Here is a 128,525-nt window from a genome sequence, read left to right on the forward strand (position 1 = left end):
CATTTTACAGGCAAGGACACTGAGGCTCAGAAGGGTAAAGTAGATAGGCCAAGATTACATGACTAGAATAGCAGAGATGGGATTTAAACTAAGGTTTTGCACTTTTAATCAATGCTGTGTTTTCTCTTTTTGCTCCTGATATGCTTCCTGGGTGTGTCATTCAAATCCATTGCTATATTTAGCATCTACTGTAGCAGAAATTCTCCAGCTTTCTAGGGTTACCCATTCCTTTAGCATCCAATTAAAATGATTTCAGTCCTGTATAACTTTCTGTGAGAAATCTAGAAACCTCACCAATTTTTCCAGCAATTCTGAAGGGCAGAGGAAAAGATTTTCTTTCATCTCTTCTTATTCTGAATTCTTCCTCCTTAGTTCTAGTTACCTGTTCCCCTAAACATAAGGCAGATACAGTTCACTCTCTATATACAGCCTCATCCTACACATTCACACAGCTCCTCCTTTTCCATTCCCTGACACCACTCCTCTGAAGGTATAACATGTCCACTGGGTTACCTGGCAAGCAGATACAGAGACAGAATTAGAAATGAAAGAGGTTTATTGAGAAGAGGAGGGGGTAATTCCATGAAAGATAGAAGAACAAGGAAGCTGGGTTGGGCAGAGAAAGATTTCAGACTGCAATGCAAATTGAGGGGTGGCCTAGAAAGACAGTGGCAAAGGGTGGTCTTCCCAATGGGCACAGATTTGAGATTTGTGTGGAAAAATAAGTGGCTCAAAGTGATAATATATTTGGATTCATGAACAATGGCAAATGGCCTGTACAGATAGTCAAGAGTTCTGTAAGGAAAAAGATGGAAGGATCAGAGACACAGCCTAAGATAGTAGCATATGAACATATAGAAGTGCCCCTGAAGTGTGAAGATGTCTATATCATATGTTAATACTCCCCCAAAGCATCCACTCTTTTTTTTTTAAATGTGTTTTATTGATTATAATATTACATTTGTCCCAATTTCCCTTCCCTCTGCTCCCCTCCACCCGGTGGCCCCCCTCCCTCCAGTTGTCCCCCCCTTTTAGATCATGTCCATTAGTTGTGCATATAGTTCTTCTCAACCTCTCTCTGTCTATTCCATTCCCTTCTACCATGATCCTTAATTCCTATATCATCTCCCTCCCTCTCCCCGTTCCCCCTCCCTGTTGACCTCCCCCCAATACGTTCCCCGTACCTATAGTTCTTTTTCCACTCTCGTTGCCTGTTTAGTTTGCCTTTGTTTCAATTCCCTAGCTTCTGTTGTTTCTTGTCATGCAGTTTTCATTTTAGATTTCATAGTTTTGATCCTCCTTTTTCTAAACCAGTCCCTTAAACATCTCATATAACAGTGGTTTGGATCTAATGAACTCTTTTAGTTTTATTTTGTCCTGGAAACACTTTCTCTGCTCTTCTATTCTGAATGACAATTTCGCTGGATAGAGCATTCGTGGTTGTAGGTTCTGGATTTTCATTACTTTGAATATTTCTTGCCAGTCCCTTCTTGCCTGCAGGGTCTCCCTTGAGAAGTCAGCTGATAGTCTAATTGGGACCCCTTTGTACATGATTCTTTTCTTCTCTCTTGCTGCTTTTAAGATTCTCTCTTTATCTTTAACTTTTGACATTTTGATTATAATGTGTCTTGGAGTGGTTCTCCCTGGGTCCAGTTTTTTTGGAATTCTCTGTGCTTCCTGGACCTGTAAGTCTATTTCCTTCCCTAAGTTTGGGAAGTTCTCCTTTATTATATTTTCACTCAATTTTTCAAGTTCTAGTTCGTCTTCTTCGTTCTCTGGCAAGCCAATGATTCTTATGTTGGGCCTTTTATAGCTGTCCCAGAGGTTTCTGATCCTCTCATCGTTGCTTCCTGTTCCTTCTCTATATTCTGGTTTGTTGAAATGAACTCTGGATTTTTTTTCCTCACAATTTGTCTTGTATGTGGTTTTGTTCCTTTCGTTATGAGTGTTTTTCGCTTCTTTCTCATCTTTTTCCAGATCTTTTGTTAATTCTGTAAGCCACCTGATAACAATGGCCCTGAACTGAGCCTCTGACAGGTTTCTCATTTGTTCATCTGTCAGATTCCTCATCTGTTGCCTGGTGAGCTGTGCCACCGGGATTTCTATAGTTGTCTGCCTCATTTTGACAGATGCGTTTTGTTTTCTTGGGCCCGCTATAGGGGGCAGTGCCTGTGTACTCGTCACAACCCAGCGACCGGCGGTGATCTGCAACCTTTCTCGCTGCGCCGTGGTGCTTTGTCGTCACAACCCAGCGACCGGCGCCTGTCCGCAACCTATTTCGCAGCCCTGTGGCTCTTTCTTTGGGGGCGGGGGTCCAAGATGGATTTACACAGTTATTCCGCTAGGAGACCGGGATCCATCCTCCCGCCCCCCTGGGCCTCAGTGTTCAAGGCGATGTGGTAGCTGCTTTCCCCAGCGTTGGGGTCGCGAGCTGCCGGGGTTTGACTGCAGCCGGGATTGTTCTCCCTGCCGCTGGGATTGCTCTCCCTGCCGCTGTCCCAGGTGCGACCGCAAACAGCACCGCCCCCTTTCGCTCTTCTTACCTGCCCAAAGGGCGCCGCTGGTTTATAACTTCATACGTTGGGCTTCTGTGTAGCTTTATTTTCTGGAATTTCTAGTTATCTTTTGTTTTGAAGTAGTTGTATTCCTCTTTAGTTGTAGAGGGAGACCTAGCGCGTCCGTCTAAGCCTCCATCTTGGCCGGAAGTCTCCAAAGCATCCACTCTTAAATTAGTTAGCCAGTCCTTGTCTATGGGCACTGCAGAGCCATGGGCACCTGAAGAGAGTGGTCACAGTGGCAGAGATAAAGGCTACACATAGTACCAACATTACTGACTTCCCTTTTCTAAGGCTGATCTAGCTACTGTCAGCTCTGAATGGCCAACCTGTGAGCAACACAGATCAATGCTGAGTCTTCAGTACAGCACTATTTTTCAAGAGACCAACCAGCCACTGGTGAAGTTGACTACAATGGACATCTTCCATCTTGGAAGGACCAATGATTTAATCTTACAAAAATAGACATCAGTTTTGAGTCTGGATTTCCATTTCCTGTCCATGGAGCTCACAGCCAGCATCACTATCCAGAAGTTTACAAAGTGCCTGATTTGAGGCATAGGGTCCTATACAACATAGCATTCAACCAGTGAACCCACCTCACAAGGAGGATTGTAAGGAAATGAGCCCATGACCATGGGATCCATTAGTTCTGTAACACACTGTCACATCCAGAAGCTGCTGATGTGGTAGAATGTTGCAACAGCCTGCTGAAAGAGTAGCTGAAGTGACAGTTCAGAGGCGATACTCTGTAAAGACAGGGACCGTCATCTGAGATGCAGAATATCAACTGAATTAGAGAATCTTTATATGACACTGTGTCTGAGAACCATGGGGTCAAAGCAGGAGTAGCCTCACTTAGCACCACGCCCAGTGACCCATCGGATGACTTTGGGCTACTGGTCCTTGCAGTTCTGGAGTCTGTTAAGTCAGAGGCCTGCATCCTCAGGGAGCACATTCTTGCTAGAAGACACAGCAAAGTTCCCACTAAACTATACGTTCCAGCTGCCACTTGGGCGTTTGAATTCCTTGTGTCTTGGGACCAGCAGACAAGAAGTGGAGTCAGTAACTTGAAATAGAATTAGGAGTGCAAGGCATTTATTAGAGGCAATATTTATGAAAGATAAAAGTGGGAGGATTAGGAAGGAAGCACCTCCCATTATGGTGCAGATAGGACAATGGCTCTGTCCACATAACAGGATGCTCCAGAGCAAAGATGGCCTGTTAGTGGAGTCCCACATTGCAGAGAAATGGTCAAGTCCTAGTACTCCACCATGATTTATTACTTAAGAAAAGGGGGTCTTTGGCTCAAAAGCTGAGGTGGATATGAAAGTGCTAACTAACCATTCTAGGCTGGCAGCTTACTTGACTCCTTGCCAATGAATGGTAAGTTTTTTCTTGAAGGAAGACCTGAGTGTATGCCTCCTTTGCAGACACATGATCATTAGTGATGCACTTTTACCAAAGTTTTATGGTTAATGGGTGGAAATTACAGCACAGCCCAAGTAAGAAATAACTTAATTTGACATTTTAAAAGTTGTTTGTTTTTTTTTTAATTTCTTGGCTCTTTCTGATGAGAGGTTGTGTTCTCCGCCTCAATAGTGTTCTGCTTGTGCCTCAGGTTGCTAGCAATCTGTACGGGCCGGCTATATGTAACTCAACCTTTATCTCAGCTCCTCTTGATTCCCATTCCAACCTATCTTCTCTAGTCACAAGGAACAATTTCCACATTGCTGCTGCTTTACCAGGTTTCAAACTGTCCCATCTAAGTTAATCAGAAGTTTTCCCTCTTGAGACCAAGGGACTAGTAGTGAGGTTTCTAAAACAAAAGTACTGTTACCTTTGAGACTAAATCTAGTATGTCTCACTGGAAAGTAGAGCATGTGGCAGTTATTTAGTTCCCTCCCTAATCTGTTCCTCACCCAGATCTTTCTTTTGAATGGCCTGTATCATTCAGGGTCTAATTGTGAGAGAGCAACCACACAATAACCTGAACAATGACAATTTAATATAAAGAACAATGCACTACAACAGGGGGTTGGAGTAATACAGTACTGGCTAGTGGGGAGTACAGAGAACGGGTATATAGAAATAGCACATATGAGGAACAGCCACTATACCTAAGGCTGAGCTAGAACCCAAGGGAGAGACTCCTTCAGGGCTAAGATCCAGACCTTGTTTGGGGGGCCATGGCTGTGGCTCACTGGATGACAGGAGTCACTCAGGTGCCCCACTGGTGGAACTTGCTGGAAATCCACCTTCCAGGGTGCTGGGGAAAGTTGCTCAAAGGAAGGTCTCTGAGGGAGGATCCTTCTAAGAAATGGCCTGAGAGTGGTATTAGAGGAAGCAGTTGCCTGCAGGGAACTACTGATTGCCTTGTCCTTCAGGAGCCTGGTGCTGGGGCCAGGGTACCTGTTGCAGGAGCCTGCAGAGAGCACACTGGGACCATAATTCTCCAGTGTCTTCGACTGCCAATGTTTAACATCATACCACCTGGCAAAGGAAATTATTTAAAAGGACCATTCCATTTCTACAGAGCAGGCAATGAAGGATGAGTTTGGAGCTGGGAGGGAAAAGATTGATAATTGACACATCCTCCAATCTCTTTTCTCTTTCTTGAGCCTATCCCTATTCCAATTCATTATCAAGCCCTTCAATGTATGTTGAAGCCATTTTCCTTTCTCCATTTTCAGAATTCTGTCCTTATCTTGCTTCATAATAATCTTTCAACAGCCGCCTAACTGGCTTTTCTGCCTCATTATTTGTCCCCTTCAACCTATTTTCTGTATCTACAGAATCAGTTACTTTAGCTCTAAACTCACCCACATGAAGTGAAGGACTCTTAAAGATATAATCCTACCTATTTTCTGAATCTCAGCCTCATCTTTAATCATTCCTTTGCTTATACTCTGTGATGAATGCTAGTGAACTATAGAATGTCCTTGTTAGTCAAACACTGGTTATTTCAATCCCCAAATCCAGAAGGTTGTATAGAAAAGTGAAACCAATATAAATAATATCAACGTTTTACTGAAGAACAGACTGTTTATGAAATCATGCCCCTCTGAAACGTCTCTCCCACTTAATATAAACGTCTGTGGCCTCACATCACATGAGTGGGTTGTTGGTGAGCCAGAATGCTGGCTGGTGAAAATATCTGGTAATAGAGTAAAAAATATTGCAAAAATTCCAAAGGAATCAACTCTGGATTCTCTTCTTACTTGTTCTGAGTATTTAAGGTTCAAACTTACAGCTGTTCTGCCTTCCCCCTAAGGTGATATCTGATTGTGTGAGAGAAGTCTGGGGAGAGGTATTTGGTCTGTATGGGTTTTTAAAACAGCCTTTCCTGTATTACAGAAAATATTCTTACAGATCCTACCCTTACATTTCCCTAGTGTCTAGTTAATCAGCTTTTAAATGAACTTTATCCAGTCTTGCAGCTTCAGCTCAACTGAACATCACGATATTTTATTTTCTCAATAAAACTTAGCATTTGCTAATGAAAACATTGGCTGCATAACTATTATCTCCAAAATGGGTACCAAAAGTCTAGTTTGGAACTGAAAGCTGAGCATTGTTCCTTTTTTTATTTGTAGCTGAGCTCTACTCACCCCTCTGAAGAGGCTCAGGGAATAACAATTGCCAGGAATAAAAGCGCTTGTGATATTTCAAATAATTGTACTGAACAGGTAATCTCATAGATATTATGTTGCATAAAAGAAACCAGCCTCCAAAGAATATAATGTATGATTTCTTTTATAGGAGGTTTAAGATCAGGCAAAAGTAATGTTTATAAAAGTCAGAACACAGATTACTTTGGGGGCATGTTATATAATCTGGAAATTTGCAGGAGGAAGTCTCAGATGCTGGAATGTTCTATAACTTGATCTAGGAGTTGTATATTAATACAGGGAAGGCAAATTTTTGATTTGTACACTTAAGATTAGTGCGCTTTGGAATAGAATTGTATATTGTCTTTTAATAAAAATGTATTGTGTTAGTTTCCTATTGTTGTCATAATAAATCACCACAAATGTAGTGACTTAAAACAACACACATTCATTATCTTATAATTCTGGAAGGTAGAAGTCCAAAATAGGTCTCACCGGGCTGAAATCAAGGTGTTGGCACATCCCTGTTCCCTGCCAGAGGCTGTAGAGGAAAACCATGTTGTGTTGTGTTTTGCCTTTTTTGAGCTCTAGAGGCTTCCCACATTCTTTCACCTGGAATCTCGTTCCATCCTCAAAGCCAACATTGCCAAGTTGAGGACACCTCTCTGCTTCTGATTCTTCTGCCTCCCTCTTACTCATTAGTAGTCCCCTGGTGACTGCATTTGTCCCAACTGTATAACCCAGTATAATCTCCCTGTTTTAAGATTAGTTGATTAGCAACATTTATTCCCTCTTACCATGTAATTTAACATATTCACAGGCTTCCAGAATTAAGATATGTATGTCTTCAGGGTGGGGGGACATTATCCTGTTTACCACAATTATTATTCTGTTATAGTTTCTTAATTTATAAATAAAGTTTTCAAGATATAATCCCAACCAAAAAAAAAGTTAAAAACTATTAACAATAAAATCTTGATCCCATTTTTAAGTGGCATCTCCCACAATGGACTTTTTCTAGTACCAATTATTCCTGGATCTGCTTACTCTAGTGCTCACATGTTTATAACATGCCCCATGATGATTCAACCTCCTGTCCTGGCCACTCTCATAAATATAGTAGAAAATTCAGCTATAAAGAATATTAAACACAGGTTTCGGGGGAAGGGGATGGCAAAATGCATATCAAGAAAAAAAAAGACTAAGTTCTTTATCAAGAGAGAAAAAAAGATTGGTCGTAACTTTCATCTCAAGAAACACCAAGTTCAATTCACCCTTCACTATAAAAAATAATGTTTCCTTTGTTGGAGAAGGACCTTTCCAGAAGCAACAAATATATGCTACCTCTGCAGTGGCCTACTTGGTCTACCCAAAAGACTGGCTCTGTTGACTTGTGGCAGTTCTTCACTTTGCCTGCTAGGCTGTTCTCCTGATAATAGTCCAGCAAATACTATAAACTGTTACTGATCCAGTATACATGGGGCATATTTCAAACTCTTAGATAATACTTGTAAAAACAATTTTCTGGGTAGGACAAGGCACATGATTAAGGTGGTTCATACGGCTTTTAATTTTAAACAAGGTTGACTGGTAAGTCCTCACTCTCTTAATTGTTATGTAGGCTCTCTAATGTTCCATTGGTGAAGCACTGCAATTATGACACCGGAGCTAATGGACACTAAACTACCTGGTAATTTTGTACTCCTGTGCAACGTATAGGTAGAACACCAACATAAAGTTTTATCACAAATTAGGCAGTGGGATGAAGGCTGAAAAAATACCAAGCTTGGATTTGACTTAAACTTTGCTTTAAAAAGGAAATGAGCTTGCCCTGGCTGGGTAGCTCAGTTGGTTAGAGTCGCTCTGATCCCCCAAGGTTGCACGTTCGATCCCTGGTCAGGGCACATACAAGAAGCAACCAATAAATGTATACATAAGTGGAACAACCAACCAATCAATCAATCTCTCTCATCAATAAATAAAAAATCTAAATTAAAAAATTAAAAGGAAAAGAGCTTCTGATATAAAAATGGAAGCTTTTAAGCAGAAAATGTAATATTGATTTTTCCAAGCATACCATCATGAAATTTAAGAATACCAGAGGGAAAAAAAAGAAATAAAAATAGGACACACACAAGGTACTTCAAATGAGAATGTTATTGGACTTCTCAATAACAACATTGAAACTAGAACAGATAAATACCTTCAAAACTCTTGAGAAAAATTTATTTTTGACCTGGAATTCCATATTTGTCTCATTTAAGGCATTGCTCCTTTAATTCCTGACCATTCTGGGTTTCCACAAATGCACTTTGAGTCTTTTTGGCATCTGTCCCTGCATGCACTATAATTGACCTTCCTCTTTTCCTGCTAAATCATTTCTCATACCTGCATCCACTTTCTGTTTTCATATTGTGTTTCAATTACATCCTCCTAGTCATATTGAAGATGCAATTTGTATTATTGTTTCTCTTTCTTCGTGTTGTTTTGGGAAAGTCTGCAATTGCCTGTAGAAAGGGCTTTTCCCTGCTTCCTTAAAATAAAAAGTTTTCCCCCTTGTTTTTATCATTCAATCTTTCAACAGCTATTTATTGATTGACTACTCTCAGCCAGGCTGAGAAAATAAAACAAAAATGATCCCCTAATGGACTCCATTACAATTTGTTGGCAATTCTAATTCTACCTTATTCTTCCTGTGCAGACAGATGACAAGGTCAGGTGCTTATTCTCAGGAAGGCAAAAGAATAAGACACATTTGAATTGTCAACACTATCCTGTTACCTGTACATTTTACACATTCATGTGGCTACCATTATGCATTCATGTGTCTGTTCTAAGTGTTCTCTCTCCATATGGATGTTTCTTCAGGGCATCAGAAACTGGAAAGTCCTTCACAGTTGATTCCTCCCACATTCTCTCCATCCTCACACTATTTTCATTTGCCTGTGACTTTCTTATCTTTGTCAAATGAGTCAGCAAAGATGTGACTGTTCCCTTACTTGACTTGTTTCATGTGTTTCAATGTCATACTGAAGCAAAGGTGCCAGGGATGCTGTTCCAAAGTCCATGGTGTCTGTGTATATGGTGCACACATGGAAAAGCGTCTATGCATCTTCCTGCTCCATCTGGACACCCAATGTTAGCTACAAATGCTAATTGGTTGAATGCTTTGTATAGTTTCTCTTACAAAGCCTGAAGTACTTTTTAAAGCTGAAATTTCTAAAATCAATAAAAGTTTAATTAAAAATTAAAAGTCTCAAAATGTGGTAAATGTAGTTTCTTAAAGAGTTAACTTAGACACTCTTGGTGGGAATGCAGTTTGGTGCAGCCACTATGGAAAGCAGAATGAAGTTTACTCAAAGAATTAAAAAATGGAGATGTCTTATGACCCTGTGATTCCACTTCTGGGAATTTATCTGAGTAAACCTGAAACACTAATTCAAAAGCATATATGCAAGCCTATTTTCACCGCACCTACTCATGGCAGCCCAAATGCCATGAGTAGATGAGTGGATAAAAAAGCTGTAGTACATTTACACAATGGAATACTACTTGACTATAAAAAAGAAGGAAATCTTACCTTTTGCAACAGCATAGATGGACCTGGAGAGCATTATGATAAGTGAAATAAGCCAGTCAGAGAAAGACAAATACTGTATGATTTCACTTACATGTGGAATCTAATGAACAAAATAAATTAACAAACAAAATAGAAACAGACTCATATACAAAGGAGAGACTGACAGCTGTCAGAGAGGAGAAGGGTTGGGGGACTGGGTGAAAATGATGAAGTGATTAAGCAAGAAAACAAACAAACTTGTAGACATAGATAACAATATGGTGATTGGGAAAGGGGCGTAGGGGACGTAGAGGAGGGTAAAGTGGGGTTAAATGGTGATGGAAGGAGACTTGACTTTGGGCTGGTGAACACAATACAATATACAGATGATGTATTATAGAATTGTACACCTAAAATCCATATAATTATATTAACCAATGTCACCCAAATAAAGTCAATAAAATTTTTAAAAGAGTTAACTTAGACAAATTATTGCTTCAAATGGAAGAAAATTTAAAGTAATATATAGGCATTGTTATTATTGTGTGAGTCTTCTATCAGTGTGCAAACAAAAGCTTATACAGCATGCCTTTTTAAATTTATTCAAATGAAGTCAGAAACTTCAGAAACAGTTGTGGCCAGAGGGTATTTAGATATAAGAAAGAATCTACACTAGAGCTTTGAAGAGAATGTCCTCTGGTAGCCTTTTAGGTTTTGTTAAATAAATGTGTTTCTGTGTGTGTGTAGTGGAAAGGTGTTTGTGAGAAATTTGCCTATAGATTCTAAAACAATGCCCCTTAACCAAAGATGGAGTTTTCACCCTGCTTGGGAGATTAATAATTATGATATATCTGGTTACCATAAAATAATCCTGGCCAGTTGTTTTCCATTTGTTTTATTATTTATTCAAAATATTTATTGATTAATCACTATGTATCAGTCATTATTTTAGCTGCTGATCTTGTTGAGTTTATAGTCTTGTTAAATAGATACATTATAATGTAGTGATAATTATTACATGACAACTCAGGTAATAGGAAGAGTCTAGGTTAGTGATGCTCTTTCAGCAGAGGTGCTCAGGCAAGTCATCTCCGATAAGGTGACCTTGGAGCAGACACCAAAAGGAAGAGAGTGAGCCACGTTGATATCTAGGGGAAAAGCACACAGACAAACGAGTGCAGAGGCTGAGGTAGGAGTGTAACAGAACCCTTGGGCTGCTTCGATTGAAACAGAACCCACGGGCTGTTTAGTTAGGGGCCCGATTGCCCGCCGCCAGAATTATAACTCTGAATACCAGAGTTCGGTGAAAAAGAAAAGAATTATTCACACATAGTCCTGCCTCCCCCTCCCAGACCTGGCCAGTCTTAGGAAAGTCAGAAACACCGTTTCCCTACTTCCTAAGCACAGTTCAGCTTTACCAGCATCTGCCGATCACTCAGTTCTGATTGGGGAGGTCCTTTCTGTGCTGTGGTGCCCTCCAGCTCTCAATGCAGAACCGCCTGGATTCTCAGCCTCCTTGTAAACTGCCTTCTTCCTGCAAACGGCGGGGATCTCCTCTCCTTCTCAAAGCAGCCTGGCAACAGCTTCGTCTTTAAGTAGCCTGGAGACCCCTTCTCCAAGCCACATGGAAGGAGCCCACAAGACCAGAGAGTGAGGGCATGAGGGCTAGAGAGAGCCTGAGAGAGAGAGAGAGCCTCTTAGAGCCAGAGCCAGCCCAAAATGTCCGCAGCTGCTTCTCTCTTCCTCCCTGCCTCCTCTCACGCAGTGGGTGTTGCAAACAGTCCTGACCATTCACAGAACCCTACGTAGGCTCTGTCTGCTTCTTCCATACCAGCCCACAGTCTAAGATCCCTCCCATCTTCCTGAGTCTTGGAAGTAAAGCGGATCTTTGCAACAATGTATCCAGCCACTAGCCCCAGGCATGCAAGGGCATCCTGAAAGCTTCTTCCTGCTCCCTATCTCCCAGCCGCAAACTCTGGGGTTTGTTTTTGGACTCCCCTGTTTCTGTAACAGGAGGGTGCTTGAGGAGCATTAAAGAGGCCAGTATGGAAAAGCAAAGTGGGAGTGGGAGAGGGGGAGGAAAAGGGGCCTGAAGTTAAGACCAGAAGAGCAGTGGAGCCCATGTCATGCAGGATTATTTAAGGAAATGCCATTAGTAAGGAAGAAATTCCATGCAATGCATCCTGAAAGTTCTCAGGCATTTTCTCAACTCCTGAGCAACAATATTTCCAGTTAGAGTAATAAATGTAATAAGTTGTACCTGTCAGTTTATTAGACACATAAATAACCTCCACATTGTTAAAACCAGTGGTCTCACTAGTCCTATCATTTGACCTACCAATGGCACCTGATGCTACCGATTTCTGCTGCTTCCTTAAAGCACCTTACTTACTCCCTAGTTTCCCCTCTAATTCATTGCTCAGTCTCTGTGCCAGGCTCAGTGCTAGGCACTGGGGAAGTAACAGGGGATAAGGCAGGCATGATGGCTCCCACGATGCATAGGCATTAGGGAAGGAGACAGAGACAGAGAAAAAACCAGTAGAAACATAGATAAAATAAACATAATTGCATAGTGTAGTAAGTCCTCCCTATGAAGGAAACAGGATGCTGAAATGAAGAAGAACAGACAGTTCAGTGGGGAACTTGCTGTGGGTATCGCAGGCAAGGAAAGCTTTACCAAGGGCAGAAACTTCAGTCAGGATGTGAAGTAGGTGATCAGTCTGACCCAGTTTGCTCAGGATTTTCCTGGTTTTAAAACTACGAGTTCTGCAACCTTGGAATCCCTCCAGTCCTGGGAAAACCAGGGTGGTATTGCCCTATTTGAAGGATGAGAAAGAACCAGCTTTGCAAAGAGTAGAGGAACAAGCAAGCACCTGCATGGCAGACTGCATGTGAAAAGGCTCTGAGGTGGAAAGGAGCGTGGCGTGGTCAGGGAAGGTTCGGTGCGGGGAGGAAGCTCCAGGAACAGGTGAGGAGGAAGGAGCTGGGCAGGGAGCATGTTATAAAGTGGGGGCTCTGGTAAAGAGGTTTGACTTATTTGAGTAGCAATGGAAAGCTGTTGACGGGTTTTATGGTAGGGAGTGTTACGATTTGACATTACAAAAAAATAATTTTGGCTGCTATGTGGAAAAGTATAGAAAGGGTGAGAAGATTAGAAGATTAGAATGACATGGCAGTAGCCCAGGTGAGCAACGGAGTTGAAGAGGAGGGGTCAAATGTGGGACCTATGTCAGAAGAAAGGACAGAACTTGCTGAAGGATATTTCCTGCGGTTCTAGTTTGAGCAGCTGGATACATGGTCTAGTGAATGGAGGAAGAAGAGGCACTTTCTGCCCAGATCTCCAGCCCTTCTGTAGACCAGTGATACATGCCAGAGACTGCAGGTTTTAGATTTGTAGTTTTGTAGGCATTCATTTCAGAATTTCAAATATGGAACCTACAGAAATAGGAAGTTTAGAGCCGTGCAAAGGAGTTGTCATTTCTGAGTCTCTAGTATAACCCAGTTCATTTATTTTTAGAGAAAAACACTGGTAAATGATCTGCCAAGCAGAGTCACAGTGGTAAGCACAGAGATAGCTAGAAGGAAAAAGGATCTAACGTTCTTGTCTGTCATGTGGGCCTCACCACAGTGTGTTACTTCTAAACCTTTAGATCCTGCCTGCCGACCATTAGAGTTCAGGCATTAAAAAAGAAAAAGATTTTTAAAAATTACTATGGACAAAGAAAAAAAAATTTTTTAAAGAAAAACAATGAACATAACTTTAAGTTAAAAAATTAAACAGGAACTTTAAATAAAAGGACTGAGCCAAGAATTATTCAGAAAATTAAAGTAATAGATTTGGTTGAAAGTAAAAAATAAAAAGAAAAGTTTAAAAGAGACAACTAAAGAGCTGAAGAAACAGATTAAAGATAAAAATTAGGGCTAAATAAAAATTTACAAAAAGAATAAAATATACATTGCAAAATCAAGGATAGGATGAAAGTAAAAACTCTAGACCCCAATATTTAGAAGGGTAAAATCTGGCAAATCTAAAATAAACTAAAGGATAAATATAGAGAATAAAAATAGAGAGGTGACAAAAGACTAAAAGAGGAAGCGCAGAAAATCAAAATGTAAAACTTGTCAAAATTAATCTCCAAATCCCTAAGTATTTGTGGAATGAAGGTTTGGAAAAAGAAACTCTGGTTATTTAAAAAGAAACAAAACTGACAAGTCATATGATGTAGTTACTACAGGTAATCTCTGGGCTGAAGTAACTCCCACAGGTTGGGGGTCTCCAGAGAGCTTCTTGAGGGCAGAGATGGGCTGAACTGCCAGGGTCTAGGATCTCTCAAGTGCCTCTTTAATGCCAGTGGCAGGCCTGTTCGTCAATAGTGAGTAATCAGCTTGAAGCATCACTTCTAACTAGTGCTAACATTTCTATTGCTCTATCTCTGCTTCTATTTGTTACTACACAAAATTGGGTAATACAGAAAATACTGGATGGATTCTTTCTTGAGTATGAATGTATTGTTAATGCCTTCTGCAACCTTAACCTCAAAAAAAGTATCTCAAGGTTGAGAATGGTAGGGAAGACAGCCCAATCACTCAGAAGGCCTCCTCTGGGGCAGTTTTCTAGTTGTCTCTCATAAAACTATGCTATTGTAAGATTGTAATACTATCCTCCTGGGACTCAGAGCAGCCAAAACAATTGTAAAAAAGAATGAAGTTGTAGGACTCACACTTCTTGATTTCAATACTTAATCACAGCTACAGTAATCAAGACAAGGGAATACTGGCATAAGGATGGATAGATAGATCACTGAAATAGAATTGAGAGTCCAGAAATGAACCTATATATCCACACTCAAGTAATTTTCAACAAGGGTACCAAGATCTTCAATGGGGAAAGAACACTTTTTTTCAACAAATGGTGCTAGGACAACGAGAGAGCCATATACAAAAGAATGAAGTTCCCTACCTCACATCACATGCAAAAATTAACTCAAAATGAAATATCTAGTATGGAGACAGAAAGTAGATTAATAATAGCTGAGGCAAAGGTGGGGGGATGAGGAGAAGGGGCATGACTTTTAATTCTCATAACAGTTCCATGAAGTAGATACTTTTATAATCTTTATTTTATAGGTCACAGATACATTGCCCGAACAGTTAATAAGGGGCAATTGCAGGAATGAGATATCTCCAAGGTTGTTGGGAGGATACCATGTAGTAAGCACTCACCTTAGGGTAGCTCTAATTGTCTACATTGATCTTGAGTAGTGACTTGTATCACAAATACACTGTGCTTTAGGCATGGTCATGACAGGAGAATAAAAAACTAAGTCATATTGAGATAAACCTATACATCATACTTGGGCACATTTTCCTTTCCATTTTGAGATGTGGCTATAGTGTATATAATAAAGTATATAACCCAGGGGATGAATATCAAAATTTGAATGTGACTAGTTTATTTTTAAATAAAATGAAATCTTGCATGTGAATTTTGATTACCTTGCTCAACTCCTCAAAGTCCCTCATTCAACTTTCTGCCTAAATGAGTTTCAAAGGGAAAGCATAAAACAATTCTAGAAGTGTTTTCACCCCTGGAGGAATTCCTTTCATAGTTTTTTCATATAGGGAAGTAGAATTTATTCACAATGTTAGTAAAAGGGGGAGAAATTTCTTTACACCTAAAGACTGGTAAACCATAAATATCTAATTCTAAGTTCTTAGAACCAACAAACTCAGAGCTCATATCTGTTATTTCAGTAGAATATACTCATACTTACAACCCAACATCATACAATAGAAGTACAGAATCAGTGGGGACACTGGCATGAAGATTTAAAGAACAAATCTGTGGAAAAGAAATAATATTTCTAAAGAAAAACATCTGCATCAAATAATTGCACATTCTTTTTTGGACAAAAATGTGCAAAATTAAATTCATATGTTCTTTTTTTTTAATATGTTTTATTGATTTTGCTGTTACACTTGTCCCAATTTCCCTTCCCTCTGCTCCCCTCCACCCAGTGGCCCCCCTCCCTCCAGTTGTCCCCCCCTTTTAGTCCATGTCCATTGGTTGTGCATATAGTTCTTCTCAACATCTTCCTGTCTATTCCATTCCCTCCTACTATGCTTCTTAATTCCTGTACCATCACCCTTCCTCTCCTGCTTCCCCCTACCTGCTGACCTCCTCCCAGTATGTTCCCCATACCTATAGTTCTTTTTCCACTCTCGTTGCCTATTTAGTTTGCCTTTGTTTCAATTCCCTAGCTTCTGTCGTTGGTTCTTGTGATGCAGTTTTCATTTTAATGTTCATAGTTTTGATCCTCTTCTTTCTAAACCAGTCCCTTTAACATCTCATATAACAGTGGTTTGGATCTAATGAACTCCTTCAGTTTTACTTTGTCCTGGAAGCACTTTCTCTACCCTTCTATTCTGAATGACAATTTTGCTGGATAGAGTAATCATGGCTGTAGGTTTTGGATTTTCATTACTTTGAATATTTCTTGCCAGTCCCTTCTTGCCTGCAGGGTCTCCCTTGAGAAGCCAGCTGATAGTCTAATTGGGACCCCTTTGTACATGATTCTTTTCTTCTCTCTTGCTGCTTTTAAGATTCTCTCTTTATCTTTAATTTTTGAAAATTTGATTATAATGTGTCCTGGAGTGCTTCTCCCTGGGTCCAGTTTTTTTGGAACTCTCTGTGCTTCCTGGACCTGTAAGTCTATTTCCTTCCCCAAGTTTGGGAAGTTCTGCTGTATTATTTTTTCACTTAATTTTTCAATTTCTAGTTCTTCTTCGCCTTCGATCTCTTATAGCTGTCCCAGAGGTTTCTGATCCTCTCCTCACTTTCCTTACTTTCTGTTTCCTCTTTCTGCACTGGTTGACTGTTTGTTCCTTCCCTATGTTCTGGTTTGTTGATTTGATCTCTGGATTTTATTTCCTCACCACTTGTCTCGTATGTATTTTTGTTCGTTTCAGTATGAGTGGCTTTCATTCCTTCCCTGTCTTGTTCCAAATCTTTTAATTCTGTAAGCCACCTTATAACTATAGCTCTGAACTGAGCCTCTAAAAGGTTTCTTATTTGTTCGTCTGTCAGGTCCCTCACCTGCTGTCTGGTGAGCTGCACCACCGGGATTTCAATTGTTGTCTGCTTCATTTTGACAGATTTGTGTTTTGCTTTGCTTCCTGGGCAGGCTGTAGGGGACGGAGCCCCGTGTACTTGTCACTACCTAGCGACCGGCGGAAGTCCACAACCTTTTTCACTGTGCTGTGGCGCTTTGTGTGGGGGCGGGGGTCCAAGATGGATTCCTGCCGTTATTCTCCACCGGGAGACCGGGATCCATCCCCCCACCCTCTGGGACTCTCCATCGGAGGCAAAGGGGTGGGTGCCTTTCCCAGTGTTGGGGTCGCAAGCTGCTGGGACTTGACTGCAGCTGGGATTGCTCCCCTGCCGCTGTTCCCACTGCTACCACAAACAGCACCACCCAATATTTCCATTCCAGTTCCGATTTCACCCCTCCTACCCGTCCGGACGAGCACCGCTGGTTTATAATATAACTTCATACATTGGGCTTCCGTGTAGTTTTATTTTCTGGAGTTTCTGGTTATCTTTTGTTTTGAGGTAGTTGTATTCCTTTCTAGTTGTAGAGGGAGACCAAGTATGCCTGTCTAAGCCTCCATCTTGGCTGGAAGTCTCTAAATTCATATGTTCTTAATTGTGCCTTTGGAGATTAAAGCAGAAACCTGCTGGATAGTCAGGTCAGGACTGAAGGACAGAGAGGAATAGAAATTTTATTCACTGGAGTATTATATTACCTGACATCTTAAATTTCTAGCTGTAGAGACTGTCATTTTGGGGTTCTACCCACCCTGTGTTCTTTTCTGGGAAAGCCCCACTTCACTCTCAGCCCAACCCTCCCACTTGGAGATAAAACTGATTAGTTTCAGTTCCGTCATTTGCAACTAAAGGGTCTCTAATCGCGAACCCAGTTGGAATGAGGAACTCCCTCACCACTCAAGCTCTTGGTCTGGTTTCAATAGAAATATTGCTCTCTCTGCTGGAAGCTATTGGCATCGACCAGGTCTCAAAGACGATATGGCAGAAACAGCTTACTCAAATTACTTTGCTTCTGTGAGCCTCAATTTTTGCATCTTTAAGATATTAATGTTAAAAAACTACCTTTTGAGACTATTTGATGAGTTTAAATGGCCACATAAGAGGTACTTAATTAGTGGGAGATATCATTATAAGAAAATTTTAGGGAAGAAAGCCAGCCTGTTCTTCAAGTTTTTCAAGGTTGTAAAATATTAGTTTTCTGGACCTGAGAAAACATACATATATTATGTCAACCTTAGAAGCTATTGCTGTAGAGTATAATTTAAAACACTACTTAAAGACAAATGGAAATATGCCTTGGTTAAGGATATAATAACTTGACATCATAAAGATGTAAATTATCCCTAATAACAGTACTCCAATACAAGTTCAGTGGCAGAACATTCTGTTTCTCCTGGAACATGGGAGAAGGAAGCTCTGTAACAGTGTAAGGAACTGCTGTAGAGTAGAAAAGGGCACACTGTAGGGTGCTTAGGCAGAGTGGGCCTGAGAGGAGACTGAATTACCTAACAAAGTCACCACTTAACAATCATTTTCTGGGTCCATGAGGACTGTGTAGTTAGGAGGGGGATGGGACACACTCTAAGACTTAATTTTGCCTCTTAAAAGTACTCCAGTCATTTGCACATTAACTTAGATTCAGCACATTACTCAGTCTTTCTGGGTTGGGTTTATCAGGTAAAATGCGGACACCCAGTTAAATATGAATTTCAGATAAAACTGAAACAGTTTTTGAAAATGTAAGTATGTCTTCTGCAACATTTGGCACATACTTTCATGATTTATTGTTTATCTGAAATTCAAATTTAACTGGGCATCCTGTATTTTTATTTGCTAAATCTGGCAATCCTATTTGGAGTTCCTCCCACCTTTTTCCCTTCATCCCCTTTCCTGACCTCAAGGCAGAGCAGGAAGCTTGAGCAGCAGTGTGGCAGAGGCGCAGCCTAAACCCTGCATACAGCATCTCCTGCAGCAGCCTCTCCTCTCAGTGCATGCTTTGTCCCTATAATGTGCAGTCTGTTCTCTTGGCAGGACCAGGGTTCAGGGCATGGGGTCCTCCCACGTGGACCCTAGCCCACCTCAAATGGCACTGGGTTGCTCTAAGGGCTCTGTGGCATCCTCTGTTTCCTTCATGGTTTTGGCTGTCAATCCCACAGCTTCTGCTTTGGGGGCCTGTGACCTCACTTCTCAACTACTTCTATAGCTCTGTCATGAGGCATTGGAATTTTTCAGGTCCCCTTCAAGTTCCAGTGAGCTGAGGGAAACTTGAGGGCTAGTGTTCTCTCTCCATTCCTTCTGGAAGTTCAGTTATAAATATATTAAACCTTTGTGCAGGTGTTGCCAGACAGGTTCCATGCCAGGGGCTGGCCCTGCCCTGGCATGGTCCAGGACCTCCTGGCTCTTGCCTCACGCAGGAAAGAATTCAGGAACAAGTGGAGTGAAGGCAAAAGCAAAGTTCACTTAGGTAGAGAAAGAAAGAGACCAGGACGAGGTTTCATTGGTTACCAAGTCTCACAGGGCGCCGCTACAGAAGTACACATCTGAGTGGGTGTGGACAAAGTTGTGAGTGAGTTGTGCACTGGCTCAGTCAGTGCTTAGGATTTCATGTTTCCAAGGATAGGTTGATCTGAACTGTGTGGTGCCAAATTCTCTCTTCACCCTCTGGGTGGGAGCAGGTCTTCTTCCTAAATGTGGTCTATTCCAGAAGTGTCATGGCATTCATCACCCCCCCCCCCACCTTCTACCGATGCTGTCACTTTTCACTGTAATGATGTTCTAACGGTCAGTCTCTGGTTAATTTTCTCTCCGTCTTGGAATGCTCTAGTTTTAGCCAGTCCTTGTTGTTGACTTCTGTGGCCTCTGCAGCAGTTCTTGCCATGAACTGGTTTCCCTTCAATCACGCACAGAGGATGGGGCTCTGATGAGAAGACCTAGGGCCTGATGGCCTGTGATGCACTTATACACTCCTACTTCCTCATTCCACCTGTCAGTTTTCCCTAAATTCATTTGTGCTTTTACATCTTTTTATTTTTATATTTAGAATGTCTGGAAAAGAATTTGCAGATGATTTTCCTGTGTTCTTTGAAAATGTAATTGTGAAGATGAAATAAGTAATGTCTATAAATCGTTTAGTGTAGGATTAGCCAATGGGGGTAAACTCTAGAAACAGGTTGAAAAAAGAAATCTTGGCTCTACTGAAAAATTTCCTTCTCAGTGGAGAGATTTAGTGTCACCACCTCAGTCAAATGATCAGACTTACCTTCTAACACAGCAGAATGATCAAACATTATGTGCTTCTTAATGTGATATAATAAGAAGTAACTACATCACCTATGTGGTATAATTGCTAAATACATTATACCTGAATCAAACCATGATGAAACAATCAGTCAAATCAATTACTGTACATTCTACAATATAACCAGCCTGAATTCTTTTAAAAAGTCAGTATTCTGAAAAGCAAAACCAAAGGCTGGAGAACACTAGTAAAGAGATGAAAGAGACATAAAAATGATATGCAAACCTTATTTGGATCCTGAATTGGAAAAAAATCTGTAGAATCTATTTTGGGGGCCATTGAGGAAATTTAAGTATGGATTTTAAATTATATATTATTGAGTTAATATAAAATTTTAGATGTGATGATATTGTACAAAGGAGAGTGTACTTATTCTTAGAAGATGCATGCTGAAATATTTAGGTGTGAAATACTCATCACATTTGCAACTTATTTTCAAGTACTTCAGAAAAATTAATAATAAAATAAATGTAGAAATGTTAATAACTGGTAAATCTAGGTGAAGGGTATAGATAAGAGCTTTTATCATATAACTTTTCTTTTCTGTGGGTTTGAAAATTTTCAAAATAAAAAGTTGGAGGAACATTCTTGGCTCTTCTATTTGAGTTATTCATTCTCAGATGTTTTTAATTCATTCAGTAAAAATGTATTTAGCACCTACTATTGCATATAGGGTACAGAGGAGTGATGATTAACTAGATAGATCATTTGCTACCTTTGTTTCCTCATTAATAAAGTGGAGATACAGTAATAGCACCCCCACATAAGCTAATGCTTGATGTGGAGTAGGCACTCAATAAATGTTAACTATTAAATAAATCAACTTTTGACTTATTGCTGACCTACTTTCATCCATTTGATGTTTTTGGTCTTTCAACTCTGCTTTAAATAGAAAGGGCATGATCTTCCATCTTATGTATTGTTATTCCCAATCCATATCCTGATGTTACTACTCATCTTATTTTTGTTAATATTATTAGGCATTTGAAGTTTTGGAGAGAAGGTATTATACAAAGTCAAAACAAAGCTGAAATGAAAGTGGTTAGGGGTATATTTTTCAAATCAGGCTTGAATTTATGTGAATAGTCTAAGGTCTAAATTTATATTCATACAGATTTTTTTTTAAGATTTTATTTTTAAATTTTTTTAGAGAGCAGGGAAGGAAAGGAGAAAGAGAGAGAGAGAAACATCAATGTGTGACTGCCTCTCATGTGCCCCCAACTGGGGACCTGGCCCACAATCCAGGTATGTGCCCTGACTGGGAATAGAACTGATAACCCTTTGGTTCACAGGCTGGTACTCAATCCGCTGAGCCATACCAGCCAGGGCTTCATGTAGATTTTACCAATAATTATGTCCTGGTCTAAGAACCGGTTAACTAAAAGCAATTTTTAAGAAAAAGTTTCTACATTTATTTTATTTATTTTTTAGATGAGATTTTATTTTTATTGTTTTGATGTTTTTTTAACTTATTTTTAAAAATAAATAAATTTATTTTTAAAAATAGTAGATCTTGAGCTGATTAAAAATACATTAGAAATTCCATAATACTCATCTCAGTAATCTTGTCTCTTTTACAAACTGAGCATATGAACATGTTATTTTTATCTATGACTAATAGCACTCCTTCCATATTACTCCACCCACTCATATTTTCAGATGCTAATGGCTCAGTCTGATAAATGTACAGTTCATTCTAAGTCCATACCATCAAATTTATCATTGAGTTCCAAAGCTTTGCTTTTGGTGTAGACTGTGATCATAGCTCATAACTTATTATACAAAGAATTATTTAAATACAATATTACAAAAGCCAAAGATGCAATAATTAAAAGTAATAATTGGGGATTAAGTGTATTTTCAAGTGTTTATTAAAAAAATAAAAACATGTAAAATCCTATTTTTCTCTTACAGCTTTTGAGAAGACTAGAACAATTATTCATATATTAGCATTAATAATACCAAGCATACCATGTATCTTATGAGTTGTACATTTCATTTCAGTACTTGTCTACTAACAATATAGTAAATTAGTTATATATTCTGGGTAGAATTAAAATAAATAATTCAGAAATAATTTAATAAATCTTTATGGAATACCTACTATGTTCCAGGCTTTGGGAACACAAAAATAAATAAATGGCACCTGTTATTAAGAAGCTCACAGTCTGAAGGGGTTGACAAATGAAACAGACAATTTAATGTAGTATGACAGCTTTGAGAATGGCATGTACAAAGAACTACAAGGAACCTTAATCTTAAAAGGATGACTAATCCAGTATGGTAGAAGTTGGGATGGTTTCCAGACCAAGATGATAAGTTCTATAAAAGATTGCTAAGAAAAGAATTAATGGTTGATAACAGGAAGAACATTCCTAAAGAAAGGGTTACCCAGGTGTCTTAGAGATGCGACTGCCTGATCTTTAAAGACCCTTCTGACTCTAAGAAGATAGTAAGAGACGATCAGTCATCACCTGTGTGATCCAACAAAGGGAATTTGTAGAGAATAGGGTATCTTCCTGATATTTGCCTCTTTGTTAACTACCGGGTTCCTGGATTCTAATTTTCATGCTATAGCGCACAATTTAAGAAAACCCCATTCTAACTAAAATGTTTTGTAGACACCTACTATGGTTCTGGCCACAGATTCAGAATGAACACTCTGGTATAATGCACTACTTTTAAGAAAAGAAAAGTTAAATTAAAAGTTCCTGGAAAGTTATAAACTTTAACGAAGTCTGGTATTTAAGATTCTCTAAAACAATATTTTTCTTTCTTTTCAATGTGGAGAAACACAAAGGAGTTGTCCTTTGTCTTGGTTATCTATAAGTAGTACAGTAGATGGTGCTATAAGGCTGTAAGAAAGAGTTTTGCTAAGAAAAGTAGAATAGCAGATCTGATGGTAGATAACTGTTCTGAAAACGTTCCATAAATTTTCAGTCCCTGAGAGCAATTCCAGGTCTGTAGGCAAGTAATGGGAACCTTAATCTCACAACGTTTAGTCCTGTGATCCGATTAATTTGAAACTTAACCACAAATTTAGCACACTCTAAAATGGTTTCAATGTTTGACAATTCAATTTGATTTCACGGAAATGGAAATTTTAAAGTTTTTGAAATATAAACTTATACATTTAAACTTATTGCTATTAATTTCATTTAGGCAATGTTCCCATAAGCCTGGTTATGCCTACTATGTAATGAATCACTAAAACAGTTTCTTCAAATGGCTCCCTGATTTTCTGAATTATCATTAAGCAGAAAATACCAAACCTTTATCATTAAAGTACCACAATACACTAACACAGTGGTTCCCAACCTTCCTTATGCCGTGACCTTTTAATACAGTTCCTCATGTTGTGGTGACCCCCAACCATAAAATTATTTTCGTTGCTACTTCATAACTGTAATTTTGCTACTGTTATGAATTGTAATGTAAATATCTGGTATGCAGGATGTATTTTCACTGTTACAAATTGAACATAATTAAAGCATAGTGATTAATCACAAAAACAATATGTAATTATATATGTGTTTTCTGATGGTCTTAGGCAACACCCCTGTGAAAGGGTCGTTCAACCCCCAAAGGGGTCACAACCCACAGGTTGAGAATCGCTGCACTAACACAAATACATAAAATAATACATTTTGGAATCATTCTACTGGTATATTGCTTCTTATATTAAAAAATTTCATCATTTTTCTCACATTACAATAAAACCAGAAAAATATTTTTTTACTAAAATGCCAAGTAAAAACAAAGCTTCATGTTTATATTTTCTACCTAGTTTTCCTTTAAATGTTAAGTATTTTAAAAGGTGAACAAAAAAATGAATGGATAAAAATATACATTTTGCGGACTTCCGGCCAAGATGGAGGCTTAGACGGACGCGCTAGGTCTCCCTCTACAACTAGAGAGGAATACAACTACTTCAAAACAAAAGATAACTAGAAATTCCAGAAAATAAAGCTACACAGAAGCCCAACGTATGAAGTTATAAACCAGCGGCGCCCTTTGGGCAGGTAAGAAGAGCGAAAGGGGGCGGTGCTGTTTGCGGTCGCACCTGGGACAGCGGCGGGGAGAACAATCCCAGCAGCAGGGAGGACAATCCCAGCAGCAGGGAGGACAATCCCGGCTGCAGTCGAACCCCTGGCAGCTCGCGACCCCAACGCTGGGGAAAGCAGCCACCACATCGCCTTGAACAGTGAGGCCCAGGGGGGTGGGAGGACGGATCCCGGTCTCCTAGCGGAATAACTGTGTAAATCCATCTTGGACCCCCGCCCCCACACAAAGCGCCACAGGGCTGCGAAATAGGTCGCAGACAGGCGCCGGTCGCTGGGTTGTGACGACAAAGCACCACAGCGCAGCGAGAAAGGTTGCGGATCGCCGCCGGTCGCTGGGTTGTGACGCGTACACAGGCACTGCCCCCGACAGCCGGCCCAAGAAAACAAAACGCATCTGTCAAAATGAGGCAGACAACTATAGAAATCCCGGTGGCGCAGCTCACCAGGCAACAGATGAAGAACCTGACAGATGAACAGATAAGAAACCTGTCAGATGATCAGTTCTGGGCCATTGTTATCAGGTGGCTTACAGAATTCACAAAAGATTTGGAAAAAGATGAGAAAGAAGCGAAAAACACTCATAACGAAAGGAACAAAACCACATACGAGACAGATGGTGAGGAAATAAAATCCAGAGTTCATTTCAACAAACCGGAATATGGAGAAGGAACAAGCAGTCAACCAATGCAGAGAGAGGAAATGGGAAGCAACGATGAGAGGATCAGAAACCTCTGGGACAGCTATAAAAGGCCCAACATAAGAATCATTGGTTTGCCAGAGAGCGAGGAAGATGAACTAGAACTTGAAAAATTGAGTGAAAATATAATAAAGGAGAACTTCCCAAACTTGGGGAAGGAAATAGACTTACAGGTCCAGGAAGCACAGAGAGTTCCAAAAAAACTGGACCCAGGGAGAACCACTCCAAGACACATTATAATCAAAATGTCAAAAATTAAAGATAAAGAGAGAATCTTAAAAGCAGCAAGAGAGAAGAAAAGAATTATGTACAAAGGGGTCCCAATTAGACTATCAGCAGACTTCTCAAGGGAGACCCTGCAGGCAAGAAGGGACTGGCAAGAAATATTCAAAGTAATGAAAATCCAAAACCTACAACCACGAATACTCTATCCAGCGAAATTGTCATTCAGAATAGAAGGACAGAGAAAGTGTTTCCAGGACAAAATAAAACTGAAAGAGTTCATTAGATCCAAACCACTGTTATATGAGATGTTTAAGGGACTGGTTTAGAGAAAGAAGGATCAAGACAATGAAATCTAAAATGAAAACTGCATCACAAGAAACAACAGAAGCTAGGGAATTGAAACAAAGGCAAACTAAACAGGCAACGAGACTGGAAAAAGAACTATAGGTACGGGGAACATATTGGGGGGAGGTCAACAGGGAGGGGGAATGGGGAGAGGGAGGGAGATGATATAGGAATTAAGGATCATGGTAGGAGGGAATGGAATAGACAGAGAGAGGTTGAGAAGAACTGTATGCACAACTAATGGACATGATCTAAAAGGGGGGGACAACTGGAGGGAGGGGGGCCACCGGGTGGAGGGGAGCAGAGGGAAGGGAAATTGGCACAAATGTAATATTATAATCAATAAAACACATTAAAAAAAAAAAAACCACCAATAAACTAGGTCCTGTGTGTAAAAAAAAATATATATATATATATACATTTTGCAAACAAGGAGTCATTTTAGTTTCAAACTCTCAAAGCTATGAGATCTCTTTGTGATTATCCTGCATGTCTTTTCAGTTCTGCTTCTAGAATTTCCCCCCACGTTTCCGCATCCATCGGGTACATGATTTTTTCTGGTAGGCTAATAGGAGAGCATATGTTGCTGTATCTGCCACTCAGCCATTCAAGTTTCACTTTACTCTTCTGGTAATTCCTCAGTAGTGTGTCCTGAAAGAGGTAAACCATCGTCATCAAAGAATGTTGTATATTGTTGTTTGGTGAGTTTGTTTGAAACCTGAGAAGCTGATAGACAGGGCTGAAAAGATGATTAAGTATTTACAGTGATATAGACATTTACTAATAAATGTGTGTGTGTGTGTGTAGATATACATGTATATGGGTATATATACAGAGTGAGTCACAGAGTTTGCTGAGGGTTTTGGATAATGTGAAGTGAAAAGAAGTAGCTGCTTTTCTTCTGGTTAACAGAGGAAAATGCCCACATTTAGAATTTAAAAAATGTTAAAGGATGGGTGGTGGATAGTGTGGTTTGCAGAAAAACAATAATGCAAGCTCAAAAGCCAACACATTCTGAATGTCATTCTGTATATGAAATATTACCTCCTCCAAGCAGAAGGTAGAGTTGGATTCAAACCTACCACCATATTATTAAGAACACTGCAGACCACAAAACTTAAACTTACCCTCCAGGAATAACCACTTTTTAGATCATCATCTATTTCTTTTTTGCACACAGCTCTTATAGCCAAGCAATGAGATTCCCATAAGGAGTCATTGGTTCTTATTCTGTAATTCCAGCTCCCGCATGTCATTGAAGCCCTGCACAAACTCTGAATGTCCAGCTGACTGAAAATATGTAAAGTAACTTCTGGAGGCAACTGTTCAAAAAAGTTGTTTTCACTCTCTTCAGCATCCACAGAGTTCAATTCTACATCAGAAACTCTTGAATTATTGTTCCTCTTGGAGTTATTCTGCATAGCTTGATGTTTTAGTTAATTATCTTCATAGGTAACCTAAAAGGCAGAGTTTAAATTTAGTTTCTTCAGATCAGACTATGGATCCTGCTCTGAGCCAGATCCCTTCCAGAAATGATTTTCAAAACTTTAACTTTCCTAATTTGAACTTCTCAATCTGTAAAATGGGGTCATTAATGATCTTCTCATGTATGTTCTTGCTAGAATTAATGTGTAAATCACCTATCCTCACATCTGAATTGCACACTGGAGGCACTTAACAAATATTACTTCTCTTTTCTTTTTAATATTTCTAGTAAGTGGGTTTGTTACTAAACATTTGTTTTGCTCCCAGAAAACATTATCTAAAAAAAGAGAAGTGATTCCTCACAGACTATAATTTAGAATTTGGTAAATTGCCAATTGTGAGAACACATTCCATTCCAAGTATTTATTGAAAATACCTTTGAAAATCTGTATGATTCAATTCTATTAAGCTCCTGGATATACACTGTTTATGGGAACTGATGCCTTGTCATTAAGTTCTTCATCTACAATTTGTGACTTAATCATAAACCTGACGGAGATTTAGTAGTTTATATAAGAATTGCTTATCTATCCTGGTTGGTGTGGCTCAGTGGACTGAGCGCCAGCCTGTGAACCGAAAGGCTGCTGGTTTAATTCCCAGTCAGGGCACATGCCTGGGCTGCAAGCCAGATACCCAGTTGGGGGCGTGTGAGAGGCAACTGATCTCACACAATGCTGTTTCTCTCCTATCTTCTTCCCTTCCCCTCTCTCTAAAAGTAAACAAAACAAAACAAAACAAAAGAATTGTTTTTCTATTTTTACCTAACAGGTAGATGTTCACATTTGACACAAATACTATCTAAAATAGACAAGAAGTTGAGATCAGAGTTCTGATGACACAAAGTCTCAAATATTCAATTCAGTTGTAAGGTTAGTGTTTTAGAAATAACCTCTTAAAAGCTATCCTCCCGTTAATTATGAACTGCAGGCTATCAAGCAACAGTAACTAACCACTATAAACAATGTTTATAATTCAGCTAGGTTTAGCATGTGACTAAAGATTTAAGTCCAATTTCAGCTAATTTACCTAAGATGTATGGTGCAAGCTTCCAAAATCAGTTATTTTTGCATATAAAGGCAGCTTATACTCACTTAAAATCCATTTTGCACTTACTTTTATAATAGGTAGTGGTGGTGTTAAAGGACGGGTTTCAGATACAGCTGAATACTTCTTTTAACTTAGCTCTTAACAATTCCCCTTTCTAGATGAGCTACTCACCTGTATGTTTCTGGATTTACCAAGACCACAGTTGCTTCCATTCATCTGGTTGTTTATGATCCAAATTAACTACGGTGGTTAGAATTCTAATGCCTGTGTTCAACAGAGGACTTCCTCTTGGTGATCTGGGGAAGAAAACAAAGTGGTAAAAACAAGTTCATGAGTCAACCGCAACTTTTTGCCACGCCCCTTCTCATCAGTATAAAACCAGTCAAATACTATATTCTTGAAAAGAAATCTTATGTAAGGAGAACGTTACTGTTTTTCACTACGTCCAGGATCTCACTGGGGAATAAAAGGCGTCTTCTCGTTAGTTACTCCACAAGAGGCAGTGTTTTGAATTTAACAGGGTGCTTGGTTAGGTTCCTAAAATCCCACTAGGCATCTTTCTTCTAAGCCCAGTTTTGCCTGAATGTCTGGAAAACTATCCCTTTTCTGTCTCTTCTCTACGAACCAAACTTGGCCGAATTACCTCTCTAGTTAGGGATGGGCTCGCTCCTTTCAGGTGTCACTGGGAGGAAGGGATCCGATCCAAAGCAGCGCAGACCTGGCCTCGGGAGCCTCCCAGCTATCGGGAAGCCTTCACCCTGTTCAGACCCCGCAAGTCGGAAGGGATGACACCGCATCTCATCTGAGCCACCCTCCTTGAGTGCCCCGCGCAGGCTGCAGCTGCCAGAGTTCGAAGAACACGGAACACTGACAAATGCACAACAACTCTGAGCATGACTGTCACTTCAGCTCGGCGTCACTGAGCCAAGGCTGCGCTGACGCCGGGCCGAACACCCGAGACTGCCGGTCGGGCCTCGGCTGCAAAGGAAGGGAAGACCCTCTTACCTGCTGGAATGTGCCCGTTTGTCCTCCCGCGACTTAATCGCTCTAATCGCTCGGGATTCTGAATCCATCCCCAGAGACCTGATCGCACCCACTGTAGCCCCGCCTTGCTCAGGCAGGCGTATGGAGAAGCGGGCATTGCCTTTTGGGATTGGTAGTTTTACCAGGTATCTCAGCTCGACAGGGGAGGAGAAGGAAGCCACTACGGACTACAAGGTCCGGCGTTCTCTAGGACAAGTGGCGGTGAGAGGAGAGAGGGTGGGCTCACCCGGGGCTTTTAAACAATAGTTGGAGTTGGTGAAAGAGGGGAATCCCCGAGTGCGTCATTGGTCCGAGTGAAGGGGCGGGACGCGGGACGCATAGCTCAGGTCCTGGCTGCTGGAGGACTGGCCTCCACCGTGCTGAGTTTTAGCTCCCCTCCCCCGGTGTATTTTTCCGGGGGACTGTGTAGGCCCCGCGCTTGTCCCCGGAAGACGGAAACGGCTGCGGCTACCGTCTTCTTGCGAAAAGGGCCTTATCCTTGCCTCCATGTCCCGGGTGTTTGAGCTGCAGCCGCAGGATGGTGGCCCCCGGGTCGCCCTAGCGCCTGGGGAGACGGTGATCGGCCGCGGTCCGCTGCTGGGAGTAAGTGTGTAGACGGCTCCGCCGACCCGGAGAGCCGTGCAGCGAACGTCCTTGCTTGCTTCCGAGGCCCTTTTCCCCGTCCTGAACCTATTCCCTAATAAGCCAGCCATGGCTGGCTGGACTTTAGAAGTTTGGGGGCAGCACGTTTTCCACTCAACTTTAATCAATTCACAAACCTTTCCCTTATGCTGCCTTTGAAAAGCACTGACTTGCCTTATAATCACTATAATTTTATCCAGGGATCGGCAAACTGTGACCCTGGATCCAAATCCAACCTGTTTTGGCATGGGTCCTTAAGTTATAAAATGTAAAATCTAAACAAACAAATAACCTATTAGTCTTTTCAGGGAAAATACTTGCTACAAGGGTTGTGGATATTGTCTCTTGACCCTAGAAGCCACAGTATTTACAGTAGTATCTGGCCCTTTATAGAAAAAGTTTGCCAACCCCTGATTTTATCTTCGCTAGAGTATTTCTTTTAAGCTTTTGGCCTTACTTTTATTGTAATAGTCTTTTCCAGTAATATCAATAGCTAACCCTTATGTAGTGTGTACTGTTTCAGGCATTAATCTAAAATATACCAAGTTTTGTAATCCTTTTAAACCATGTGAGTTAGGTGCTCCTATTATCCTCATTGTTCAGATGAGACGAATGAGGTATAGGTCGGTCATTTAAAGGACACAACATTAAGCTTCTGGACACATCGTGGCACTAAGCTATATAATCTCCACACTCCGGGATGTTTAGGAGTTAGAAAATTGGTCTTTTACATTCTGGAATTTTGTAGCTCTCACTCTAGATACATACATGTATATTGTTTTCTTAACATTCATCGTTTCTTTTTTAGTGCCCACTTTGTGCAACACATTTTATAGACCTTAGAACTGTGGGGCATTCAAATATAACTATGGAGACAAACCTATTTCAGTGAGCTAGTAACGGGGAGTAATGATTATGGACTATTACCCTGGTTAACCTCCACTGTCTAAATGGAACCATTGGTATTAGCCTTAGAATCTTTCTCCAAACAGGGAAAAGAGCGGTAATTCAAAGTTGTGATAAGGAAGTCAGTCCTAAAGGGGTGTGTGCATATGTGTGTGTACATATATGCAAATGTAGTAAAGTTAATTAAGAAAGTTTAAATTCACCTGTTTACTTATTTATTTTTACTGGGCACGTAATTAAATGTTTGAATAACATTGTTACTTTCCTCCACAATTTATTCATGTATACAGACATTTGAAGGAACTGCCTGAGAGGTTTGCCCTCCACCTCCCCTTTTCTCTCCTCTTCCTTCTTCCCTATATCTCTCTCCTTCTATCCTTTTCCCTCTATCTCTTTCTCTTTATCTATATCTAAGTTAGGAACTTAGCACAGTATGTGCTTCATTTTGAAATCTTTTGACTGATGACTGATGAGTTTTGATTTGCTTAAATTGTATCACCAACACAGAGTACTGTGGATATGGTTAAAAGATGGATGGATTTTAGGCCTATGTTTTATTGAATGCCAACAAGTTGCAGACCCTTTCATTATTTATAGCATGACTTTTTGTATTACAGATTTGTTATTGTGAGATGAGCCTATTTGGTTTCTGTTTTTAGAACTGTAAAGAGTAGAAAGTTAGCCAGTTGTCTGATCTGGATTTTGCTTTTTTCTTTTCAAATAGCCATTCAGTAATGGGATTCTATTGTCAAATTTGGCAGGTATTAGAAGTGGGTTTGAGTGATATCCTAAGTGCATTGAGAGAAAAATGTGAAGAACAAACAAATCATCTTGTGGTTTTTAAGATTTTGGAGTTGACAGAAGCAGATATTTCCTCTCTCTAGTGGTTAAAACTCAGCATGAGGGTTGCCCTTTCAAACAACAGCAATTACAGGATTTTTTTTTTTTCCTTATTTGGGTTTTTTGTTTTTGGATTTTTTGTTTTTTTGTTTTGTTTTTGTAGTATGAGAGAGCAGAGACTTAGTTCTAAGTGGAAAAACTCAGGAAGTTTATTGTAAATTCCTGTCTCTCTAAAATGTTTTTCTTTGGAGACAAGTTTCATAAAACTTTATGGCCACACAAGCATAAAGGTTTATAATTTTTAAGTGTAAAAGTATGTTGGTGGTAAAACAATTAGACAAGAATGTCTATGTATTTACAGTGGCAGGAAAACACATGTATAGAAGAGCAGAGTGAAAGTTAATTTTCTGTCCCTTTTGCTTTAGTGTGAGTCATCAGTGAACCCAAGATCTTTGTTTACTAAGTTATAATTGTGTTTCATGATCTGTACAAATTAAAAGGGTTTATAGCAGGATGAATCTCCAGGGAATTATCCAGGGTGAAAACAGCCCATCCCAAAGGTTACATATTGTATTTCATTTATTTAACATTATGACAAAATTATAAAAATAGAAAACAGTAGTGGCTGCAGGGGTTAAAGAAGGGGGAAGGGTAGCAGGAGGGAAAGGGGTATGGCTATAACAGCAACAAGAGGGATTTTTGTGTTGATGGAAATGTTTGTATCTCAACCTTATTAGTATCAGTATCTGATTTTGAGAGTGTACTATAGTTTTGCAAGATGTTACTGCTGGGGGAAACTGGGTAAATGGTATGAGGTCTTTCCGTATTATATATTTCAACTACATGGGAATCTACAGCTATCTTAAATAAAAAATTTCAGTAAGGAAAGATTTTACAGTACAACATCTCAAGCAATAGAGTACCTTTAGGTCAGACTATTTGTTTTATGATTTTTCTTTAATGAAAAATGATTATTTATTACACCCTTAAATGAAAACTACTGTTTTTTATTTCAAATTTTTCTTACTCTGTTTTGATAGCAGGGATTACATGACATTCCTTTATGATCTATTTTCCTGCAAGGAAATAGGACAGCACCAGGTATATATCTAGTGCGACTTCCTAAAGTAATTGAATCTGCTGCTTTAATTAAATAAAGAGTCCCCCAGCTGGGCATAAGGGTAGTCATGGGCTTTAGTATGGGCTCTTCAAGTGGCATCAGTTCACCACTCGTAATAATGCCATAAGTGTCCACAAAGTTTACACAAAGTCACTGCTTCTGGTTCTGGCAACTCTGTACTGTTCCTGCTTGTTGCAGTATCTCACTGGCTGCCCTGGAATGCTAGTCCTACTGGTCTAGCAAGGTTTATTCCAAGGGCTGTGCCAAGCACTCCTAGCTACTGGGTTTTGTCCCTCCCTCACTTAATTATTGAGCCTTCAACACACGTTCTCTTCCTTCCTTTTCTGTCTCAACTGCTCATTTTTCCAGTCCTCAAACAGCTTATTTGTAACTTAGGTGTAAAAAGGATATAGAGTTTGGATATAGAGTTTAACAAAGAAGCAGTGCTACCAATTGTTAAAGCCTAAGGAGCAACATTCATGATGGATTAAATGTTAACATTTTTCCTATTTTGTTGACTAATATTTTAGTAAATTCAGAAAATAGTTGATGAATATATATGATAGTTATATGGGAGGGGTGAAAGAGAAACAAACCCTTGCTCTCAAGAAACTTAAATTTTAATAGATATGAGACATAGAAGCAAATAACTAAATGAATTACAATCTCAAATGGGACTGGAGCCAGGCAGGCAACTTGAGTGTGTGAATTGGGAGGAAGATAAACAACACAGGGACAGTGATAAATGACAGCAGTGTCATAAATGACAAGTGCCTCATATGTCACTGACATATTGAGCTGACTGTGAAGTGTTAGAGTAGTTAGAATTTTGGTAGGCGGAGAGCACGTGGTAGGGAGGGAAGATCCCTTCAGACTGAGTGTATGATTTCAATCTCTAAGGTTTGAAAGTGTAGGCATATTGGATAATTGGGTATGTGCTGATTAGACTTATGGGATAATCATATTACATCAAAGATCCTGTTTATCTTGTACAGACATTACTTTTACAGTATTTATTAGTTTTCTTAAAAAAAAAGCAGGCTTTATTTTTTTGAGCAGTATTAGGTTCACAGCAGAATTGAGTGGGAAGTACAGAGCGTTCCTATCTACCCTCTGCCCCATACATGTGCAGCCTCCCCCTCTATCAATACCCCATACCACAGTATATTCTATGAACTTATACTGACAAGTCATTATCGCCCAAAGTCCAAAGTTCACGGTAGGGTTCACTCTTGGTGTACATTCTATGGGTTTTGACAAATGTGTAATGGCATATATCCATCGCTGTAGTATCACACAGAATAGTTTCACTGTCCTGAAAATTTTCTGTGCTCTGTCTATCCACCCTTTCTTTCCCTCCCAGCCTGGCAACTACTGAACTTTTTATTGTCTCCAGAATATCATGTAGTTGGAATCATACAGTATGCATATGTAGATTTTCAGATTGGCTTTTTTTTTACTTAGTAATATGTACTTAAACTTCCATGTCTTTCCATGGCTTTTCATTGATGAATAATATTCCATTGTCTGGATGTTTTACAGTTTATCCATTTACCTACCGAAGGGCATCTTGGCTGCTTCTAAGTTTGGCAGTTATGATTAAAGCTATTATAAACATCTGTGTGCAGGATTTTGTGCAGACGTAAGTTTTCGGTTTATTTGGGTCAATTCGGAGTACAATTGCCAGGTTGTATGGTAAGAATACATTTAGTTTTGTAATAAACTGCCTACTGCCTTCCAAACTGGCTGTACGGTTTTGCATTTCTACCAGCAATGAGTGTGAGTTCCTGTTCCAAATCTTCATCAGAATTTGGTATTGTCAGTGTTTTGAATTTGAGCCATTCTAATAGGTATGTAGTGAATTACTTTTATATGTATATAAATCATCTGCCATGTATTATTACTACTCAGCCTGAATATACCATCTTGTCATGTCCCTCCATACTTTTGTACTAGCTCCTTTCTCTGGTATTTTGATTCTCTAGGTAGTATCTGGATATGTCTGTTTTTAAAAAAAGCTTTGAAGATGATTCTGTTGCAAAGTCAGAGTTGAAAACCACTTCTACACACACTATGAAGATTGGTTGGCCTGAATAGGTCTTTAAGAAATGTCTGCTGAACTGAACTAAATAAGTAATGATTAAGAAACTTTAATTCACCAGAGCCCAAAGTGGGGATTTAAATTCAGTTTTGTCTTCCTAAGCTTTGCTTATGTTTTTAGTCACTGTGCTGCCTCTCTCATAATATATTCATGGTGAAGATGATGTTCTTACATTTGTACAGCGTCCACTCTGCAAGCAGCAGGGCAAGCCAAACAGGTTGGGCTTGGAATTTCAGTGGCAGCAAGTCAGCACAATTCCATACATATTGGCTAACAATTAAGCAACCTTGAATTAGGAGTTCAGAAAATACTGTATTTTACTTTTAAAATCTAAATGCTCCAGAATTTATCAGAATTGTGGATTAAATAGGTGTTTGTGAGATAGCCTGATAACCTTACTGTTTACACTGTTATTCTGATAGGAAAGTATATTCACAAATTTCAAAAACCACTTCACATCCAGTATATTAATAACCTTTTAAAGAGAGCTCATTTGTAAATTGGAGTGTGCCTAGAGAGCCTCAGGCAAAAATCAAGTACATTTTATCAAACTTGTCCTTTCTTAGTATCAGAAACTGGACTTTGGTAAATTCCAAGTGTCATAATAAATGTCTTTTATCAATTAAGTTTTCCTCTGTTGAGGAATAAGATCAACTCATCTAAGGTTAGCACAGTCTCAGTGTTGATGATTGAACTTTGGAGTGTATGCTGAACCTGATACGGGGAAGCACTGTAGCTAAGAAAATTTTATAGGCGGTTGACTGGTTTATAGTAATCGGTCTCTAACCCATTCAGGTCTTAAATTTCGATTGTATTTACTTTACATACACAGACACACACCCATACATACGTACATGCAGTTTGAGGAAAGAATTCTATGCAAATTATGCCTAAAATAGAACCCTTGCTTCTTTAGGTTTTGCATTTTCTTATAATATTAAACTCAGATTCCATACCAGATGATTTTCTTTTTTCTCTACCACGAAAGTTTGAATTTATTTTTCGTTTGTTATGAAGTAAACTAGATAATTTTGTGTGAAAGCAGTGTAAGTTATATTGTACAAGAAAAATTTTATTTTTGCTGCTGCTAACAGAATAAAAGTGATTTCAGCATTATCCTTCAGCCTCTGTATTCTTCAGGGTTTCTTTTCTGACCTTCTGCCATGTGATATGTAATTCTTTCAATATTAAGGAAAGTTCTTGTTCTTGAGTGCTCGATTTAGTTAGCTCTTCTGTTTTTTTAATATTCTCTCTTAACTGGCTGAACATAATTTATTATTAGATGTCACATATCAATAAAACAGTTGTTAGAGTAATGCATATTAATCATAATTGCTATAGGCTACAAGTAACAGAATAGTGCAGACAGCAGCTTAATCAAATAGATTTTCCTTCTGTAATAGAGAATCTCAGAAGCAGTCAGTCAGGGCTGGTCCAGCTCCTGCAGGGATGGGGTTCTCTGTGTTCTTCCTTGGTCAGCCTTTGCATGTGGCTTTCATGTCTGTCATCATAAGATGGCTGCTGTACCTTGAGGTGTGACATTTAAGCAGGAAGAAAGGCAGAGAGCAAAAGGTGCATGCCGGCTGAGCCAGGTCCTTTTCAGCAGGAAGACAATCTTTCCAGAAGCTCTACTCTGTGTTAAAATATAGATTTTGTGGTTTTGTTCAGTATGGTGAGGCCAACTGATCAGGAGATGATTGCTATTGAAAAGATAATTTATTACTCACAGTTCCCAAGACAAAGAAGGGCACGCCACACAGGGCCCCACCCAAGAACCCTGAGGTCAGCAGAAGGCAGAAGGTGGAAGGTGTGAGAGCTAGGGGAACTGGCGGGAAAGCCTGTATTGTGGTGTTCTTCGGAATAAATGGGGAAAGCAGGGAAGCAGGTTCAGGATGTACTCGTTAGAATAATTTTATTGCGTTCTGGTTGTCTGATGCCTCCTGGCCCTGGGGTGATTAGGGCAGTGTCTGAGCCAGCTAAAGCCATGGAGTTTGGGGGTGTGGTTTTGGATTGGTAAATTTGCATATGAAATGTGCACTTGTGGGTGAGCCATTCAATTACTGTATCTAAGACACTGATAACCCTGAGAGGGGTCGTTCTTTCCTAGTCAGCAATGCCCCAGATATCAAAGCAGCAGATACAGAAACTAGAAAATGTGGCCGATGTACACTTTCTCTTATATACTTTGCTAGAACTGTGTCACTTGGCCACCCATCGATACAAGGAACTCTAGGCACTTGGAGTTTTTTTAACTGGACACGTTTTTACCTGAACAAATTGGAGTGCTATTAGTACTGAAGAAGAAATGAGTAGATATAGATTAAGTGACTAGTAGCATTTGGTACATAGTGTCGCATATGAAGAATTAGCATCTTAAAAGTATAGGTGTAGTGTAAATCATGAGCTGCAAATTCAAATTGCACCAGAGGCCAGGTATACAATAAAGAGTGAAGTGGGCTCTGTGGAAGACTATAGGTAGAGTGCTGGGTAGATGGGGGGGGGGGGGGCATACACTCTTCAAAGTAAAAACTAAAACAACAACAAAAGCACTGTGACTGATTTGTGGCCTATTGGCAAGCAGTTCGTGGTGCCCAGTCTAAATTAAGGAAATTTTAAGAAAATTACATGTAACTAAATAGAAAGACACTTATTAATTTTACTGTTACTTAACAATCATGTATACTACATTTTGTAGTTAACTTGATGATAACTCTTATGTACCAACATTTATGAAACTTTAGTTATTTTTTTCCTGAACTTTTCATTTTGAAACATTTCAGACCTGCAGAAAAGTTGAAAGAATAATACAATGAACACATACATACCCTTAACTTAGGTAAACTAAAGGCTAACAGATTGCCTTATTTGTTCCCTCTGTCTCTTTCTCTCGAACCCCTTTGAAAATATACTGCATGTATTATGGCCCTCTATCCCTAAGAATGTCAACACGTATTACCTAAGAACAAGGATGTTTCTATATAAATAGTAAGTAAATATGCACACTTGAGAAATTTGTAACTATAAATTTTAATATTTTATATTCAGTGTTATCCACCTTTCCTAATAATGTCCTTTTTAGCATTTAAAAAAATTAGGATCTAATCAAATATTCTCTTCTTTAATTTAGACCTGTTCTGTCTTTCATGGCACTAGTGCTTTAGGAGTCCAGGCCAGTTGTTTCATAGAATTCCCACAAGTTTGATTTGTCTGATTGTTCCCATATGATTAGACTCAGGTTAAACATGTTGGATAAGAGTACTCCGTAGGGGATGTGAACTCAGAGCAGAATATCAGGAGGCCCAGCTATCAGTTTGTTCTGTGGGTGCTGATATTATTAGTGTGATTACTTGGGAGAGGGGGTGCCCGACTTCTCCCAGTCAAGAGGACATTCTCTTTGTGAGTAATCTGTGGAGGGATGCTTTGAGACTTCATGAGTATTGTTTCCAATCTAGCTTTCACCTGAAAAATTAATGTCCATTGATCCTTTACTGAGTCAATTAATACTTTGGTAGTTACAAAATAGTAATTTTTCTGGTTCCATCATTTCTTCTACATTAGCTGTCATTATTTTATTAAGAAGGCTTCTCTTTCCAGCTCTAGCCCCAGCCCCTTTCTTGAGTGCAGTATGAATTCATAGATTATTTTTGTATTCTTTGTGTTGTATTCCATTATAATCATTATTCATAGTGATGCCCAAATTATTCCCAGTTTTGCTGGACTTCTGAACTGCTGGATGTGACATGTGTTTTCAACATTTGCTCAAGGTATGACTTCTTTTCTGGAAGTGATGTTATCTGTGACCCACCACCCCTTGGTTCTCACTCCCTCACTTCTCTTTTCCTCCCAGTTGCCACCTGATTTTCTGTTTCAGCTCAGGTCATGAAGCATTTGGTGTTTCTTTCCCCTCTTACATGTCAGTTAAGGTTTGTGGTGGTCTCTGTTTCCTAGTGCTTTACATGTGGGATATAGTTGGTTTTATTTGCTTTATTTATTGATCTTTGATTTGGGGGTGGGGGATGTGTGGTATGATTAGAATTTAGGTGACTACAGTTACTCCATATGAAACTGGAATCCTCAATTTTAACTATTTTGATGGCTAAGATGCAAAATGTATGGCTTTCAAATGAAGTTTTTATTTAAATCTGATGACTCCTGGTGATCAATAAGCAAACTGGAGTAAACCTTTATAAGTACCTTTTGAAGGATGTTATGTCATTTGTCTGTACTCTCAATAGCCTCTAGCTGGCATATTCTTTTTGAGTTGTTGGGTTTCTTTGCTTTCTATTGCCTTTCTCTTTCCATTTGCAGGCCAACATCAGTCATTTTCCCCCGCTGTGAATGCATTGCTTACTGAACCCTATCCACTTTATTTTCTACTCTTAATAGAGAATTGGGAATTTAGGTAATATATCTTGTTAGACATTATATATATCTTGGGTATGACAGTAGAATAAACAGGACCAACTGAAAGCCTGAAGACCTCTTGGAGCTTTATTTGGAGCTTGGATTTTCTCAGAATGTCTACTTATTAAATAACTTTCTGCTTTATTTCCAGTTTTTATCATATGTTCTAAGTTTAGAGAATTAAGCTGCTGGTAAATAATCTAAAAAGTGACATTTTACCTAATGATAATGAGAGAGGCAGTACAGTGTTAACAACAAAGGTGTCTCTAGAATCATATTCTGTTAGTTCAAGTCCTGGTTCCGCTGTTTATTGGCTATGTAACTTGAAGTAGTTGCTTAATCTCTCTGTATTGCTATTTCTTACCTAGAAAAATGAAGATAATAGTATCTTCTTCAGAGATTTTGTGAAGATTAAAAAAGATAATATATAAGTATGGTGTTCTTGGTCTTAATACATAATTGCTGTTACAGTTAATATTTTAATAAATATATGGATATTTACTCTGCACAAGAAGCAGTGATCAGATGTTAAATAAAACAGGTCATGAGATCTTTAGGATAATCTATTTGTGACCTACCATCTACCTACTACCCACCCTTCTCACCCCATCCTGAAATTAAAATAAACTTTAATGGTAATTTGTTAAACCTTTAAGCTTTCTATTGAGGAAGCATAAATTATTTTTTATCTTACTTTTTAGAGGTATGGTTTAAAAGGTATAATTATAGCTAAATGCCTGAGTGATGTTAATTTCAAAGACTTAAAAACACTTTTTTGGTGCTTTATAGAGATGCACAGTGTTGTGGAATCATGTGACCACTAGAGGTCGCATTATACTTTTCTATTGTTTAAAATCTTTCTTGCTAGTGTGTGTCAGTGAAGCCTACTTCAACAAAAGATAGGAAAGGTCCTAATATTATTGCTTCCTGCAAAAACTTAGTTTACAAAAAAAGAAACCCAAGCTGGACTATGACAAGAACTATTATTATGTCATGGCTTTATGTTTGATAGTTTATTGCTCTGTTGGTTAGAAAATTGATTTGTATTATTGAAGTTTACAATGGGATCTTAGTACCCAAGTTGGAAATAAAAACTTTCTACTCTCAGCCACAGAATAATTTGAACTTTTTGAAATTACATCTGAATGATTATATGTAGGTATAGAATCATATGACTATTTCTCACATATTTATTTTTATTAATAAGATTTGGAGTACTACATACTCAAAGAATTACTGACATAAGTACTTAAATTCTCTGGACTTTCAATTTCCAAATATGTAAAATGAGAATAATAGCTATAACAGTGTTATGGTGAATCTCAACATGTAGGTGAAAGTTCTATGCAAATGATAAAAAATTCTGCAAATGGTGAACACAGCAGCCTAGGTAAACATGGTACTTGCCTCCTCCCACAACCACATCAAAATTACAGCTAAACTATAGAACACCTATCATTCAGAACCAACTGAAATCTGGCTGAATGGAGGTCCTACTAATAGGGAATTAAAGAAGAATCAACATTGAGACTGGCAGGAAGTGTAATCAATGAAGGGGCTGGTCCCACACCCACATGTGGCAGAAAAAGTTGGGAGGGATATCTTGTCTGTGGATGTCCCCTCTGAGGAGCAAGGTGTCCAAGCCCAACACCAGGCCACCAGCCCAGGGTTTTTGTGCCAGGAAGATAAGTCCCCATAACTCTGGTTATAAAAACAAATGGGGACTGAGGCTGAGGGAAAAGGAGGGCTTCTGGAGTTCCAGCCAGTTCCTCTTAAAGGGCCAGCACATAGAGTTACTCAGATCCACTCTCTGAATTTCAGCACCAGGGCAGCAGTCCAAAAGGCACCAGGGACATATGGGAAGATCTGAATTATCTGGCATGAGGACAAGAGCTGGGGGGACAGCTTTCTCCCAGACAGAAGTGCTAGTAGAGGCCATTGTTCCTTTGATGAGCACTCCCCTGACAGAGCCGGCAGGTGGGCACCATAGCTAAGACTCCCATCAACTTGGCTCACACTCTTCACCCCACCCTGGTGATTCCCTGAGATCCCATCCTACCCAACTTTAGGGCCCACCCAATCTATTTCCAGTGGCTTTTCCATACAAATGGCCTGTCTTGGCTTATGCTTCAGATTTTCCTAAAATCTCTCAACAAGCAGCATCTGGCCCCAGTGTTCCCCATACCTTTTGCTAGATGGTCCAAGGCCCAGCACTAGCAGCAGCTGGCCTTTGTTTGCAGCTTGTCCTTTCGTGGGCAACCTAAGCCCAACACAGTTATCAGCCATCTATAGATTGCTTGGTAGCTCATGCCAGGTGGCCCTATGCAGAACACAGGTGGTGGCTGACCCTGATTTGCACCTCCCAGGAGACCCCTGAGCCAGTATACCAAGTGGACAGCTTCAGACCACATCAAAGCATCACCATTCAACCATCACTGTAAGTGGCAGGGGGCAGAGTCAGCAGGCATTAGAGCCCCGCTGAAATAAGTCCTGCTCTATGGGGTATGCACCTGCACAGCTGATCCACCATGGTGGTCAGAGGTTGGTGGTTAGTGGTCACAGCCAGCCAGTCCTTGCAGCTGATTGCCATGGGGGTAAATCCCTTCCATTGACATGCCAACAACAGTCAAGGCTCAACTGCAACAGCATGGTGTCCACAGGCCCACACAGGGGCACACCTCAAGCAAGTACCTAGCTTGGGTGGTCAGGGAGGCTGTGCCACTGGACCCTACAAAGACCTACTATATCAGGCCACTCTGCCAAGTCTGGGAGGCATAGAAGCTCTACCTAATACATAGAAACAAACACAGGGAGGCTTCCAAAATGAGGAGACAAAAAAACATGGCTCAAATGAAAAAATTCCATTTAAAGAATTAAACAAAATGAAGACAAGCAATCTGCTAGAAGCAGATTGCAAAACACTTGTCATAAGGATGCCTAGTGAACTTAGTGAGAACCTCAACAACATAAAAAGGACTAGTCAGAAACGAAGAATATGCTAACTGAAATGAGTAATTTACAGGGAATCAACAGTGGAGGAATAGATGAAGCTGAGAATCAAATCAGCAATTTGGAATATAAGGAAGCAAAAAATACCCAATCAGAACAGCAAAAAGAAAAAAGAATACCCCTCAAATGAGGATCATGTAAGAAGCCTCTGGGACAACTTCAAGCGTACCAACATTTGCATCATGGGGTGCCAGAAGGAGAAGTGAGAAAGCAAGAAATTGAAAATCTGTTTGAAAAAATAATGACAGAAAACTTTCCTAACTCGGTAAAGGAAATAGACATGCAAGTCCAGGAAAGGCAGAGATTCCCAAACAAGATGAACCCAAAGAGGCCCACACCAAGACACATCATCATTAAAATGCCAAAGGTTAAAGACAAAGAAAGACTCTTAAAAGGAGCAAGAGGAAAGAAGAGAGTTACCTACAAAGGAGTTCCCATAAGACTGTCAGCTGATTTCTCAAAAGAAACTTTGCAGGCCAGAAGGGATTGGCAAGAAATATTCAAAGTGATGAAAAGCAAGGACCTACAACTAAGATTACTCTACCCAGCAAAGCTATCATTTCGAAGGACAGATAAAGAACTTCCCAGACAAGAAAAAATTAAAGGAATTCATCACCACCAAACCAGTATTACATGAAATGTTAAAGGGTCTTCTTTAAAAAGAAGGGGAAAAAAAGATAAAAAATATGAACAATAAAATGGACATATATATCTATCAACACTTGAGTCTAAAAAGCAAAATAAATGAACAAGCAGAACAGAAAGAGATTCATAGATACAGAAAACATGTTGATGGTTGCCAGCTGGGAAGATGATTGGGGGATGGGTGAAAAAGGTGAAGGGATTAAGAAGTTCAAATTGGTTGTTAGAGAATAGTCTTGGGGATGTAAAGTACAGCACAGGGAATATAGTCAACAATAGTCTTCTAACTGTATGGTGTCAGTTGGGTGCGAGATTTATTGGGTTGATCACTTACTATGTTATGTATTGTCTAATCGCTGGTGTGTACCCCTGAAACTAATATAATAATATATGTCAACTGCAATTGAAAAATAAAATGATTTAAAAATTTAAAACGAATCTATGCAAATGGTACAGTGTGTTATCAGATAACTGCTGTTGTTTTTGGTCCACTAAAGGCACATTATGGGAAGGATTACAGGAACCTCTAAATTTTAATCCTCACTTTTCTCGTAGAATAGATTACTAGTTTATATTTACTATTCTGAAATAGCCATTGTGGCTAGTAGTGGATATATTTTAAGTGGGATACCTTTAATATACTTTATTTTAGAAAATGTCCCAAATATTAACTTGCATGGGAAATTTATGGATGTGGAATTTATTCTGCTCTGATGCTTGAGTTTACTATTTTTATTTAGTTACAGCCTTAAGTGTAGAACTGCTCTCTGACCTAAAAAAATGTGTACTGATTCCTGTCAGTTTCATATTTTGGTCAGGTTTTGCAGAACTGATTGGTTTAATTGAATTTAGGCATTGCTGTAGTTCGCTTTTACCTATAATTTTGGTTGTGATGTGGATTATATCAGAGTTGAAGTGATAGAGACTAACGTAACCATTAGATGGATCAAATAATTATGATAAGGTGATACTTGAAATATTTTCATTACGAATCAGCCACAAATTACAAAGGCAAACTGAACTATTGTGTTTATAGCCATGCAGCAAGGGCTTGATTGGCAACTGCAGCATTTAAAGTGCAAACATTTTTTTAACTTTTGTATGCAGAAATGATAGTGAACATAAGTAGAACACTGTTGGCTCAAACAAGGAATATTATATATATGATGATAACCTCTTCTTCACTGTAAATATTTTATTTTTACTACTTCCTCTCCTACCTTTCTGTTGTCTGAAGTAGCGCTGATGAACTCAATTGCAGGTCTGCCTGTAGGCCTCTTTTACATTTACTAAACCACTGCTTTTTAAAGCCATTTATTATTACAGCCTACACTATGTTTTCTGAATATGAAATGTCTTCTAATAAGTACATATTATATACTTTTCTCATTTTATGAATTTTATGGATAAGAATATCCACTAAATATCTGTCTTGAATAGAAACCATCGTGTAGGTTTTGGGATCTGAGTCTCTGCTCAAACATTTATTCTTCCTTGATTTGGGGCAGGTCCCTTGATCTCTGAGTTGTTTTGTTTTTTGCTCAATGGTTATTTATTTATTTGTTTATTTATTTTATTTTTATTTAGGGAGGTGGCTGTGTTTGAAATCTTAATTTTTTTCCACTGTAGATAACAGACAAGAAAGTGTCCAGAAGACATGCCATTCTTGAGGTGGTGGGCAGTAAGCTTCGAATCAAACCGGTAAATATGATTCATTTTAACTTTTTGTCTCTCACCTTTTTCCAACTTCTGATTAGAGGGGCTTATTTTCTAAGGTTATGAAAATAGGGAATTAATGTCAGACTATATCCTTTTTATTGCCAGAAGATAATTGAGAGATAAAGATCAAACTACTTAAACTACATAACCTTTCCCATAGGGTAGTGTTACATTGTCCGTGACTGGATATTAACAAATAAGGTCCCATAAAAAGGCCATAACGAGTGGGGTAATGACTAAGGTCAGGTAAGTGTCATAGAGTTGTATTTTAACAGATTTCTATACCTCTGTGTGTAGAGTTGAATATTTCTAAAATTTAGATCTGTTCAAACTTAGGATTTTAAAAATAATTTAAATTTAAAAGTTATTGTTAAGGGTTAGACTTTTAATTACTTGCTTTTTAGTTTAAGCACTGATGTATTGTAGGGGAGCAGTTTCTGAGAATATACTATTGTGATTATGCCTTTTCATTTGCAGAATCTATTGTGTAGGAGAATGAAATATGTGTACGAGGGTCCATTTATTTTTGACTCAATACTGTGGTGTTAAACTTATTATTATGAAATGAATTTCATTAATTTATAACATTTAAAAACCTACATGTATTTTCATCTTATATGCACAACTTCCTGTTGTATTATCAGTTCTTCCCTTTATATAGATAGTACTTTTGTTATTCTATGTTGAACTATTCCCAGATTTGAAAAGTATCCTTTTAATTCTAGTACTGGGAAAAGTTTTGAATTAAGATGAATTCATACTATCTCAACCTTGAATAAATACTTTTTAAGAGGGTGTATATCTTATTCTCTTATTATCTTAGTGTCTTAAAAAGTGCTAATATCTGTGGTCAGCATTCCTGTGGGGGCCCCTTTATTTACCATCTGTTATTGATCTCTGGATCCTCTCCAACTCTTTATTTTTCACAGTAAGTCTTAGAAGATCATAAACTTGTTGAGTATAGGAACACTGACTAATTTTCATATCTCTAGTACGTAACATAATGCCTAGCACAAAGTAGGTAATTAATATTTATTACATGCATGAGTAAATGCTACATTGAGAACTGTATGTGGCATTTCTAGGAGTGGGGATTGTTATGGAGCATTTGCGAGCAAAGAGGACACGAGGCAATTTAGAAATAAATTTATGGCGTTTATTTACCTGGCCAGGGACAGGTCTTCCCACCTTCAGAAGCAGAAGATGGGAGAGCCGCCCCGCCTTACAGACTAAAAGGTTTTTAAAGGCAAAAGAACTATACTCATGTCCTTGGGGTAGCCAGATAACAACAAAAGAAAAAAACTACACAGGCGTGAGAAACTACATATACACACACTTTCTAATTTAGAAGGGGCTTCAGCTGATAAACACTTGGCGCAGAACTATACTCATGTCCTTGGCTACAGCTAGGGTCAGCTAGCAAAGGGGGGCCTCAAGATTGCTAGGATACGTGAGCAAAGAATAACCTGCCATTGGGGTAAAACGCAAAAATGGCAAAGAGTAAAAATGACCCATTACAGGGATATCATGAATTTTTATAAAATTATTATTTTCCATTACTCAATTTCTAACACCTTTTCAATGAATTACTATGGCCTAAAATAAAGAAGTTTATTTTGTTGTTACTGAAACACATTAAGGTAAAGAATATAGAGATCCCTAAATTTCTATCCTGCCTGCCTTTTCTGATGGACCACATCATTAGTTTATATTTACTTTTTTCAAAATAGCAATTATGGCCAATAATAACCATGGATCCTCTACTGCAAGACCCATGACTTAATAATACTTACTTTCTGCATTATTTAGATCCTATAATTCATGTTAAATGAAACGAGGAACCTATAGTGAATACATTTTTTGACAGGGATTCCTAGTTATTTTTGATACAAAGTAGAGATTACAAACTTTTGCTATAGGTATATAGATTTTCCTAGATTTGTATTATTACTATACAAATCCTGCTGTGTTTGCAGATAGGATTTGGATGAGACCTTAAATGGTACAGACACTTTGGAAAATAGCTTGATATTATTTCCTAAAGATAAAGGCATGCATTCTATGCAAGTTAGACCATACACTCACGCACACATACATGCACACACACATGCATAAACACCCCCCAAGAGATATGTACAAGAAGCAGTATGAATTTCCATCAACAGTGGAATTGATTAATACGAGGTGGGATCCCCCCCAAAACGAAATTATCTTATGGAGGGCAGGCCCCTTGTAGTACAGGCTTCCGCAGCTGAGTGTGTGTTCTAGGAACCCATCTGTATCAGTGTACCACCTGACATTATGAGAGGCTGTGTTCAGCTTCAGTGAATTTTTTTTTTTTGAAGGCTCTTTCAATGCACTTGCGCATTTCAAGGTGGGTGATTTACGAGTATACCAGCCTACACTACACTGAGTGTTCAGCAGTTTTTGACCAAAAACAGCATCACTCTGTGCCCCACCCTCCCTATTCACCAGATCTCACCCAAAGTGACCTTTTATTGTTTCCCTGGGTGAAAAAAGCCCTTAAAAGGAAACATTTTGCCAATATGGAAGAGGTGAAATGAAAAACGGCAGAAGCCCTAAAAGGCATCAAAATCAATGAGTTCAAAAACTCTTTTGAACAGTGGAAAAATGTCTCGACAGGTGTATTGCATCAAATGGAGAGTACTTTGAAGGTGACTGATGTTTAAACATGTAAGAATAAATACATAATTTTTTATAAATAAATTCTGGATTTTCTTGGGTCCCCCCTTGTATATTGTGATATAATCATTCAATGAAATATACTACAACAGTGAAGATAAGTTACAATGAAAGCATGACAAAACATGGGTTAAAATTAGGGACATCATACAAGCAAGCATTGGAAGAACATGTACAATATGGCTCCAATATATAAAATTAAAAATCCTATAAAATAAACAATATGGTTAGGGTCATAAACATAGGTGGTAAAATCATAAAGAAAATAAAGGACATGGTAAACACAAAAATCGGGATAATAATTACCTCTCTGGGAACTGAGAAGAATGGTAATAGGGAAAGACTTGCAGGGGACATCAAAGTTACTAATGCTAATATTCTTTTTTCTTAAACTGAGTGGTGGGTCCATATATAATATCTTACATGTAGCATGTCTTTAAAATATTATTATAGGACACTTACAAAATTTAAAAGGTGTAAAGAATAGCACAATGTACCACAGTTACTTCTACCAAATTATCAAACATTGGAAGACAGAAAAAGTATATTTAATTTTAAGGAAATTTACAACTGTAGTACTAGAAGTTGATTCATTTTAGAAAAATATTTAACTGGGTTTTGGATTTCATTTCAGGAATTATGTTTACGTTATACTAGCTGAAGGAAAGCTGTTTCTTAGAGTTGGTGATATATGTATAGGCCTTTGCTCTATGTAGTGCTTGATTTCTTGTTTATATTAATATAGTTTCAATAAAATGCCTATTCTCTTGGAATAGATTTACTTATTTATTTACCTAGTTATTGTAGCTGCATCTATAAGGTGCAATTTAGAGAAATTCTAAAACTGACTTTAATTGTTAATAGAAATTTTAACATCTTGAAATTAAGGAGAATGAGATGAACAGGTGACTTCTAGGTCATTCATTTTATTTTATTTTTAAAGATTTTATTTATTTATTTTTAGAGAGAGGGGAAGGGAGGGAGAAAGAGAGGGAGAGAAATGTCAATGTTTGGTTGCCTCTCATGTACCCCTATCTGGGGACCTGGTCCGCAACCCAGGAATGTGCCCTGACTGAGAATTGAACCGGCAACCCTTTGGTTCACAGGCTGGTGCTCAATCCACTGAACCACACCAGCCAGGGCTAGGTCATTCATTTTAATGTGTGCTAAATATTTTTTTATTTGATGTGCTGAAGTAATTTATATATACAACTGTAATAAAGTGTTGAGAGAAATTTTAGCTTAAAAAGCATTTCAAAATTATATAAATGAATACTGCAAATGTTTTGTTACAATGATCCCTTCTGTATGATGTATACTCCAAATTATGTTTAAGCGATTAAATATTTTCTTCTGCTTTCTTTCAATTTAGAAAGCTAATCAAATAAAAAAGTAGCTTTGTCTATGATATATGAATACAGTTAAGCAGTTACTAATTTGTACTTTTAAATTGGATAAATTTGTCTTTCTTTCCTTTAATATTTCCCTTTTTAAAAGTCTCTGGCTCTCAGTAGTTCTTGGAAATAGTGCATGAGGAGATAATGTTAGATTTTTTCAAGTTTAATCTATAGTCTGGTATCAGCAAGGAGAAAATGCATTATAAAGACAAAACGATAATATTCTCTGTAAATGAGTATCACCAGTGGTTAGTTATATACGTCCTCAGGGTGAATTCATAGTTGTCAATGCTTTTATTTCATTTTAATGGAATCTTATGCTTTTTGGTTCTTGGTCATTGAGGGAGAAGTTATATAGCTATATATAGATTGTAAAAGGTGTATTTTTTATTCATTTGGTATTAATCCTCAAAATATGTATCTTTGGGTGATTGTCGTTTTTTCTATTGTGCAATAAAATTCTTGAATTATGATTGATTTTCTTTCCATTAAATTATGAGTTTTCTTGTAAAATAGCTATAAAATACTATAATACAATAGCTTTTCCACAACTTTTGGAAAAGAGAAAGAATGCTTTCTAAATTTAAAAAAAGAACACTGAAAATGAGAGGAACTCTTTTTTGGGGTACATATCAATCTTTTAAAAATAGTTAATGATAACTTAAAGAGAAAGCTATAAAAAATTGATTTGTATCATGGGTAATGTATCCTTTGCCCCACTCCTAAAATTTTAGCATTGTCTACTTAGTTTCACCTTTATAATCCCATGGATATGTTAAAAGGCACAAATGAGTTGCCTCTGATATAGGCAGCTCATATCTTTTAGTCACTGGGTTTACCAGTATTTTTCCTGCCCCTGTCTGCTTGAGGAATCAAAGTTAAACTAACCTCATTGAAGGTATCTGAGGAACTTATACCTTTTTAGTCTTGGAAGAGTTTGAATATTTAAACATAGGCTAGCTGAGTGGATAAGAAAACAAGACCCACATACATGCTGCCTCCAAGAGACCCATCTCAGATAGAAATAATATACACAGACTAAAAGTAAAGGGATAGATATTTAGCTGGGATAGCTAAATATCCAACAAAATAGACTTTAAAACCAAGACTATAGTGAGAGACAAAGAAGAACACTACATAATGATAAAGGGAGCAATCCAACAAGAGGATATAACCCTAATAAACATTTACGCATCCAACATAGGAGCACCTAAATATGTAAAGCAAATCTTGGTGGACATAAAGGGAGAGAGTGACAGAAGCACAGTCATAGCTGGGGATTTTAACACACCATTGACTTCAATGGATAGATCTTCCAGGCAGAAAATCAACAAGGAGACAGTGGCCCTAAACAACACACCAGACCAAAGGGATTTAATTCATATCTTCAGAACATTTCACTGCAAAACAGCAGAACATACATACTTTTCAAGTACACATGGAACATTTTCTAGGATAGACCATGTTAGGACACAAAACCAGTCTCAATATCTTTAAGAAGATTAAAATCATATGAAGCATCTTCTCAGATCACAATGCTATGAAACTAGAAATCAGTCACAAGAAGAACACTGAAAAATGTGCAAAGACATGTAAACTAAAAAATATGTTATTAAACAATGACTAGGTTAACAATGAGATCAAGGAAGAAATCAAAAGACACCTCGAAACAAATGAAAATAAGATCACAACAACCCAAAATCTGTGGGACACTGGGAAAGCAAGCGTAAGAGGGAAATGCATAGCATTGCAGGCCTATAAAAAACAAACAAACAAACAAAAAACCCTCAAATAAGCAATCTTAACTTCACACTTAAAGGAGCTTGAAAAAAACAACAAAGCTCAAAGTGAGTAGAAGGAAGGACATAATAAAGATGCGAGCAAAAATAAATGAAATAGTCTAAAAATTGATGCAAAACATCAGTGAATCCAAGAGCTGATTCTTTGAAAAGATTCTTTGAAAAGATAAACTTTCTTTATTTTCCCATAATGAATGTGTTTTATAAGAAGAACGGTGATTTTTTTTTTAAATAGGAGGAACAGTTTCCACCTACTATATTTATACTGAATTCTAGTCTGTTCAAACTCAGGATGAATAAAACATGTCTTAATACTTGCAGATATTTTAAATGATTGGGATCAGAAAAGGTTTTAATGTGTGAAAATATAGTTGCATCTCAAGATATTTTAATGAAGTATAAATAGAAAAACTGGAAATGTTCCATATATGTCCAATCCCATGGTGGAAATTACCTTGCTGTATTGGAGAGGTCGTTGATGTCTCTGGAAAAAGTCTCATTTAAATTGATGAAGCAGATGAATGGGTGAATGGTAGGGGGAGTTACTCTATTTAAGATTTAAAAAAACAAAGATGTGTATTAATGTAGATTGTTTTGTTATACACTAAAGCTTATTTATTTTAAACACTTCATCATATTGATGACAACAAGGCTATGTGACCTTTGGAAATGACCACTTTCAGATTGATTCTAGTTGGAGTTTTTAATGTGTCTTTCAATAGGTCTTAGTTATGAAGGTAACTTCATTATCTTTAACTTGGAAGCAATTGGTGGCAAACATAATTCAAAATAGTGAGTACTGTAATAGTTTTGACATAAGGATATATTTACTACTTGCAATTTGAATATGGATGATGATTTTCATAGTGGGGTTTCGTTTAAACAAAATAAGACTCCTCTGTGAGGAGCTAAAACAAAATAAAATAAAACCAATAACTATGCTGTTTGCTTGAAAGATAGGACCAAAATTTCCCTCTCGTGGTTTCCTATTTTTTAATCATACTAAGAATTTATTAAGGGAATAATAAGATGATTGGTGACTTTTAGATATCAAAGTTAAGGGATTCAGTTTCCATACTGAGAATTATTTTTCATGTTTCTCTTTCCAATGTCAAGTCATCTCAAGCAAAACAGAAGTATCTTTTAATCAGTAATTGATAACTTTGATCTTCTTTTTGATTTCCTTTTTTTCTTTTGTATAGATAAAATTTATGGTATATATAAGTGCCAGGTATATTAGACTTTTAAGTTTCTTTTATAAATAAATTATTATGATATTAAAATTTTGTATTAGTTCATATTTAGTTGTATTTTTGTCATAATTTTGAGTTACAATTTTATTGCACTCTTTCTTTCTTTGTTAGATACACACAAGTCCATGTTTTTATCAATCTTCTGAGAAGAACCAGCTCTTACCATTGAAGACAGATCTTTGGCACTGGTTGAATCCTGGAGATAGTTTTTCTTTATTAGTTGACAAATACATTTTCCGTGTTTTCTCTACATATTCTGAAACAGAATTGGAATGTACTTTAAGGTAAGATTGCCTGACGAAATGATATTATGTAATGGTATTTGTAATCTAATTCCTCAGTCATGCACAAGTGCTTCAGTAGAAACCATTCTAGTATTAAACTATATTGGTGATATAGGAGTTACCTGGTGTGTGTTTCTGTGTGTTTGTGTGTGTGTGTGTTTCTAGAAAACATTATGCCTCAAAAGTGAATGTTCCCATATGTGGTGTCTTTTACCATTATTTTCCATCTAACAGTAACCCAGGATAGTTAATTTTAAACTGACTACATTTTCTTAACCTTTTTGTTAGCTTTTAAAATTTTATAAAAGTATTAACCTCAGCTTTAGACCAAAATTGTGTAACTTCTCTTTCTTATAAAAATAACAGAAACTATAGAATAGGGAAACTGAGGAAATACCTGAGGTAAAGTTAAAATTAATATACTACTTTTGCTGAGGCAGTCATTAGCATATTATTTGCCTTTGTTTCAGCTTTTAAATTATAGAATACATAAACTGGACCTATAGAAGAAGGTGGACAAAGTTGTACAGAGTATGTTCTCTAATTGCTCTGGTATTAAATTAAAAGTAATAACAAAATATTTAGAAAAATCTCCAATATTTTCAAATTAAACAACACATTTCTAGATAACCCATAGGTCTAAAGGAAATCATAAGGGCAGTTAGAATACATTTTGAACAGAATAATACTAAAAATACAATATAAGAATTTGTGAAATGCAACTAAAGTGGTCCTTAGAGGGAGATAAAATCAGTGGTTTAAGCTTCTACTTTAAGAAGATAGACAAGGGCAAATTAATTCCATAATAGATAGAAAAAAAATTAAGAAGAATGAGACTAGAAATCAATGAAATAGAAAGTAGACAAATAAAATTAACAAAAAACAAAAATTGGTTCTTTGAAAGATTAATAAAATTGGGAAAACCTTATTAAGGCTTGCCAATTAAAAAAAAAGCTAGAAAACACAAATTATCATTATCAGTAATGGAAGAGGGTGTATCTTACTAATCCTGCAAACCTTAAAAGAATACTGAAGAAATATTTAAAACTTAATGCCAGTAAATTCGACAGCCTAAGTGAATGGATACATTCTTTGAAAAACATAGTTTACCAAAACTGGTACAGGAAGAAACAGAAAATCTGATGAAGTTTATATCCATTAAAGATACTGAGTTCACAATTTAAGAATTTCCCGTAAGGAACTTCCCTAGTGTATTCTTTTTTTTTTTTTTTTTTTTTTTTTTAATATATTTTATTGATTATGCTGTTACAGTAGTTCCAATTTTTTCCCCTTTACTCCCCTCCACCCAGTATCTCCCTCCCCCAGCATCCCCCCCCAAGTCCATACCCATGGTTCGTAAAAAATAACTATCCCTCCCTCTCAGATATTAAGACCCTTTGTAATCTTGTAAAGGACAATGGGCGAAGGTCTCAAGCTCCTCTAGCTGCTTCAAGCTGGACATGGTCGTCGTCCTACCTACCCTTGGGTCCAGAAATCCCTAATAAGAGTGGGGGTGTGGAGGGGAGGGTGGCCTTCCCACATGGGGAAGGATCATGCAGACTCCAGGTCAGTTGGCTGTCTCCGGACAACGGCGTGCTTGGTTTAGCAGGCTGGCATCCTTGTTGTGTTCTGGGGGCAACAGATTTGGCAAAAAGGGTTAAAAAGCATCATTCAATCCATAACTACTAGGTGGCAAAAGGCAGGGATTAATTTTTCAATGTTCCACATTAGGAGAAAAAAAAAAAAAAGGGCTTCTTTGGAGGAAGGTGTGCTAGGCACATCTCTCCTGTCCAAAACCCTTTTGCCCATTTTATTTAGTTTGGGCTGAGGGAAATAGTTTATGTTTCCCCCCTCTCAGACCTCTGGGCCCTTTCTGTCCAAGCCATTAGGATAGAAAAGAGAATTCAGTTTTAAAGTGAAGCCCACAGACCACCCCATTCTTCACCAACTCAGCCATTTAGTTCAGCCAAACTGTTGAGTCTCCGGAGGCAGCGCTGCAGAGAGGATTAAGTGAGGCTTATGCGTACAGACAATCACTCAGGTAATGCGGTCATAGGCTTATGCCCTTTGAAAACAGAAAACACATGTTAATTTATGTAACATAACCAACAAAAAAGTCTCTAAATCTGTAAGACTGTCTTATTGGGAAGACATACAGTTGCAAGGCACTTGACATTCTACTTGCCTGCAACTTGAATCTCTTTGGTGATATCACAGATATGGTTTAATTTTCAAGTGAAACCATTTTTTAAATGAGAAGAAACTTTTAAGACGGTTAGCTGCCCTACTTTACAGTCTGCCACTGATCATTGTGATTTTCCCCTAGTGTATTCTTTTACTTTCAAGGAAGAACATCAATTTACACCTTTTTGCCTAAAATAGGTGAGGGTACACTTCCTCACTCATTTTATGAGGCTTCCATAATTCTGATATCAAAATCAGACAAGAACATTACAAGAAAATAAAATATAGACCCATATTCCTTATAATAAGATGTTTACAAATCAAATCCAGTAATATGGCCAAATGGAATTTTTTCCAAAAATGCAAGGTGAATTTATCATATAAAAATCAGTCAGTTAGTCATCAGTGCAAATCACTATAACAGATTAAAGAACTATCATTTCAGTAGATACATAAAAATAATTTTGACAGACCACTGTTCATAATTAAAAGTACAACAGTTTTATAGGAAGGAATATTTTTTCTTATGAGAGACTCATACTTAGTAGTGAAATGTTGCAAGTTCTCTCCTTAACTTCAGAACCAAACAAAGTTTTCTCATTGCACAACTTTTATTCATCATTTACTGGAGGTCTATCAGTAAGGCAAGAAAAAGAAATAAAATGAATTATATTGAAAAGGAACTAGTGAAACTGTTCTTATTTGCAGATGACATGATTGTATACTTAGAAAATCCTTAGGAGTCTACCGAAGGAGCAAGACACAAAGCAGTACCTACTATACAATTACACTTATTTTATATTCTATAATAAGCAAAGTAATCTATACTTTTAGAAATCCAATCAGTGGTTATTTCCAGGAGTGTTAACTAGGAAGGGGCACTAAGAAATATTTTGTAGTGATGGACATATTCTGTGTCTTGATAAGGGTTGTTACATGGTTGTGTGCATTTGTCAAAACTGACCAAACTGTGCATTTCAGATCTCTGCATTTCAGAGTATATAAATTATATCTAAATGTTAAAATAGTAAATGGAAAGAAATTATGTCAGGAAATTGTTCCTTATTTTGGTTAAATGAATTCAATAACCGTGGCTTGCCATTTTAAAATACAGATCTTCCTCTTTTTTCCCTTATTGCACATGTACAAAGAAACCTGTTTTTTTAACCAACTGCTGACATGAAAAATAGAGAACCTAATTTTTTTGTTATAATAAATTTCCATAGTAGAATTATATACTTTTTTCAAAAAATCAGGAAAATGCTGTACATTTCAATAAAACAAAGTATGATTATTGCCTGGTAATTTACTTATATTATTATATGCCAATTTTAATTTTATTTATATCTATTCAAATTAGCTTGTCCTTTTGATGTGAAAGATTACTGTTATACTTTAAATCAGATTGTGGATTAGTGAATTTTGAATTTTTTTAGTATTGATAAAACTGAAAATACAACCCACTTTAAGAACATTGTACTTTTTTTCAGGCTATTTATTATGAGGAATATTATCTGGTATGTTACTGCTATCAAGCCAAATATGTTGAAAGAGGTAGTAAATGTTTTGTATATGTTTTGGTAATTCTGTACCTAGTTTAGGGTTTCCAAATTAATTGTGTTTTTATATTAAAAATTAGATGTTCTGTTTTTAGCTTGCTAGTACAAAATTTCCTTCAGGTTATTGATTTCAGTCTCAGCTGGTTTTCAGTTTGTGATTTTTGAGTTTTCAAGTATTCCCATAATGATAGGATGATTTCTGATGTGTAGTAATCATTTTCATTATTTTCACTTTAATCTTTATCATTCATGTAGTAACAATAGTTGAAAGGCCATTTACCCAAAGATTCGTTTAACTATAATAGTTAATTTTAATTGAAGATACTTATCATATATGCATCATTCAATATATGAGGTCTGTCTAGAAGGTATCCAGCCATGTAATATGAAAAATAGAGGCATTTATTGAAGAAGATACAAGATACAAGAAACATTGCACATAGGACAATGATACCTCAGTCCCCTTCAAAGTAGGCACCTTGAGACCTCACATAGTTCTCCCAATCACCATCAGATAGCTGCCCTATCATATTTTCCTGAATCTCATAGAAGATCTGAAATCTCTTGCCTTTCAAAGGTGATTTTAGTTTTGGAAAAAGCCAGAAAGACTCACATTTATAATGGCATGGTAGGCAATAAAAGTGTTTTAAATTTAAGTGATGAATAAATTATTTTATTTTATTTTATAGAAACAGCCAAATGCTTGATGAAGATGATATATTGAATGACACACCAGAATCATCCTTGGTAAATTTGCCTGATGAGACAAGTGGTGCTCCACAGTTGGAAAGAAGCGCAGAAATAGCAACAACTAAGACTTCTGCCACAAATAGTGTGGTGAGAAATTTAAGATGTCATCCATTTATAGCATGTTTCTTAAGTTATTTTGAGGAGAGGAAAGACAACTAAAACTAGACACATCAAGACAATATCACAAGCATTTATCTGCTTTTGCTCTTTTTAAGTTAAACTCAGGAGAATATCATACTAGGCCAACACTTCAACTAATAGAGATTATGAATTTCTTTATTTGAGAAATTTGACTCAGTCCACAGTTGCAGATAGATTTTTTTCATGGTAGTTTTCTGCAAAGCAAACAATTTTACAATTTTATTAAGGATGCATGCTTATTTTTAGTAATTAATAAAATAGGTGCCTTTTTAGTCTTTCCTAGGTGAATGTTCAGACTTCAGTAAGCAGCAGTTAAACCCTGCCCAGAGGAAAAGAATTCTTCCAGCGTGGATGTTAACAGGAAATCTAGGTGATTAAAACCTTTCAGCACCAGTTATCAGTGGAAGTAGGTTTTGTTTCAAGAAAACATTAAGCAGAATGTGGAAGTTTTCATGAACAAATGGAGGTAGAGTGGTAGTCGTCTAAGTGTATAACTTAGCCTACCATAAGGGTATCAGAAGGAGAAGACAAAGAGCAAGAAATTGGAAATCAATTTGAAAAAAAAAAATGGAAGAAAACTTCCCTAATTTGGTGAAGGAAATAGACGTGCAAGTCCAGGAAGCACAGAGAGTCCTAAGCAAGATGGACGCAAAGAAGCCCACTCCAAGACACATCATAATTAAAATGCCAAAGGTTCAAGATAAAGGGAGAATTTTAAAAGCAGCAAGAGAAAAGTAGTTACCTACCGGGGAGTTCCCATAAGAATGTCAGATGATTTCTCAAAAGAAACTTTGCAGGCTAGAAGGGATTGGCAAGAAATATTCCAAGTCATGAAAAGCAGGGACCTACAGCCAAGATTGCTCTACCCAGCGAAGATACCATTTAGAATCAAACGGCAGAATAAGAGCTTCCCAGTGCAGAAAATGCTTAAGGAGTTCATCATTAGCAAACCATTATTATATGAAATGTTAACTTATTTAAGAAAAGGAAGATCAAAACTATGAATAATATAATGGCAACAAATGCATATATATCAACAATTGAATCTAAAAAACTAAGCAAACAAGAAGAACAGAGACAAAATCATGGATATGTTTGCCCATTGAGAGGAGGGTGTGGGGGAATGGGTGAAGAGGTGAGGGGGTTAAGAAGTATAAATAGGTAGTTACAGAATAGCCATGGTGATGTGAAGTGCAGTATAGGAAAAGGAGTAGCCAGAGAACTTACACGCATGACCCATGGACATGAACACTGGTGGAGGGATTTCCGGAGGGAGTGGTGTTGCTGGGTGGAGGGGGCAAAGGGGGGAAATCAGGACAACTGTAGTAGCATAATCAGTGAAGTATAATTTTAAAAAGAATAAGTAAAAATAGTAAATAATTATTATTATAAGATAGGAAAATGTTAATTGAAACAGCCAGATACCATTTTTTTGTTCACTAAACTCATCAAAATCTAAGCAGTTGATAGTAACCAGTGCTGACAGAAATGGATATCATTGAACATAGGTGGTGGAAATATAAGGTGGTATAGCCTTTTAAGTTTATTTGCCAGCATCTCTTTAATTCTTAAATACACAACATATTTTGATCCAGAAATATAATTCTAGGTATTTATCCCACAGAAATAATAGTATTTCTGTGTTTAGCCCTGTGTGTATTTATAAATATATATTTGTAGTTATCTTTGCTTAAACTAGGAAAAAGTTGAGAAAGATGCACATCAAATTGTTAATATAACTGTTGGAGTGATTCCTTCGGGGTTAAAATGGAAAGGATATAATTTTAATGACATATATGTGCATATAGTTGAGCTATCATTCACATAGTAATACTGTAACAGCTCATATAATAAATTAGTAATAGTTAAAACTAAAATAAATGATTTGTTTTAATAGTTCATTTCTTTTATATTTCTATCATTTAATTGTACTTTCCTGGAATAGAAAAAAAATTTAATATCCAGGTACAAAGATTGTTAGGAACCAATTAACTTGCTCTTTTATGTACTCTTTGTGAAAACCATTTTAACAACAGTATCAAAATGGCTTTATCTAATGCAAAAGAAGCCAGTTCTGATCCCCAGAAGGAATATTTGTAGTAGAGAATTTGGAATTTTAAAGAATTGAATATTCTAAATGTAGATATTTTTAATTGTAGAATTTTATGTGCATAATGTCACTTGGAATGTGGCACACTGCCATTTGGGCAGAAAACTGTGTCTTATTTAATTTACATTTTTAAGTTTTTATCATAGTAAGCAATACCGTATTTGCCTATTTCCCTTGGTTTGACTAATTCATAACTATTGTAGCATTTGGTAATTTGTTTTACCAAGCTGCACAGTCGTATTTAGTCCTTTTTCTGATAGTTTCTAAAATGATATGGAATGCTTCTTAATTTAGATTCCAATAAATATTTAAATAATTTAGGTAAAGTTTAGTTTTTAGATAGTTTGTTCCTAAGTTTCCTTTAATAAATGCATTATTTTTATGGTGGTTCAGCTAATTTTTCTGTTTAATAATATGGACAGTACATATTCTATTAGCATTTTTTTCCTGAATTTAATGGAGTATTTTTTCAGGTTATTGAATATCCTTTAGAATAGTTCTGAGCAAACTATAGCCCATGAGTCAAATCCCGCCTACTGCCTGTTTCTGTAAATAAAATTTTTATTTGAATACAGCCATGCCCATCCATGTATGTATTCTATGTGGCTGCTTTCACACTACAAAGGCAGAGTTAAGTAGCTGTGATAGATGCTAGATGGGCTGCAGAGCTTTTACAGAAAAAGTTTGCTAACCATTTCATTACATTCCAATATCAGAATGGTGATTATGAATTGCCTTACATATCTGTATCCAGGCTCTCAAGGGGATTTTTGGACAAATTCTGTTTATGATCACAAGTCATTTTAGTCAAACATATTTATTTAGCACCGCTTTTGCAGTAGGCACATTCTAGATACTGGAGACACGAGGTGGGAACAGAACAGGCAAGTGTCTGTCCTTAAGAAGCTATTATTGAAGTATAGAGGAGATAGACAACTAACCATGAAGACTTTCCTCTTAAAATAAGTAGATCTTTCTTGTTTTTGGATTAGTTCATGAGTTTGTTAACAAACTATTATACTGACTTAAGTTTTCATACTATGTATGTTGGACCTTGGGAAGTATGACATGGGATATAGTGTCAATTGCTATTAAGGCTTTATTTTCTTCATCGGTGAAGTTTGAGTTATTTAGGGTTCTTAATCTATAAGATAACTGAAGTTGAATTCCTCACTGTAACTTTTAGGGGGCTCAATAAATACTATATATAAAATGCATTGTCAGATTTTCTGTTAGAGAAATTCAATCCTAAAATAAAAAAATATGATAGCTAACATATATCAGGTACTCTTCTAGATAGTTTACATATCTTACCTCAGTACTCTATGAGTTATTATTATACCGTCCTTTTTCCAGATGAGGAAACCAAAGTTCAGAGAGGAGAGGTCAAACAGTTAGAGGATGGAGCCTGCCCATATTAGCATCTTAATCTTGCTGACTCCGCAGCTGGAGCCCTTTGCTATTGTTCTGCTTAATACATTTTATGACTTGCAAATGAGTGTTTTAAAGTTGGCATTAATGTAACTGGAACTCTAATTTTACTAGCCCCTTTATCCTTTTTCTTCCTTTGGTTTTCTTTTGGGGGGTGGATATACATTATTGACATTTGAAGATACAGGAGATAATATTCTTTTTTTTTTTTTTTGTATATGCGTGCTTATGTGTGTTAAGATGATGTAATTCAGGAAAGTGGAAGAGAAGGAGTCTGCAAAGATAAATCCCAAGTAAACATAGCACAGCAAGGAAGAAAGCGATTAATTTCACCAGGAAGTTCAGAAAGCACATCAGCAGAACAAGACACAGGAAAAAAGTGCAAAAGTGCTGATCAGGAAGAGTCTATCATTGCATTCAAGGTGATTTTTTTAAATTCATTATCTGATTGTTTTCTTCATCAAGTGTTCTAGATATGAATTAATTATATATTGTATACAACAAGGAAAAATATTTTTATTAATGAAAGTTTTTTATTATGAAGTTTATGAAAACAAAAACTAGCCTATATTTTGTTGGCTTACTGACACTAATCTTTAATACATAAACTTCCAAGGTTCTGGCCAGAATAAATGGATAAATTATGTTGGCTACAACTATAGTTCAGAATACAGAGGGAGGATTTCAATTTTGACATTTTGAGTTTGAGCTGCATGGGGTATTGGAGAGAAACGTCTAGCTAGTGGTTGGCTAAATATATGAGTTTGAAGCTAAATAGTGAAGTTGGGGCTAGAGTTTAGAATTGTTTAGTCTTTAGCATGTGGGAAGTAATGGGATTGATGCAGGGCAACTTATTAGCACAGATGTCTTTCCAAAGGCAGCTTGGAAACAACAGCAATGAATTACCTCATTGAACTTGTATTAGGGAGAAAGTTTTTCATCCTGTCCTTTGTAGTATGTAAAAACTTTGATGGTTGAGGAATGGGAAGGGTAAGTTAATAATACATTCCCGCAACTTTCAAGCACCAAGGTCGTCTTTCATAAGCTCCATGCTCCTTGATCCCTGAGGTCTCTAGCATGTATTTTTACAGTTTAGAGTATCTGGCCTCTCTATAATGAATCTCTAGCCTTCCATACTTCATTCTTCACATTTTCATCTCATCTAAAAAATAACCAGCGTGGGTATTTATAAAATGTGGAGCTCTCTTGCCTTTTTCCTACTTCTTCAAGTACAGAGCACCTTCTATTTTTCCTGTTTCCTCCCTTACTCACCAGTTCACTTGTTCTGACTCATGAGCTTTGTAATTGGCACAGTACAAATTTATGTCTCAGCAAACTTACAAATTACTGCATGTAATGGATTTTGGGGGTCATTTATAAATAATTGAAACCATGATTGTTAAATTCTTGAATGCCAAGTGTCTACTGAATATCAATATTTCATGAAGTTCCATAAAGAACATTATGAATTCCAGCTTCTATGACTCTTAAAATAGTGTATTTGAGAACCCCCTGACCCATAGAATTGTGGGCCTGTGACTTTATAATTTCTTTCTCTTTTATAATAAATTAACATGTTAAGCATATTTCTTGTGAAGATATTAAAAAAAACAAATCCTTCTTCATATTTCATGAAAGTAGAGGGAGTTGAAATATGATGCCAAACATTTCATGTCTTATATTTCTTATTCTTTGGTTTGTTTTTCATTCTAAATAGAAAAATAATACATGCTTGTGAAAAGACAGAATATTTAGAAACGTGGAATAAAAAGTGAATGTCTTGATTTGTATCTTAAACCTTTTCATTTGGATATATATAAATAAGTACGCACATAGCTATATAGGGGATTTCTTTTTTAAGCTAAATGGAATCATGGTACTATGTATATTATTCTTGTTTAATTATAGAGCCTTCCTTCCCCCCACCCTTTCTTCCTTCCTTTCTTTCTTTACCTCTGCATGTATTCTAATTGATTTAGCTACTTCCCTACCTGTGTCCTTTTTTCTTTTTTTCTGTAATAAATGTGAAGGATGTTGAGTGGGGTTATTTCCCTATTGCCCCCAAACTGTTGCTGAGGCCCAAAGCTGGAGACAAAAGTGCTAAACATTTCATGTTTGAAAGGAGCCTTCAGCAGTGAGAGCTGGACCTGTCCCTATGGGCTTATTGAAAGGTATGAATAGTATTCACTGATCCACCTACAGGCTGTATACAAAGAGAGCTAAGAGACAAGAAGGTTTTAAGACTTGGGGGAATGCTACGTTTGTGGGGAGAAGTACTTTTGTCCCTTTTCTAAAAGCAAAAGAAGAAGAGTGCTCTAAGAGAATTACTGGTGGAGTTTAGAGATGCCAACAGGAACCAAACAGGGGCATTTAATTGGACATCTGCTTAGCCAGTGGATTTGCTGATGTACCTACCCCATTAGTACCTGAATAGGCAAAAGCAACAACTAAGAACTTGTGAGAGTTGACCCAGCGGGAGACTGCTAAGGGGGAAGGTGGGCCAGTCTCTGCCATGTGTCAGCTGGTCCTACAGCAGAGGCAGATGAGATAGGGGTGCGGTTGAGCAGCTTGGGAGGAAAGAGTATATACACGCTTTAGAGGAATGTGGTATAAATGTCACCAGCCAATGGTCAGCTCCAAGAGATAGCCAAATGATTGCTTTTCCTATAGGTTATTTATTACTACACAAGAAACATGGTAAGGTATTTAGTCAGTTTGGATAGTATTTTAAAGTTATATACTGTGTTTCTTTTTAAAAAATATATTAAAACACAAGTAATTAGTCTAAAAGAAGTCATGTCAGTAATATCTTCTCAAAAAATTGTAGCTATTAGGTGTTAAGTACTAATATCAAAACCAGCTTTTTCCAGAGGGCAGCTGGTCTACATGAGTTCTTAGATATACATGGGGGTCTTTTGTCATTACTTCACGGAGGTACTTCCCAGGAGGACTGGGGTGTATCTGAGCAGTGTTTTCACTCCACAGGAAGTACTAGTAAGAGGTCATTTTTAATAGGACTAGGTTTACTCTTTGTGTTGGCAATAAGTACAAATTGAAAAGGTTCTATAGTGCTAGTGAGAATATTAATTTGGTTCAAAATGCCTCTTAATTGGTTAAATTGAAACTTTTATTCAGACCATGTCAAAGAAATCATGTTTATTTTCTGAGTTGGTCATAACATAGCTTCACGTAAATTTTTCTGTGAGAGAAGAGCAGGTTTATCAATCAGCTATAGAAAAAAATCATGATTATATTTAGATGGTAGAAATAAAGTATTGCAGTAACTTAAATTATAAAGACAGTGCATGTTAAGAATGTGATACATTGCTGAAAAGAAAATTTAAGAGGTTAGTAGACTTTTTGAGGAAGATTCTATTCAAATGAAAGCAAATGTTGTATTTGCATTTTTGGTTATTTTTCACTGAATGTTTGACATGACTGTAAGGGTTTGATACAACTATAAATTCTTTTTCTAAAAATTGTATATTGTTTTAAAGTTATTAAACTAGAGACATAGAAAATGGTATTTTATTAACTTTAAAGTAAATCTTGAAGTTTTTTTAAAAATTACTTGTTTGTTTATTTATTTTATTTTTGGAGAGAGAGGAGAGGAGAAAGAGAGGGAGAGAAACATCACTGTGTGGTTGCCTCTCACTTGCACCTCCAAATGGGGACCTGACGTGCAACCTAGTTATGTGCCTTGACTGGGAATTGAACCGGCGACACGGCTTGCAGGCCGACGTTCAATCCACTGAGCCACAGCAGCCAGGGCTTAAAGTTTTAAAAATATACATATTGCATGACTCTTTTAGCTTCATGCTCTTAGGCTTAAATTTATGTATCTCTTTTGAAAACAACATTTCATTAAATTTTTTTTCTGATTTGTCTTATAGCAAATGCCACAATCATTTTCTGCAATTGCATTAAATAACACAGATATGAATAATATGAAGACTTATGCACAGAGAAACGAAATCCCGATAGAGGAACTTGGTAAAGTTTCTGAACATAAAAGCATCACTAAAGGAACACTAAATGAAGAAGCACTGAGCTGTTCTGAGAGTTGTTCAAGTGCCCAAGGCACATCCTTCTATAGTGAGTCTCAAGGGTCTCATCCTGAGTGTAGCTCTGATCCCTCCAACCCTGAAACTTTGCAAGCAAAGGCAACTGATTCAGTTCTACAAGGTTCTGAAGAAAATAAAGTCAAGAGGACATCCTGCATGTATGGGGCAAACTGCTACAGGTAAGATGAAATTGTTGGTAACATATAATTCCATTATTTCAACAGCATGTAGCTATGTAGATATATGTTATTGTGTATTAAAAGTCTATTCAAGGAACTAGTATAAATGCCCCTTGGACATGAACAACAGGGTGGGGGTTGACTGTGGGAGAGGGAGGGGGTGGGTGGGATGGAGGGAAATGGGGGCAATAATGGGACAACTATAATAGAAATAAAATAAAATAAAATAAAATAAAATGATTATTTTTTAAAAGCCTAATAAAATACATTGGCCTAAAGGTTAGGAGCTTTTTCACGTGCCTACTTGATTGGTACTTTCTCAGTATGCATTCCTGCAAATTCTGCACATCCTGCTAGAGATTTTAAAGAATTAGATGTTTCATATGTAAACATGCTGATTAATGCAAGCATTTGAACTGGGGAATCCAGACTTGAAAAATGAATCTCTCAGACCCAAATACCTGCTTATTTTAGTGTCTTCTTTAGAGATTAAAAAGATAGCTTCATAAATACCTGTTGTATACATTATAACTATCAATAGAATTTTAGATTGTGTTTAGGCATCTTACTAGTGCATTTTTCTTTTTTCTTTTTTTTTTTTTTTAAGATTTTATGTATTTATTTTTAGGGAGAGGGGAACGGAGAGAAACATCAATGTGTGGTTGCCTCTCATGCACCCTCAACCGGGGACCTGGCCAACAACCCAGGCATGTGTCCTGACTGGGAATCGAGCCAGCAACCCTTTGGTTCAAAGGCTGACACTTAATTCACTGAGCCACACCATCCAGGGCTCTGTATTTTTCTAATGGTACTTTTGAATCACCATGATGCATTTTAAAACAACTGAATATATATTTCCTGGCTTGATTGGTTACTTCTATACTTACTTTATTTGAATACATTGTGTACTGTATTTTCTAATTTTATATTTTGTAAATTCAAATTATTATCCCTTAGTTTTAGGCTATAGTTTCATCTATAATGTTTATACTAGAATGTTTATAATTATACAGTCCTATTTCAGAACTATTTCTTTGTCATTCCAACTTGGGAAGCGAAATATTTTAGCAATACATTTCAGTACAGTTTATTGTCTTCTATGCAATAGTGTATTTATAGCATATATTCTGTTAACTTCACATTCATATTATCTCTCTTTAATATACCTTGCCATTTTAGCACTTGAATAATAATACTTTTTTGTTTCAACAGTTAGAACTGATGCATTTAGTCACAATTTTGTCTGTTTTACAATGGCCTTAGTTCCACATGTGGAACATAATTTGTAGAATAGATGTGTATAAACCTTCTATGAGTTTGGAGTTTTAAAAAATCCTGTTTGGTATTTGTATTAGTTCGTTAGGGCTGCCACAACAAAATACCACACACTGGGTGGCTTAAACAGAAATTTATTATTTCATGATTCTGGAGACTGGCAGTCCAAGATCACAGTGTTGTCAGGTTTAATTTCTCCTGAGCCCTTTCTCCTTGACTTACAGATGGCTACCTTTTCATTGTGACCTTATGTGGCCTTTTATCTGTGCATGCACATATCTGGTGTCTCTTCCTCATCTTATAAGGACCAGTCATATTGGATTAAGGCCCTGCCCTTATGACCTTATTTAATCTGAATTATTTCTTTTAAGGCCCTATCTCCAAATATAGTCATATTGGATGTTAGGGCTTCAACATACGAATTTGGGGCTGGGAGGGGAACACAATTCAGTATGTAACAGTATTCAACACTGGCAATTGTCTTTGTTAAAGCTGACCAAATGCTTTATCAAGATCCTAATAAATTCGTTTATATTTGATGATGATACATGTTAGTTGGAAGCAGACATAGCTTATGAATAGTTATTTTAATTTTTCAATAATTTTGATATGCATGATTAATACGTAAGAACTATTACCACTGAAATCTTGAGAACAAAATATATATTTGTAACAATGGGGAGAAAATAGTATATATTGAATTCTTGTTATATGTGTACATCATAACCATTTAAATGTATCTCTTCTCTGGCCTCAGTGCCACTGCTTTATTTCATGCCTTAGTCTCTCTGGGACAAGTGAACAATCTCCCAAGTCTTCACTTTCCCTCAGATTTATACTCCTCATTGTTGCCTGAGTGATCTGGCTAAGAAAATATAAAAGATTTTTTTTAAAGACCTGGCTTATGGTGGAGGTGCCACACACACCCTAGGCTCGGTTGGAAGTTGCTCTGTCCAGCAGAGGCTTCGTGACCACGGCAGAAAAAACTTTTACCCAGGACACTTTATTATGTCTGGGGAAAGGAAGGTGACTGCCTCTCTAGTGGAGACCAGCAGCCAAACCTTCATCCTTCATGCCTTTTATTGAGGAGGGTACATATGAGAGATACAAGGCTAAAATTCATAAATCGTCAATAGTCATTAGGCGTTTGATAGTAACAGATTACACATACCAGTATAGGGGTCACAGTGACCAGTCTATGTCAAGGTCCATAAAACATCTGGACCAGGTGCAAGGTTTCATATACTCCCTGCTAAAGATAGCTTACACTACATTGCTGATAAGGAAAACAGAGCAAGTTCTAAAGCATAATGAGCATAATGAGAGCACTTTGATCTAATTCCCATGGCAACCCTCTGGGTGGTTGTCAGTCATGTTCCGCACGCAGCCTTATGTTGAGACTTACAGGCAAGCGTGGCCAGAAAGCTGGTGGCTCGCCATGCTCAGGCTGGGTCTACAACCTTAAACCACGAGGAGTGGTTGCCCACACTGGCTGGTGTGGCTTAATGGACTGAGTGCCAGCCTGCAAACCAAAACACCCCTGGTTTGATTCCCAGTCAGGGCACATGCCTCCGTGGCAGGCCAGGTCCCTGGTTGGGGGGCAACCAGTCAATGTATCTCTCGCAAATCAATGTTTCTCTTCCTGTCTTTCTCCCTCCTTTCCCCTCTCTCTAAATATAAATAAATAAAATATTTTTAAAAATAAAGATAAAAAAGAAGAAAAGAGAACATCTATTGATTTCTAATTATTTATATGATATATCTCTCTTCATAGAAAATTATTCCTTAAGGGTAGTCTTTTTTTAATCCCTTGGTATCTTGCTATTGACTCCTAAATCTGTATCTTCAGCGCAGATTTTTATACAGAATTTTAGATCCACACGTTGACCACCATATCCACTTCAAATTCACCATCTCTTAAAGCAGTCTTATTTCAATCCTTTGTGAAATAAAATAACAACAAAATAGCAACTGTTGCTTCCAAAAATATATCTTTTGAAATTTTTACTTTTTGGGGGTCATTTAGTTTTTCTGCTTAATAGCATATAGTTTTGTTAGTAAACTGGTTTTAAAATTTGGGCAGAAGTTGAAGTGTCTCTCATTAGCGTGAAAGAAATGTATACCTTAATTTAAATTCATAGCTTTTATCTATATAGGGGCATATCAATTATCTAAGAGTAAATAATGTATACAATAAAGTTTTTATTCTGGTAAAGGTAGAGTATCTTGTTGAAGACCAAATCTCCCACTGAGAACAACTAGGAAAGCTGAATATTCACGTTTCCAAACATCAGAGGCAGCCAGGACTTTGAAGCTTCTCTTCTCCTTGTGACAGTTGCCATTTTTTTTTTTTTTTTTTTTTTTTTTTTTTTTTTTTTTAGTGTTTCGGGTTGAGGGCTAAGAGGCCAACCAGAGTTTTGGCATTCTCCTGGGACTTAAGCGACAAAAATGCATTCCAATGTTTGCCAAGCAGGGGGATCTCTATATAGAAGCATGGACATTCAGGATGGAAAATACGAACAGAAGTATAAATGAATATTGACTTTGTAAAGCAACAATAATTTTTGTGTTGTGTAAAATATATGTAAAATTATCAAGTATATGAAAATATGCCCTGGCCAGTGTGACTCAGTTGGAGCATCATCCTGTGGACTGAAGGGTCGTGGGTTCAAATTCTAGTTAGGACACATGCCTAGGTTGTGGGTTAGGTCCTTGGTTGGGGCACATGCAAGAGGCAACTGATCAATGTTTTTCTCACACATCAGTATTTCTCTCCCCTCCTCTCTCCCTCCATTCTGCTCTCTCTAAAATCAATAAGCATGTCCTTGTTTGAGTATCATTCATATATATATACATATATATATGAATATAGCACAGAAGCGTTTGGGTGTTAAAGCAAGTAAAATTTGACTACTCTAGATACATTAATTGGAATCACACACTATTTGACATTTTGTGGTTAGCTTATTTCACTTAGAATAATGTCCTTAAGGTTTATTCATGTTGTAGCATGTGTCAGAATTTCCTGCCTTTTTAAAACTCAGTAATATTTCACTGTATGTAAGATCATATTTTGTTTACCCATTTATCTGTCAGTGGACACTTGGATTTCTTCCACCTCTTGGCTATTGAGAATAATGCTACTATGAACGTGGGTGTGCAAATGACTCTTTGAGATCTTGCTTTCCATTCTTTTGGACATTCATGCAGAAGTAGAATTGCTGGATAATATGCTATTTCTGTTTTTAATATTTTGAGGAGCCATATCAGCTATACTGTTCTACATTTCTGACAACATGCACAAAGTTTCCAATTTCTCCACATCCTCATCAATACTTGTGTTTTCTATTTTGTTTGTTTGTTTTTAGCAGTAGCCATCTATCCTAATGGGTGTGAGGTATAATATATTATTGTGTTTAATTTAAATTTCTGTAATAATTAGTGATGTTGAGCTTTTTTTCATATGAAGGATGCCTATTTGTGTATTTTCTTTGGAGAAATGTCTTATCAAGTTCTATTTCCATTCTTGAATTGGGTTATTTTCTTTTTTGGCCATTGAGTTGGAAGATTTCTTTATATATTCTGACTATGAACCCATTATTAGATAGATGACTTGCAAATATTTTCTCCCAGTTTTGAAGATTACCTTTTACTCTGTTAATTTCTGTCCTTAGATACACATAAAATTTTAATTCTGGTGTAGTCCAATTTATCTATTTTTTCCTTATGTTGTTTTTGCATTTGGCAAGAAATCTTTGCCAAATCCATTGTCATAAAAAAACCCCTTCCCTCATTTTCTTCTAAGAGTTTTATATTTTAGGTCTTAGGTTTAGGTTTTTGATTCTTTTTAATTTTGTATATAGTTAAATGTAAGGCTCCAAGTTTATTATTTTGCATGTGAATCTCCAGTTTTCCCAACATTATTTGCTGAAAAACGTATTTCCCCCATTGAATGGTCTTGACACCATTGTTGAAAATCATTTAACCATATTTGTGAGGGTTTATTTCTGAGCTCTCTGTTCTCTTCCATTTGTCTATAATCTCGTCTTTATGCAGTATGATACTATTTTGATAACAGTAGTTTTGTAATAAAGTTTGAAATCAGCAAATGTGGGACCTCCAACTTTGTTCTTCTTTTTCAAGATTGTTTTGACTATTCCAGGTCCCTTGAGATTCCATACGAATTTCTCCAAAATATACCATTGGAATTTTGATAGAGATTGAATTATATCTGTAGATTGATTTGGGTAGTGTCGACATCATAACAATATTAAGTCTTCTATTTCCTAAACATAGGATGTCTTTACATTTTTTTTTATTGTTGTTCTATTATAGTTGTCCCATTTTTCCCCCATTGCTCTCCCCTGTTCCGCCCATCCCCCTCTCCCACAGTCATTCTCCACCCTGTTGTTCATGTCCATGGTTCATTCATACTAGTTCCTTGGCTAGCCCCTTCTTCTTCTTTCCCCTTCCCCCTCCCCTCTGGTCACTGTCAGTCTGTCCCTTGTTTCCATGCCTCTGGTTCTATTTTGCTCTTTTGTTTGATTTGTTCATTAAATTCCTGTATTAGGTGAGATCATATGGTATTTGTCTTTCGCCACCTGGCTTATTTCACTAAGCATAATTCTCTCTAGTTCCATCCATGCTGTCGCAAAAGGTAGAAGTTCCTTCTTTCTTTCTGCTGTGTAGTACTCCATTGTGTAAATGTACCACAGTTTTTCAATCCACTCATCTACTGATGGGCACTAAGGCTGTTTCCAGCACTTGGCTCTTGTAAATAGTGCTGCTCTGAACATGGAGGTGCATAGGTTCTTCTGAATTGGTATTTCAGAATACTTTGGGTAAAATCCCAGCAGTAGAATCGCTGGGTCAAAAGGCAGTTCCATTTTAGTTTTTTGAGGAAATTCCACACTGTTTTCCACAGTGGCTGCATCAGTCTGCATTCCCACCAACAGTGCACTAGGGACCCTTTTCTTCACATCCTCACGAGCACTTGTTTGCTGATTCATTAACAATAGCTATTATGTTTTGGCAGGAGTGAGGTGATACCTCATTGTGGTTTTAGTTTGCATCCCTGATGGCTAGTGATGTTGCCCTGTATTAAGTCAGAATTTTTCAAAGTTTGAAATAGTGTCTCTACATATTTTTATGGAAGGTAGAGTTATTTATGTTATTTATGATAATATGTAAAGGTTTAATTATTTTTTAATGTATTTTTTACATTTCTAATTTTTTATTTCTATCAGGTTAGATAGCCCACATAAACAAGAGCTCTCTGGAGTTTTAGTAATTTTTTCCTGCAACCAAAAGTTTGAGAAACACTAATTTCTATGATAAGACAGTGGTTACCTTTGGCTAGTAAAATGGGTTTAATGATTGGAAGGAGACCTGTGGAGGCTCCTAGAATGTTGGTAATGGTCTGTTTTTATCTTAGCAGAGGATGCATCTGTGTGTTCATTAAAAGTCTTTAAACACTTAGGCTTTAATATGTAAAGTACTATTTGCAAATTGTCTGTTGACATACATGGCCCACCATATGTCACCAGAAAGTAATTTTGTTACCATGAGAGTTCTATACTGAATATGTTATGAACTTTGTTTTTAACAATATAGCACATTAATTCACATTCTGTAATAATCAAATGTGTGTTGTTTGGTTTCCTGGCATAACCAATTATTTTTTAGTATGTCTAGAAATTTTGTATATCCTATTAATTATTTTTTCTCACATGTCTTTATATCTCTCATAGGAAAAATCCTGTCCATTTTCAACATTTCAGTCACCCTGGTGATAGTGATTATGGAAGTGTACAAGTTACGCATCAAGAAGAGGCTGATGATCGGCCTGAATGTCCTTATGGAGAGTCTTGTTATAGGTATGTAATCCTGAAATGCTTGATTGTGCTTCTTTTTCTCTTTAATCTGTTATTTATTCACTTATGCCTGTATTTTCTTATCTCAAGCCTTTAACTTAACAGTTTTTTTAAAATATGTTTTATTGATTATATTGTTACAGTTGTCTCAATTTCCCTTCTTCCCTCTGCTCCCCTCCACCGGTGGCCCCCCTCCCTCCAGTTGTCCTCCCCTTAGTCCATGTCCATTGGTTGTGCATATAGTTCTTCTCAACATCTTCCTGTCTATTCCATTCCCTCCTACTATGCTTCTTAATTCCTGTACCATCTCCCTCCCTCCACCCCCCCCACTAACCTCCCCTCAGTATGTTCCCCATACCTATAGTTCTTTTTCCACTCTCGTTGCCTATTTAGTTTACCTTTGTTTTGATTCCCTAGCTTCTGCCATTGGTTCTTGTGATGCAGTTTTCATTTTAATGTTCATAGTTTTGATCCTCCTTTTTCTAAACCAGTCCCTTTAACATCTCATATAACAGTGGTTTGGATCTAATGAACTCCTTCAGTTTTACTTTGTCCTGGAAGCACTTTCTCTACCCTTCTATCCTGAATGACAGCTTCGCTGGATAGAGTATTCGTGGCTGTAGGTTTTGGATTTTCATTACTTTGAATATTTCTTGCCAGTCCCTTCTTGCCTGCAGGGTCTCCCTTGAGAAGCCAGCTGATAGTCTAATTGGGACCCCTTTGTACATGATTCTTTTCTTCTCTCTTGCTGCTTTTAAGATTCTCTCTTTATCTTTAATTTTTGACAGTTTGATTATAATGTGTCTTGGAGTGGTTCTCCCTGGGTCCAGTTTTTTTTGAACTCTCTGTGCTTCCTGGAACTGTAAGTCTAATTTCCTTCCCCAAGTTCGGGAAGTTCTGCTTTATTATATTTTCACTTAATTTTTCAATTTCTAGTTCTTCTTCTTCACCCTCTGGCAATCCTATAATCCGAATGTTCGGTCTCTTATAGCTGTCCCAGAGGTTTCTGATCCTCTCCTCACTTTCCTTACTTTCTGTTTCCTCTTTCTGCACTAGTTGACTGTTTGTTCCTTCCCTATGTTCTGGTTTGTTGATTTGATCTCTGGATTTTATTTCCTCACCACTTGTCTCATATGTGTTTTCATTCGTTTCAGTATGAGTGGCTTTCATTCCTTCCCTGTCTTGTTCCAAATCTTTTGTTAATTGTGTAAGCCACCTAATAACTATAGCTCTGAATTGAGCCTCTGAAAGGTTTCTTATTTGTTCGTCTGTCAGGTTCTTCATCTGCTGCCTGGTGAGCAGTGTCTGGGATTTCTATAGTTGTCTGCCTCATTTTGACAGATTTGTGTTTTGCTTTGCTTCCTGGGCAGGCTGTAGGGGGCGGAGCCCCATGTACTCCTCACTACCAGGCAACTGGCGGCGATCCGCAACCTTTTTCACTGCACTATGGCACTTTGAGTGGGGGCGGGGGTCCAAGATGGATTCCTGCCATTATTCTCCACTGGGAGACTGGGATCCGTCCCCCCGCCCTCTGGGCCTCTCCTTCCGAGGCAATGGGGGGGGGGGCGGCCTTTCCCAGCGTTGGGACTGCCAGCTGCCTGGGCTTGACTGCAGCCAGGATTGCTCCCCCTGCTGCTGTCCCCACTGCTACCGCAAACAGCACTGCCCGGTTTTGCCCCTCCTACCCGTCCGACGAGCACTGTTGGTTTATAACTTCATACGTTTGGCTTCCGTGTAGTTTTATTTTCTGGAATTTCTGGTTATCTTTTGTTTTGAGGTAGTTGTATTCCTTTCTAGTTGTAGAGGGAGACCGAGCGTGTCAGTCTAAGCATCCATCTTGGCCGGAAGTCAACTTAACAGTTTTTAAACTTCCATAGAAAATAGGTTTTCATTTTGCTAATACATAGGTAGGATTCAAATATTTCTTTTAGATATTTCTAAATTGTTCAAATTATTAACCTTATAAATACCTGCAATTTTTCTCATATCTAACTTTCTGAAATGCAAATCATATAATTTAAAAGCAGTCGATGCTCTCCCATCCTACACTTTATCCAGACTCCTTAGTGTGACACAGATCAATTCAGGATGCTATCTCTGCCTTCCTCAACTCCCCCATTCTTGCCAACATGTGGAATTGGACCCTATAAGAAAAGTAAAGGTAGATCTCTCCTTCCACAGCATCTTGTGTCCATGTGTATCATGCAGAGTAGAATTTATCTCGTGATATTGTGTTTGTTTCTTTACTAGAATGTCTCCTCCTCCAGACGGTAAGTTTCTTGACAGCAAGGACTCTTATCCTTGTATCTGCTCTTTTGTTTAATGAATGAATGATTTTGAAATAGTCTTTGATGAACACAAGTTGTTTCCATATCTTGGCTACTGTAAATCGTCGAAATAGACTACTAAAGAAAAAAGTGATTCCAGTCTCAGGGAGCTTTAACTCCAAAGGGCCGTTTTTATGATAATTTTGGAATACAGGTTACTGAACTTAATGGACTTTTTTAAGTTGTTGCTATTTCTATAATTGTGACTTTTAATAAGATGGTGGAATAAACTTCTGAGGCTAAAAAGGAAAATAAAAATCTATGCCTAATCATTTGAAAAATAAGTATTTCAGCAGAGAATATCATGCAGATAATAGATATTTTCATCAGCTATGTCAATAAACTTAAAAATTTAGGAGAAATTAACAAATTCATAGAAAATACACCTTTTAGAAAGAAATACAAGAAAAAAAATGGAATAATCCTTTAACATTAGAGAAATTGAATACATAATTTAAAAGCCTTGCACTAAAGAAATTCTATTTGGCATTAATTCTCCCAAACATTTAAAGAAGAAACACTCAATTTTTATACAAAGTATCCCCCCAAAAGTAAAAAAGGTTATATTCTCCAACTCATGTTATGAGACCAATGTAACCTTGATACTAAAACTCAGCAAGAAAAATACAAAATGAAAAATTAAGAAAAGTGACTTTTGAACTCAGAGGTAAAAAGAACAAAAAAAATTAGTTAAGTGAATTGAGTAATTAAAAAACAAAGGAAACTACACATGGCCAAATTGAGTTTGTTCAAGGAATGCATGTTTTCTTTCATATTAAAAAATAATATAATTATTTACCACATATCAGAATAAGTAGAAAATTATATCATCATTTCAATAGGTAATTTTAAAAACTGACAGAATTCATTCTTTTATGATAAAAACTTAAAGTAGGGATAGAAGGAAACTTCTTAAATATTATAAAGAATATCTACAAAAAGATTATAGCAACTTATATTAATACTTAAAGAAGATTTTAAAAGTTTTCTTTCTGATATCAGAAATGAGACAATAATATTTCTTCCCTTAATTTTGTCATTTTTTCTTAACAAACTAACTGTGGTCTGTCCTTAGTGGAAAAGCCCTAGAAAGGACAGCTCACTCAGAGCTGTTCCCTTTTTCCATGCCTTGACTCACCTCTGATTTCTGCCTGCTTTTGGTAGCTATCCATTGCCTTATTCTGTTATTACCAAAGGTAGAACTCTTACTTTGTGTGATATAATATAGCTGCTCCAGTTTTTGTTAGATGTCTGTGTGATATTTTTCACCCTTCTACTTTGAACCTTTGTACTTGTATTTTAAGCATGTCTCTTACGAATAGCATATAATTGGTTTCTTGGTCTTATTTTTTAATCCAGTCTGATAGTCTCTGCCTTTTAGGTGTAAAGCTTAGTCCAGTTACATTTAATATAATCACTGATATATTTTAGTTTAATTTTGCCTTTTTTGCTGTTTGTTTTCTATTTGTCCCACACATTTTTTTGTTTCTTTTCCTGATTGCATTTGGATTAGTGAAGTGTTTTTCATTCCATTTTTTCTTCTCCATTAACTTTTTAGTTATATGTATTTTCATTAGTTACTGGCTTTTACTGGCGTGACTGACTTCATACAATCTACCTTACTGCTTTTACCATTTTCCAAACAGTATAATACAATAATCTTACATCAGTTTAACTCCATTTCCTCTTCCTCTTCCACCTTTTTATTTATTTTTTTACAACCATCATCATATATTACAACCATCATCATATATTTCTACCCCTGCACATGTTAACTTATAAGGCATAGTCATTAATTTCTTAAATGTTAGTATCATTATTCTTTTATATTTACTGGTATATTTATTACTTTGGGTGTCCTTTATTTTTTCCTGAAGTTATCCTTTCATCTGGTATCATTTTCTTTTAGTCTTAAATTCTTTTAGTATTTTATGTAGTGTAAATCTGCTGGAAAAGAATTATTTCAGCTTTTGCATGTCTGAAAATGGCTTTATTTAGATTTTTTTTGAAGGGTGTTTTTACTCAGTGTAGAATTTTAACTTGAAAGTTTTATTTCCTTTCATCTCTTAAAAGATGTCATTCTACTGACTCTTGCATTTATAATTTATGTTGAAGGTACATATTGTTGCTCTTTTGTAATTAATGTGCCTTTTCTCTGGTCATTTTTAACATTTTTATTATTGCTTTTACTTTCAGCAGTTTACATGTGTAAACTGTATTTTTTCTTTGTACTCAGCCTGTTTTGGGTTCCGTGAGCTTTTTTGCAGGTCATTACTTTGTTAGTTTGGGGAGTTTGCTTGACTCTTATCTCATTAGGTATTGCTTCTGCCGCATTCTGTCTTCTCTCTCCTTCTTCTATTCCAATTAAACATATATTACATTTTTTACTGTGTCTCTTCTTTGATGATTCAGAATGGATATTTTCTGTTTAATTGTCTTAACAGTTTACTAATCTCTTGTATCTAGTCTGCTGTTAAACTCATCTAAAGAGTTTGTAATTTCAGAAACTGCATTTTTCAATTTCAGACTATCCATGATTTTGTTTTTATAGATTCTAATTTTTGTGAAATTATCCATCATTTCACTCACATTCCCCATTTTTTTCACTTTTCAATGCATATTCTTTAACATATTTTTCTTATGTATTTTAAAAATCATATTTGCTAACCAACATTTCTTCATCAGTTTCTTTTATTTTGGTGATTGGTCACTTTCTTCTGCCTTGTCATGTCTAAGTAATTTTTTCTTGCAATACTAACTTTGTTTATGAAGAGAACTGTAGAGATTATAGATACTAGCTTCCATCAGTGAGGATATCCCCTCTGTTTGGCAGACAGTAGTTAGGCATCTCTGTCTAGTCAGAGATTTATATAGATAATAGATTGACTTTTTAATAAATCTTGGTCTACAGTTCCTTTCATTCCTAAGCTGTCATGACAATCCCATGAAACCATGAAAAGCTCTACTGTTCTCCCTTTTTTCAAATAGTGTTCCTCCACTTGGAACAAATCTTATCCTCAGCCCACACTGAGAACTGATTGGCAAAGGCCTCTAAGGAGGAAACGAGTCAGAGATTTTCAGCTCATCAATGAAGGGCTTTCTCTTCTATGGAATTTTATTTCTTTTAATTATTTTTTAAAGATTTTATTTATTTCTAGAGAGAGGGTAAGGGAGGGAGAAAGAGAGGGATAGGCACATTGATTGGCTGCCCTTCAGATGTCCCCAACAGAGGACCTGGCCTGCAACCCAGGCATGTACCCTGATCAGGAACCAAACCGGTGACCTCGTGACCTCTCAGTTTGCAGGTCAGCATTCATCTCTGAGTCATCCCACTCAGGGCCCTCCATGGAATTTTAGATAATCTAAAATTTTCATGCTTGTCGCGGACCCCCGACCAGCAGGGTCCACGGCGTTGTGGATGAAGTGAATAAATGCACAGTGACTGCAAGAATCCTGTGGAGAAGAGAGGACAGAACTGGCCACTTTCTGGAGGAGAAAGTGCAGTTTTCCCCTGCCTTACCAGGCTTTTATTGATTCTCTAGGTGGATTACATCCAAGAAAGTTGTGAATCATTGTGCCAATCATTGTCTTATATTATTATTACTTTTATATAACAGAGAAAAGAATGTTACCAATGTGTGGAGTGGGTCCTGTGTGCTGCCACACTTCCAGGGGTTTTCCAGTCTGGGGCTAAGCTACATTTGCCACCTCCAAGCACCCCAGCTTCCCATACATGATCCCACAATTCTCTCATAAAAATTATTTTTATAATTTATCAGGTTTTTTTCGAGTTGTTAAGAAGAGTATTGGTTTGCTATGATGTCCTACATTTTTTCTGAAGCAAAATCTAAATATGCCTATTCTTGAGAAGAATAAAAATAAAATACAAAGCCTTGCTAAGAATAATGTTGTCAAAAATTGCCACCTTCATCTCATTAATCTCTTTAAAGAGGTCAGTGGGAGTAGTGAAGAGAAATTACTGCAAGGCCAGTGATTCACGTGTAGTAATAGAAACTTTCTTATCTATAAATATATTTACATATACATATCATATATTTTTTTGATCTGTTGAATTGCTCAGTGTTGTCATTCTACTTAAAGGTAAAATATAAAGTGTTTTTTTCTTGTTAATTTTACTTACAGTTCAGAGAGATTCTTGGAGAATGTTAGATATGATTGCTTACATTGATTACTGTTTTACAAATAAGGGAATGGAAGCTAAGAAAGGTTAAATTAGTTTCCTAAGACTCCAAAGCCAGTGAGGTCAAAATCAAATCTCTTCCTCCTCCAGTCCAGGATTTCTTGGTGGTATGACCTGGTTCCACCATTGTTAGTCACGGCTTTCTAAAGTATGATAGTGTTTGTCTTTTTAGACAAATGGCAAATTTTGCAGTTTAAAAAACTCCAGATAAGACCTGGCTGGTGTGGCTCAGTGGATTGAGCGCCGGCCTGCAAACCAAACCAAAAGGTTGCAGGTTCGATTCCCAGTCAGGATACATGCCTGGGTTGCAGGCCAGGTCCCCAGTTGGGGGCATGCAAGAGGCAACTGATCAATGTATCTCTCACACACTGATGTTTCTCTCCCTCTCTTTCTCCCTCCCTTCCCCTCTCTCTATAAATAAATAAATAAAAATATATTTTAAAAACTCCAGATAAGTTACTTTGATTGAAGAACTTGTGAATTTTTCAGATCAACAGGATGATAGAAACCCTAGTTGCAGAAGCATGATATGTATTTGTATGCCCTTCCTTCTGCATTATCATTATTAGGCAAAAAAACCATGATCTATATTTTTGTATCATTGCTAAAAAACTAATATTATATTATGATCAAGTTGCTCTTTAACAACCTTTATTTATAAGAATATATTGTTGTTTTAGCAATATATTGTTTAGTGCTATTTAAAAATTTTAAAGAACACAATTTAGGTGATACACACAAACTTAACTCAATGCTTAATGACACATACAGTCTCTATTCAGAGAACTGCAAAATGGTGCAGAAGGCAGGAAGCCTTTCATAGAATAAGAAATTAAAAACAGGGAAGAGAAAAATAGGAGATAACTGATTGGCTGGGGCCACATAGTCAACCTCATTTGGAGTGAGAAGGACCAAGGAAGCAAGTATAGAGCCCAGAGCTGGCTGGGCGTTTGGGGATTGGCTGGCTGGATATACTGTGTTTCTAGTCAAGCACAGCATTTACAGAGACAGGAAAGTTATTTTTTTGGTTGCTGATGTGGCACGCCAGGCAGGAGGGGCTCCATCTTGGGCCTAGATATTTATTTCAACAGTGTTAGAATATGAGCCTCCTGTGTCACAATGATAAAATGTTCTCATTTAATTTTCTTGAAGTTTTTATATAAATTCATGTCAAATTTTTCCTATAGTCACTGAAGGAAAACATTGACGTCTCACAGATTATAAAATAACGCAAAAAAATCAGCCAGAAGTTATTATATTCATGAAAATAAAAATATAGAGAGAGAGTGGGACAGAAGTAGGTTTACAGTTGTTCATATGGAAAATAATACAATAATTAACACATGGTACAAGAATAAACTATTTTGCATACTCACAACTGTAAACCTACGTTTGCCCCACCCTGTATATTCCAGAAGTAGAGTTGTGATCACTCTGTTTTCCATGATGGTTGACACATTTGGAAGAGAGATGAAATTTATGAACTAAAACATCTTTTTTTGCATTTTATTTTCAGAAATTTACCTTTGCAAAACAGGATAAGAATTACTCGCAAGTAAAAACAGTTATTCTCTCAGTTGAAATACTAGGTTGATTTTTAATTTTTGGTTTCCCAGTCTTGCCTTCTAATCCCTTGAATGTGTGCAAGTGAGTTACTCTTTCTGACGTGCCTAGGTGATCTCAAGTGTTGTATAATACATTAAGTAATCTTAGTCTTATACTGTGTCAGCTACATATACAACATTTATATGTTGTTATACTGTTTTTCCGAGTATTCTCATATGTGGTCAAAGTTTTATCACAATAGAGCAAATATAAAAGCACAATTTTACACATACGGGTTTATTTCATTTTCAGTCATTCCATTCCATAAGTAAAACAGAAAAACAGATATGGATTGCATATTAAATACACACTATAGTAAAAAATAAAGATTTCCATAGCCTATATAATATAGGCAGTTGATATTTGGAAAGGATACTTAATTATTAAATTTATTTTTTCTAGATCACAGACATTATTCCATTTTCTCTGACATTCTGCTTTTTCAAATCTAACAAAATGTCAACTTGAAAAAATGATAATTTTTATGAACCAGTTGATGTTGTCATTTTATGTATCTTTCCCAATTAACTAATTTATTCTTTTTGTGCTGCACACCGCAGTCTGTCAGAAGACTAGCTCAGTTTGAGGCACTTGATTAGCCTAAGGTACTTCTCTGAATTAGAACATTAGATACTTAATGTCCAGTATAACCTACTGATAGCTCTGCCTGCCTCTGACTCATTCACTTCCTCTGGTCTGTAATAGGTTTTATGCAATGCATTGTGACTCCTGTTCTTGCTTGTTAAACTAAGCACTAAACGTAGAATACATATAGACTAAAATGAATGGGACCCATTTTCAACCAGTTTAGTGTAAAAATGTCAAATCAAAGTCACATACATTTGCTTGGATTTGCAAAACCTTAGGCATGTATTATACAAATGAAAATGTTGGTACCTTCATGCTTCTCAAAAGCCAATGCCCTACTTTAAAAGAAAAATTATAAAACCTGCTAAAAGGGATGAGGTAAGGAAGTGTATCAGTCAACAACTATAAGTGCTCTCATTGTAATGAATCTGCAACATGATACATGCAGTGTGAAAGAACAGTGTTTTGCTACAAGCAATATATCATTTTTTAAAATGTATATTTGTTATAAGTAAATTCATTATATTTCATTATTTCTGATTCAGACTTATAGCTATGATGTAAAATTTTTTTCTGCTTTTTATTTTCAAAAAGTCTTCCAAGTTACTGTAATATTACCTTACCTGATAATATATGCTGGTGTACACTTCAAACTACAAGATACTGATTTTTAGAAGCCACTTAATAAAAAACAGGAACATGTATCCATACTATATTATTTGAGGCAAAATAAATAGGTTCTATTAGGGAAACTCTAGTTAGTTGCCTGGTAGTTGAGATTCCAAGAATTAGTCATGTGAGGCTATCTGTCATTTTATTTGTAGTTAAGTATAATCGAAGTTGATAGTCATAATGCATTTTTATAGGATCTGCATATAGAGAAAGTAACCTATCATTATTTGCCATGCTGACAGTTCTTTGATCAGGTGTAAGAATATGGTCTTAGAAGAAGATATTTTAGACTAAATGTTGATCATTTGCTACACAGTTTTATGTAAGACTTGGCTATAATTTTTTTAAATTCATTTAGAAATAGCAGTAACAATATCAATTATAATCATTTAGCCTTGACAAAATATATTGGAATGCCTTCTGTGGTTTTGTTTTTCTTTCTCCTTTATTTGTATATGCATTTATTTTTAAAAAATATATTTTATTGATTATGCTATTACAGTTGCTCCAATTTTTCCCCTTTTGTCCCCATCCTCTCAGTACCCCGACTCCCCGGAGCAATCCTCCACCCCTTAGCTCATATCCATGGGTCGTGCATATAAGTTCTTTGGCTTCTCCATTTCCTGCGTCTATTTTGTACCTACCCATTATGCTTCTTAATTCCTTCACCTTTCCCCCTATTCTTCCCTTCCCCCTCCCAAATGATGACCTTCCAAATGAGTTCCATATCTAGGATTCTGTTTCTGTTCTGCTTGTTTACTGAGTTTGTTTTTCACAGCCAATTGTTGATAGTTGTGAATTTGTTGCCATTTTAATGTTCATAGTTTTGATCTCCTTTTTCTTAAATAAATTTCTTTAACATTTTATATAATAATGGCTTGGTAATGATGAACTCCTTTAGCTTTACCTTGTCTGGGAAGCGCTTTATTTGCCCTTCCATTCTAAATGATAGCTGTGCTGGATAGAGTAATCTAGGTTGTAGGTCCTTGCTTTTCATCACTTTGAATACATCTTGCCAGCCCTGTCTAGCCTGCAAAGTTTCTTTTGCTAAATCAGCTGACAGTTTTATGGGAACTCCTTTGTAGGTAACTGTCTGCTTTTCTCTTGCTGCTTTTAAGATTCTCTTTATCTTTAACCTTTTCCATTTTAATTATGATGTGTCTTGGTGTGGACCTCTTTGCATCCAATTTGTTTGGGACTCTCTGTGCTTCGTGGACTTGTATGTCTTTCCTTCACCAAATTAGGGAAGTTTTCTTTCATTATGTTTTTTCAGATAAGTTTTCAGTTTCTTGCTCTTCTTCTTCTTCTGATATCCCTGTGATTCAGATGTTGGTATGTTTAGAGATGTCCCAAAACCCCTTAGTCTATCCTCATTATTTTGAATTCTCTTTTATTCTTGCTATTCTGATTGAATTTTTTTTCTTCCTTATGTTTCAAATTGTTCATTTGATTCTCAGCTTCATTCCCTCCACTGTTGGTTCCCTGTAGATTTTTCTTTATTTCATGTAATGTAACCTTCATTTCTGCCTGGGTCTTTTTTATGCTGTTGTCATAGTCAATAAGTTCTTTGAGCATCCTGATAACCAGTGTTTTGAACTCTGCACCTAATAGGTAGGTTACCTTTGTTTCATTTAGTTCTTTTTCTGGAGTTTTGTTCTGTTCTTGTATTTGGACCATATTTCTTTGCCTCCTCAATTTGGCAGCCTCTCTGTGTTTGTTTCTGTGTATTAGGTAGTGCTGCTTTGACTCCCTGTCTTAATAGCATGGCCTGTTGTAGAAAAGTGGGCTTGTAAATTGTATGGGGCAGAACCTTAGGTAATTGCAGGGCAGGGCAATCCAATTCACCACTTTGTGGCTCTGTGTGTGGGAGGGCTCAGAGAGGGGACAATGCCACTGCCTGGCTTCTTGAGGTTTTCCCAGGAGGAAGCTGTCTCCTGGTACTCCACCCAATTTCTAGTCACTTCACTTTCTCCCTGTATGCTGCTGGTATCCTTCCAGCTGTTGCCCTGCTGCTGAATTCCAGAGTGGGTGGGTCTGCATAAGTCATAAATCCATGCTGGCCCTTTAAAAGGAGTCTCCTGAAAATTAAGCATTTTCTTCTGCTGCCCCAATACCCATTGGTTTTTACAGCCAGAAGTTATGGGGATTTATCTTCCTGGCACTGAAACCCTGCGCTGTGTGGTCTGGCCTGGGGCTGGTATCACTCGCTCCCAAGGTATCCCTCCCAATTTTTATCTACCACACATGAATGTGGGACCACCCATTCTGCTGCCTCTCCATGCCACTCCACGTCTCCCTGCCTCTCAGCCCATCTGGACAAATGTGACTTCTTTAAATTCTTGGTTGTTGGATTTCCATACAGCTCGATTTTCTGATGGCTCTGGGTGATATTTGTTTTGTAGTCTAGTTATAGTTTTTCTTGTAGTTGTACAAGGAAGCAAAGCGTGTTTACCTACACTTCCATCTTGACCAGAAGTCTGAATATGCATTCATTTTAATAATTAATTTCTTTGTCTTTGTTATATTTAGTATTAATTGCAAATATATAAGAATTTTCAAATTTCTTTTGGCATAGATAGTAAATTGTAATGATTTTCAATTAACAAATTGACTACTTTCTATATGTTGGTTTACTCTTTCATTATTTAATAAACACCATATTTGTTAATTCTTTTTTTCCCTAAATTTTGAGAGTTAGATATTTGATAACATAGGAGTCATGTTTTTGCTTTAGGTTTTAAGATGTGTTGAATTTCAAAAGTGCAGGATAAATTTCTTGGAATGAAAACAAAAATATAGTATGATCACTTATTCATTGAGCAAATATTGAGCACCTGATGTGCTAGTCGCTATTATGGAAGGTGATGTAAAACGGTACTTCAGGTTCATTTAAAATTTTGAGTGTTACCTTTGGGTATTAAGTTACCTAATCTCTGGAAGTAAACAAAAATGTTGTTTTCATAACTGTTGCCTACTTAATCTTTAGGTAGCTCTTTAAGATGGAGAGAGAATGGGTTTTTAAATTGGCGAACTTGAATTTTAGTTATGGTTATGCCAATTCTGTAGCATAACTCTGATTTTCCTGAACTTCAGTTCCTCATGAAAACATGAAAAACAGAGGTTGGCTCACTTGTGCTCAGGGGTCTCTACTCAATAGTGAAGAAATTCAGAGCAGATAGCAATTTATTCATATTCATAAAGTCAGATCAGTTATATTCCCAGCTACACCTCCTTAGCTTTCTTTACTATCTCCTCTTCCTTTTCCCTACCTATAATTATTTCAGAGCCAGAGGACTCAGTTCTCTGATTTTTTTCCCTTCTCTATTTAGTTCTTATTCCTTAGGTGAGCTAATTCAATGTAATGGCTCCAGACTCCTATGTTTGAATGCCCTCACTTGGCTATTAAATAAGTAGTTCACACTTAACACATCTGAAACAGAACTCTTGATTTCCATCAGAAAAGCAACTCATTCCCAAGTGTCTCCACCCTTGTCAATTACTTCACCTAACATAGACTGTTCTTTTATTCACATCATTCATTCAATCCACGGGCAGGCCTTGCCATTTCAACCTTTAAAACTCTGCTCACTTCTTACATCCCCTACCTCTATCATCTTAGTCAAAACCACCATCATCCCTTTTTCTTCTCTTACCCTTCTGTAGTTTGTTTTTCACACAGCAACCAGAGTAATTCTCTAAAAATAAGTTGTATAGTGTTGTTTTCTTATTCAAAACCTTGCTATAGCTTTCCACAAAACTATCATGTCTCACAAGTTCTTCTCTGATTTTATGTCTGCTGTTTTCTCCTCACTCATTCCCCTTGAGCTACACAAATCTTTCTGTGTTTTCCCAACTGCTCTAGCTTGCTTCTACCTCAGCCTTAGCAAGGTTGAAGACATTTTTCATTTCCTGTGTATTGTTATTCACATATCTGTATCATTAAAATCAGAAATATTTTGGAAAATACATATTTTTAAATATAGCAGCTCACAAAAATCTGATGTGGTTATGGGGTGTGTAGCTCTGTGTTTAGAACCCAAAGTTTACTGTTAATAATTAACAACAATGCAAAAACAAAAAAACCCAGAAAGAATTTTGAGGCCTGCTGAGTTATAGAAAATGCCATTTGTGAAAAAGGTTGATACAAATCTTTTATGAATGAACTCTGAGTAAGTATTTCCATTCATTATTAGCAAAAAATCCTATGTAGGATTTGGCACTGTCCTTGAAAGTTATTTCAAATGCTTGTATGCGCCCAGGGTTATATGGAAAAAAAAAATTCTGTCGTGTTATGAAATAATTGATTTTTGAAAATGGAATATTCATAGGCAAATGTTAGAAAATATTCTCTATATTTGTGAAGTATGATTGGGATTGTATATATTATTAAAGGCAAAATTCAGCTATTTAGTATTAATTGGCAATTATTTACTTTTACTGGCACAGTTTTCAGACATTGTTCGCTATCTTAAAGTAAAATTGATTTCTATTTCTATAAAAACAGCTGACACTTGTAAAATGCTTAGTAGCCTACAAATGTTTGTACACATTACTTCATTTAACCCTTGAAACAACCTTGTATGAAGTAGGCACTATTATTCCTGCTTTACAGATGCTAAAAGGGAGACTTGGTTCATAGGACTTACCCTGAATCACATGACCTGTAAACGGTGTAGTTTGAATGCAGACTTAGGTCTCCTGATCCCGAAACCAGAGCCCCTTCCACAACATAATGCTAAAATTGAACAGATGAGAACAGGTATAAGACACAGTGGCGTCTGTCTCTAAGCATTTGTGAAGGATTCTGTGTTCCTTGTTGACCTGAGTGATTGATTGAATAGAGCCAAGTGTCTTATGATGCTGAGCAGTCAGTATTTCAGGAACCTGATTGCAGTGGAGTCTGCTAAATATGAATGTCTGATTTTCATTGTTTCCTGGAGAAATAATATGAATTGTTGATGGCAGGAAATTCTAACTTATTTTAGTCGTAGGTTTGTGTAAAAAGGTTCAGTGGGTACTTTGATGATTAACTTTATAGGTGTGAGTGTAAGGCAATTGCACTACATTGACATTCTTTTCAGCCTAATGACAATAGACATTTTCTGGCATATTTCCAATAGAACAACTGTCTTTCAAAGAATAGACTTCTGAAAACATCAGGATCTATGGATTACCATTTACTAAAAAATATATAAGTAGTAACATTAACTGAAAAAAGTCATTATCAGTCTCTAGAAATTAGTAGAAACTGTTTTCTGTGCTCTAGCCAATAAGAATTTTAAACTTTAGTTTGTATTGCAAATGATCCTTGCCAGTTCTTTTTAACAATCATTTCCTAAAAAATAATAGATAGCAAAAATGAGTGCCTTTTTTTCCCATTAACTAGAAAAACATAAAATATATCATCATTTTGGAAACTCATGTAAAAGCTTAATTTTAAAAACATTTTTGAAGGAAAACAATGATTATATTATAGTGGATAAGTTTATGAAAAATATAATTAAATGCCATCTTGTGAAAAGCACTCATGTACTTGCTATAGAAAATATAAGAAAAAAAGTGTAAGAAAAACCGTGTTCCCTCCAGCAGCTGATTTGACAGATGATAGAGATAACACACACACACACACACACACACACACACACACACGCTGAAATTAGATGACAGTATAAGAAATTATGTGGTAAGTACCAAGTGGTAGATATAGACAGACGATACTTTCTGGAGATCTTTGCCAGTGATGATCAGACTTGCCTTCTTGGGGGAGCTACGTAGGATAATGATAATATTCTTGGCAAAAAGGCTATGAGCAAGTGACTGTCAATGGGAAAGAAGCAAAAGCTACTCCCTGAGAGTAGAAATGAAGGATTGGAATGCAAGTAAAAGTTGAGAATGAGATTGTGAGGGAGCTTAAAGGAGAGAATAATGTAAGAATTTAACATTCACAATATTTTTTCTTTCTTTTTTGAAATCTTCAACTGAGGATATATTTTATTGATTTTTAGAAAAAGGGATGGGGCAGGAGAGAGAGAAACAGAGAAAGAAACAGACAGACAGACATTGATGCAAGAAAGCAACGTTGACTTGTTGCCTCCCGTATGCTCCCCAGCCGGGGATTGAACCTGCAACCTTTTGGTGTATGAAATGATGCTCCAACCAACTGAACCACCCTGCCAGGACCAGAATATGTTTTCACATTTAAATTGGTATATAAGCAAACCGTGTCTAAACTTTTTTTACATGTATGCTTCTGTATGTGATATATTTTCTTTTTTGGCTCATTTTTAAAAATTAAAGAAAACATCAGCAAGATGAAAAGGAAACCAACCATATGGGAAAACATATTTGCTAATGATATCTCAGACAAGGGACTGATCTCCAAAATACATAAAGAGCTTATACGACTCAACATCAAGAAAACAGACAATCCAATTAAAAAATGGGCAAAGGAACTGAACAAACCCTTCTCCGAAGAGGACATACAGAAGGTCCCATAGACACATGAAAAAATGCTCAACGTCACTAACCCTCAGAGAGATGCAAATAAAAACCACAACGAGATACCACTTTACATCTGTCAGAATGGCCATCATCAACAAATCAGCAAACAACAAATGCTGGCGAGGATGTGGAGAAACGGGAACCCTACTGCACTGTTGGTGGGAATGCAGACTGGTGCAGCCACTATGGAGAACAGTATGGAATTACCTCAAAAGATTAAAAATGGAACTGCCTTTTGAACCAGTGATTCCACTGCTAGGATTATACTCGAAAAATCCTAAAACTCTAATTCAAAAGAACCTGTGCACCCTTACGTTCATAGCATCGCTGTTTACAATAGCCAAGTGTTGGAAACAGCCTAAAGGCCCATCTGTAGATGAGTGGATCCAAAAGCTGTGGTACATTTACACAACAGAATACTATGTAGCGGAAAGAAAGAAGGAATTCCTGCCATTTGCGACAACATGGATGGAACTAGAGAGAATTATGTTTAGTGAAATAAGTCAGGCAAAGAAAGAAAAATACCATATGATATCACCTAATACAGGAAACTAAAGAACAACATAAACAAGCAAACTAAATAGGACAAGGAGCAGAATAACAGTCAGTAGGGGGTTGGGGGAAGGGAGAGAAGGGGGATAAGGAAGGGAAGGATTTAGTCAAGGAATGTGTATAAATGACTCATGGACATGGACAATGGGGAGGGATATGATTGTGGGAGAAGGGGTGGGCTGGGAGGGGGGAGCAAAAGGGGAAAAATGGGACAACTGTAATTGAAAAACCAAAAAATAAAATTTAAAAATAAATAAATACATACATAAAAATTAAAGTCCATTTGTTCTGTTTGTTATATTTATCATCAACAAAGACTAAAATATATTTGAAAGTACCCCAAACAACAAACTTCAGAATCTGTCACAGAGGATATCTTTTCTTCATCTTCAATGAAATAGCTAGCAAAAACTTTACTGATATTAATCAATACTTCTGTTTTAAATTGAAAGTTTGGTCTTGAAGTTAAATGTGGAAAAATATCGGTTTAATTAGTTTCCTTCAGATCTACATTGCAGTCTTAATGCCTGTCTTTTTAGGAAAATAGCAAGTTCTCCTAGGGAAGGATGGAAACTATTAGCAGACCCTCAAATAACTTTCCCCCCTCTAATGCAGATGAAAATATGCAGCTAAAATATGGAGCTAAAAATCTGAGTGCAGAATTTCATAAAACATTTTCCTGTCCTTTCTTTATGGAATATACAAATTAACACTTTTCCCTGTCCATTTATTCTGAAATGGCTTGGCTTTTCTCAGGCAGTATGTGAGGGTGGATTATGCCAGTGGGGTATGTGAGAGCAGCTGGGGATGTGCTCCAGGAAGATAGAGAAGAGGAACCACCGTCTGCAACTTGCAGGTTGAACCGTCACCTCCTCCATCATCACCTGTTTTCTGATACTGCGTCTTCACTTGGCCTTTTTTAAGTTCCTCTCCCTCTTAGTCTCTCCAGCCTGACAACTGATGTCAGCAGTCTCTTAACTGCTATTTAGTACATAAACTGTACTGGTCTCTGTTAGCTCCCCTGGTTCCATTTCTGTACTTGTTTTTAAAGCCTGATGTTTAGTTACTTGAGAGTTTCTAAAGCAGCTTTTGAAGGATACTCCCATAGCAAACAGTTAAGAGTATATTTAACTTTTCAATAACCCTGCTCTGTTAAGGACAAAGCAGGAAAAGATAGGACTCTTGGTACCTGAAGCAAACAAATATTAAAAAGGAGAAAAGGCCTTTAAATCTCAGATGACTATAAACAGATAATAACGAGGCATCTGCATAGAATATTAACACTCAAGGAATCTTAGTGAAGGTATATGGAAGTTCAGTGTGTTATTGTATCACTTTTCGGTAGGCTTGAGTTTGTCTCAAATAAAAGGTTACCAGTTTCAAAAAGTTACCAAATAATAATCTCAAATGACCAGCAATCTTTTTGTAAGTTACTGATGAAGAATGCTTTTAGTATTACTGTCTCTCATTTTTCTGTTCTCCCTCCCCTGATGTCTAGCATTGATTGTACTTTAATAAAGACAGTTAAACCACTGGCCTGCACCAACATGTTCAGTAAGGAAAGATCATTCCACAAATCATCACTACAGCTTTGTTTTTTGCAGCTCTCTTCTTCATTTTTAACTTGTCCCGTTTATTTCTCTCAACTTTGAAGTTTCTTTTCCATCAAAAGGTGAAATTTGTGTATCCCAAATACACAATCTTTTGTAGAATTTTCTCCACTCTTCAGAACTATTGAGCTATGAACCTCATTAACTGGGTGGTTGCACTCTTGCACTGTGTTTGCTCATATTGTAGAAGTTACCAATAAAGAAGGGATATTATCAAAAAGAATTGTCCCTGACCCCTGACACAGGGCTTGGCATGTAATTAGTGTCCTGTGACTACTTCTTGAACTGGTGATGAATGAATGAGTGGCTGACATTAATTACTTACCACCTTCCATGAGTAAGGACTTGGTGTGTGCTTCTTGTGCACGCTAACAACTGTATACCTCAGCACGTGTCTATTGAGAGTGCACCCCAGCTCTCCTTTATCACATCCCTCTGAGAGAGATAGGTACCCATCCAGTGGATGCTGATCAGCCAGTTACTGCCTTGGACTTTTGCTGCTTGGGCAGTTTTGCATTATATGGAGACTGTCTTATATATATGTGTATAGTGAATCCAAACATTTGTTTAATAAAATAATAGAAGTGATCATAAGTTTACATAATCATACATAGATATTCAAACAGTAGTTTCTGTTTAACTTTGGAACATGTTACATGAATTTCTCAACACAAACTGACTTTCCTGTTTCATCATAAAAATTGATTGGTATTCTTTGAAGAAGCATGACTTAAATGCTTTTATCTTTGGATTCAAGAAGAGCCTTAAAAATATCCTTTTAGACATTACACAACAAACACGTGTATTTGATATTTTGTGCTTTATATTTTATATACTATTTTACATTATATTTTATATATGTAATATATGACATTGACATTTTAGAAATAAAACATTTTACTTTAGGAATATGGTGTATTTCATTGGTCTTATATTGTCTTTCTGTAGAGTATAAGCCATGAGGAAAGAATTTTGGTTTACCGCTGTATCTTTTCATCTAGAAATATGCCTGGCATCAGTAAATGTTGAAATTGAAGAGCAAATGTTTTGTACAGCATGGTAACTATAATGAACAACCAAGAAAAAGAAAATGCTTTTCAACAACAGGCTTTTTGGGGTCTAATCTGCTCTGTTAGTGAATATTCTAGTTAAATTAAAATAGTCATCAATTTTTAGTGACTGGAAGACTAGATCTTATTTTTGGTTTCTTTTCTTTCTTTTTTTTTCCAGGAAGAATCCTCAGCACAAGATAGAATATAGACATACCACCCTTCCAGGTAAGTAATTTTACTTCAGGAAATTCAAAATGAAACCTTCAAAAGAATCTCCTGTTAAACCTAGTTACAGTTTCCAGTTGTTAGGATTTTTTTTTTCAAAATCTGTTCTCCTGTGAATTTGTTGAATTGCTAATTATAATGATTTTTCTTAGATTAAAAATATAATTTTAATATAGCAAATGTTTTGTACAATCACTATATAACAATATATATTTGTTCTTGCATCTGTTAGCATTCTTTTCTTTATAAATACCTGAAAACAAAATTTCAAATTGGTCTAAATGGTAAAGAGAGCTTATTGGCTTCTATAATTGAGAAGCCCCAAAATAGGACTGGATTTAGACATAATTTATGCTTTGGCTCATTAATATTGTCAGTAATGTCACCAATGACCCAAGTTCCTTCCATCATACTGTCTTTGGAGGGGTCATTATTATCCTAAGACTGGCTTCTCTCCCCATCCTTATTCAGCTGGGTTGATAAGTATCCATTTCTACATCCAAGGAGAGAGAGAGAATGAACAACTTTGACTCTTAACTATACCTAGGAGAAAGAAAAATCATAAAATTCACTTTTATTTTTTTTACTGGCTTAGATCACGTTCTATTGAACCATTCACTATGGCCACTGATGAGTTTGTACCAGCTCTAGAACCAGGGCAGAGTCACCTCCTAAGAACTACAAGGATCCCCAGTAGAAACTGAAGTTTTGGGGGAAGGAGAAGGAGGGGGACTAGACACTAGACAGGCAACTATCAAATGCCCATCAGTCCTTGTTACATCAGTCTGTTTTACCTTCTGTTTTCCTGCTTCGGAACACTATTATGTTTTTCCCTTTAACAAATTCTGGCTTTTTTGTATCATTGGCAGAAGCCAATTCAGCACACAATATTTCTGCCCACAGAGTGAGAGAATAAAATGCATACTTTCCACGCTACACCTATGTGCATTTGTATGTGTATAAACACAGCCACTTGTAGCTAAGTGGTAAAACTAATTAAATTCACCATTGGAAATTTCATTGGATATTTATGACTGAAACACACTTTCTGGCTTTAGTAATCCAGACACTAATATGCTCATTTTATCTGAGCTAATATATGTGGAGGTTATATGTTACATGTTACCTTTTTTTACTGAGGCTGTATTTAATGATGTAGCATTTATGGTTGTTAACTTCCTTGTTAACAACCTTAACTTACATTAACAACAATGTAATAATATTGATTAAACTATATTTTATTGGTGAAATTTAACATTATTCCATGAAAAGAGCATTTGACATAACTGTGTACCTTCACAGAAATAGAAACTACTTTCCTAAACACTATCATATGTATATATGGCATTGTTAAAAATATCTGAATCTTATTTGAAAAGTCTCTTTGAGGCATATTCTGTATGAAGAACATATTTTTAGAACAATTAATTTTTTTAAGAAAATTTTTTTATTTCATTGGAGGAACAGTTTTTCTTCAAGTATAGATATTAAGCAACAGTGTAGCCTTACTTTTAAGGTACCTTCAGGGGTTGTTATGTGGGAGTATAATTAGAACATCTTGTCCTACTCTAAAACCTATAAATCAAGGTTTCTGGAGATTTCAAATATTAATTTAAATCTTAAGGCTTCATGTATTTTTTAAGATTTTATTTATTTATATTTAGAGAGAGGGGAAGGGAGGGAGAAAGAGAGGGAGAGAAACATCAATGTGTGGTTGCCTCTCACATGTCCCCAGCTGGGGACCTGGCCCACAACCCAGGCATGTGCCCTGACTGGGAATCAAATGGGCAAACCTTTGTTTTGCAGGCTATTCTCAATCCACTGAGCTACACCAGCCAGGGCAAGGTCTCATATTTTTTAATTTCTCAGTATCTGACACAGATTTCTGACATACTTATTTTCTTATTTCCAAATCCTTAAAGTTTAACATTACCCAAGGTCATAATCTTATTTGTGTAGTGGTTCATTTACTCACATACTCATTTATTATACATCTAACAAAAGAGCAAAGTTATAGGGAGACAGGAAAATGAGCTTTGACTCTGCATGTTTGTGGTGAGATGCTCTAAAGCCTGGGAGCAAAGAGAAGGAACACTTGGTGCTGGGGTTGTCAGGGTGCACTGGATGTGGGGATTTTAAGTTAAGTTGGTCTTCAAGGTGGTAGAATTTTAATCATCTTTGTCTCATAGCTTGTGGTAGGTGGGTTTAGGACATCCCAGACGAAGTGAATAAATAGATCAATCAAGAACATCAAGGTAAGCTGTGTTTGGAGTTAGCAAGTGGATCAGTTTAACTGACATGGAGTCTCTGTAGTTACTGTGGATGATACCAAAAGGATGTATTGAGGCCAGATTATACCATAGAAGTTCTCAAAAGCTAGAACACAGTTGTGGATGCAGCTAATATTTTGAGCTAGTATTTTGTCAAAATGAGCTAGTATTTTGTCAAAATGAAGATGGTGATGATGAACAGACTGAATTAGTGGGGCAGAAGCCTGGCGATTAGTCAGGTAGTTGAATAAAGGGCCAGAACTAGGCCACCATAAGAGTGGAAAGGTAAGACTGGATAAAAGTGAGATTTCAAAGCAAGAATCAATAAGATTTGCCAATTGATTGAGGAAATAGGAATGACTCAGGATTGTAATACAAATTATCAGAGACTGGGGATGACATTTACATGTACTAGAGATCAGAAGGAAAAACTACGTAGGTTTTTTAAAAATTTACACATTGAGGTGGGGTATCATAACCACATAATGAGACAATATAATTTAATGTAATACCATATACCAAGTACAATAGTATTTCATAGTACAAAATAACTGTATTAAACTCATAACTATTTAATGTCTGATTTGTAGCAGTCCTAAAACATTTCAGGCTTTAAGGTCCTTCAATGTATGTAACAATTTATGTAGTATGTTCTATTTTTGTAGGTGTGACTGCTGTCATCCTTTAAGCTTTTTGTATATCTAATTGGTTTAAAATTTCACTAACTTTACAATCTTTTATTAAGTGCTGTGGTTTTGGCACAAGATATTGAACACAAGATTAATCAGTGCCAGGAAATTTTTATTTTATATATTTTTAGCTACTTTACCCATCGACAGCATTTTATCACCTGATTATTGGAGACATTCTTTCTGGCTCTTATTATTATGTAATATGCATTATTATGCTAAGTTATCAGTACTATTCATGCTTGAAAATTTAGAATGTTATACTAATAATAATTTTTAAATTTCTCTAGTTCTGCCATTGTATGTACACGTGTACTTGCATATATTTTTTTCTTTAGAAGTAAAACCCAAAAGACCTAGAAAGCAAGCTATTAAGAAAGATTAGTGGAACTTAAATAAAATTGTATAAACTGCCACTTAGTATGGAGAAAACTAAGAGGTCTTAGAATATGAAATGGGTTAGGGCAATGGTATTTTTAAAAAAATAAATTTCATGTATAATACAGTAGATCAGACTTACACAAACTGCTTTTTCAAAGCTAAAATATAAGTATCCAACTAACAGCTTGGTACATTAGAAAAATGAGTCTTTAGTAGTTAAATGAAGCATTTTAAAAACTGCTTATTCTTGTACTATAATGTAAAATTTTATCTTTAAGGTATTGGACTAAGTATTTTTATGTAATGAAGATTAATACCCTAAGTCAGTGATTTTTAACCTTTTTATAATCTCATGGCACACATAAATTAATTACTAAAATTCTGCAACACACCAAAAAAATTTTTTTTGCTGATCTGACAAAAAATCGGTGTAATTTTGACTCATTCACACTGGAAAGCTATTGTCGTGTTGGCTGTTGTCATTTTTTTATTTGATAATCTAAGGAAAAGAGGCCAGTGCCTCTGACTAAATAGTCAGACATTGCACGTTTTAAAATTTTTGTGACATACTGGTTGAAAATTGCTGCTCTAATTAGTCTTAAGATTTACTGGAAAAGAAAGGAAAATAAAACCTGAGGAATCATCAGTGTTAAGCAATAAATCTGCTATGAGGCTGCTGTCTTATATCCTAACATCAGAAAACTATTTGGAAAAACCAGCGATTTAGAAAGATCTTTTCTCCATGTGAAAATCAGTATTTCTTTCACCATGCATGTTACACAAAGTGCTCTTCAGTAGCTCTGTAGACTCATTCTTAGGATAAGAACTGACAGTGAAATTTCAAATCGTAAAGGAAATGTTAGATACAAATTTTGGAATTATCATTCTTATATTACAAATTCCTCTGCATAATTATAACACATAAATACCAAATAGTTAATTGTGGGGAACTAAAAAGTTCCTCGGCTAAAGTCTTGCTGACCGGCATCCTAAAGTTCTGCTTGGCATGGCCTCATTATCCCATAACAGTTGTCTGCTCCTAATTAAGGGCAACTTCCCTCTTTCTCTTCTTGGGAGTTGCTGTCCTTCATCTTAACTCTTATCTGTTAGATAACGCCCCAGCTGCAGCTGCGCTCCTCCCTAGTGAAAAATTCCTCCTCTCCTGAGCTATAAGAATGCTGTTTTTACTAAGAATAAACGAGACTTGATCAGAGCACTGTGTTGTCTCCATTCTTTGTGCCTCTTGCCCCTTTCTCATCCTCACTCCCCCTCTAGGGTCCTCGTTGCTCGACCTGCGGGACGGGTCAGTTAATAACATGTTGTTTTGAATAGTTTGCTATTTTTCTAAAGGTTGTTATTTTTCCTTTTCATGGTTGCCCATCAGTTTGTAAAAATAAGTAATGGCTTACTTCTGTTGTGCTGCTTTCAAGCAGTCAAACTGTCAGCTCATCCCCACATTTCGTATTACTTCAGTGACTTGCAGAGAAAATGAAAATTTCTACTTTGGCCTTAAAATTAGAACTTTGGAGTCAGAAAGGATCTTTGAGATCATTTAATCATTTAACGACCCTTTGATTCATAGATAAAACAAATTACAAACACACATATAACCCAAACATCACACAAAACAAAAAAACACTCCACAAAAAAAATGCATATACCACACAACACCAAAGAAGCACACATACTCAACAGTTAATCAAACACACCATATAAATATACACAGAAAAAACAAGTAACACACACCACACTAAAAACAACACACAAACAAATGCAATGAACAAAAAGACACATACAGCACAAACAGGAGAAAAGCCCAGACACCGCAAAAACACACACCCCACACAAGCACACACAAGCCACATGAGCACACACACAATACACAGTGCATACAGAACACCAACACACATACCACACAAATACAACACAATAACACCATAAACCACACAAAACGCACATATCACATGAACACTAAACAAAAACACACCACATAAGTAATTTTAAAAAACCAGAAATGCCACACAAACACACATATTATACAACACACACATACTACATATAACACATACAACACAAATACTACACAAACACACTTATCACACAAACATACATATACCACATGAACTCCACATCAGCACAGACCCCACAAGCATGCAACACACCGCATATACAGTACACACATCACACAAGAGCATATTATTCAGAAGAATATCATGTTTCTTTAAAAATTCTTTATACATATCAAATCATTTACATTTGATGTTTACATTTACACATCCATGTTCTTTTAACTTCTAATATATTTCCACAGAACTAAATAGTGTGATGCCATTAAAAAAGCCTATATATAGCGTTTTCTTATATTATCATTAGCTCATTTGAAATGTAACTGTAGAGTGTGTCTGAGCAATCAGAAATGAGCTTGTTTTTTCTAAATCAAGGTGACTTGTTCTCCTTGAGTTTATTTTCTTTTAAACCATGCTATTTAAGACTTTTTGTTGCATGAGGAGGGTGGATGACCACATACGAACAACAATAACTAGCATCAAGAAAATTACAAACATTCTCAGTGAAGGAGAGGAATCCTTGTGATCATCTGAGGGAAGAGTATGCCAGGCAGCAGGAATGGTGACTTAAAAAGCCCTGGAGATGATCATGCTTGGACTATTGAAGGAGCCGCAAGGAGAGGGAAGAAATGAACAAGGAGAATAAGTAAAGGGTGGCAGATGAGATCAGAAAAAAAAAAAAAAACAACTGTCAGTAGGCCTGTTCTGTAGGGTCTTGGAGGCCCAGTTCTACAAGTAAGGGCTCTAAAGTCCTTATTCAGAGTGAGATGGAAAGCTATTGGAAGGTTTTTTGGCTTCTTTGTAAAGAACAGGCAATAGTGGAAGCAGGGAAACCAGTTAGGAGGATATTGGAATAGGCCAGGAAGATGATTATGGCATTGGGACTAATGTGTTGGAATGGATGTGGTGAGAAGTTGTGGGTATATTTTAACAGTGGAGCCAATAGGATCTCTTGACATATTGAATGTTGGGTTCTCAGTGGGGGATATTCAAGTATGACTTTAAGGTTTCTTGCCTAAACAACTGGAAATTGGAGAAGTCATATACCAAGTCTGGTAAGAAAGAGAATGACCATATTTGGGTGGAGCAACTCAAGAGCTGTGTTCTGGAAATGGCAGGTTTCAGATGCCTGTTAGTCATCCAAGTAGCAATAATACATAGTCAGATAAACGGGAATCTGTAATTAAGGCAATTGTCAGAGCTTAAGGTTAAATTTGTGAGCCCTGACCAGTGTGGCTCAGTTGGTTAGATGTCGTCCCACAAAGCGAAGGGTTGCCTGTTGATTCCTAGTCAGTGTACATGCCTGGGTTGTAGGTTCAGTCCTCAGTTAGGGTGCACTAATCAATATTTTTCTTCCTTTCTTTCTCCCTCTCTTCCCCTCTCTCTAAAAATAAATAAAGTTTTTCTTTACGATTAAATTTGTGAATTTAGGATATAAGCCTGTATGGACTCATCTAGGCTGAAGCTTGGGCACTCCAAAATCTAGAGGTTGGGAAGATAAGGAAGATCGAAGCAAAGGACACTGAGAAGATACAACCAAGAGTGGAAAGACAACCTGAAGTTGTTTCAGCTCCATATATATATATATACATATATATATTATATATATTAATGCTAAGAAATTAATGAAATAAAACTCTTGATTGAGCTGTCATTAGTTTCACACACACACACACACACACTTCCAAGAGTGAAATGGGCAAAGGCAGAGTTATTGGTGTTTTTTGCCTCTTCACTTCCCTCCCCATCTGCAAACTACCCTCTAAATGTTTTTTAAATGTAATGCATCACAGAAGTTATGTGGGGAGTTGATATTAAAACATGCCCTCAAGGTGCTGAAGGAGATAAGAAGGGTATACAAATACATACAGTGCAAAATTTCCCTTAAGGAACTGGTGTGATTTTTACGCTACTGAGAATCGTGCAGGTTATTATGTAGCCCCTTTTTAGCCTTGGCTACCAAGAAACCCAGGGAGAAATTTGATGCTCAATTTATAATAATTATGTTAAAAATTGAGATTGACATATTTATATTTTACCTTTTATCTTCTTAATTTCTACTTTTATTTGTATTTTTAGTTACATCTATTATAAGCTGTCTCAAATCCTCTCTGGAATGAATTGTAATATTAAGACAAATATAAATGTCTGGGTTAAGGAAGTTAAGAGGACAGATAAATGACTTTCTTTGTTATCATTTTCATTTTTCCCCATGAAATTTCATGACTCTCATTTGAGTTATATCTGCCTATTTCATGGGAACATTTTAGGAAGAGATTAACTAAAGCATATATAAAAGTATGGACATTGATATTTTTACCCATACATTTGCTCTTCATCACAGGATTGTCCTCTGCCCTTCAGAGGATTTCCAGATAGAATCGTCCTCCTTGTTTCTTAAATGCTCCTCATCACCCAGTGTCTCTCACTGCCTTATTGTAAACCGACTCTGCTGCTCTCTGTGGAAAGAATGTAAAACAGAGAGGAACAAGGGAAGATATTAATTTGGAGACAGATGAATTCTAGTATTATAATAATAATTAGAAATCTATAAATTCTAATGGAAGTCTCCATAGTAATCTTACTTTTAGGATGAACTGTACAATATCATAGATTTATAAACTAAATTTTCCAAAGCATATGAACTTGTATCTTCTCATTTGATTGCAGTCCTTGTGTGTCAGTCAGATTGTGCTAGGTTTGCTGTGATAATCCCCACATTCCAGTGCCTTACACAAAAATGAGATGTATTTCTTCTTCATGTTCCAGCTGCATGTTGGCTGTGGCCTTGGCCCAGCTTAGAATTCAGGCTGAAGGATTAGCTACTATATGCGACACACTGTTCTCACAGCAGAGGAGAAATAACAATAGCAGAATCCCAGAAAGACTCTGAAAGCTTCTTGGAAGGGCACACACCACTTCCACTCTGGTGTCATTGTGGGTGAAGAACTATAATATCACAGGGAGGGGCAGTGAATAACTGGGACAGAAATACATTCTACCATCCCAGAAGGTAGGGTAGCCTGGATATGTTTATGATATTATGAAGGAACCGTTATGAACCTCATGGGACATTTTAGTCTCTGGAGCCGCATGGGAGGAAAAGCTAGAAATAAGAAATAACAAATGGTCATTTTAGTCCCCTTCCTAGAAATTTGTAGTGATTAGCTATGTGAAGTTAAATTAATTTTTCTTGATGGAGAAGGCTATTTTATAGTTAGCAATCTCTAATCCCAGGTTGAGTGGCAGTTCACATGTTGGGTACCAAACTTCTGTTTTTCAGTGAGAAGCATTGAAGATGAAGACGTTGGGCAACTCAATGAGCCCGACCTGAATGACAGCTTTCTAGATGATGAGGAAGAAGAATATGAGCCAACAGATGAAGATTCTGACTGGGAGCCGGGAAAGGAAGGTGAAGAAAAGGAAGATGTCGAAGAGCTTTTGAAAGAAGCAAAAAAGTTTATGAAAAGAAAAAAGTAACATTTTTCTGCAGGAATACATGGCTCACATTTACTCTTTATGGAAAAACGGTCAGGAACTAAGGAAGCACTTATGTGATCATTGTTTTCCTCCCTATAGGTAGGACTTTACAGTTGACTCTTTGCAAATAAAACACTGAAATGTCAGCCTTCAGTTTAGTGCATGGAATTTGCTTTGTCACTTTGCTTTTTCTATCCTATTTAAAGCATCTAGAAATTAGTAATGGAAAATAGACAGTTAAAGAGAAGTAATTGATATTTTTCACGTACTTTGTTGGTTATAAAAAATAAAAAGTCATAGGTTGCACAAAACTTTGTTTTGTTTTTTCTTTCTGTTTTCCAAAGATTGTCTTTATGGGGACCTGTGCAAGTACAACCAGGCAGATTACATCATGGGTGGGAAAGCATACCTCTTTTCATTGCTATTGAAATAATTCTTCAAGGAGAACCAGGCTTTAAAAAATGACAGCCATCATATAATAGCCATTATTTTTCTAGTATCCTAGATACAAGCTTTGCATTTCATTTACTACTTTTATTCTTTGAACCTGGGGACATTGGTACCAAAATGGATACCAAAAATAGATTCAATAAGACTATAGAAGAGGAATATTTACTACAAAGGGAATGTTATTTTGTGCCCCACAAAACAAATCTTACCAGTGTGGAATTTTGAACTATCTTGAACAGATTAAAAGAAGAAAAAGGTTGAAATTGTAAACTATGTAGAAATAAACAACAGTGAGAGTACTATGTTACATATCAAGTAAGATATGCTTGAAAGAGAATAAAACTATGTAGTCCTAAACGTATTGTATATATTAGGAAAAAGATTACAAATAAATGAACTAAGTATTTTATTCAAGAAGCTAGACAAAAACATCAAAATAAACCCAAGAAATACAGGGCAGAGTAAAGTAAAATTTTGAAATAAAACATTTTAAAAAGCAGTAGACTTGAACAACAGGACACAAAAACAGATTATTTGACATCACTGATAAAGCAGATGCTTAGACTCCTCTACTGCGTCAGCATCATTAAGTCAGCAGGTGAACACCCAGGTTGTTGCGTTTCTATATTACAGCAGGACAAGGTGAAAAGCCAGGAGGTTTTCATCTCATGGTGTTGCACCCTGGATAAGGAAATGCAGATTGAAGAACAGAAGCTAATTATGACTCTGAACAACCACCACTCCAGCCTGGCCAGTGCTCAAGTGGGAGGTCCAGAACATTCCCTAATTGCGTCAATGCTATATACCTTAGTGAAAGTATAGCATTAGAATTCATCCCTTTTGTTCTGAAAGAAAAAAGTATTGTTCCAAAAGTGAGATTAAGCAAACGGTGTACCCAGCACTCTCGCCCAGCATTATATGCTGGAGAAATCCACTTCCTTTGATGGTGTTGATAACTAAGTGCAGATGTGTCTAATTTATAGCCACAGAGCAATCTGCCTGCTGTTTTCTTCCTTTTTTGTGTGTTTTTTGTTTGTTTGTTTGTTTTTGGTTCAATCTCACTTTTTTTTTAAAGTATATTTTATTGATTATGTTGTTAAAATAGTTCCAATTTTTTCCCCTTTGCTCCCCTTTGCCCAGTACCCCCTTCCCTCCAGCCATCCCACCCCCCTTAGTTCATGTTCATGGGTCGTGCATATAAGTTCTTTGGCTTCACTCTTTCCTATATTATTCTTAATTTCCCCTGTCTATTTTGTACCAACCAATTATACTTCTTAATCCCTGCACCATTTCCCCATTTATCCCCCTTCCCCCTTCCAGCTGATAACCCTCCAAATGATCCCCATACCTGTGATTCCGTTCCTATTCTGGTTTGCTTCTTAGATGTAGCTTGTTACTTCTCATTCTTGGCTGACATCCGTCCATGCTTACATAACCACATGCCACATGATAAAGAGGTCACATCCTTTTGTGACTTAATAGATTTACTTGTGTGTGAAATAAACAAGTGTCTGAAATTAGCAGTCTGGACATTTATGTAAACATTCCCTAGTCAAGGACAAATGTTTGTTCTCCCCAAACTTTGTTTTTCAAATTGGTACCCTTGCTATTATCCCCCTAAACCAGTAAAAGTGGTAGACTTCACCTAAGACATTTTGTTTCAGCAAAACAGAGACATCACTCCTATCAGAACGATAGTGTGAAGTTAATGAAATTCCTGCAGCACACCACCCTGCCACTGACAACCACCGCCAGTTCATTTTAAAGAACTTTTGATGTTTCCTTGATGGAAGCTACCCATTCACGATGAGACCATTCCTGGGAGCGGGCCTCTGGGGCCAGGTCCTGGCTCCATGAACCTACCTCTCTGACCTCAACAGGGTGAGCCCAGCCATTAGCCAGGCCCTTCAGGTGCTTCCTCGTGAAATCTGTTCAGCATGAGGACAGACCAGAGGAGTTGCAGCTGGGGCACCTGAGACTGCAGCACTTGGAGACCAGCTCCCCAGACCTCCATTGCTGAGGCTTCAGAGAGATGTCGTGACTGGTCAACCTTTCCTTTCATTGAACCGCCCCAGAATCTATTTTTGTTTTTCTTGAGCTAATCAGGATTGATTGTCTGTTACATCCAGCAAAAAAAAATAATAATAAATTATTACACTACAGTGTAAATTATGATTGAGCTGTGTAATCAATACTACAGTTTTCAGTTTAATTCTGGAAAGGTTAGTTGTTAACTGTTACTCTCTCTTTCTGTTCTCTCCAAAAGTCAGTAATTAAGGAGTCAGGCTGAGGTAGAAACATTGAAAAGTTAGTGTTCATCTTTTCAAGATACCTGGTATAATGTCGCAACATTAATTTCTGGCATTTTGCCAAGTAATGAGTCTGTAAGTTTATTCTGTTTTACAGGTGCTATTTCAATGCTTCATAAGCTCAACTATGTACCGGGATGTCTTAAAGGGAAAAAGTTCTAGCAGATGTTTTCACCCCAGTGTGTGGAGTGCTGCACCAGCCTTTATTGAGCTTGTTTTTAGAGGTTTAAGTTCTAGCTTTAAACTACCACAGTTGGGAGTAAAAAAAAATAGTGACTCTAATTTATTATAAAGCAGTAAGTAAACATCTACGAGTACATAGAGATATTACTACTAATAATTTTTTAAAGCAAAAGTAAGAAAAAACTCATTTTTACTAACTCCTTACTCTGAAAATAAAAGAACTGTATTTCATCCTCAGTAGATTGAGAGAACTTTTACAGTAGAATGCCAGCTAATAAATGAAGAAGGAATGAGAGAACGAGGAAAACACCATTTTCTAACCCCGCAATGTAATAATGTATTCAGGCAAGAATCATCAATAGACTAAAAAATAACATCGCACAGATAACTTACAAATGAGAAAACATAAGTTTACAATGGAGACATCAGCATCACCTATCAATAGTGGGGGATGGCCTGATTTTATATTCCTCCTACAGCAATGTTCTTGCCAAAAGTGTTTTACTGAATTGTATCAAGTATTTGCATCTCTCAGAAAACATGAAATATAGTAGAGGAACATGGCAACCAACACCACAATGAAATAGATAAATGCAAAACATGAGCCATTCTGCCTGGTCTCTTTAAAAAAAGACAAGGTTCTAAAAAGATAAATGGGGACCCCTGTAGACTTAAACAGAGTGAAAAATTATCACTACTACATACAGTGCATGAATCTTAATTTGATCCTTGTTTGAAATAAAAGATATTTTTAGGACTATGGGAGAAATTTGAATATTAACTGCATATTAGATGATGTTAGGAAATTATTGTTAATGCCCTGGGCTATAGTAAAAGTATTTTGATTCTTAGGGAGAATGTTCTTAATTGTAGGAGATACAAGCTGAGGTGTTTATAGCTGAAGGAGCAAAATATTTTTATCTTATTTTCATTTGGTTCCATACATGCACACATACACAGACTGCAAATATGGCAAAAAATGTTAATTAATGTCTAGTTGGTGAGTAAATATTCATTATACTACTATTTTAACTTTTTTGTGTGTTTGAAAAAAAAATTTTTAATCTTAGAACAAAATGAACACATGGGAGTGATTTTTTAAATTATAAAATAAGATGATGCATAGCTCTAGCTTAGTAAATCTGAAAACAAAAGAATCCTATGTTTAAGATATTGATTATTTCAAGCTGACTTCATCCTTTTAAAATTTTAATTTTAATTGTGTTTTAGAGTGCATATAATATATTAATATAGTGATGAATATAAATACTTTATGTCAAGTATTTACATAAATACTTGATATAAAGAAACAGGCATGCTTAAAATTTCTTGCTCCTACCCTGTTCAGTCGAAAATATTTGGAGACCACTTCCATGCTTACAATGTCTCATGTTTCCAGGACAATGTTCAAGCTGCCAGCAAGGCAGGTAGTATGACCAGGTTGCCGGGTTGTAGAGCAGAGACAACACAGGCAGAGTGATCAGTTAGGAAGGATTTCTCAGGTGGTGCTTCGATGAGGATTAGGGGTGTTTTCTTGGGCTCTCCCTTATGCATCAGAAGTTGGGAATGTGGTTGCACCAAGATTAAGCCAAGTTGGAGAGACCTCTCTGGAGTGCATTTCTCTGTCTTCAAAGACTTTCACTTTGCCTCAGTGGAAATTTGGAGTCTTTCTAATGGGCTCAAGATATTCTCTATAATTGGGCTCCTTGGGCTCTGGCTGCAGTGTTCCCTCCCCCAAACCAAGGCTCATGGGCAGACAGTACTATGATCTTATGCGAAAAGTATTAAGTTGTGTTAGCAAGCAGATTTATGCTCACTCTCCTAATGGTGTCCCTTAACCCACATATCCTACAGTGAGGAAGACAGTTTTGTATTGAGAGGAGGCTGGTATGGAGGCAAAATTGGATAATGCAGTACTGGAGGTCCCTGTGACCTGTATGAGGTAAGCCTGGATGTCACATTGCTGGTCTCCAGCTGGTTCTTTGGGTAACAAACTCCTCTAACTGTCCACTAGCATATAGACTTTTCTTCTTTCCTGTGAGTCCCAGATGCCAAGTGCCCAGACTACTGGAACTGGAGTTCTGTTTCTGATCTAGGAAAGAAATTAGGAAATTGGAGTGGGCAGGGGGCAAGAAGAGAGCAGGGGATTGCCTGGAAATCAGAAGGAATCATTCCCTTCCTAAAATATCCTCAGCAGACTTCCAAAGCCAATAGTAGCCTTTCCCAGCTGGAATACTGATTCTGTTAGATGTTTATAGTTAGACTCAAAAAGGAGTACAGCGATGAAGTAAGTTTGTGAAATGCTGGATTAAATGGGTTTCTCACTCTGAGATATGTCATACCCCTACATAAGCAAATTCGTACTGTGAATCTTCCAAATTGGGTTTTTAGTGTTTACTGTTATTGATACTTATATAAACATAATTTTTTTCCTGGAAGTTTCTAGAAATTCTAGACTATTCATTCACTCATTCAACAACTATGAGGGGGGAACCCAAAACACCCGGAATTTATTAAAAATTGTGTATTTATTCTTATGTGTTTAAACTTCAGTCACCTTCAAAGTACTCTCCATTTGATGCAATACACCTATTGGCATGTTTTATCCACTGCTCAAAACAGTTCTTGAACTCATCGATTTTTAGTGCTTCTGCCATTTTGTGTTTTACCTCTTCCACATCAGCAAAATGTTTCCCTTTGAGGATTTTTTTTTTCACCGAAGGAAACAAAACAAAAAACAAACAGAAAAAATTGCTCGCGGCAAGATCTGGTGAATAGGGAGGGTGGGTCATGGGAGTCATGCCTTCCTTTGGTCAAAAACTGCTGAACACTCCGGACGGTGTGGGCAGGTGCGCTCATAAATCACCATCATGAAATGAGCAAATGCATTGCAAGAGTCTTCAAAAAAATTCACTGAAGCCAAATGCAGCCTCTCACAACAACGCCGGCTGGTACACTGATACAGATTGATTCCTAGAACACTCACCTAGCAGGGGAAGCCTGTACTACAAGCGACCCCACCCTCCAGAAGATAATTCCAGGTGGTTGTTTTTTGGTCCCCCCTGTATAGTTTAGTGGCAGACATTGTTCTTGGCACTGAAGATGCAGAAATGAATAAAACAATGTTTTTTCCCAAGTAGAGCTTATATTGAGATAATAGTAAATAAGCCAAGAATACAGACTGTGATAGTGCTGTAGTAAGTGCTATAAAAATAAAGCAGGGAATAGATAGAGTGGGGGGGGGGGGGGTGACTGGTGGTGGGTGTGAGTGGGAGTGGCTAGTTTAGAAAGTGTCCCTGAGTGATATTTGAGTAGAGACCTGAATGAAAAATGGCAGCGGCCATATGACAGTCTAGAGAAAGTGTATTCTCAACACAGGTAACAACTACGAAGGCCACAGGGCAGGAAGAAGCTTGGGGAGTTCCAGAAACATCAGGCAAGAGTTGCCTAAGGTAGAATGAGCAAGGCGGAGAGGAGGGGCAGGAGACCGGAGGGGTTAGAGACCTCTCCCTTTAGTTGAGGTAGGCTGGAGCCAGGTCATGGGACTCTTCAGAGAAGAGTGAGCATTTGGGGGATTTTGCAAATAACAGACTGTGATTACAGCGGGCAAGCATTTGGGATTGGGAAGGAGTGAGAAACTGAGTCAGATTTCTACACATGTTGAACACAGAAGGTAAGGTGCTAGGTGGGAAATGAATGACTTGGCATCTTGAACTTCACAGAGGCAAACGGGAGTGAGATGCATGATGGGATAAATCTGATGGAAAAGAATTAGCTCTGCTTGAAGCCGTTGAGTTGTCTTGGTCTATGGGCAGCTGAGGCTTGTGGTGTTCTGAAGGAGGGGAGGAGAAAGTACTACCCGGGGCATTCAAAGCTCTCTGAGGGTCCTTTACCTCTGTCTAAGGGCCCTGCCCCAGCAGGGAAAAGGCTGTCATACTAGGTGTGCCATGTGAGTCTAGTTTCCATGAGTATAGGGACTTTTTCTCACATAATACTTAGCTTCATGCTGTATAAATAGATGATCCTCCTCAGTGAATGTCTGTTCCAGTGAGTTGAATTTAAATCTTGTGACTTTGAGAAAATGAATACAAAGAAAACGTGACTTACACTATAGCCAACAAATCCAAGTTTGTACCAACTGAGACAAAGTTAAATATATAACACAAGAATTCTTATAAACATTTCTATCATAATCATTAATAACACCCAAATTATTAAGTTAAAACACTTCAAATGCAAATAATGAAGACCTTGTGTTCATATTAAATATGTTATTACATATGTGCTGATATGTATATAAGAGATACTAAACTTAAAATAAGACCTTTGACGTTAGGTGTGCCTTTGAAACTTTGTATTAATTTTCTAAATTATGACATTTCCGTCTAATTCAATCTAACTAAAAACAGTCATTTCTTCTCTGTGGCCCTCATTATGCTGAAAAAAAAATCAAAAACTTTTGAAAATGGATTAATCATGCCCTTTAAGTAGTTTCTCAAATTGATGACAGGTTAGCTAATATTCCTGAACTTTTCTGTATAGCTCATTAACTCCCTGTCAGACATTAACCTCAAAAAGGATTTCTTTCATCATGATGACGGGAGAATATGTATTGGATGAAAGTAATAAAGGTGTCATTGTCATTTAATTTTATTGCTGGAAGAAGCTTTCAAATTTATTAAGTAACATGGGCTGTAGGAGAATGTTGACTATAATTGGAGTCAATAATGGATTGCTTCCTTTGTTATGACCCCATGTATAAAAAACATTTGTCAGTAGCTAGGTAATAAATTAATCTTAAAGAAACATTGGGACTTCCGGCCAAGATGGAGGCTTAGACAGACATGGTTGGTCTCCCTCTACAACTAGAGAGGAATGCAACTATTTCAAAACAAAAGATGACTAGAAATTCCAGAAAATAAAACTACACGGAAACCCAACGTACAAAGTTATAAACCAGTGGCGCTCTTTGGGCAGGTAAGAGCGAAAGTGGGCGGTGCTGTTTGAGGTAGCATCTGGGACAGCGGCACGGAGAGCAATCCCAGCTGCAGTCTAACTCCGGCAGCTCGAGACCCCAACACTGGGAAAAGCAGCCACCACATCACCTCCAACAGTGAGGCCCAGAGGGCAGGAGGACAGATCCCGGTCTCCTAGTGGAATAACGGCAGGAATCCATCTTGGATCCCCGCCCCCACACAAAGTGTCACAGCACTGCAAAATAGGTTGCGGATCGCCACTGGTCGCTGGGCAGTGATGACAAAGCACCACAGCGCAGCAAAAAAGGTTGCGGATCGCCGCCGGTCTCTGGGTTGTGACGAGTACACAGGCACTGCCCCCTATAGCCGGCCCAAGAAAACAAAACGCATCTGTCAAAATAAGGCAGACAACTATAGAAATCCCGGTGGCACAGCTCACCAGGCAACAGATGAAGAATCTGACAGATGAACAAATAAGAAACCTGTCAGATGCTCAGTTCAGGGCCATTGTTATCAGGTGGCTTACAGAATTAACAAAAGATCTGGAAAAAGATGAGAAAGAATTGAAAAACACTCATACTGAAAGAAACAAAACCACATACGAGACAGATGGTGAGGAAATAAAATCCAGAGTTCAAATCAATAAACCAGAACACAGAGAAGGAGCAAACAGTCAACCAGTGAAGAGAGAGGAAACAGCAAAGAAAATGATGAGAGGATCAGAAACCTCTGGGACAGCTATAAGAGACCCAATATAAGAATCATTGGCTTACCAGAGGGCGAAGAAGATGAACTAGAAATTGAAAAATTAAGTGAAAATATAATAAAGCAGAACTTCCCAAACTTGGGGAAGGAAATAGACTTACAGGTCCAGGAAGCACAGAGAGTTCCAAAACAACTGGACCCAGGGAGAACCACTCCAAGACACATTATAATCAAAATGTCAGAAGTTAAAGATAAAGAGAGAATCTTAAAAGCAGCAAGAGAGAAGAAAAGAATCATGTACAAAGGGGTCCCAATTAGACTATCAGCAGGCTTCTCAAGGGAGACCCTGCAGGCAAGAAAGGACTGGCAAGAAATATTCAAAGTAATGAAAATCCAAAACCTACAGCCACGAATACTCTATCCAGCGAAATTGTCATTCAGAATAGAAGGACAGAGAAAGTGTTTCCAGGACAAAATAAAACTGAAAGAGTTCATTAGATCCAAACCACTGTTATACGAGATGTTAAAGGGACTGGTTTAGAAAAAGGAGGATCAAAACTATGAACACTAAAATGAAAATTGCATCACAAGAAACAACAACAGAAGCTAGGGAATTGAAACAAAGGCAAACTAAATAGTCAACGAGAGTGGAAAAAGAACTACAGGTATGGGGAGCATATTGGGGGGAGGTCAGCAGGGAGGGGGAAGGGGGGAGAGGGAGGGAGATGGTATAGGAATTAAGAAGCATAGTAAGAGGGAATGGAATAGACAGAGAGAGGTTGAGAAGAACTATATGCACAAACAATGGACATGGACTAAAAGGGGGGGACAACTGGAGGGAGGGGGGCCACCGGTGGAGGGAAGCAGAGGGAAGGGAAATTGGGACAAATGTAACACTATAATCAATAAAATACATTAAAAAAAAAGAAACATTGGTGTATAAAGATCAAAGAATATTGAAGTTTTATAATATGCTTAAATTTCATTTTTTGAAAAATCAAAGACAAGCAAGTGCACAACATAAAACCACCTTCAGATCATCACTAGTCACTTCATTTTGAGTTTACTATTCCCATTCACAATTGGTAAATTAAAGATTAGAGTTTAAGTGCAGTCTTCAAAGTTACAGAGAAAAAATTAGTAACACCCATGGTTCTCATGAGATGGAAGGTGATTGAAATCGGCCATTTCCTCATTCATTTTATATCAATAGCTCAAGTACTCACTTCCAAACTCCCAAGTCTCTTCTACCTTTTGAAGCTGCCCCTAGTTAGTGGTGGGCTCATGGATAGGACCAATTCACCTGATGCCTGGACCAACTTTCTCACATCTAAACTTATAAACAAAGCAAAACCAAGAAGTACAATTTTTATCTCATGCTTTGAATTTGCTTCAGGGCCCTACTTTGGAATGTGGACAATGACAGATTAATATAATTATCAGCCCTAATGGAAATCCATTGCCTTCCTGAACTAAGGTCTTGTTTGCTAGATATGCTAATTAAAAGAGTGAACTGGCCCAGGCTGGTGCGGCTTAGTAAATTGAGCACCAGCCTATAAATCCAGCGGCTGCTGGTTTGATACCCAGTCAGGGCACATGTCTGGGTTGCGGACCAAGTTCCTAGCTGGGGATATATAAGAGGCAATTGTTTGATGTATCTTTATCACATCTCACACGGATGTTTTTCTCCTCTCTTTCTCCCCTCTCTCTAAAAATAAATAAACAAACAAACAAAAAAGTTTAAAAAAAAAAGAATGAGCCCTGGCTGGTGTGGCTCAGTGGATCGAGTGCCAGCCTGCGAACCAAAGGGTCACTGGTTTGGGTTGTGGGCCAGGTCCCCCAGTTAGGAGCATGTGAGAGGCAACCACACATTTATGTTTCTCTCCCTCTCTTTCTCCCTCCCTTCCCCTCTCTAAAAATAAATGAATAACATTTTTTTTAAAGAATTAGATATATCAGTAAGGGACTAAAATAAATGCCAATTCAGTATCATTCTTATAATACTTATAATAAAGTATTTCTGAAAGTGGAGTTCGTGATTAAAGATGCAATGACCCTGTCATGCTAATTTCAGTTGGTATCCTGACTCAAAATGTCTTCCTGCTTCTGTCACTGCCACATCTGACAGCTGGCTTAATTAATAATTAAATTTAGGTAGTGTTTGCTTCTCTTGACCTTTACTGAGAGATGAATTTTCAAGCTCTGGACTTGACTAGAGTGCTTTAATTTGGGAAAAATAATAGGTTTGCATCATCCCCAGCAACCCACAGATTGAATTACCTGTTAGTTCTACATTCCACTTCACGGCGGACTTCTAGGGGACGGCTGGTAGTTGAAGCTACTCTGTAATTATGTCCCAGCTTTGGCTCTCTGCCCACGCGTCACCCTAAAAAGAGGGGATGTTTGTTTCTGATTGGATGAAGGAAGGCTCTCCCTGACTACATCTCTCCAGAGTCTCCAAAATCTATTTATTTTTAACCCTTAGATCTTTTATGTTCTGTAAATGTCTTTGTTGATGCGGGCTCGTATGAATGGATAGTTTTGTCAACTTGCAACCTTGATTTTCCTGCAATTCTTCCGCCAATTCTTTAATTCTTTGTTTCCTTATGTGACCTCCACTGCCCTCTACTGGGGCTACGGGGTGGTGCAGCAGCAAAGAGCCCACGCACCTGGGTGAGGTTCAGGTTTTCCCATCTGTAGAATGGGGATAACAATACCCATCTTATAGACATGTTGAAAGTATGAGAGGAGACCATGTATGTATTGTGCTCAGTAAGTGCTTGGCACACACTGTGGTAGGCGCTGTGTACATGTAACTGCTCTTGTTATTTTCTTATATATCCCAAGTCTTCTTTATGACCATGTTTCTCCTGAGGTGTGGACTTTACATATTGCTTTTTTTTTTTTTTAATTCTAGCATACTTTTCTCAAACCCTTCAAAGAGAACCAGTTTCTAGAGAGAAAATTTCCTCTCTTTATCAGCATTGGTTTGGCTATTCCAGAACATCCTGGCTTCATTCTTTGGTTGATACTTACCTTAGAATTTCTCCAGTCCTCTCTTTGGGTGCCACCTCCAAGAAGTCAGCTAGCTCTAAAGAGGAAATGGAGAACGGAATAGAGAACAATTAACAACAACAACAAAAAATCAGTTCTTTTAAAAGATCAACAAAATTAACAAGTCTTTAGCTAGATTAACTAAGAAAAAAGAGAGAAGGCTCAACAAAGAAAAAAACTATCTGAAATAAGGAAAAAGAGAGAAGACATTGCAACTAATTTTATAGAAATAAAAATTTTTTAACAGGATACTGTTACAGAAGGGGGGTGTCCAAAAACCCCCAGAGCTTGCAGGCTGGGGGATGGGGAGAAGGAAGCAGCTTTCAGGATGACTTCACATGCCTGAGGCTGGTGGCTAGTGTCTTTCTTGTGCAAAATGGTTTTGATGCATCCAAGGCCCAGGAAGATGGGATGGGTCTTAGACCAGGGGATGGTATGGAAAAAGCCTGCGTGAGGTTCTGTGAATGGTCAGAACTGGGGACCACGCCGACTTCGTCACAGGACGCAGTCAGGGATTTAAAAAATGAGTGGCAGACATTTTTAACTGGGTTCTCCATGCAGATTACAAAGAAGGAAAAACTCCATGCAGTTTACAAGGAGACCAAGAATCCACGAGGTTTTTGGATTAAAAGCTGGCGAGCACCTTAACACAGACAAGGCCTCCCCAATCAGAATTGAATGATTGGCAGCTACCGGTAAAGCTGAACTGTGCCTAGGAAGTAGGGAAATGGTATCTCTAACTTTTCTAAAACTGGCCTGGTTTGGTAGGGGGAGGCAGAACTATGTGTTTGTGGGTGTTTTAAGGAACATAAGACACAACGGCAGAAATCCACAAATAATCTAAATCTATATAACTATTAAGTAAACAATTCTTGTTCTTTTCACTAAACTCTGGTATTGAGAGTTATAATTCTGGCGGAAGGCAATCGGGCCCCTAACAAAACAGCCCATGGGTTCTGTTTCAATTGGAGCAGCCCAGGGGTTCTGTAACAATACCATGAACAATTGCAGAGAAAAAAATTAGATAACCTAGATGAAATGGAGAAATTTCTAGAAACACAAAACTCAGCAAGAGTGAATCGTGACAAAATAGAAAATATGAACAGACCTATAATTAGTAAGGAGATTGAACCAGTAATAAAAAGCCTCCCTAAAAAGAAAAGCCCAGGACCAGATGACATCACTAATGAGTTCTATTCAACATAGTGCTAGAAGTCCTAGAGAGAGCAATCAGGCAAGAGAAAGAAATAAAAAGTATCAAAGTTGGGGGAAAAAAAGAAATAAAATTTTCTCTGCAAATGTCATGAAAACCTTAAAGATCCCACCAAACAACTGTTAGGCCTATGAAACAAATTCAGCAAAGATACAGAATACAAAAATAAGTTGCATTTCCATACACTAGTTATAAAACATTTTAAAAGGAAGTTAAAAGAAATTCCACTTACCATAACATTCAAAAAGAATAAAATACTTGGAGATAACTTAACTAAAAAGGTGAAAGACTTGTACACTGAAAATTACAAATGTTGCTGTAAAAAAATTAAAGAAGACACAATAAATGGAAGGACATCCTATGTTCACAGATTGGAACTTAATGTTGTTAAGATGTCAATAATACCCAAGGTAATCTACAGATTTAATACAATCCCTATCAAAATCCTAATGGCATTTTTGCAGTAACAGAAAAATCAAATATTTAAAAATTTATCTCAAGAAATCCTGAATAGCCAAAACAACCTTATAAAAAAGAACAAAATTGGTGGTCTCACACTTCCTGATTTCAAAACTTATTACAAAGCTATAGTAATTATAACTTTAATAATGATACAGAAACACATATGGACCAATAGAATAAAATAGAGCCCAGAAATAAACCCTTGCATAGATAGCCAAATGATTTCAACAAGAGTGTGAAGCCCATTCAATGGGGAATGGACAGTCTTTTCAACAAATACTGTTGGGAAAACAATATCCACATGTAAAAGAATGAAATTGGTCCTTTACGCTACACCATATATAAAAATTAACTCAAAGTGGATCAAAGATCTAAATGTAAGACCTAAAACTATGAAATTCTTAGAGGATGACAATGGATTAGGCAATATTTTCTTGAATATGACGCATAAGCACAAAAAACAAAAGACAGGTAATTTGGGCTACACAAAAATTTAAAACTTCTGTGTATCAAAGAACATAATCAACAGAGTAAAAGGGCAACCTATAAAAGAGAAAATATTTGCAAATCATATATCTAATAAGGAGTTAATAACCAGAATTTTACACCTATAACAAACCTAATAATCTGATTGAAATATGTGCAAAGGACTTGAATATAATTTCTCTAAAGAAGATATACAAATAGCTAACAAGCATGTGAAAGAGAGATGCTCAACATCACTAATCATTAGGGAATCAAAATTACAATGAAATATCACTTCACAGCCATGAGGACTGTTACTTTTTAAAAGTGAACGACTAGGAAATAACAAGTGTAGGTGAGGTAATGGAGAAATTGGGACCCCTGTGTATTGCTGATGGGAATGTAAAATGGTGTAGCTGCTGTTGAAAACATTATAAATTATTGTATAAGTAAATTTAAAATAAAATTACCATATGATCCATGAATTTCACTTCTGGGTACGTACCCAAAGGAATTCAAGGGAGGGTCTCAAAAAGATATTTGTAACCCCTGTCATAGCAACATTATTCACAATAGCCAAAAGGTGGAAGCAACCCAAATGTTCATTGACAGATAAATGGGTAAGCAAAATGTGATATATACATACAATGAAATATTATTCAGCCTTAACAGAAAGAAATTCTGACATATGCCACAACAGGTATGAACCACGAAGACATGATGATAAGCCAGTCACAAAAAAGTAAATACTATATGATTGTACTTTATGATAATACTGTAGGAGATAGTGCGGAGGAAAAGGAGTGCTGAGGAGCCTAATCCCATGGGATCTTGAATCTGCAGAGCCACATGAGTCATCTGTTCCCTGTTTTCCGTTTTCATTGGAAGCTGAATGAGACTGAAGCACCAATCTTTAAAGGAAACAAATACTTATGGGTGTGTTAATTATTGATTGCTGCCTAAAAATTACCCAAAATGACAAATACTTATTTCTCATCCACTTTCAGTCGGTCAGAAATCTAACCATAATTTAGCTGGGGGCTTCTGGATTAGGATTTCCCACAGACTAAATTAGTGTCATATGGTGCTGTAGTTATGTCAACATTCAGCTGGGGAGGACCCACGTCCAAGTTCATTCACATGGCTGGTGGCAGGCAGGCCTTAGGTCTTCAGGGCCAAAGACATCAGTCCCTTTGCATATGAGCCCTTCCGTAGGGCAGCTCATGCATGGCAGTTCCCTGGGTCTGGATCACATGAGAGAGCATAAGAGTGTGCCCAAGATGGAGCCACAGACTTTTTAAACCTAATATCAGAAGAGGCATGACATCACTTTGCCATGTTCTATTTGTTAGAAGTGAGACACTATTCCCTCCCCCATGGAGGCAGGGACCTTGTGGATCATCTTAGATTCTGCCTGCTAGGACCCTCCTTGTTCTTTTTCAAAATTGTCATGGCTGTTCTTGCAGATAAACTTTAGAATCGGCTTGTCAAGTTCAATAAGGAACTCTATTCAGATTTTTAATTGGAATGCACTAAATTTATCATTTAATTTGGGACTGCTAACATTTTACAAAATTCAGTGTCATCCAGAAACATACTATCCTGTCCATCTATATGATTCTTTTTTGTGCCATTCAGAATTATGGTTTTCATAAAAGGCCTTGCATATTTCTTGTCATTTTCATTTAAGTACTTTATAATTATTGTTGCTTTTGTGAATGTAATATGTTTTTATCTTGCATTTTCTAATTGGTTATTGCTATGGCTATGAATTTAAAAAAACCTTAATTTTCCTGTACTGATCTTTTATTGGACCAAAGTAATGTACTATCTTATTAGTTTTCATATTTATTTCAATATATTTTGAGACTTTTTTTAGATAGACAATGATGTCACCTGAAAACTATGACAGCTATCTTTATTCTTTTCCAAAATTTTTATTTCAATTATTTTTCTTGTTGCATTAAATTAGCTAGAACACCGAGATCAGTGTTGAATAGTAGAAGTGACAGCCAGTTTCTTTATCTTGTTCTTGATTTTAATGGGATTTCCTCTAATGTTTCATCATGCAATATGGCACTTGCTGTCATCAGAGAGGAAAAAGAAAAGATTACAAAGCTAGAATTTTACAAACAAAACTTTTGTACTTTATCTAAAGACATTGTATAGATAAGAAATTAAGAAAGCAATTATTTAGTTTTTACACAAAATTACAGGGTCTTTTTTAAAATTTTATTTATAACTAAAGAGCTCTTTAAGAATTGCTTTATGATAATCAAGGAAAGAAGGGTCCTCAAGACATCAGCTAGGGAGATGAGACTCATGACACTCAAAAAGAAAGATGAAAGTAACACTTGTGTCATTAATTCAGACAACTTTAAAGTCCATTTTAAAAGGACATTGATAACACACATGGTATCTATCCAGGCGAGTACTGGGGAAGGCACCCCAGCATCTCTTCCAGAGGAAGAACATTGAGGACCTATAAAGAGATCACAAAGTTGGGGGAAAGCAGTAAAATATTAAGTAGTTCTTTGCTGAGATGAGTGTGTAACATGGAGTTTTATTGATTACTGAGTTTGCTTTCTCCTATACAGGAAAAGTTTCTAATTAAATTTACTTTTACTTATAGCTTATAAAGAATTTTTAAAAGAAAGAATGATTTTAAATTTATCATAACTTTTTTTTTTTCAGATTTAATGTGTTTTATTGATTAAAATATTACATTTGTGCCACTTTCCCTTCCCTCTGCTCCCCTCCACCCGGTGGCCCCCTCCCTCCAGTTGTCCCCCCCTTTTAGATTATGTCCATTAGTTGTGCTTACAGTTCCTCCCAACCTCTCTCCGTCTATTCCATTCCCTCCTACCATGATCCCCAATTCCTATATCATCTCCCGCCCTCTCCCCACTCCCCCTCCCTGTTGACCTCCCCCCACTATGTTTCCCTTACCCACAGTTCCTTTTCCACTCTCGTTGCCTGTTTCGTTTGCCTTTGTTTCATCTCCCTAGCTTCTGTTTTTTAAACCAGTCCCTTTAACTTCTCATATAACAGTGGTTTGGATCTAATGAACTCTTTCAGTTTTATTTTGTCCTGGAAACACTTTCTCTGTCCTTCTATTCTGAATGACAATTTCGCTGGATAGAGTATTCGTGGTTGTAGGTTTTGAAAACTTTTAGCATCTAGAAAGTATATATATATATTTTTACCATTCACCTATTAATGTAACAAATTATACAACAGATACTTCTAATGTTGAACCATGCTTGTATTCCTGGAATAAATCCTGGTCATGATTATCCTGCTGTATCCAATTTTGCTGATATTTATTAAAGTATTTTTTTTTAATCTTTGTTCATAAGGGTGATGGGCAAATATTTGGGGATATTTCTACCTGTTCCTCAACAGTTCAATGACCTTTTTGGGTAAGTCTGGGTTTGGTACCTTTTTGGTACTACATTTTTATTTATCTATGTTTACTGTGGCTTCTGCTCTACTTGAGTGAATTTTTGTAATTTTCATAAAATAATCCATTTCATTAAACTTATAAAATTTTACTTTCATATTAAAAAATCTTCTGTATGGCCATATTTATATCTTTTTTGATTACTAAAGCTGTCCTTCACCATTTCTCTTTTTATTTCCTTCAGATATTTCATGCCTTTGAAACTTTTCCTTGATAACAGTAGATGAACTTTATGGATGATTTGAATGTGTTTGATTGTTAAATTGTTTTTTTTCCCCCAGCACTAACTGGTTAATTACTTTATTCTGTTTGTTTTGGTTGCCTCCAAGACTCACCTCTAAAAAGATGTAATGCAACAGGAAAATATTCTAATATACAGACACTTGGATTCCCATCCTAGTTCCAGAACTTATAAGCTTTGTAGACAAATACATACCATGCCATGAACTAGATACTCTCTCAAGGTGAGAATTATTGCAATTGAGGCCAATGGCCCCAGGTGGAGAAGGTAAATCATAATGATGTTTGGTCTCTAGTCCTCTTCTGGTTCACCGAGCACGAGCATAAAAAGCACTGTTATGAATTGAACTGTGTACCCACCCCCCCAAATTCATATGTTGGAACCATAATTCCCAGTGTCTCAGAATATGATCTTATTGGGAAATAAGGTCATTACAGATGTAATTAGTTAAGATGAAGTCATACTGGAGTAGAGTCGGCCCCTCTACCAGTCTGACTGGTGTCCTTATAAAAAGATTTCATGCCCTATTTAAAAAAGTGGGCATGGACAAAAACGCAGAGCACCACAAGAGGATGAAATTTGGATAAGGCTTCTACAGGCCAGAAAACCACCAGAAGTGTAAAGAGAGGTGGTACAGATTCTTCCTCACATCTCTCAGCAAGAATCAACTCTAACTACACTTTGATCTTGGATTTCTAGCCTCCAAAACTGTAAGACAATACATTTCTGTTTTTTAGGTCACTTACTTTGGTACTTTGTTATAAGCAGCCCTAGCAAATTAATACAAGCACTAAGTTAGATGGCATCTCTAGGAATATCTCTAAGTACTCCAGCATCTCATGATTCTAGTCTTTGTGACCCATTTCAGGCTATGTCAGTCAGCCTTCACTGCAATAATGGTGTACTACTAACCCCAAAACTCAATAGCTTAAGTCACTAACATTTATGTTTCATTCATGGATCAATGGATGTGGTGCTGCTAAGTGCTGCTGGGCTGGGTTAGACTTGGCTCCAACGTGTGGGAAAGATCCAGGTCTACTCTATCTTTTCATTTTGGGAGCAAAACTGTTCTCGGATGCAAGGCAGGAGCTCAGAAAGTCAAGCCAAACCACGCAACTGTCATATAGAGTATATTCATCCACATTCCATTGGCCAAAGTAAGTCATCTGACCAAGCCAAGTCATAGAGGAGGAGTTGGGCTCCTGGAGTTAGGAAAGTATGCTCTGCCTGTAACTGAATATAAACAAACAATTCCTAACAAATAATACAGTCTACTGCACAGACCCCATGGCTTAAAAGGAGCTTTGGGGGAGGGGGAGGGCAAGACCCCATGAGGACAAGAAAAAGAACAGCTCTTTAAATATAGCTGTTGGTGGAGACCCAGGCAACCTAATCTGATTCAAGGATTACAGAAAAACAAAATGTATTCCTACTGAGATTTCCTGATATCTTTAAGAGCTGTTAACTTAGCCCAAAATTAATTAAAATCTACCTTTTTTTGTTTGTTTGTTTGTTTTAAGTATATTTTATTAATTATGTTGTTACAGTAGTTCCAATTTTTTTCTCCTTTGCTCCTCTCCGCCTAGTACCCCCCCTCCCCTCTAGCAATCCCACCCCCCTGAGTTCATGTCCATGGGTCATGCATATAAGTTCTTTGGCTTCACACTTTCCTATATTATTCTTAACTTACCCCTGTCTATTTTGTACCAACCAATTATGCTTCTTAATCCCTGCACCATTTCCCCATTTCACCTCCTCCCCCCTGCCAGCTGATAACCCTCCAAATGATCCCCATACCTATAATTCTGTTCCTATTCTGGTTTGCTTACTTGGATTTTGTTTTTTATTTTTTAGATTTAGTTGTTGATAGTTGTGAGTTTGTTGTCATTTTAGTGTTCATATTTTCGATCTTCTTTTTCTTAAGTAAGTCCCTTTGACATTTCATATAATAATGGCTTGGTGATGATGAACTCCTTTAGCTTCACCTTGTCTGGGAAGCACTTCATCTGCCCTTTCATTCCAAATGATAACTTTGCTGGATAGAGTAGTCCTGGTTGCAGGTTGCCTTTCATCACATTGAATACTGCTTGCCAGTCCCTTCCTGCCTGCAAAGTGTCCTCTGAGAAATCAGCGATAGTCCTACAGGCACCACTCTGTAGGCAACTCTCTGCCTCTCTTTTGTTGCCCCCAGGACCCTCTCTTTACCTTTCACCTTCGGCATCTCAGTCATGATGTGTCCTGGTGTGGTCCCCTCTGGGTCCAGTTCGCCCGGGACCCTCCGTGCTTCACGGACCTGTAGGTCCATCTCCTTCACAAAATTTGGAAAGTTTTCCTTATTTTTTTCAATTCTCGCTTGATCATTCTGCACTGGTTGACTGTTTTTTTCTTCCTTATGATCCAAATCATTGATTTGAACCCAGGTTTCCTTCCCTTCACCATTGGTTTTGTGTGGATTTTCCTTCGTTTCACTTAGCATAGCCTTCACTTCTTCCCTTATGCATTTGCCATACTCAAGAATATCTGTCAAGCCTGTGAGCATCTTTATCACTAGTGCTTTGAACTCTGCATCTGTTACAGTGTCTATCTCCTCATCTGTGAGGTTGGCTATCTCCTCGTTGCTTACTTCTCCCACTGAAACTTTGATCCGTTTCCCCTTTTGGGCCATACTTCTCTGTCTCCTCATTCTGACAGGCTCCTGTGTTTGTTTGCCTCTGCATCCCAGGTAGAGCTGTCGCTCCTGTTATGTTGTAAGGGGCAGAGTCCTAGGGATTTGTCAGTATAAGGCGACCTCTTTCACCACGTTGTGGTGTTATATGTGGGGGAGGGGGGTCCGAGAGGGAACAATGCCACCTGCCCAGCACTCTCCCCTTTTCCTGGCACCTCTCCCACTTCCACACCGGACTGGCGCCCCTCTAATCGCTGCCATGGCCATCGTTTCCAGAGTAGGTGTGTCTGTGGATGTTCCAGGACTATGGGGGCCCTTTAAACAAGTGGACTTTGTTGAGAGACCTGCAGTTTCCTCTTCTTCCCCAACCCCCACTCGTCTGCACAGTCAGAAGCAATGAGGCTTGATTTTCCCAGGTGCTGGTATCGTGAACTTCTAGGTCCAGTGAGGAGCTAGGAACGCTCCCCAGCTGTCCCTCCTGACTTTTTTAAAACGTGTGACCGAGCTTTCTGCCGGCCTGCTGCTGCTGCCACCACACCGCATCCTCTCTGCCCTGGCTCCGCCCCTCCTTCTTGTCTGGATGAGTATTTCTTCTTTATATCTTTGTTTGCTGGACTTCCATGCAGTTTGATTTTCCGGAACTTCTGGTTGTTTCTAGTTTTGAGGTATTTGTATTCCTTCTTAGTTGTGGAGGGAGATGCAGCGTGTCTGTCTATGCCTCCATCTTGGCCAGAAGTCTAAAGTCTACCTTTTTTAAAAATTGTTTTTCTATTTCAGTTGTCCCATATTTTCCCCGATTGCTCCCCTGCACCCCATTCACTCTTTCTCCCACAGTCAATCCCCAACCCATTGTCCATGTCCATGGGTCATTTATACTAGTTCCTTGACTAGACCCTTCCCCTTCTCCCCCCCACCCCCACCCCCCGGTAACTGTTAGTCTGCTCTTGTTTACATGCCTCTGGTCCAATTTTGCTCATTTGTTTGTGCTGTTTATTAGTTTTCTGTATTAGGTGATATCATATGGTATTTGTTTTTTGTTGTTTGGCTTACCTTGCTAAGCATAATTCTCTCTCGTTCCATCCATGTTGTTGCAAATGATAGAAGTTCCTTCTTTCTTTCTGCTACATAGTAGTCCATTGTGTAAATGTACCATGGTTTTTTGATCCACTCATCTACAGATGGGCACTTAGGCTGTTTCCAGCACTTGGCTATTGTAAATAGTGCTGCTATAAACACAGGGATGCATAGGTTTTTTTGAATTGGTATTTCAGGATTCTTCGGGTATAATCCTAACAATGGAATTGCTGGATCAAAAGGCAATTCCATTTTTAATTTTTGAGGAAATTCCATATTCTTTTCCATAGCTGCTGCACCATAAAAGTCCTAGAGGAAAACATAGGTAGTAAAATTTCAGATATCCCACTTAGCAATATTTTCACTGATATATCTCCTAAGGCAAGGGAAATAAAGGAAAGAATAAACAAATGGGACTACATCAAACTAAAGAGTTCCTGCTCAGCAAAAGAAAACATCAGCAAGATGAAAAGGGAACCAACTGTATGGGAAAACATTTTTGGGAATGATAACTTCAAACAAGGGTTTGATCTCCAAAGTATATAAAGTACTCATACAACTCAACATCAGGAAGATAAACAACCCAATTAAAAAATGGGCAAAGAACCTGAACAGACACTTCTCCAAGGAGGACATACAGATGGTCAATAGACATCTGAAAGGAGGCTCAACATCACTAGCCATCAGAGAAATGCAAATTAAAACCACAAGGAGGTATCACTTCACACCTATCAGAATGGCCATCATTAATAAATCAACAAACAAGTGCTGGCTAGGATGTGGAGAAACGGGAACCCTAGTGCACTGCTGGTGGGAATGCAGACTGGTGCAGCCACTAAAGTCTACCTTTTTAATTCAGTACATCTCTTTTGAGCTTAATTAATTCTCTCACTATTTTTATTTAGTATTTTTTCTAGGAATGACAAGAAAATCTTCACACACTTTATTATCTTGCTCTAGAACTTCCAGGGGTGAATTCCAGGCATATGTATAATCAAAATGTTTCTCAAGTGATTCTGATGCACAACTCATATTAAAAATTATCTTTATAGAAAATGGGGGACATCTGTAATAGTGTCAACTATATTAAAGTAAATTTTTAAAAATCATCTTTATAGAGGTAACAAAACAAAACCTGAAGAAGCTTCTTAATCCCCCACAAACAAACCTGAGAATTGGGAGACCATATTCAGCTCTGTATCTTGCCTTATTCTCCAAATTAGTGCTTCATTTGCCTCGCCAGAATGGAAAGGGCATACATATTAAGTTCTGGAAACATGAGTTTGGATCCTAGTTCTGTCATTTACTGCCTGTGTGACTTTAGAACATTACTAAAAGTTTTTTTTTCAATATAAAATAAAATTAATGATAGGACCTACCTCAGAAACTTGTTGTGAAGATTAAGTGAATAATGCATATACAGTGCTGACCCATGGTAGGTTCTCAATGAACATTTGCTCCCTCCTTTGGCAGGGCATGGTGTCTGCACCCAGAAAATGACTGGGTCATGCAGGAATAAGCTGGATTCTCCCTCTGGGAGCCAGTCTCCTCCACTTCCAGAAGTAACGTGCGCACCTCACACAAAGCCAATGTTCATAGGTAAAATCTTGACTCTGAATGCCCTTGGCTCTTTGGGAACCATTTAATGATAATTGTTGTTGCTGTAGTTTAATCTGAAAAGTCTTGGTGAAACCGAATAAATAAAAGATAACAGGAGCTTTTTAAAAATCCACTAACTACTTTTGTTGACACTTTGCCTACTGATTACTCAAATTGCTGCCCTTTGAACTGATGGTTTTGGGTTTTTCATAGATGTTTTTTACATAGCGGAGGAAGTCCTCTCTATTCCTATGTTGTTGAGTGTTTTTAAACATGAAAAAGTGTTAAAAGTGTTGGATTTTGTCAAATACTTTCTGCATGAATTGAGATGATCATGTGGTTTTTGCCCTTTATTCTATTAATACAGTGTGCTTTATTTATCTATTTTTAAAAATTTTTATTTCAATTTTCAGCTAAGCACATTTTTTCATTGCTTAGAGAGAGAGAGAAAAAAACATCAATTGGTTGCCTCTTGTATGCACCTGGACCAGCCATCAAATCTGTGACGTTTTGGTTTATGGGACCATGCTGTAACCAACTGAGCCATACCAACCAGAGCACTGTGTTTATTGATTTTTATATATTGAATCAACATTCCAGACATAAATTCTACAGGGTCATGGTTTATAATCCTCTTTATATGTTGCTGGATTTGACTCGCTTGTATTTTGTTTAGGATTTTTGCATCTATATTCATAAAAGATATTGGCCTATAGTTTTCTTATGATGTCTTTGACTTTTGTCCTTATAATTGACCTCATAAAATGAGTTACAGAGTTTGCACTCCTCTTCTATTTTTTGAAAGAGTTTGAAGATTGGTGTTCATTCTTCTTTAAACATTTGATAGAAGTGAAGCCATCTGGTTCTGGGATTTTTGTTGTTGGCAGTTTTTTTATTACTACATCAATCTCTGTCCCTGGCTTGTTTGGCTCAGTGGATTGAGCGTCGGCCTGCGAGCTAAGTGTCGCTGGTTCGATCTTCCAGTCAGGGCACATCAGAGAAGGAAAACTCTGACTCCAAAAAACCTCCGCTGCCTTGCGGCATACCTCTTCAGGGGAAAGGCTAAGGGAGTAAACCCCGACAGAAAATCCGGAGCCGGAGTCCCTAAGGCGGTTTGACGTTGTAGTCAACACCGGCAACTCCTGCGGCGCACCTGAAGCCAAGCTGTATTGACTCCATCTTTCCCTTGGACCCTTCAGCTGCGAAGAGGGGGGGGGGTCTGCTGCATGGGCAACAGCAGACCCTCCATATCACCCTGCCCAAGCTCTGTAGCTTCAGCTTCACTGGAGAGGACACTCCAGCGTCATCGTAAGACGTCGATTCAACACGGGAGGAGACAGATACCATGTCACTCCCGAGTCGGACTGCACAGCCATTCTCGGCGGTGCAGATAGACTTTTAAGAAGCTACACTATCGTCTCTCGAGACGGACGGCTGCCGACGACGACATCAATCTCTGTACTTGTTTTAGGTCTCTTTAAATTTTCTGTTTCTTTTTGAGTCAATTTTGGTCATTTGTATTTTTCTAGGAATTTATTGACTTCAGGTAAGTTACCTCTTTGGGGAATAAAATGTTTGTAGTATTCTCTTATAATCCATTTGTTTCAGTACAGATGGTAGTAAAGTACTCTCTTTCATCCCTGATTTTAGTAATTTTCATTCCTGATTTTACTAATTTTCTCTTTTTTCTTGGTAGGTCTAGCTAAAGGTCTGTCCATTTTGTTGATCTTTTTCAAGTAACCAAATTTTATTTTATTGATTCTCTGTATTATATTTCTAGTCTCTATTTTGTTTATCATCATTATAATCTGTATTATTTTCACCCTGATTTGTTCACTTCATTAGCTGGAGTACAGAACAAGATTATATACATATATATGTTTGTTTGTTTGTTTGCTTATTATTCAGAATCAATGTCACTGAGTCTACATGCCTACCCCTCATGAGAATTTCCTTCTTGTCTTTACAGTTCCCTCCCAGAATAAATCCTGGAACTCCTAAGGCGCTTCTGTATACAAAGCCCAGTTCCATGTGCTTGTCTAGCTAATGGAGTCAGAACTCAGGTGTGCTTCCTTGAGGTTGGAGGACTTCACACAGTTCCCTGACCTTGCTCCTCCAGGATGTGTATCTGATCTTTGTGGCTGTCACTTCTTAAACTGTTTAATCCAGACACTCAACAGATACTCTCTTCTCTAATACCAGAACACATTTCTCCCCTGTATTGGGTCCAAAGGGCCAGTTCTGGTTGCTTTCCTGGTCAGAGGTGTTACTGAGGCTGCTGTCTAGAACCTGGGGCTCCAACACACTGCCAAGGCTTTTCTCACAGACTCCTCATCATTAGTCAGAAAAGTGGAGGAGGGGTCTGGCCACACAAACAGGGGAGTTCACTTCCGCCACTGGATCTTCCATACTGCCTCTTTATTCCTCCCTGTCACATATCCCAAAATGTTCCTTCCTCCTGCAAGCCCAAGGCCCATTCATTTCCTGCCAGAGTATGACTAAGATGCAGAATAACTGTATTATTGTCTTGTCATCATGGGTTCCAAGAGACAGTCTCCCCAGGGATAATAATCTGAGCTGGGAACTCTACCACAGCACAATTGTTCAGTCTCCTACCTGGGTTCTTTAATACATATCTACATAGAAGGTATTCTTACATACCATGTACACCATTAGAATGTTGAACGAATACTCTGGCACTGGGTGAGTATTTCTAACATTTGTGACTTTATAGTCTATTCTCTCTGGTCATTAAAATATACATTAACATATGCTAATATCACATTAACAAATTATTTATGTTTATTTTTTAAATATCTTTTATCGATTATTTTGTTACAGTAGTCCCAAATTTTTTGCCTTTGCTCCCCTCTACCCAGTACCCCCCCTTCCCTCTGGCAATCCCACCCCCCCTTAGTTCATGTCCATGGGTTATGCATATAAGTTCTTTGGCTTCACACTTTCCTATACTATTCTTAACTTCCCCTGTCTATTTTGTACCAACCAATTATGCTTCTTAATCCCCACACCATTTCCCCATTTCTCCCCCTTCCCCCTTCCAGCTGATAACCCTCCAAAAGATCCCCATACCTATGATTCTGTTCCTATTCTGGTTTGCTTAGTTGGATTTTGTTTTCATTTTAAATTCAGTTGTTGATAGTTGTGAGTTTGTTGTCACTTTAGTGTTCCTTTGACATTTCATATAATAATGGCTTGGTGATGATGAACTCTTTTAGGTTTACCTTGCCTGGGAAGCACTTTATCTGCCCTTCCATTCTAAATGAGAGCTTTGCTGGATAGAGTAATCTCGGTTGTAGGTCTTTGCTTTTCATCACATTGAATAGGGCTTGCCAGTCCCTTCTTGCCTGCAAAGTGTCTTTTGAGAAGTCAGCTGATAGTCCTACAGGCACCCCTTTGTAAGCAACTCTCTGCTTCTCTCTTGCTGCTTTTAGGATTCTTTCTTTATCTTTCACCTTTCGCATTTTAATCATGATATGTCTTGGTGTGGTCCCCTCTGGGTCCAGCTCGCCCGGGACTCTCCATGCTTCCTGGACTTGTATGTCTATTTCCTTCACCAAATTTGGGAAGTTCTCCTTCATTATTTTATCACATAAGCTTTCAATTTCTTGCTCTTCCTCTTCTCCTTCTGGCACCCCCATTATTCAAATATTGGCACATTTAAAGTTGTCCCAGAGGTTCCCAAGCCTCTCCTCATTTTTTTCAATTCTTGTTTGCTCATTCTGTACTGGTTGACTGTTTTTTTCTTCCTTATGTTCCAAACTATTGATTTGAACCCCGGTTTTCTTCCCTTCACCATTGGTTTTGTGTGGATTTTCCTTCATTTCACTTAGCATAGCCTTCACTTCTTCTCTTATGCATTTGCCATACTCAAGCATATCTGTCAAGCTTGTGAGCATCTTTATCACCAGTGTTTGGAATTCTGCGTCTGTTAGATTGGTTATCTCCTCGTTGATTAGTTCTCCCAATGGAACCTTGATCCCTTCCGTCTTTTGGGCCATACTTCTCTGTCTCCTTATCTTGACAGGCTCCTGCATTTGTTTGCATCTGTGTCTTAAGGAGAGCTGTCGCTCCTGTTACATTTTAAGGGGCAGAGCCTTAGGGATTCATCAGTATAGGGTGACCTGTTTCACCACTTTGTGGCACTGTATATGGAGGAGGGGTCTGAGAGGGAACAATGCCACTTGTCCAGCACTCACCCCCCATTCCAGGCAGTTTTACTTTTGTATGGGACTGGCACCCCTCTAGCTGTTGCCCTGACCATAGTTCCCAGAGTTGGTGGGTCTGTGGATGTTCTAGGACTGTGGGGGCCCTTTAAACAAGTGGACTCTGCTGAGAGACCAGCAGTTTCTGCTCTGCGCCAACCCCCACTGATTTGCCCAGTCAGAAGCAATGAGGCTTGATTTTCCCCAGTGTTGGGACTGTGAGCTATGCAGACTGGTGAGGAGCTGGGAACACTCCCCAGGTGTCCCTCCTGACTTTTAAAAATGTGTAACTGTGCTTTTCACCAGCCTGCCGCTGCTGCTGCCACCACACCGTGTCCTCTCCACCCAGGCTCTGCTCCTCCTACCTATCTGGATGAGTATTTCTTCTTTATATCTTTGTTTGTTGAACTTCTATGCAGTTTGATTTTCTGGAACTTCTGGTTGTTTCTAGTTCTGAGGTAGTTGTATTCCTTCTTAATCATGGAGGGAGATGCAGTGTGTCTATCTAGGCCTCCATCTTGGCCAAAAGTATATAAGTTTATTTTAAGACAGTCTATATTTAGGAAAATATCTATACCAAACTGCTAATAAAGAGATTAGGGATAAAGTACTCAGAGTTTTTGTTTTTTATACTTAATATGGTTTGAAAAAAATGTAAAACAACACATATTGCTTTTGTGATCACAGACAAAAAAACACTGAAAAAATATACTTAATGTATCATGCCTAACTTAAAATTATATATATATTTATATCTACATTTCTATATATCTATATGTCTATATCTATTCTTGTTCTTGAGAATAGTATTTTATATATATATATGGAGAGAGAGCTAGCACAGGTGACAGGTACAAGTGAGCATGAACTCTGGACACACACCTGAGCATAGATGAGGTGATGTCTTCAAGAGGGAAAGAGCTGGTGAGGGAGCCAAGGAGTCAAAGAGAAGGTATGCCATACAAAGTGGTCTAACAGTGAAATGCTCAGCCTCTCTAATTCCATCTTGTTCAAGCCTGCTTTGTTCCCATAGCCTTTAGGCTAATAGCTTCTACTTAGTCTTGCATATAGACATGCTCATCATTAGAGGAATTCTGCTTGCAATTGAAATTTTACAAAAACAGTCCCTCCATTTCCTTTTCCCTTCACCTAAAAGAAGCCTGACCCTGTACTTTGCTAAGATAGAATTTGGGCTCCTGTCTTCTCAGTTGGTGCCTTCTCAATCAATAAACCTTTTCTTAATCCAGACTGTGATGGTTTGAGTTTTGGCCTTTCAGATCATCAGGCAACATGGCCTTTGGGTGGGTAACAGTAGGTTTCTGTCTTAATAATTTCAACTCTTCTCAAAACCTTCTTACTAAGAGATGGCCGCCCTTCTACTTTACCTACTTCACAGGAAGTCCTAGTCCTTTCTCTGTCTCAATATTCTCACTCCTCTCATACCTCCCCCTAGCTCTTTGGGTTAATTAACATTGAAAGTATTTTCGTTAGGTTAGCTGTATCACTACACTCTGGCTTTTGGCCAGTGATAAAAGTCCTTCTGGGGCTTTGCCATGTATATCACCTGATTCCCACTCCCTAACACACAACACACAACTTTAAAATGGTTTGAATATGACAATTTTGTATCTTAGTCAATAAACCACACAAAAGATTAATTACACATTTTTAGGTATAATTTGAGTTCAACCTTCTCCTGTGCATTTCTCGATAAGTACTGAGAGCACAGAACTCTGAGACTTTAATTGCAATGACATCACCTTCCTGGCCCTGTGCTTGTGGCCATTCTCCCCACCGCAACTCAAGCAAATGTCAGGCAGGC

At 37.4% G+C, this 128,525-nt stretch overlaps 2 protein-coding genes across 5 annotated transcripts; one reads left to right on the forward strand and one right to left on the reverse strand.

The window, feature by feature from the left end:
- Positions 1 to 25,876: 25,876 nt before the first annotated feature.
- FBXO48 (F-box protein 48) lies at positions 25,877 to 29,254 on the reverse strand. 2 transcript variants are annotated; one of them, XM_090281425.1, is made up of 4 exons: positions 29,000 to 29,254; positions 28,166 to 28,290; positions 26,590 to 26,919; positions 25,877 to 26,113 (listed from the first exon to the last, which is right to left on the reverse strand). In XM_090281425.1, the coding sequence occupies exons 3-4, from the start codon at positions 26,881 to 26,883 to the stop codon at positions 25,943 to 25,945; spliced, it is 465 nt and encodes a 154-aa protein (XP_090137551.1). In that variant the 5' UTR covers positions 26,884 to 26,919; positions 28,166 to 28,290; positions 29,000 to 29,254; the 3' UTR covers positions 25,877 to 25,942. The 2 variants fall into 2 exon arrangements, with proteins under 2 accessions (XP_090137551.1, XP_090137552.1); XM_090281426.1 differs by lacking the exon at positions 29,000 to 29,254 and adding an exon at positions 28,638 to 28,887.
- Positions 29,105 to 99,932, forward strand: APLF (aprataxin and PNKP like factor). 3 transcript variants are annotated; one of them, XM_090281424.1, is made up of 10 exons: positions 29,105 to 29,239; positions 44,311 to 44,382; positions 51,664 to 51,836; positions 56,269 to 56,326; positions 56,744 to 56,840; positions 60,252 to 60,433; positions 63,905 to 64,254; positions 71,280 to 71,405; positions 90,689 to 90,735; positions 99,425 to 99,932. In XM_090281424.1, the coding sequence occupies exons 1-10, from the start codon at positions 29,120 to 29,122 to the stop codon at positions 99,619 to 99,621; spliced, it is 1,422 nt and encodes a 473-aa protein (XP_090137550.1). In that variant the 5' UTR covers positions 29,105 to 29,119; the 3' UTR covers positions 99,622 to 99,932. The 3 variants fall into 3 exon arrangements, with proteins under 3 accessions (XP_090137550.1, XP_090137549.1, XP_090137548.1); XM_090281423.1 differs by having other exon boundaries at positions 29,105 to 29,212; positions 56,269 to 56,416; XM_090281422.1 differs by lacking the exon at positions 29,105 to 29,239 and adding an exon at positions 29,314 to 29,620 and having other exon boundaries at positions 56,269 to 56,416.
- The last annotated feature ends 28,593 nt before the right edge of the window (positions 99,933 to 128,525 follow it).

The sequence above is a fragment of the Furipterus horrens genome, unplaced genomic scaffold, assembly GCF_987537825.1.
Source record: "Furipterus horrens unplaced genomic scaffold, mFurHor1.1.pri manual_scaffold_6, whole genome shotgun sequence".
NCBI classification, from domain to species: Eukaryota; Metazoa; Chordata; class Mammalia; order Chiroptera; family Furipteridae; genus Furipterus; species Furipterus horrens.

Coding starts and splice junctions, on each gene's coding strand:
- FBXO48 (XM_090281425.1), bottom strand. CDS start 26,883: ATGCAGAATAACTCCAAGAGGAACAATAATTCAAGAGTTTCTGATGTA. Junction 26,114..26,589: donor AAAGTGGTTATTCCTGGAGG/GTAAGTTTAAGT, acceptor TACCTCTTTCAG/GACACACTACTGAGGAATTA.
- APLF (XM_090281422.1), top strand. CDS start 29,525: ATGTCCCGGGTGTTTGAGCTGCAGCCGCAGGATGGTGGCCCCCGGGTC. Junction 44,383..51,663: donor GTAAGCTTCGAATCAAACCG/GTAAATATGATT, acceptor TTTCTTTGTTAG/ATACACACAAGTCCATGTTT. Junction 90,736..99,424: donor TAGACATACCACCCTTCCAG/GTAAGTAATTTT, acceptor TCTGTTTTTCAG/TGAGAAGCATTGAAGATGAA.